The sequence below is a fragment of the Muscardinus avellanarius genome, assembly GCF_963383645.1.
Source record: "Muscardinus avellanarius genome assembly, chromosome: X".
Classification (NCBI taxonomy): Eukaryota; Metazoa; Chordata; class Mammalia; order Rodentia; family Gliridae; genus Muscardinus; species Muscardinus avellanarius.
Window position 1 is genome coordinate 36,951,815 of NC_137792.1, and position 144,179 is coordinate 37,095,993.

General features: G+C 38.0%; 1 protein-coding gene across 1 annotated transcript; it reads left to right on the forward strand.

The window, feature by feature from the left end:
- Window positions 1-48,290: 48,290 nt before the first annotated feature.
- On the forward strand, window positions 48,291-119,354 carry MAOA (monoamine oxidase A; the record flags this gene model as incomplete). The annotated part of the gene is made up of 15 exons (XM_080719439.1): window positions 48,291-48,363; window positions 61,602-61,696; window positions 71,640-71,777; window positions 90,955-91,059; window positions 92,107-92,198; window positions 97,299-97,440; window positions 101,755-101,904; window positions 102,506-102,665; window positions 103,511-103,607; window positions 107,715-107,768; window positions 111,852-111,909; window positions 113,172-113,269; window positions 118,107-118,218; window positions 118,961-119,023; window positions 119,208-119,354. 15 exons carry the CDS (start codon window positions 48,291-48,293, stop codon window positions 119,352-119,354), a joined length of 1,584 nt encoding a protein of 527 aa, XP_080575565.1.
- Between the last annotated feature and the right edge of the window lie 24,825 nt (window positions 119,355-144,179).

Consider the following 144,179-nt stretch of genomic DNA (forward strand, 5'->3'; position numbering starts at 1 on the left):
GGTTTGAAATAGGGTTTGCTGAGCACACAGCACTGCCTCTGATATAATGAGAAGCAGCTGTTTGTCTGGTTCTGCAAAATAAGTGCAGTGAAATTTAAAACCCTCTTCTTATTTGCTCTTACTTATTTTGAGATGCTTGGGATCAAACCCAGGGCTTTGCACATGATAGGCAAGTACCTCTGAACCACATCTCAAGCCCCATCAGTTACTTTTATTTTTATTCAGTTAAATAATCCTAGATTTTGAACTTCTGACACAGAACAACTCCTTTTGGGAATAGTGTGCTAAGTTACACTTTTGAGACAAATTGGTATCTATAAATTATTGCTTCAGCTTACTTATGAAATTTGAAACTGTCGGGGTATAAACAGGATGAATACAAGTGAAAAATTATGTTAATATGTTCAGGAACAAATTTTTAGAGAGTCTTCACAAGTTTAAGGCAATGAAAATCAGTGGAGGACAGTTACTCTATCAAATCAAGAAGCAAGATAAACATATTGCCATATTCATCCTGGAAAAGTAAAATAAAGTAGCTCCTTGGGGTTGTTTCTATGAATTATATCTCTTAAAAAGTATGAATGAACAATGTTTCAAGAAAATTCATGCCATCTAAACTCCTGGATAAATATTGCATCATTTCATCTCTTTCTTAATTCAATAAAAATCTTAATCATTAGCAGACAGATACCACAAGTTGCTGTTCCATCTCTCTTAATTCAACACAACCATGATTCATTGTCAGACAGGTACTGAAAACCGCCTCCTTGAAATGAGTAGATGATTTACTTCCACTCTACAAATATTTATTGGACACATAATATGTACAAGGCAGGTTTCCTCTAGAGATATAACAGTGATCAAAACAGAAAAGATCCCTGCCCACTCAGAGCTTACATTGTAATGAATAAAGACAGATGAACAGATAATTCAGTAAAATAAGAAGTGTGTCAGAAGGTTGTAAGTACTACAGAAAAAAAAAAAACAGAACAAAAAAGAAGGACGTGATTTGACATGGGCCTTATTACTGCACAGAAAACTATGTAGAAATTGGGGTCTGAGGGAATAGAAAAGAAGTGATGAGATTCATATGGGAACTGCCCTAAACAGATAAAATAAAGGTCAAAGTAATATTATTCTTGATTCTCTGAAAGCAGATAGTAGTGGTAAAGCTTTAAGGGAGAGTGGGGGAGGGGTGAGTGGAGGTCTTACTAGAAGCATACAGAGTTCTGGTCACCATTTTCATTTCTGCCAATAGGGGTGCAGAGAATAGATTATTGTAGAGATTATTGTAGAGAATAGATTATTGAAGAATAGATTATTGTAACGAGAATGCAGAGTTCTGGAACTATCTTCATATGCTTGCTTGCCAATTGATTTATCTGTTTTTCCTGTAAAACTGTAAATTCCTTAAAGTTAGGAATTGTATCTACCTATAGGGATTCAATAAATGGTGGGTGAATAAATCTCTGAAATGCATTTTATTAATTTATTTATTTGTGTGTGTGTTTTACTGGGGATTTAACCCAGGGGTACCCTAACACTGAAGTATACCCCAACTCCCTTTATTTTTTTTATTTTAAAACAGGGTTTTGTTAAGTTGTTGAGATTGTCTTCAAGCTAGCAATCCTCCTGTCTCACCCTCCCAAGTACTGGGACTATAGTCATGCATCACCTTGCCTGGTTTGAAGTGCATTTTTATTTATTTATTTTTATTTATTATTTATTTTTGTGTGTGTCACTGAGGATTTAACCCAGTGGCATAAGACCGCTGAGCCATGACCCACTTATTTTTATTTATTGGTTAGAAATAGGGTCTTCATATGTTGTTGAGAGTCTTGCTAAGTTGCTGAGGCTGTCCTTGAAATCCTCCTGTCTCAGCCTCCCAAGTACTGGGATTACAGGTATGCGCCATCACAACTGGCTTGAAATGCATTTTAAGTGTTACGATATTAGCCAGCTGTAAGAGTATTTTGGTGGCAACTAAATGTGTCAACTTAGGTAGGCTGAACTACATTTTCCTAAAACTATTTCTTGTACATTATTGGCTAGGGTCAGTCACAAGAGAGATTCATTGTAGGTTTGGAGCATATAAGGGAAGTGCCAGCCATTTGGTAGCTCACAAGTGTTGCCAACCTGCTGATTTACTTATTGGTATGAAATACTGTTATGGTTTGGAATTAAAATGTCTCCTAAAGTGTTGTGTTCAAAGGTGGAGCTTTGAGGAAGTAATTGGATTATGAAAGTCAGCCCTCATAATTGGATTAATCCATTGATGGCCAAATGTACTATTGGGAGGTATAGCCTAGTTAGATGAAGTAGGTTGCTGATATATATCCTTGGTTTATCTTCTCTTGGCATCTCTCTCTCTCTCTCTCTCTCTCTCTCTCTCTCTCTCTCTCTCCCTCCCTCCCTCCCTCCCTCTCTCTCTCCCTCCCTCCCTCTCTCTCTCTTTACCTTCCTTCCTCCCTTCCTCCCTCCCTTCTTTCCTCTTGGCTGCCATGAGTTTAATATACCATGAGTCTTAGTAGCTTTCCTCCACCATTCTGGTCTTAGTCAGCATTCTTAATGTTATAAATCAAAGACCCTGACCACATAACTTGGAGGAAGGAAGATTTATTTGTTTACAGTTTCCTGGGTGATTTGAGGTTTAGTTCATGTGAGGCCAGGGACCCTGAATCTAAAGAAATGGCAGTGGGAAGTGGAGAAAGAGAGAGCACAAGGCTTCACTCTCACATCACTGAGGCTGGAAGCAAGTTTGAGGAAACCAGTATGTAATTCCCAAGGCCACAACCCCAGTGACCCCTCCTTAGCAACCAAGCCCTGCTTCTAACATTGCTAACTTGTTTCCATCAGAGCTCGGGTAACATTCCAAATCCATACTATGATAACATCCTTTCACCATGATGTTGTGCCTTACCTCAGGCCCAAAGTAATGGAGCTAGCCAATAATGAATGGAAACTGTGGGCCAAAATAAATCTTTCCTACTCTAAGTTGTTCTTGCCAGTTATTTTGGTCATAATGATGAAAAACTGAGTAACATAGGTATATAAATGTAAAATAACTGAGTTAAATGCGAAAATTATTTATTCTGAATCAAATATGAGTGACTTATCAGGAACTCAGATTCAAGTTACCTTGAATAATGTATCACAAAGTACATGAAATTTCATGAATTTTTATAGCCAAACAACAAAGAAAGTCATAAATTAATGCTCAACAAATATATTTTGAGGAACTCTGGTGCACAATTGTAACCCCAGTAGTTGAGAGAGCTGAGACAGGATGGTCTCAGGTTTGAGACTAGCCTCAGCAACTGTGAGACTGTTTCAATACCAAAAAAAATAAAATGGGTACAGCAAAGTAAACTATCAAGAACTTCAACCGAGAGCCAACAGAATGGGATATCTTTGCCATCTACTCCTCCGATAGATGACTAATATCTCAACTAAACAGAGAACTCAAGAAACTCAGTACTAAGAAAACAAATAGCCCAATCAAAAAACGGGCAAGGGAACTAAATAGACACATCACAAAAGAAGAAATTCAAATGGCCAATAAATGCATAAAAAATGTTCAACATTATTAAGTAATCAGAGAGATGCAAATCAAAATTACCCTGATATTTCACCTAATTCCAACTAGAATGCAATCATTAAAAACACAAACAAAAACAAATGATGGCTAGGATGTGGAGAAGTGGGAACTCTAATACATTGTTGGTGGGACTGCAAATTAGTGCAACTACTTTGGAAAGCCATATGGAGGATCCTCAGAAGAATGGGAATGAACTTACCATATGATCCAGAAATACCACTTCTGGGTATCTACTCAAAAGAATGAAACCAAACTACCAAACTAATGCATGTATATCTATGTTCATAGCTGCACAATTCACCATTGTCAAACTATGGAACAAGCCAAGATGTCCATCAACAGATGAATGGATTACAAAACTATGGGATATGTATACAATGGAATTTTACTCGGCCATAAAGAAAAACACAATTACATAATTTACAGGGAAATAGATGGAACTGGAGAGCATTATTCCAAGTGAAATTAGTCACAAATAAGAAATTTGATGCTCACCCTAATATGTGAAAGCTAGGGAGAAAATGGGTCATAGGAAGAACTCTAGATGAATAAGGAAATACTATAAATAAACAAATAAGGCAACCTAACTGAAGGGATGAGAGGGTTGGGAAGAGGTAATTCTCTAATGTTCATGATGTACATTAACAAACATATCAAAGTCAATCACTTATCCAAACATGAGAAGAAGGGAGGGGAGGAAATGAGGTGTAAATTGGGTAAGGGCTAATTTGGTGATGTATGCATGTATGTCTCCACTATCTTGTACTCCATTAAGATCTATGACTAAAAAGAACCAATAAAAAGTTAAAAAAACAAAATGAAAAATAAAATAGGGCTGGGATGAAGCTCAGAGGTAGAACACCCCAGGTTTAAACTCCAACACCTCCTCACATACACACACAAACACACACACACAAAAGTAAATGGCTACTCTTTTTTTCTATAGAGCCTAACATAATCCAAGAGAATTTTGACAATGGGCATATAATATTCCATCTCTTTATATCACAATGTTCTACTTAGCTGAGGTCAAACAGTTTTCAGGATCTTTAATACTGATGCAGTTTCTACAGAGAACTTAAGTTTCACAGGTTGTGGTTAGTGCTGCAACTCCATTTTCCCCTGTATTCTCCCTTCAGCTTCTCAGTTCCTGAGGCAGGTGTGTATTTAACCCCTGATGAAGCAGAACACCCACACCATGAAGATCAGAGGCAACAAAAACCAACAAGGATTTCAGTCTGTCCTTGTAAGGTTTCAGCTGGCATGTTCTCTTCTCTACTTTACTGTTAGCTTCCCTTTCTGACAGCCTGCACTGTCCTAGTATCATATACAAAGAAATGCACACACACACACACACACACACACACACACACACACACACTTCCTCATGGTTCAGTTACCCACCTAGCATTCTTGGATACAGAGTTGTAAAATCAATAAGGTACCTAGAAAGAATTTCAAAACAGGCAAGGCCATATTAAGGGACTCCTTCTGGAGTCAGAAGGGAGAAAACATATGGGGGACAGAAACTCCATGCTAGCTTAAGCAAAAAGCAGAGGGGAATAGCTTTCATGACATCTCTATGTAGGGATTTTTGGGGGTGTTGTACTGGTAACTGAATCCAGAGGAATTCTACCTTTGATTTACTACACTCCACCCCTATTTTTATATTTTATTTTGAAACAGGGTCTTACTAAATTGAGACTGAGACTGTCCTCGAACCTGCAATTCTCTTGTCTTAGCCTCCCAAGTTCTGGGATTACAGCCATGTACCATTACTCCCAGCCAGGAATTTGGTTCTTGATGTCATCATATGTAGAGGTGGGTCTTTATGCTTGTACTCTTCTCCATCATACTTTTTCATACATTATATGTTTCATACGCATATTAAGTCTTCACCTAGTACTATGCATTTTACTATGTTAATAAGGTAACTGGGTAACTGTTAGTTACTTTGGTGACTATTCTATATATGTGATTGACCCTCAATACTTTGAATTGCTCTTATTACCTTGTATAGACTTTGATATTATTATTTTCAGAATAATACATTGGCCAGAATTAGAAAGTCAAGGGTCTTTTGTTTTCTTTCATATGTGCAAATTAGAGAGAAATTAGGGAAAGGGGACTTCAAATAAAGGAGAGAGATAGATCAGTAAAATAGTGAGAGGGGATGGGGTGATATGGGGAGGGGGGAAGAAGGCTTGTGGTAGGAAACTGATTAAATAATGTTATGTTCATATGTGAAGGTATCACTATCAATCTCACTAAGGAGGGGGCAGCAGGATGGGATGTAGAGAGAAAAAGGACTGTTGTGTACATATATAAATGTATCACTCTGAATCTCACTATGTTGTATAATTAAAAAGCACCAATAAAATTATATAAAAAGAATAGTGCAGATCTAGATTTGTCTGGCTTTCACTAGCATATCTGCTGACCACATAGTTTCAGAAGCCTATCATCTCCTGGCATGTTATCCCCTTCCAGTAGCCTTGAAAATGAGTTCAGCTTTTAACTTCTAATATTCTACCATGGCTATGAATCCCATAAGATGAGAGCCAGGTTGGCTGTATTATTTCCCATGAGAGGTTTTATTCCTCAGTTCTAAGGGTAGCCTGTTTTATATGGGAATCCTTATGTCAGTTCTGCCTCTTTAATTGAAACTTAATGGATACAAATACTTTAATTATTAATATTAACAGAATATGTTGTATCCATGAAACAAGACTAGGATACTAAAACAAAAAGACCATTCAGAAAATAACCCAAATCTAGGCACATTGCTGCACATCTGTAGCCCCATCTACTCAGGAACCTACGGTGGGAGAATGGCTTCAACCCAGGAGTTCAATTCCTGTCTAGGCAACAAACAAGAGCCTGAATCAAAACAAATGAAAAAATTATTAGAGCTGTTAAATTAAATTTGTCAGAGAGGGGTATGGTGGTATATGCCTGTAATCCTAATACATGGGAGGCTGAAACAGAAGGATCACATTTGGAGACAGCCTTAACAATATAGTGAGACTCTCAGCAATCTAGTGAGACCCTGTTTTAAAATTTTAAAAAACATATATTAAGTAGATAAAGTAGTACCTTGAAGGTAGAATGTCCATAGGTTCAATTCCTAATACCACACAATTTTTTTGGTCAGAAAGCTATCCTGGGTAGTTTTCAATAATGAGTAATTTATATTGTGATACATTAAGATACTTAACCTTAGGTGAATTATACAATTATTATGAGTATGTTACATATGATTGTATGTAGAACTGTCTTACTGTAATAAACCACTGCAAAAGGTCAAGGCCTTCCAGTTAATTTTCCTTAATTCTGAGATTCTTCTTTAGCTATATGTTTTTAGGGAAATATGTCAATATGCCAAGTTATGGCATATTTAAAATGCCAGATACATATGTTGGTCCTACTTTCCTTTTCAGTACATTTGCACAGTATGTATACATACCATATAATTAATAATTATATCTAAGAAATAAATTCCATAAAAGCAATAACAACTGTATTTGGATAATAATTCAAGAGTTTTGGTTTGGAAAATACATGTCATATAGAGCTGCTTTTGTAATTTCTAAATAGAGATTTTATGTTGTCATGAATCTTTCATACATTCTTTGAATCTTAAAATATTGATGATAAAATCACAGGTTTGAGGAAAAACCTCAGCAACTTAGTGAAACCCTGTTTCAAAATTTAAAAAAATGGCTGGTGCTGTATCTCAGAGATAGAATACCTCTGGGTTCCATCACCAGTATTACACACACACACACACACACACACACACACACACACACACATATAAATATACATACATACACACATATATGTGTGTGTGTGTATTGATGATTGGGAAAATGAAGAATGAAGAGAATGAAATAAAATCTCTTGTTGAGAGTCAAAGAAACTAGTAGTCTTAAGAGTTATATTTGTAATTATATTTTGAGTCAGTTCTACCAATATTATGTAATGTTCATTTTATTGATTTATTTATGTATTTATGCTGTACTGGGGATGGAATCCGGGGGATTCTTCCTCTGAGCTACACTCCCAGCCCTTTTTTATTCCTTATTTTGAAACAGGGTCTCATTAAGTTGCAGAGGGCTTCACTAAGTAGCTGAGGCTGGTTGTGAACCTTGATCCTCCTGTCTTAACCTCCCAAGTACTGGGATTACAAATATGTGCCACCACACCCTGCTGCAATGCTCGTTTAGTAATTATCTTTTTTAGTATTTGTTTTTCTTGCTTCAATTCTTTTCCTTACTGAGATGGAGAAAATAAGCAAATAAACTGTATAATAAACTGTATGTAAATAATTTTATTAAAATAAAATAAATTGACTTCAATTATTTAAATTTCCTAAACATGTGAAGGTTATATTAGGTTTGGAAAATTGAAGAGCTGACTAAAGAAATTAGCAGGCATGCTTATTAAAATAGAGCATTTTGTACTTTTCCAGGAAATAAAAAAGCTTTTTGCAGTGCAATGCACATGACAGATGAGTATCCTACCATTTATCTATCTCTCCAGCCCTTTTAAATTTTATTTTTATATGACATCTCACTAAGTTGCCCAGGCTGGCCTTGAACTTGAGATCCTTCTGTCTCAGCCTCTGTAATAGCTGGAATTACAAGCATGTGCCTCTGCACCCAAATGTTTTTCCTGAAATCTAATTATTTATGTAATACTCAACTATTTAGGGAGGCAGTGATGGTATAAACCAGAAAATTGGTCACTTGACTTGATTTCCGGAGTTCTTTTATTCCTTCCTAAATGGGTATGAGAGGAAGAATGCTGAATAAATGTCTAACAATATATAAGAAATGCCAGTATGTTTTCCCCAACTTCTCTTCAGTTACTTAAAAGAAGGTTTATACAGGGCTTAGGGCCAGTGGTATATATAGTGGTAGAGCACTTGCATAGCATGCTTGAGGCTCTGGCTTCCATCCCTGGCAACACACACACACACACACACACACACACACACACACACAAACACACACACACACACATACATACACACACACACATCAAGCACTAAATACCCTGTAGTGTATTCACATTGAAATATACATGATGTACATTAACATATCAAAGTCAATCACTAAGCAAAACATGAGAAGGAGAAAGGGAGAGGGAATGGGGTGGGAATTGGGTAAGGGTAATTGGGTAATGTGTGCATGTATGCCTCCACCATCTTGTACATTAAGATGTATGACTACAATGCAGCAATAAAAAATTAAAAATAATAAAAATAAATAAAAATTAAAACTGTAAAGTATCACTCTGAGTTTACATATGTAAAATTCTAACATATTTCATTAATTAATTATATACATATGTACTGAGCACCTAGTGTATGTCAGCTCCCTATCTAGTTGCTAGGATTATAACAGCAAGCAAAACAGAAGCAGTTCCCGCCCTCATGAATCATACATTCTACAGGAAATATACTTAAACAAATGATTTAATATAACACTACAAAGGAATCAAGTAAGAATTTGGTTTCAAATAAGAAACTTGAAGGTGTGGACTTATAAGGAAGACCTAAATTAGTGAAGCCAATCAGATAAAACTTCCTGCACAGTGTTTTTTTTAGCCAGATATAGAATCATGTCATAAGCGAGGCATGCTGGTACATGCCAGTAATCCCAGATGCTCAGGAGGCTGAGACAAGAGGATCATGAGTTCAAGACCAGCCTTGGCAACTTATCTGGAGCCTGTCTCAAAACAAAAATTTTAAAAAGGCTGAAGAGGTAGTTCTGTACTACAATTCTTGTCTAGCATGTGCAAGGCCCTGGATTCATCCCCAGTACTGCAAAAATAAATAAATAAATAAATAAAGCCACCAATTAAAATAATGGATGAAGACTGAAGGTGTAGCTCAGTGGTAGATCATGTACTTAGCAAGTGTAAAGCCCTGGCTTCAATTCTTACACACACACACACACACGCACGCGCACACACACACACCAGAAAGTTAATTTAAGAGAAGTTATTCAGGTATAGGAAAAAGAAAAATTTTTTCCACAGTCACAGGTTTAGTTGGAATGGACCCTTGTAACAAAAGCCAGATGAACAAGAGAAAAGTTTATTAACATGTATAGTTTATATATACATAGGAGAGACACCCAAGTAGTTTTCAAACAGGTGGCTCTGAATTCCAGCTCATACAGCATTTTTTTTAAAGTACATTTTTAGAAAAGTGAAAAGACAAAGGAAAATAATTTTAAGTCCTTAGGAGAAAAGATACAAATTTATTAATAGGCACAGGGGAAAAATCACAGCATAAGAGTTACACACAAAATATGAGATTCAAAGGAGAGTTAGATAGTTGATAGCCTTCTTCATGTGGGAAAAGAATATGTTAAAGGGTTTTAAACTTGGGAAGGCAAATAACTGATAAAGGCTTGTTAATAGAGCTTGTTTATCTAGATTCCTTTGGGACTGTTTCAGCCAGTAAGGGTCCAAAGTAAAGGTCCAAAGGGTAAAAGAAAGGGTAGGATACTTCAGTCTTTTTTTTTTTTTTCCTTATTGCTGTACCGGGGATTGAAACGCCCAACATTGTTCTACCTCTGAGCTACACCCTTATTTTTTACTTTTTACGTTGAAATCAGGTTTTGCTAAATTCCCACATGCTGCTGGCCTGGAACCTGTGAACTTTCTGCCTCATCCTCCCATGTACTGGCATTATAAGTATGTACCCTGCCTAGCTGTAGGCCTATTCTTACTGCAGATGAAAGAATTCCAAAGAGAGCATGTTCCTGTGCTTGAGGGGAGGAGAAACAAGAACAGGTTGTACCTTGAACCTAAGGAAGTTTATAAGGCGTCTCAGCATATCAAAGTGCCAATTCCAGCCTCTACATTGATAAAAGAAGCCAGAGGTATGAATGAATTCATTCATTATGAGGACATGGAGTGAGAATAGAGGACATAGAGAGCAGAATTCCTGCCCAACAAAAACAGCCAGAAACAGGTAGAAGAAAAGGAGTCCGTGAGAACTGTTGGAAAAGCAGAAAAAAATCCCAGAGTGCTGTGTGCTCCAACTGAAGGGAATGAACTTCAAGATGAGAGGGAATGTGAGATGCTGACAAAAGCCAAGTAAAATTAGACAACTGAGAAATGTTAATTAGATGCGTGACAAGTCGCTTATTGATAAACCTGGCAAATCCAGTTGGAACAGAATGGCAGAGGCAGAATGCAGATTGCTAAGGAGTGGGAGCTGAATTGGGAGAAACATCCAATATAGACAACTCACTCAAGTAGTTTGGCTGTGAAAGAGGGTTGACAGAGTTACAGATTGAGAGAACAATAAAAAGAAAATAAATTGAATAGGCAGTAGTTGAAGTGGAATGGAGCCCAAAGAGATTTCTCTTTTTGTTGTTTTTAATTAACTCATTATTTTATACTTTTATTGATACACTATAGTCTAACGTCATAATGTAGTTCATAGTGATGGTGACATTCATTCACATAGAACTTGGCAGGCTTTCCCCCAGCTTCCTCCTCATTCCCCCTTCCCTATGTAGGGTATTGAGATTGACATTAGTATCCTCACATATATACATAATGTCAATGGAAGTGATTCCTTTATTGATCCTCCCTCTCCCCACTCTGATTCCCCTAGACCACCTCCCTGGCCCCACTTAAGTTTCTCCTCTCTTATCTAAAGTCTCTCTGGCATCCCCATTACTCCCTAACCTCCAAATATGAAAGAAAACATATGGTCCTTCACTTTCTGTGACTGGCTAATCTCGCTTAGCATAATGTTCTCTCGGTCCATCTATTTTCCTGTAGATTATTTATTTATTTATTTTTATTGGTACATTATAGCCATACATTTAATGGGGTGAGTACAGGATGGTATAGGCATACATGCACATATCACTCGTTTAGCCCTTCCCCAATTCCCTCCCCATTCCCTCCCTCCTCCCTCCTTCTTATGTTTGGCTTAGTGATTGTCTTTGATATGTTTGTGAATATACATCATGTACATTCGGGGATTTCCCTATTTCCTTCTCCAAGCTCCCTCAGTTAGGTCGCCTTATTGGCTCATCTATAGTTTCTTCTTCGTTGTCTAGAGTTCCTCCTATGACCCTTTTTCTCCCTAGCTTCCACATATTAGAGAGAATCCAATTTTTTTACTTTTTGTGACTGACTAATCTCACTTAGCATAATGTTCTCCAGTCCCATCCATTTCCCTGTAAATGATGTAATTTTGTTCTTCTTTATTGCTGAGTAAAATTCCATTGTATACACATCTCATAGTTTTGTAATCCATTCATCTGTTCTTAATTGCTGAGTAGAATTCCATTGTGTATATATTGCATAATTCACAATAGCCAAGTAATTGAACCAACTTAGGTGCCCATCAACAGATGAATGGATTTGTTTTGTTTTAATGGGAGAAAGGTGAGACATTTACATATAGATAGGAAGGAGAGTGCAGAAAAAAAGGTTAAAAATAAAAGCAGAAGGGCTGAGATGTAGTTTAGTGGTACAATGCTTCTCTGATATGCACAGAGCCCTAGCTTTGGTACCCAGCATGAGAGACACACAACCCCCTTATATAATTCACTGGAAACCCCTGTCTACTTTTGTATTCTTCTTCAAAACAGGTTTGAAGTTTGATATTTTCATCTCTACTGCTACAACCTTGACTCAAGGCACTAGTGCATTTTACCTAGACTGGTACAGTAGATTCCCAGCTGGTCTTCTATCTACTCTTGTCCTTTCCATCTGTACTCCATGAATCAGTCATAACATAGATCAGATCATTATAGTCTTCTACTTAAAACTTTCCTAGATTTCCAACTATTCAAAATTAAAATTAAAAATATTCACCATGCACTATAAGATCTTACAGAACATTCTCTTGTTTACCCAGAGGGGAGGAACAATGATTTTTTTTCTCAATCTTTATGAGTGATTAGTTGGAAGTCACAAAAGATAAACAAGAGAAAAACAAACAAGTTTACTAGTGGATATAATGCACATCACTTAGGAAAAATCACAAAAAAACCCTCAAAGCAGTGAGTTAGAACTCAACTTACATAGCATCTTTGACTAATAACAATAAATATGTAGAGAAATAACAGAACAATGGAAAAAATTTAGGTTTCCAAAGGCAAGAAATTGTGGGAAGATAAATATATGGGAAGACAGTACTAGAATAAGTTTTCTGGTGCCATTTCTAAACTGATATAAGGCTCAAGTTATTTCCAAGGAGAATTTTGCTATCATTACATCTATATTACTATTATTATTAAATAAATATTTTCTTTAGGCAGAAAAGGAGAATAAAGAATTCTTTTTCCATTTTCTGCTTTTAAAAAAACACTAATTTTAACTGCTACATGAAAATTGTACATCCTAGTTGGATAGCATGTTATGTTTTGATGCACATATACAATTTGCTGCTTCTTCATATTTTTACTTGGTGGTACAAGCTACAGCTCAACCCTTTATATTTTTTACTTTTTGTTTTTTTTTTATTTTTTATTGGTGCATTGTAATCATACATTTTAATGGGATGGGTACAAGATAGTAGAGGCATATATGGACACATCACTCATTTAGGCCTTCCCTAATTCCCACCCCATTCCCTTGCCCTTCCCTCCTCATGTTTGGCTTACTGATTGACACCGATATGTTTGTGAATGCACATCATGTACATTGGAGAATTTCTCTCTTCCCCCCTCCCATCCCTCCTCAGTTAGGTCACCTTATTTGCTCATATATTGTTTCTCATTCTTTGTCCAGCCTTCTTTTTGGGGGAGTACTGGGAGTGGAACCCAGGGGCATTATACCTCCAAGCTTCACCCCAGCCTTATTTTTTAGTCTTTATTATTTTTGAAACAGGAGTTTCACTGAGTTTCACTGAGTTACAAAGGGCCTCGCTAAGTAGCTGAGGCTGTCCACGAACTGCGATCCTTCAGTCTCAGCCTCCCGAATGCTTGGATTACAAGCATGCGCCACCATGCCTGGCTGTCCAGACCTTTTTATTTTTTGTTTTGAAACAGGTGCTTTCAATTCAAAAGTAATTTTATACAAAAATATATATATTTGGGGTGCCACATTCTTTTTTTTTCATATTTTTCCAAACTCATCCTTATCATACTTTCTTATTTGAAACATTTCCTCTACATGAGTCCCAATTTAGTCTCTAGACTATGCTAACATCTTTATCAATTCAGGGTCCTTGAATTTGCTATTTATCTGTGTCTGGCATGTTTTCCCTGCTTTATGCATAGCTGGCTCTTACTATACACCTGTAATCTCAGTACTTGGGAAACTGAGACAGGAGGATTGCAGATTCAAAGCCAGCCTCAATAATTCATCATTCAACTTCAATATCATTCCAGAGAATGCCCTTATTTGGCAATTTTACCACACGTGCTCCACTTCAGTCTCTATCATAGCACTTTAATGATTCTCATAATAATGAGTAGGATAATCTGTGATAAATAGGCATGCTTACTTTATTATCTATCTGCCCCTACAGAATGTAAATTCCCTGAGGACAGGGACTATGTTTGTCTTGTTTCCAGTTCCTAGAACAGTGCCTGACATACAGCAGCAATGGGAAAAAGTTTGTTAATGAATTAAAAACAACCAAACAAGACAAAATGAAAACATATTAAACAAGAGAAAATGAAAGTATATTTAAATACACATAACATAAAATATATGAGAGTGAATAAGAATGATTCTCATTGCCAAATAAAAATAATTACAATAAGAAAGTGTTTAAGGCAAAACTAATCTATGCTGTCAGAAGTCAGGATGATGGATTCTCCTGGGGTTTGAGGGAGCTGCAGGTAGTGAATAGAATAGAACACAATTTGGGTTTCTAGGGTGCTGATTATCCAGTCATATTCAATTTTCTCTATATATTTATATGTGCTTTACTGAATATATAATGTCCTTCAATAAAAAAATTAAGGATTAAAACAATTTAAATAGATTGTATTGCATCAACGTACAATAACTAATGCTCATAATGGTGACCTAAGTGATCAAAATTTAATTTTAGGGGCTGGGGCATAGCTCAGTGGTTCACTCTATGCAGAAGGCCCTGGGTTTGATCCCTAGAATCAGAAAATGTGTGTGTGTGTGTGTGTGTGTGTGTGTGTGTGTGTGATTAATTTAAGTATGATCAGTTTTAAAAACTTCAAGCATAAATATAGTTTTTGTGATTTTCAATAAAATAGTGTTGTCACCTAGATGTGTCGATTAATCTGAATAAAAATAACTGAAGTGGAATACCTTTTGTTTCAATGATGCTCATGAAATAAAGTATTGATACATTAATTTCATTAGCTTATCCACAAGAACCAGGCCAGCCTTATTGTCTCTGTTTTACAAAAGTAGAACTCCAGAAAGGTTTCCTAATTCCTCTGTAGTTTTACATAGAGATAGTGGTTGCTCCAATGTCTAAAATTCAGTTACTCTGATTCTAAGAGCAGGACAGTATCCATTTTGCTAATTATTATACTGAATGGTGATCTGCAAGAGAAGAGGTCAAGCCAATAGGGATGAGCCATTTCACCAGGAAGGGTTTGCTAAGATGTTCTGTGGGCAGCCCTAAATCTTCAAAATTCCTTTTATCATCATCTCTAGGGAGAGCCTGATCTTGATCCAAAACATATTTTGAGAAATATGATTATTTCTTAAGTCAGCATTCATTGAGTCTTACTATGATTATAGTTGAGCTCTGATTAGAGACATCTTTTATTTCTAGAGATCTTTGTGCATCTTTTCTCTGGTAGTAGATTATAATAAATAGATACAAAAATCACACTGAAACGTGACTATATTCTGTTAGGGTCTCAAAGCAGATAGAAGTATTTAAGCCAATGCACAAGTAACTACTTCAATATCCAAGTTCAAAAGCAGAATGACTTATGACCCATTCAAGAGTTATCAGGTCCAAACCAAGTGAGAAGATGCGTTATTAAAGGAAAAGGAAGACATGCAGATCACTCTGGTATATAGTGGTTCTGAGAAGACCAACTTTCCCAGAGTTGTATGGCATCTGGAGGACTTGGTACAAGCCTCTTTGTGGGCCAACATGGTGAGTGTACATCAGAAAAAGCCCACATAACCAGAGATTTCTGTGAGCCTTGGAGAGAGCAATTCTATATACTAGGGAGAGCCTGGTCTTGATCCAAAACTCTAAAATAAAGCTTTATATAAGTCCCAGAACTGAGACAAGACTTGGGATCAGATTAGATGAACAAAGACACATTTGCACACCCAGGCCTATGGAAAACCAAACACTATACCATACAGAAGTTCATCCAGCCAAAAAATTGCAAGGCATGTAGTAAATCCCAATTCCCCTCTGGCAGGAGACAACATAGATGTGCTATAGGTTAGGGAAACAGGAAGGCCATAAATACAAAAAGCTAAAATATGAAAATAGCAGAAAATACAATCCTTAGAATATTTTTTTCAAAGTGGGAAATTTTGAAAAGAAGCCAATTTTGAAATGAATTCAGTTTTAGAAGTGTTTTCATCTACAGTTATTTTAGAATTGGAAATCCAGGCAGGAGTGCTGAGTTTTCATTTATGGCAAATTTTGCATGGATAGGCCAAGTGTTGGGACTTTTAATGACTGACTAAGATGCTCACAGAGATCAGTAAATAAACACATGAATACTTCAGAAGATATAAATGTTTAATGATGTAAGTAGATGACTCAAAAGCAGCAAATAATAAGAATACTCCCCAGTAACAAAATTAGTTAAAACAAAGTAATATTTTCCCTATTAGTAAACATTAAAATTATAAAATGCCTAACCTTGGTGAAGTTTCAATTAAAAATACGTTTACTATCAGTGAGGTACAAATTGGTAGTCTTTTGAGAAAGTACTTTAACATTTTATATTAGAATAGGGGGTAAAACTAAGAGATACTATTATTTGTTAAAGAAATTCCATTTCTTAGAATGTATTCTGAGGAAACCATTTCAAATAACAAATACAAGAAAAACTCTATTCTATATATTTTATTACATCTTTAATTCAAGTTGCAAAAATATAAAAATATAGGTATTGACTTAAGTTTAAAAAGTTATAATGCCCATAATCCCATTTTTTGAGGGGCTGAGGCAGGAGGATTGCAAATTTGAGGCCAATACATGATAACTTAGCAATATTATGCTTCTAAATAAATTATTTTAAAAAGCATTAGGGCATAGCTCAGAGGTAGAACACCCCTGGATTCAATTTTCATTTGAAAGACATGATTTGATGAGGTGTTATACAATCATAAAACATGATTACAAATTAATAAACATTTAGAATGCTATAATTTAATTTTCAGTTAACAAAAAAATTCATACATTACTGTTTCCTCTCTGTTGTTGAAAGAAAATTTCTCTTTTACCTTACACTACTTGTAAATAATTATATTCTGCATTTAAACTATTTTCTCTCAACAATTTAAAATACTGAAAAGATACTGTGTATATTTGTTTTACTTAGTTTTAAGGTAATCCTTATGTTGATTATTATTCATTCACATCAATTTGTCAAGGAATCAGAGAGAATGATTCATTGAAATTTTCTTTGGAATACAATTCAGTATCAGGTTAAAACACTGTCCTACCATGCAGTAGTTCTCAGGAATTTTAGTTTTTAGGGGTTTGGGGGTTTTGTTTTTTGGGTTTTACAGTACTAGAGATTGAACCCAGGGGCATTCTACCTCCAAACTATACCTCCAGCCCTATTTTTATTCTTTATTTTGAAACAGGGTCTTACTAAGTTACAGAGGGCCTCACTAAGTAGCTGAGGCTGGCCAAGAACCTGCAATCCTGCCTCAGCCTCCCAAGTACTGAGATTACAAGTGTGTACCACCACATCTAGCTAGGGTTTTTAAAGAGTGCAAAACCCTGAATCATGCAAGTTCAATCACAATTTAGGGGGCCAGTCTTCGCAATTTAATAAGATCCCATCTCAAAATGAAAAAGGTTAGGGGTATAGCTCAGTGGTAGAGCACCCCTGGGTTCAATTTTCAGTACCATCAGACAAAAAGGAAAACAAAAAATGCAGTAAAAAGATTTTATTAACTGAACTACCAAAGAAATTTTGCCTCAAGGTCATTTGACTCATAAAGTCATGAACAGTAAAACTCAAGGACCTTCTGGTAGATTACATAAATGTGCATCACTAGCTGGTTGGTTCTCACGTTGTCTGAGCAATGTGCAGCCAGAAGTGAAGGAATGGCTTGATGTTGTGAACAAATATTCTTTTTGTGTGTGGTACTGGGGTTCCTGGAAACCTTCTACCTCCGGGCTACACTCCCAGACCTATTTTATATTTTTATTTGGAAACAGGGTCTCTTAAGCCAGCAAGGCTGGCTTCGAACCCGCCTGATCCTCCTGTCTCCGCCTCCCAAGTGCAGGGATTACAAGAGTGCGTCAACACGCCCGGCTTTTGTACAAATATTCTAAAGTCAAACCCACAGTGAGGTACTCAAAAAAATGTTTTGATTGCATTTCTAGAAATTTATTTATTTTATTTATTTATTTTGCACTACTGGGGATTGAACCAAGGGGCATTCTTCCTCAAAGCTATATCCTCAGAGCTATTTTTTATTTGTTATTTTGAAACAGGTTCTCACTAAGTTGCAGTCTTCCAAGTACTGGAATTACGAGTGTGCACCACCATACCTGATTCTCTAGAACCATTTTTTGTGTGTACGCACTAAAGATAAAAACTAGGACCTAGTAAATTCTTTTTTTTGTGTGTGGTACTGTGGTTCCTAGAAGCCCTTCTACCTCTGGGCTACACTCCCAGACCTATTTTATATTTTTTATTTGGAAACAGGGTCTCTTAAGCCAGGGAGGCTAGCTCCAAACGAGTGTGATCCTCCTGTCTCCGCCTCCCAAGTGCGGGGATTACAAGCATGTGCCACCACGCCCAGCAGGACCTACTAAATTCTAAGCAAGAGTTCTATCACTGAGCTAAATCTCCAGGCCTAGAAAAACAATTCTTGAGTGCAAAAGTGCTCAGCAGATAGCTTGACCTGTGACTTACTTCCTTAGCCTCATTTTACTGGATGACTTTGATAGATATAAAAGTCTATTCCCCTCCATACTGGAGCAGTATTGTGAAAAAAACACATAATAAAAAGAAATGTGTGTTGCCGGGCGTGGTGGCGCATGCTTGTAATTCCCTTGGGAGGCAGAGACAGGAGCATCACACAGGTTCGAAGCCAGCCTTGCTGGCTTAAGAGACCCTGTTTCCAAATTTTAAAAAAAGTATAAAATAGGTCTGGGAATGCAGCCTGGAGGTAGAAGGGTTTCCAGGAACCCCAGTACCACCAAAAAAATGTGTTTATTCTCACAAATTTTTAATATTTGGGGTTTTTTTTACATTTCACATAAAGATACTGTGAGAAATTTATCAACTGTCCTCTTTTTATGTAACTGCAAAATCTTACTAATGTGTTAAAATATCTTAGCTATAAACCAAGGGTGGTGGCGCACGCTTGTAATCCCAGTGCTTGGGAGGCTGAGACAGGAGGATGGCACAGGTTCAAAGCCAGCCTCAGCTACTGAATGAGGCTCTCAGCAACTTAGTGAGACCCTGTTTCCAAATAAAGTATAAAATAGGGCTGGCAGTATAGCCCGGAGGTAGAAAAGCCCCTGGGTTCCACTCTCAGTACCACAAAAAAGTATCTTAGCTATAGAAATATAAAATTAGTGGCTTCCTTCTTCCTTCCTTTGTTCCTTGTACATTTTGTATCAGTTGTGCCTGTACAACCCTTCAAAAACAAAGAATATTGAACCGAACCAAGATTATTAAAAACCTAAGATGTAGTAGGTAGACGTGGTGGCTCACATCTGTAATCCCAGTACTTGCAAGGCTGACAGGAGGAGGATGGCAGATTTAAGAACAGCCTTGGCAACTTTGAGAAACTCTCAGAAACCTAACAAGATACTGTTTGAAAACAAAGAAAAAAGGCTGGGTGTAGCTTAAAGGAAGAACGCTTCTCAGTTTAATAATTAGTACCACACACACACATGCACAACAACAACATAACATGCGAGGGCTTGAGATTTGGCCTCGTGTTAGAGTACACAAACCTAGCATGTATGAGGCCCTGGGTTTGATCTGCAGCGCCAAAAAAGAGGGATAACTGAGTTTCTTCTATAAATAAATACATAAATAGGGTCATAAAATTTATGACCATTTAAAGAATCTCTTTAAAGAATTGTGTGGGGACCTACATAAGACGAGTAACAAAGGTGAAAGGACTTGTGGAGGAGAGAGCAACTAAGTGACTATATCCTCTAGGACAGCAGCTATATAATAATATTCCTAAAACAGATATAAATACTCCATTTACGTGTCAACAACAACTGTCAACAGAGGTCACACCAAAGATATATCTCCTTGGACACTACTCAAGAGAACAGTTTCCTCGGGCACTGTTGGCTGTCCTTGAACAGTTTAAATAAAAAGGATACCTACTAATAAGACATGAAGGTCAGGATCTGGAAGATCACCAGAACTTCCTAAAACCCTCTGTGACTACCCTATTGAAGTCATCCTTACACAGCTCCTCCTGCCACTTCTTCATTAAAGTCCCCTATTTTAAAAGAAGAACCCTATAGCCCAGCCTGGTGGTGCATGCCTATAATCCAAGTACTTGGGAGGCTGAGACAGGAGAATTGAATGTTCAAAACAACTGTTTCTAAATAAAAAATAAAATAGGTCTAGGTGTGTAGTTCGGAGGTAGAATGCCCCTGGGTTCAACCCTCAGTGCCATAAAAAGAAATAAAAAAGAATAATATACTCTCGGTTGACTTCCGGGAAGATGGCGACCGAGAAAAGCGGGGCTTAAGAGCCCCACTAACAACAAATCTCCATTACCACAAAATCAGCGCCTTTCAAAGCCAGAAAACATCACCAGAGAAACAAAAAAAAATCACCAGGCTCCAGAGAGAAAGCGGACTGAGAACAGAGCCACAGAGGAGATCTTCACGCCTGAGGATGCGGCTTCATGCCCGAGGACGCGGCAGCAGCGCCATACTGCCGGCGGCACCGGCGAATTCACGGGACGGCCACAGCAAGCCGAGGGGAGCCGCTGCGGAACAGCCAGGTGGGATTTCTCGGCGCAGAGGGCATCTAAAGCTTCCAGTGGCTGAGCTCAGCACACGCTGCAGGGATTCAGAGTGGAAATCAAAACCAAGAAAAAAAAACACCAGCCCCACAGCCGAGGGTGTAGCAGCGGCGCCATATTGCCACCGGCAGCAACAGCACCGAATTCACCGAATTCAGTAGAGCTACACCTGCGTACTCAAGAACAGTGAGTCAAATTGTGGGCCACAGCGGAGAAATCCCAGTACTGTACTCACTGGGACTTGACCCAGCGGGAGAGGGGCGGTGGCAGTGATATCACACCATAGGAGAACATGCAACCTGGCACCCCCCACAGTCTAAAGCAGCCTCTATCGACTCTCTGGGTTGGAGACTCTGTGATACAACCCAGTAAAGGAGTAGTGGGGTCTGAGATACTACTGACTCGAGATCCAGAGCACCTTAAGTGAACTCATAGTGACCCAAGGGAAGAACCCAGAGAAGGCACAAACTTCCGAAATCATGGGAAAGAGGAATAATAGAACCCGATAAAACAGAAATTCAGAGATTTCTAGAAGATCAAATCAGGAAATTAACTGTAGAAATAATAGAGGTGCTTCGAAAAGAACTCAGAGAGAGCCAAAAAGAGATAAAGGATGCAATTAATGAAGTAAAGGCATCAATTCAAAGCACAAACAACCACATGGAGAATAGAATCTCGCTCTTAGAAGATGATCATTCCAAAAATGAACGCATAGTTTCTAATCTAGAAAAAAATATCCGACAGCAGGAATCTGACATTGAAGAAATATGGGCCCATTTTAAGAGAGCTAACCTAAGAATAATTGGAATAGAGGAGGGAAAAGAAAGTGAAACCAAAGGGATCAACAATCTCTTCAAGGAAGTAATAGCAGAAAATTTTCCAAACACAGAGCAAGAGGTTGATACGCAGGTCCAGGAAACTTATAGAACTCCCTTTAGACAGGATCGGAGAAGAGGATCCCCACGCCACATAATTGTCAAAATGACCAATGTGGAAGCCAAGCAGAGAATCTTAAAGGCAACAAAAGCAAAGGGCCAAGTGACATTCAGAGGCAAACCAATTAGAATCACTCCAGATTTCCCAAACCAAGTCATGAAAGCCAGAAGGGCTTGGAGTAACATATTCCAAACTCTGAAAGAAAACAACTTCCAGCCAAAAATTTCCTACCCAGCAAAACTGCCTATCAAATTAGATGGAGAAATAAGAAGCTTCCATGACAAACAGAAACTGAAGGGATTTATGTCTTCAAAACCAGCACTAGAGAAAATACTCAAAGAGATTAACTACAAAGAAGAAATAGGTAACACACATCAGAACTAGAGAAACAAGATTTTCCATCCAACAGACAACTAAGATTGGTTATCTGTGGAGATTCATTATTTATGTTAGTCTTTTACCTATCTCTAAAGGGTATTGTTTGCCTTTATTGTTGTTAATTTTTAGGGTTTCTAGTTGGAATATTAATATACCTTCAGATATAGCATTTGGAAATATTTTATCCCATTCTATTAGTAACTGTTAACTCTGTTTACATTGTCTTTGGATATACAATATGTTTTTTATTTTTTAGGGAGTTTGTATACTCTTCTGTTGCCTGTGCCATTGAAATCATAACCAAGAAATCACTGCCAATTTCAATGTTGTGAGGTTTTATGACCCAGATTTTCTCCTAAAAGTTTATAGTCTTAAGATTTATATTTAGGTCTTTTATCTATTTTGAGTTAATATTTGTATATGGGATTAGGTAAGGGTCCAACTTTATTCTTTTCCATGTAATTATTATTTTTCAACAATATTTAGTTAAAAGATTATTATTCCCACCACCAAATGTTCGTGGAAACCTTGTCAAAAATAACTTGACAATATAGGGAACAATTTAGCTCTAGGCTTTTATTTAACTCCATTGGTTTATATATCTGCCTTTAGAATAGTACTACACTGTTTCAATTATTGTAGCTTTATATGGTTTGAAATCAGAAAATATACATCTTCTAGCTTTGTTCTTTTTCAAGATCGTTGTGGGTACCTAGAGTCCATATTCCATATTAGGATAGATTTTTTTCCTGAAAAATAAATATATAAATATATGATAGTTTCACCTAAAAAATAGAAAAAATAGATTCTCTGGTAAGAAAGAAAGCAAAAAGAAATATTGAAATGTTATCTTTAAGTCATCAAAAGCTTGGTATCAGACAAATGAAACTGTTACGTGAGATTATCATTTTTAATTTTTGATAAATTGCTATAATACTAGATGTCAATCACTAAGCCAAGCATGGGAGGGAGGGATAGGGAGAGAATGGGGTGGGGATCGGGTGGGGGCTGACTGGGCAATGTGTGCATATATGTCTACAAAAGTATGTATCCCACTATGATGTATGAATACAGTGCACCAATTAAAAATTGAAAAAAAATTGAAAAAAAAAAGAATAATATACTCTCAAAAGGTCTCTCTCACTTTTTTGGTGTTCCACATGCTCCCTTGAATATTTTCTTACTTTCCTAAATAAATCTCTATAATGTCTCTGATAAAAATAAATAAGTAAATAAATAACAATAGGACAATCGGAGATTTGGGGAAAGTAGACTACTGAGAAAATGAAATCCTGGTTCAAATACAATCTAAAATTACTAAATTTAAAAGAAAGAGAGAGAGAGAGAGAGAGAGAGAGAGAGAGAGAGAGAGAGAAATTTAAATATTCATAGAATCCACAAATCCACAGAGGACACTCACCTGACAAATTGTAGGTTCTTGCACAGGCCAGAGAAGGTGGTTGGGAATGCACGTAAAGATACATATCATTCTACAAAATTTCTTCTATTAAAACTACCCATGGCTAACTTACAGGAGTATATGCTTGTATTTAAAATTAAAATCCAATTGAACGATTTTACATTTCACTTAGGGATAAGTAGAGGGAAGCAAGAGGCAGAACAGGAGTATAAGAGTGAGAAGGCAAGGAAAGAAAGATTAGAAGCCTGGGGGTCTGCCATTCCTGATTTGATGTACCAGGAAGCAAGTATCTTAAATGAGTTAGGATTATTGGATCTGCCTTCCTTCTCGAAGCAAGGGAATAATCCTATTGAATATATCTTCCTCTGAGGCTGCTTTGGAACTGCTTATTTACCCTAAATCTCTTCTGGATACTCCCGGCAAATGACTTTGAGACATCATGACAAAAGTAAGCTGTGGGTCATGTTTTTAATGACCTTAATGCAAATGGCATGATAGGTTCCCATCTAAAAGTTCTGACATGGAAAATGGCAAGTGTTGTAAGTTACACAAATATGAAACAGACAAGAAGATGAAAGCAAAACAAAGAAATAAAGAAGACGAGGGGATAAAGATCTTAAATATGATTATTTGGGGGTCAGAGAAGAAAAGGAAACTGATGGACTAGGAAGTCAGACACTTGGAATAATTGAGACTTCATACCATTTACTGGTGAAAAAACTTTATAAGAAGATAATAAATAAGAAACTAATGATTGAGCTGGGCGTAGTGGCGCACGCTTGTAATCCCCGCGCTTGGGAGGCTGACACAGGAGGATCACAAAGGTTCAAAGCCAGCCTCAGCTACTTAATGAGGCTCTTACCAACTTAGTGAGACCCTGTTTCCAAACAAAATATAAAATAAGCCTGGGAGCATAGCCCGTAGGTAGAAAGCCTCTGCTTTCCACCCCCAGTACCACACAAAAAAGAAGCTAATGATTAATTTATTCTAGAAGAATGAATAGGGTCATATAGGTAAAATATTTATAGAGGGAGAATGAAGTCCAGGAAGCAGCACAAATAAAGATATATATAGCATTATAAAACATATGCTACTGTTGCTGGTACATAGAATTGTGTATGTTGGATATAGAGGGTGGGGGAGCCAAAATCAGGAAACTGACATTGGCACAATACAATTAACTTGACTACAGATTTCCTTGACATTTCACCATATAATATTATTTTGAAAATTTAAGTGTCAATATTTCAATAGTGACTCATCACATATAATTTCTAATATCTTATGTGTACTATCATTCAGAAATAATTTCAGTGATGCTAATGAGCATATATCAAGCAATTAAATGTTTCCTTGTATGAGACACAGATAGCTTCTGCTTTATAGACATGTGGTATTCAGTTACAAAGTTGGTATAAGAGAGAACAAATAATTCTCTCTCTGCCCTTCATAGTTCTTCATTGGGACAGACAGGCCCCCATAACAAAAAACATATTAGCAAAAGAAAAGCAAGCATTGAATAATATGTGTGCCAAATATATAGGTGATAAACCCAGGGGGAATGAGTAAATCTCAAAGAGGTGGTTTTGAATTCAGGCTCTAATGCCATCATTCTCTGAAACAAAGAAAGAAAGGTGTGGGAAAAGGCAGTTATAAAGAAATGCTCAGGAAAAACATTGTTAAAAAGAAGGGTAAGGTATGTTACATAGATTTAAGTTGGCATCGTCTCCATTGGTAGGAGTCCTTAATGAGCCAGATGTGGTGCTGTACACCTGTAATCCCAGTATTTTGGAGAATGAGATAGGTTTGAAGACAGGTTTAAAGCCTCAGCAAATCAGTAAAGCCCTTAGAAACTTAGCGAGACTCTGTTTCAAAATAAAAAAGAAAATAGGGCCCAGGGTGTAGCTCAGAAGTGGATGTTCCTGGGTTCAATCCCCAGTACCAAGAGGGGAAAAAGTTCCTAATGATTTAGTTTTATTTCTCTCCATGGTACTAAGCAGGAGACCTTCTGAAAAGTAAAACAGAAATATTAATATATATATATATATATATATATATATATATATATGTGTGTGTGTGTGTGTGTGTGTGTGTTTGTGTGTGTGTGTGTGTGTAAATTTCCCTTACAAAAGGGTAGTTTTTCTGTTTTCCAAGTTTCTCCTGTGGCTGTTATTTTTTCAAAATAATTGTCTAAAATAATCCCTAAGCTAAACGGCATATTTTGAGATGGCATGTTCTATTTTCCTACACAGTACAATGCAGATAAGAGAAAAATACACAATCCAAATTGTTAAAAGTGCTATCTGGGTGTGTTGGTGGACACCTGTAATCCCAGTACTTGGGAGGTTGAGACAGGAGGATCCCAAGTTTGAGGATAGTCTTAGCAATGTAGTGAGACTCTTGGCAACCTACCAAGACCCTGTTCTGAGCCAAAATAAAATGGGCTGGGTGTGTAGCTCAGTAGTAGAGCACCTCTGCATTTAATTTCCAGTACCAATGATGTAAGAGTTCCAGGTGGAAGCAGCTCTGCAGAAGCAGCTGGAAACTTGCTTGCAGGGTGACTCCATGTAACCCAAAGATCATAGGGCAGAAAAAATCTGGATTAAAATAAATAGAATCCCAGCTTTTGGGAGATTGAGGCAGGAGGATCATGATTCACGCCAGCCTCAACTATTTAGTGAGGCCTTTTGCAACTCAATGGGGCCTTGTTTCAAAATAAAGAATAAAAAATAGGGCTAGGGGTGTAGCTCAGAGGTAGAATGCCCCTGGGTTCCATTCCCAGTACCACAAAAAATAAAAAATAAAATTTAAAAAATAGAGCTGCTTGCTCTTTCTTTCTTTCTCTTTCTTTCTTTCCTTCCTTCCTTCCTTCCTTCCTCTCTCCCTCCCTCTCCTCCTCCTCCTTCTTCTTCCTATTTCTCTCTCTCTCTCTCTCTCTCTCTCTCTCTCTCTCTCACTCTCACTCTCTCTCCCTCCCTCCCTCTCCTTTCTTTCTTCAGCACTGGGCATGTAACCCAGGGACATTCTACCTCTGAGCTATACCCCCAGTCCTATATTTTATTCTTTATTTTGAAACAGGGTTTCACTAAGTTGCAAAGGGTCTCACTAAGTAGTAGCTGAGGTTGTCCATGTACTGTGATCCTCCTATCTCAGTTTCTCAAATGCTGTGATTACATGTGTATACCACCACACCCAGCTTGCTTGCTTTTTCTGATAGGATAGCAGGTGTTTAAAAGCAAAAATGACTTTGACCTATTACTGTTCACAGTTTTGTCCTTTGTTCCATGATTATGGACAAATGAGATTTCCAAAATGGCAACAGGAAAAGTAAAGGAGAATGGATTCATCTGTTCCTATGGCACAATATTCATAGGAGTACCTTCCATGGAGATAGATTATCTCTCCAGGACTCAACAGAAGCCAATGATCGTTCAAAGAGCAATGACTTCTTTGGAACCCCCAAGTCATAAGAGACTAAAAATGTTTTAATAATTTCTGAGTTAAGGCTGGTTGTTTAAGGCAGATTATCTTAAAGATATTTATGCCCTGGACCCTTCAGTAGTATTTCTAAATAAATAAAACATCAAAGATTACAAAGGATATCAATTAAATTGAAATACAGTTATCAAAGTATTAGAATTTTTACAGTACAACAGTACAATAATATGGATGATTCTTTTTTTTTTGGTAGTAGTACTGGGGATGGAAACCAGGGGACTTCTACCTCCGGGCTACACTCCCAGACCTATTTTTTATAGTTTTTATTTGGAAACAGGTTCTCTTAAGCCAGCAGAGGCTAGCTTCGAACCTGCGCGATCCTCCTGTCTCAGCCTCCCAAGTGCGGGGATTACAAGCGTGTGCCACCACGCCTGGCTATATGGACGATTCTTATTAGTGCATCAAATAACAAGGTCTAGCAGTGGGCTTTTGGACAAATTTTAAAGATTGTATTACTCATAAAGGATCATCTCAGGGATACATATATATTCCTGAAATTGTTGTTGGTGACAAAGTAATAGGAACTGCTAATACTGTGGTGCATTATTGCCTACATTTATGAACAAAAGGCATGTTAATTTCAGTTAGAAGTCAGTGAAAATAAAAATGTAATTTTTTTTTCTTTTCATGATTATAGAGCACCCAGAATTCTACTTGATAACCTCAAGATAAGAACCCTTTGTCTAGAGCTGGGGCTATAGCTCAGTGGTACAGCATTTGTCTAGCATTCATGAGACTCTGGATTTCATTCCAGCACCAAAAAATAAAAAAATAAATTCTTCTCATCGAAAAATTTTGTATACCCTACCCCCCCCCCCGCACACACACAAGTCGGCTAGTCTGTCTGTCCTGAGAAAATCCCCCTAACTACCAAAGTATACATGCTCAGAGACAACAGTCAAGACTTTCCAGACCCTTCTCCTCATTCATAGGAAAGTGATTCAGAGTGTGTTCAGATCCTGGTAATACTGCTACTTAGTATCTGTTTGCATTATTTTTATCCATAAATCCCCTAACCTGTCCTATCTTTGATGTTCCTAGGACACTCTCTTTTTTATTGCAATAATCATAGTTTCAAGTTTTACTTCCCTCTAGGGAAAAATCTTTCTTAAAATTGTATCTTAATATACCATAGAGGTAAGTTGGAGAGATTTCTGCAAACACAGGTACTCTACACTTGTGGTAAGAATTATTATATCCATATTTTTATTCCAAACATGAAAGCCATTGGAAATAATGAGAAGCTGACTCATGTTCATATTAACTAATTTAAACTGTTCTAAAGACCTTTCATTTGCCAGACGTGGTGGCGCACGCTTGTAATCCCAGCACTTGAGAGGCTGAGACAGGAGGATACACAGGTTTGAAGCCAGCCTCAGCTACTTAGTGAGGCTCTCAGCAACTTATCAAGAACCTTTTCCAAATAAAGTATAAAATAGGTCTGGGAGTATACCCGGACATAGAAAAAAGAAACCCTGGGTTCCACCCCTAGTACCACACACACACACACACACACACACACACACACACAAATAAGGATTGAATCTGGGGACATTATACTAGCTACATTCCCATCCCTTTTAATTTATTGAAACAGAGTCTTGCTAAGTTACTTAGGTTGGCCTTGAACCTACAATTCTCCTGTATCAGCCTCCCAAATACTGGAATTATAGATGTGTACCACCATGCTAGGCTCTAAAATTTCTTTTACAAGTGTATGCCACCATACCCAGCTTAAAATTTCTATTTTAAACATTTATAGCTCAGCAAATTTAGAGTGGTATATTCAGCATGTATATATACTGTGATTATAACCTTATCTTTGAAATAGTTTAAGGAACTCATTCAAAAGTACAACATACAGCCTAGCGTGGTGGTGCACACTTGTGATCCCAGCATTTGGGAGGCTGAGACAGAAGGATCGTGGTTCGTGGACAGCCTTAGCTACTTAGTAAGGCCCTTCGCAGTAGCTCAGTGAGACCCTGTTTCAAAAATAAAGATTAAAAATAGGGCTGGGGGTGTAGCTTAGAGGTAGAATGTCCCTGGGTTCCATCCTCATTACCAAAAATAAGTACAATATACAAAGCAGACACAACTTCAAACTCTGGCTTATCAGTTGCTGTAGCAAGTCATATTGAAACAGTGGACTATTAAACAGGGTCAACTATGATAAGAAACATATGACACACTTGAAATTTCTTAAAAGACTTTTCCCCCTCTTTTTTCTTGTACTTTTTTTGTGTGTGGTGCTAGGGATAGAACCTAGGGGCATTCTACTTCTGAGCTATACCCCAGACCTATTTTATTTTTATTTTGAAATAGGGTCTCACTAAATATCTGAGAGTCTCACTACTTGCTGAGGCTGTTCTTGAAACTGCAATCCTCTTGTCTCAGCCTCCCAAGTACTGGGATTATAAGCGTGAGCCACCATACCTGGCTTTTCTTTATACTTTTATTGGTACATTGTAATTATATATATATATATAATAATGAGATTCACAGTGATACATAAATACATGTACATATCACTTGATGTATTTCCCTCTGAATCCCATATTTTCTTCCCTCCCCATATGTGTAATGACATCTTCATGTATGGACATAAACTTAATTGAACTGTTCCCTTTTCCAAGCCTCATTATTTTCCTTCCTCACCTTCCTCTTCTAATTTCCTTTCATTATTCTATTGGTTTATCTCATCTGACTGAAGTTCATTTTGTTTCCTATTTTTGTTCTAGCTTCCACATATGAGAGAAAACATCTGAACAGACCTTTAAAACAATTTTTTTTGTGTGTGGTACTAGTGATGGAACCCAGGGCCATTCTACCTCGGAGCCACACCCCAACTCTATTTTTCATTCTTTATTTTGAAAGAATCTCGAGTTGCAAAGGGCCTCTAAGTAGCTGAGGCTGTCCTTCTGTCTCAGCCTCCCAAATGCTGGAATTACAAGCATGCACCACCACACCCAGCCTAAAACGTAAATGTTTACAAAGGTATGAGCTGGGTTAAGGTAATCAATGAGAGGTGTTGAAGCCCCAGGAACAACCACTACTTGGCTTCACAGGGTATGGAGAAGACAGGGTGTTAATGGGTCCCAGTTGGAGCTGTGCAAGAGGACAGAAGCTGTAGTTGGAGAAAGGCAACCAAGGTCATGGCCTCAGCTAGGTGAAGGGTGGAGAGGGATGTTGGTAATGATGCAATAAATAACCTTGACATTTTTCTCCTGCCCTTTAGTTTCTTGCGGGGCACTCCAAAGCCTAACCCACCAGAAGCTTCAAGGCAAGAGCACTCAGGTGATACATTCCATGTAAGTCAGAGCAGGGCAGAAAATCATTGTAGAAGAGGGAGAAATGGATAATAACCAGCACATATGCTCAGCCCTTTTGAATAGTGTTTATACAAGAACAAGTTGAGGAAATTGAAGGCAGTTATCTGGTTTATAATTTAAGTTCCTCTTAAGACTCACTCTTAAGGAAGGTTTTGTTTGCCTAAGTTTCATATTGATCAAATTGTGTAGATAATTGTTTGTTTACCTTACCACTTTACTTTGGTTTCCTGGTCCCAATCAGTGGGAATGCCTGGAGCTGTAATCTCTTAAGTGAGGCTGATTTGAACTTAATTGCTTATTTGTTCAGAGGAGGGCACTGCCTGGCTTTTTTTAATCCTTTTTCTTGTTGTTCAAATTGCGTCTTGAAATATTGAAAGTTAAAAGGATAATTTAAAGAAAAGCCTGGACTTAAAATTGCCCAGGGCCACATGATTCAGAGTATTCTCTGACTCTTGTCTATTTAGGTGAAGAAAAGAGTAAACACGTTTATAAATGTCAGAGACATGGCCCCTGTAGGGGCTATTGATGCAGACAGCCAGAGCCCACATTTAAAAAATTATCTAAAGGGCTTGATTCAATATCACTGCTGACCAGAGGTCGGGGAAAGAACTGATGTTGATGTGCTTGGAAAGCTCTACTTTTCCCTGATTCTCTGTCCTTGCACACAAGAACTTTTTTAAAGGGGCAGTAGCTCATACAATTTTTTTTTTTTGAGGTACTGGGGATTGAACCCAAAAGCATTCTATTTCCAAGTTACACTCTCAGCCCTATTTTATTTTTATTTTGAAACAGGGTTTCACTAAGTTAGAGTCTCACATCTTACTGAAGCTGTCCTCAAACCTGTAATCCTCCTGTCTCAGTCTCCCAAATACTGGAAATATAGGCATTCACCGCCTCCTTGCTAGCTCTTGAAGTTTGGGGCTAGAAACTTTTCCTTCAACCACTGAGCAGTTGGGATGGATGATGTTATCTCCTTCCTCAGTAGTATGCATCCAATGCCTTGCACTAAGTTCAAGTTACATATCATTTATTTAGGAACTCACCCACAAACATTTATACTTCACGTACCTGGGATACTTACCTGAGAGTTGAATTCAGTCCACACATATCATAATCCATTGTTATCATCCCTTGTTATCACCATGTTAACCAGTGCAACTACTTTCCATAATGGGGTATACTTCAAAGATATTTCTGATTGTTGCTTATGTTTCTCTGTCCTGTCTTCACTGTCACTGATACACTAAAGATCAATTTCACTCTCCTACTCTGCACTGAAGATCAAATAAAGGTACATAAAAATATTCAAGGAAACTACTAACTGATTATCTGTCAAATGAAGAGTCTCACAAATACAGATACCAGCTTTCACTTTCCTAGAGATTAGATGAAACAGAAGCAGGAGAAGTCAGGAAAATGAAAGGAAAATTCAGTCTCAAATGGAAGAAGGATAGAATAATGGAAGAAATGAACTTTCAATCACAATAATCAGCTAAATAAAAGGTATTCAAAAGAGAGGCTGTCTTTGAGTCAAGAGTTCCCTTGCCCCACCTCTACAAACTCATAACTTATGGATAATTCACTTTTCACTAATATTGAATTAGCTGGGGATCTGGCTCAATAGTAATGTGTTTGTCCAATGTGTGTGAAGCCCTGGGTTAAATACCCAGTACCAGAAAAAAGATTGCATATGAAAAGTCTTGTCCATCCACCCCTATCTCTAGCTCTGATCAAAAGGTAGAAATAAGAGATAGGAAAGGAGAACCTCTATCCTTGGTGAAATGGAACAGAACAGGACCAGCTAAGAGTATTCTTTTTAAGCAGGGTAACAATAGATATATATTTACTATTCCACATTCATTGAAAGAACTATATCAGTATAATTAAATTCAGCTACTTGAACTGAAAACCCCAAATAACAGTGGCTTGAACAAAAAGAAGTGAATCCCTCATGTGAAAGAAGTCTGCAAAAGCATATACTTTCTAATTATTCTGCCAGCCTCCATCCATCTCATGGTCTCAGCAACATGAGTTCTGGCCTTCATGACTATATTCCAGGTAGCAGGAAGGATGAAAAAAATAGATGAAATAATCTATTCCTTTAAGAAAACTTTTTGAGAGTTTAGCATGACATTTTAAATTATATCTGGTGACTAGAAATTATTTATCTGTAAGGGAGGTAGGGGAATTATAGTCTTTACTCATAAGATCAAAAACTGTGGGATCTGTTTCTAAGGAAGAACAAAAAATATTGTGGGATAAATGTCTCTTTTACAAATATAATTATAGCAATCTATCATTTACAATGGGTAGAAGATTAGAGTAAGAAATAGATAAAATAATGGAAATAATGTATAAATTATTGGCATTTAGGAATTTTAAAAATAGAAGCATACTAAATAAAGTCAATACCCCAGATAGATGCAATAGGCCATGCCTGTAATTCCAGTACCTGGGACACTACTACAGAAGATTTATAGGCTCAAGATCAACCTCAGTAATTTAGTGAGATCTTTAGCAATTTAGTAAAACTGTTTCAAAATAAAAAATGATCCAGGTGTGGTGGTGCATGCCTGTAATCCTAGTACTTGGGAGGCTGAGACAAAAGGATCATGGATTTCAAGACTGCCTTAGCAACTTAGAAAGGCATTCAACAATCTAGTGGTACCATGTTTCAAAGTAAAAGATAAAATAAAATAGGATTGGGCAGGGATCTTCTGAGTGTGGGGCACTATGTAGCTGCCCAAGTCACATGCCCATGGAAACAATTCTGGAAATGTGCTATTCATATACCCCTTCAAAAAAGGAATTCTGCTGGGTGTGCTTGGTGTAGACCTGTATTCTCAGTACTTAGGAGACTGAGACCAGATCACAGTTTCAAGGCCAGCCTCAGCAACTTAGTGGGACCAATGAACAAAATAGGGTTGGAGTGTAGTTCTGGGATAGAAAACCCCGGTGTTGGGAAATGGATGCAACTGGAGAATATTATGCTAAGTGAGATTAGTCGGCAAAAAAAATAAGAAATCAAATGATCTCATCAATATGTAGAAGGTAGGGAGAAAATGGGTCATAGGAGGAACTCTAGATGAAGAAGGAGAAACTACAGATGAGCAAATAAGGCAACCTGAGGAGGATGGGAGGGGGAAGAGGGAAATTCCCTAATATACATGATGCATACTAACAAACATATCAAAGTCAATCACTAAGACAAACATGAGAAGGAGGGAGGGGGGAGGGAATGAGGTGGAAATTGGGTAAGGACTAACTAGGTAATATGTGCACGTATGCCGCTTCCATTTTGTATTCCATTAAGATGTACCAATTAAAAATTAAAAATTAAATCCCTGTGTTTAATCCATAATACTAAAAATAAATAAATAAAGGAAACTGGGTATGATGGCACACACCTACCTGTAATCCCAGTACTTGGGAGGTTGAGACAGGAAGATTGATCAAAGGTTCAAGGACAGCATCAGCAAGTTGTGAGACTCTTATTAACCTAGTGAGATCCTGTTTCCAAATACATTTAAAAAACAAGGATGGGGATATAGCTCAGAGGTGGAATGCCCCTAGGTTCAATCCCTGGTATCAGAAAATACAAAGGAAAAGAAGGATGGATTCTTCTCAGATGTGAGGAGTATTGTAAGCTGATAGCCTCCAGCTATGACTTTCTTTAGGATCTGCCTCAGGTTTATGACTATCTTCTAATATTCTTCAAGAAGCATGAGCTAATGACTAAGCAAAATAGTCTTCTTAGAGAAACCTCTAGGAAACGGATGATTGATGAAGGCCTTGGTACTTAGTTAGGGTCAGCCATTTATACCCATGTCAAGGTTCCTCTGATGGGCATCCTTTGCTCAGAGCTTCCAATAGCATGGCAGCAATTTTTTAGATTTGTTTTGCCCCTTAATGGCTCCACCTGTGCAATCCGGCTTTCTCGCTATTGCCTTTCACCGATGCTACTCCCACTAAACCTTTCCCATTCTTAATTCTATCTCAGTTTCAGATTTCCAGAAAACTCGATCTGTGATATCTTTTAAAACATTTTTTATTGGTGCACTGTAGTCATACATCTTAGTGAGATTAAAGATAATGGAGACATATATGCACACATCACCAAATTAGCCTTCACTCAATTCCTGCCCCATTCTCTCCCTCTACTTCCTTTCTATACTTGGCTTAGTGATTGACTTTGATATGTTTAAATACATCATGTGATAGTTTTATAGGAGATTATTTAAACTGGGTGTGGTGGCACACGCTTATAATCCTAGCATTCGGGAGGCTGAGACCGGAAGATGGTGGTACGGGGACAGCTTCAGCTACTTAGTAAGGCCCTCCACAACTCAATGAGACCCTGTTTCAAAATAAAGAATAGGTTGGGAGTGTACCTCGGAGGGAGAATTCCTCTAGGTTCCATTCCAAGTACGGGTAAGAGAAAAAAATGAATTGATTTCATATAGAAGAATTAATAGGGAACAAAAAGACAAAACTCTTATATGGGAAAAATGGGGCCAATGAATCAGGACAAGTAAAAGGGCGACATAACAAAACTATGTTACTATTATTTGTGCATAAAATATATTTTGACATGGGCACAGTAGGGTGTGTAGGAATGAAAAGAATGGAAGGCCAAATTAGAAAATTGACATTGGTATAATATAGCTAACTCAACTACAACTCTTTCTTAGATTTTACAAAATAATATTTTAAGTGTTGAAGTATTAGCATTTAATAGTGATATGTATATAAGTCAAGTATAATTGTTTATATCTCACGTGGGCCATCATTCAAAAATAACTTCAGTGATGCTAGTGAGCATGTACCAACCAATATAAGTACATTTCTCAGTTTCTATAACGTACTGTGGTTTTATGTAATGTTACTTTTAAGCCGGGTGTGGCAGCCCACACCTATAATCCCAGTATTTGGGAGGCAGACACAAGGGGATCACAAATTCAAGGCCAGCCTCAGTAACTTAACAAAATCTTATTAAAAAATTAAAGGGCTAGAGTGTAGATTGGAAGTAGAATGCCCCTGGGTTCAATTGCCAGTAAAAACAAAACCAAAACATAGATGTTACCTTTGGGGGAAGCTGGATAAAGGGTACCCAGGATCTCTCTGTAATATTTTTAACAAGTTCATGTGAACCTATAGCAATTTCAAAATAACATTTTACTTTATTTCAGTGATTGCCTCTCATCCTATACATTTTGCTATACAATTCAGACTAAATTCCATTTAAATTTCTATAGTGCAGTTTTTATTCTCTTAATCCTATGTAATCATTTTTCCATGCCATAATTGCATCTGACTGCCTCCACTTATACCACTCATGTTCAAGCTACTATTGGCTCTCATCTGGTGTTTTAGTTCTGTTCATGCTTAACACATCATGCTAAACCATAACAATATGAAATAAACACCTTGCCTCTTCATTTTATTTATAATCTTGTGGATCAAGACTTCAGAAAGGACTTGGATAAGTGATTCTTGCTTGGAACTGCTCTTTCTATTGTGGCCAAATGTCATCTGGGGCTTTAGTAATCTGAAGGCTTGGCTGGGTGGACTATCCAAGATGGCTCATTCATGATATGACAGTTAATGGTGGCTTTCAGCTGTGAGCTCATCATGGGCTATTCCTCAGAGTACCTAACATAGCCCTGTAGAATAGAGGATAGTCAAACTTCAGTATGATGAGGAATATCAATTTCATGACCTTATATGACTGTTAGTATGTTCTGGCTGCTATGTCAGAGAGTTTCATTCATTAATAAATAGAAATGTATTGTTCTCAGTTCCGGTGGCTGGGAAGTCCAAGATCAACATACCAGCAGATTCAATGTCTGGTGAGGCCTCATTTCTCATAGATAGCAACTTTTTATGGTAGAAATAACAAAAAGGGCAAAAAGACTCCTTCATTTTATTTTATTATTATTTTGTTTTTTTGCATTACTGGTGGTTGAAAACAGGGGTGCTCTACCACTTAGCTATACCCCTAGTACTTTTTATTTGTTTTTTCTTATTTTGATAAAGAGTCTTGCTAAGTTGTCTAGACTGGTCTTGAATTCATGATCTTCCTGCCTCAACTTCACAAGTTGCTGAGATTATAGGCATGTGCCACCACTATACCCAACCTCAAACCTCTTTTATAAGTTACCAAATACATTCATGAGAATGGTGGCCTCATGATCCCTCAAATATCACCACATATCATCACCACCAGGGTTAGGTTTGATATATAAATTTTGAGGCGACGAAAATATTCAAGCCATAGCAGTGACCTTGCTTGAGAAGTCATATAGCCTCACTTCTACCAAACTAATGTTTTAGGCAGTCCCAATATCACCCAAATTCAAGGGGAAAGGCTACCATGGTGTACCTATCACAAAGCAAGCAGTATTATTCTTTTAAAGTTAAAGTCAAATTATCTTACATCTCTGCTCCAAACCTGAAATAGCTTCCCATCTCTTAGAAAAAATGTCCTTAGCATAAGCCACAGGCCCAATAAAATCATTGCTCCCATCTCCTACTACTTCCAATACTGATCAATCCACTCCATCATTGCAGGTCTCTGCTGTTCCTCAAACAAATCAAGCATATTTCTAGCTTTATTTCTTTGCACTTGCTGTTTTGTTGTGTTGTTTGCCTAGGATGCTTTTACCCTAGATATTTTCTTGGCTCTTCCCCTTTAGTCACTAATACCTCTACTCAAATGTCAGGATATGGGAGAGACCTTTCCTGACCATTTTATACACAGGATTATTATATACCCTCCTATTACTCTCCTTCCCCTTACTCTGCTTGGTTTTTCCCTAGAGCACTTTTATCACGTGGGACATTACATAACTCTTCATGGATTTATTTGTTTCCTCTGTTCATCTTTCTCCCCTACTAGCATCTAAGTTCTATTAGAACAGGGACTTCATCTGTTCTGTCCCCTGTTGTATTTATGGTATCTAGAAAAGGGTCTAACAAAGAACAGGTGCTTGATAAATATTTCTGGAATAAATCAATGGATTAGGACAGCTATAAATGCTCCTAATGAAATATTTATCATTTAAATGACTGCTGATGTCTATTTTATTGGTAAAACAAAATTAATTTAACAAGTTCCCTACATTTGGGTTCTTTTCAATGCATCATTCATATAAAATGGGTATGCTTATAGCTAAATCTCTTCTTGTAATTCCTTCCTTAAAAATTCCATAAAGTATAAATTCTAGGTAGAAGGATATATTTTTATTAAAGTCTTAATTATATACTACCCTCAAAGGAACTACTGCACCCTACATATCTAACAGCAACATACAGGAGTTCTTATTTGCCCACAATTCAGGTCATAGTACTATTTCTTCATTTATCTATTTTAGACATTTATCTATTCACTTCATCATACTTGAGGTGGATGTAGTTCAATTATATTCTTCCAACTTTTTTAGTGGTACTGAGATTAAACCTAAGAGGATTATGCTTCTGAGCTATACTCTTCGCTCTATTTCATTTGCTGTTTTGAAAAACCGTCTGGGCAAGTTACCGCACACTGGTCTTGAACCTGCACTGGCCTTTAACCTGTGATCCTCCTATCTCAGTCTCCCAAGTACTGGGATTATACTTGGTTGGCTGTGCCATTTTGAGAAGAATACCTCAGAGAAATCTCACTTTCATCTCTATCTCTTGCAGTACATTCTTACCTGTTTCAAAGGTTTCAGTCCATGGTTGCTTGGATACATTGCTCTTGGGTCTGTGGAAAGGCAGTGCATCATGGTAAAAGCATGTAGCAGATGAAGCCTATTCACCTCGTCCTGGACCAGAAGAGAGAGACAGTAAGAGGCTGAGTTCCAGTACCCCTTTATTTTTATTTTTATTTTTTTATTTTTAATTGGTGCACTGTATTCATACATCATAGTGGGATACATACTTTTGTAGACATACATGCACACATTGCCCAGTCAGCCCCCACCCGATCCCCACCCCATTCTCTCCCTATCCCTCCCTCCCATGCTTGGCTTAGTGATTGACATCTAGTATTATAGCAATTTATCAAAAATTAAAAATGATAATCTCACATAACAGTTTCATTTGTCTGATAACAAGCTTTTGATGACTTAAGGATAACATTTCAATATTTCTTTTTGCTTTCTTTCTTACCAGAGAATCTATTTTTTCTATTTTTTAGGTGAAACTATCATATATTTATATATTTATTTTTCAGGAAAAAAATCTATCCTAATATGGAATATGGACTCTAGGTACCCACAACGATCTTGAAAAAGAACAAAGCTAGAAGATGTATTATTTTCTGATTTCAAACCATATAAAGCTACAATAATTGAAACAGTGTAGTACTATTCTAAAGGCAGATATATAAACCAATGGAGTTAAATAAAAGCCTAGAGCTAAATTCTTCCCTATATTGGCAAGTTATTTTTGACAAGGTTTCCACGAACATTTGGTGGTGGGAATAATAATCTTTTAATTAAATATTGTTGAAAAATAACAATTACATGGAAAAGAATAAAGTTGGACCCTTACCTAATCCCATATACAAATATTAACTCAAAATAGATAAAAGACCTAAATATAAATCTTAAGACTATAAACTTTTAGGAGAAAATCTGGGTCATAAAACCTCACAACATTGAAATTGGCAGTGATTTCTTGGTTATGATTTCAATGGCACTGGCAACAGAAGAGTATACAAACTCCCTAAAAAATAAAAAACATATTGTATATCCAAAGACAATGTAAACAGAGTTAACAGTTACTAATAGAATGGGATAAAATATTTCCAAATGCTATATCTGAAGGTATATTAATATTCCAACTAGAAATCCTAAAAATTAACAACAATAAACGCAAGCAATACCCTTTAGAGATAGGTAAAAGACTAACATAAATAATGAATCTCCACAGATAACCAATCTTAGTTGTCTGTTGGATGGAAAATCTTGTTTCTCTAGTTCTGATGTGTGTTACCTATTTCTTCTTTGTAGTTAATCTCTTTGAGTATTTTCTCTAGTGCTGGTTTTGAAGACATAAATCCCTTCAGTTTCTGTTTGTCATGGAAGCTTCTTATTTCTCCATCTAATTTGATAGGCAGTTTTGCTGGGTAGGAAATTTTTGGCTGGAAGTTGTTTTCTTTCAAAATTGGGAATATGTTACTCCAAGCCCTTCTGGCTCTCATGACTTGGTTTGGGAAGTCTGGAGTGATTCTAATTGGTTTGCCTCTGAATGTCACTTGGCCCTTTGCTTTTGTTGCCTTTAAGATTCTCTGCTTGGCTTCCACATTGGTCATTTTGACAATTATGTGGCGTGGGGATCCTCTTCTCCGATCCTGTCTAAAGGGAGTTCTATAAGTTTCCTGGACCTGCGTATCGACCTCTTGCTCTATGTCTGGAAAATTTTCTGCTATTACTTCCTTGAAGAGATTGTTGATCCCTTTGGTTTCACTTTCTTTTCCCTCCTCTATTCCAATTATTCTTATGTTAGCTCTCTTAAAATGGGCCCATATTTCCTCAATATCAGATTCCTGCTGTCGGATATTTTTTCCTAGATTAGAAACTATGCGTTCATTTTTGGAATGATCATCTTCTAAGAGTGAGATTCTGTTCTCCATGTGTTCTAATCGGTTTTTTGTGCTTTGAATTGAGACCTTTACTTCATTAATTGCATCCTTTATCTCTTTTTTGCTCTCTCTGAGTTCTTTTAGAAGCACCTCTATTATTTCTACACTTATTTTCCTGATTTGATCTTCTAGAAATCTCTGATTTTCTGTTTTATCGGGTTCTGATGTTGTGGGGTTGTGAGCATTCATTGCTCCAGTATTATTCCTCTTTCCCATGATTTCGGAAGTTTGTGCCTTCTCTGGGTTCTTCCCTTGGGTCACTATGACTTCACTTAAGGTGCTCTGGATCTCGAGTCAGTAGTATCTCAGACCCCACTAGTCCTTTACTGGGTTGTATCACAGAGTCTCCGACCCAGAGAGTCGATAGAGGCTGCTTTAGACTATGGGGGGGTGCCAGGTTGCACGTTCTCCTATGGTGTGATATCTCTGCCACCGCTCCTCCCCCACTGGGTCAAGTCCCAGGGAGTACAGTACTGGGATTTCTCCTCTGTGGCCTGCAATTTGACTCACTGTTCTTGAGTACGCAGATGTAGCTGTACTGAATTCGGTGAATTTGGTGCTGCTGCCGCCGGTGGCAATATGGCGCCGCTGCTACGCCCTCGGCTGTGGGGCTGGCGTTTTTTTTCTTGGTTTTGATTTCCACTCTGAATCCCTGCAGCGTGTGCTGAGCTCAGCCACTGGGAGCTTTAGATGCCCTCTGCGCCAAGAAATCCCGCCTGGCTGTTCCGCAGCGGCTCCCCTCGGCTTGCTGTGGCCATCCCATGAATTCGCCGGTGCCGCCGGCAGTATGGCGCTGCTGCCGCGTCCTCGGGCGTGAAGCCGCGTCCTCGGGCGTGAGGATCTCCTCTGTGGCTCTATTCTCAGTCCGCTTTCTCTCTGGAGCCTGGTGATTTTTTTTGTTTCTCTGGTGATGTTGTTTTCTGGCTTTGAAAGGCGCTGATTTTGTGGTAATGGAGATTTGTTGTTAGCGGGGCTCTTAAGCCCCGCTTTTCTCGGTCGCCATCTTCCCAGAAGTCCTCCAGTACCCCTTTTGAGGACACAATTCTTCCAACTAGCCCCTACCTCTTATAGGTTCCACCACTTCCTAATAGTGCCACAGGATAGCAACCAACTCTATAGCATATGGCCCTTTGGGTGACATTTAAGATCCAAATGATAAAAACAATTATAGGTGCTTTACAGGAAGAAAGTAAACACTTATAATAGAGGTAATATTTCATGTTAAAGCAACAAGTAAATCAATGTGGCATTTATGGTAATGTTATAAGAATAAGCAGTCAATATAACTGAAGATATATTTAAAAAACAGATCTTAGTGTTTATGCTATATGAAGTAAAATTAGTCTGTGCATAGCAAAGAAATTATTTTTATCAGAGAGTTCTGTTATGGTTAACTATGTTCATGGGGTGGGGGGCTATTTAGATCATCACCCTACAGCACATAACCACATAACACACCAAAAGACTAAGATTAAATTTTAAAATATCAAACTATCCAAAAACTAAAAGAAAACATACATTTCTGTCCTTCAGATTTCAGGGCAAGGACCCTCTAAGTTTTTATTATTATTATTATTATTATTATTATTATTATTATTATTGATCTGGGGATGGAACCCAGGGGAATTCGACCTCCAAGCCACACCCCCTGCCCTATTTTTTTTATTCTTTATTTTGAAACAAGGTCTCACTAAGTTGCGGAGGCCCTCACTAGCTGAGGCTGTCTGCGAACCACGATCCTCTAGTTTCGCCTCCCAAATGCTGGGATTACAAGTATGCACCAACATGCCCCGCCGACCCTCTAAGTTTTAAAGAAAAGGGTGGCTGTGGATGTAACTCAGTGGTGGAGCATGCGCTTAGCATGCATGAAACCTGGGTTCTGTCCCTAGCATCACCTAAGGAAAAATAGATAAAATCAATTAAAGAAATCACTACAAAATACATAAAACCAAAGAAATTAAAAATTTCTGAATATCTAAAATGTCATAAACAATATTAAAATATATAATAACAGAGAAGAGGTTATCTGCAGGGTGTGATGGCACATGTCTAAAATCCAAGTACCTGGGAGGCTGAGACAGAAGAACTACAGTTTTAAGTACAAATTCAGCAATTCAGTAATCCCAGGCTAAGAGAGGAGGATTGCAGGTTTGAGGGCAGCTTCAGCAAAGTAGTGAGGCCCTGTTTCAAAAATAAAAATTAAAAAGGGCTAAGAGTTCATCTTAGACATAGAATGCCCCTGAATTCATTCTCCAGTAACAAAAAAGAGATTTTATATGCAGTATTTACAAAAATCAGCTACAGCAAAGCATGAACTGATAATTCACAAAATATGGAACTAAATGGTTAATATATGAAAAAAGTTCTCACTGGAAATCAAAGAAACACTGTATTTTTTTGTGTATGTGGTACTGAAGATAGAACAAACCCAGAGGCATTCTACCTCTGAGCTACACCCCCAGCACAGATTTTTTTATTCTTTATCTTGAAACAGAGTCTCACTGAGTTGCAAAGAGCCTAAGTAGCTGAGATTGTCCATAGACCAAGATCCTCCTGTCTCAGCCTCCCAAATGCTAGGATTACAAGCATGCGCCACCACACGCGGTGAACCACAGATCTAAATAGCAAGGTCTTGATAATTTTTTTTACCATTCACTTTAAGAATTGTTAAGATGTTAATGTTGGAGAGGGTGCAGTAAGAAAATAGCCGTTCTTAGATGTCACTGATTAAATAAAAAATCTTTAGGTAAGTGAACTGGTAATTTCAATAAAAGAGCTGTAAAAACATTCCTACTTTCTTATCCCCTAATTCTATTTTGGGGATTCTTTTTTGAGAAAATTCTAAGAAATAGCTACAATATCTTATGTAGAAAATGTTCATCCCTGTGCTATACATTATATATTAGAAAATATTAAATGCTTAATGTTAGAAGATAAGGTTTGAGTTAATTACAGTACATGATATAAATAAATATACTGTAGTCTTTAAAAATTAAAATGTGAAAATTTGTGGAGTAATTATTACATGTCAGGTATAATGCTGTTTTATATTCATTTACTCATTTAATCCTCATTTTATTTAATTTATTTTTATTTTTTGGTGGTACTGGGGTTCCTGGAAGCCCTTCTACCTCCGGGCTACACTCCCAGACCTATTTTATATATTTTTTTAAATTTGGAAACAGTGTCTCTTAAGTCAGCGTGGCTGGCTTCGAACCTTCACTATCCTCCTGTCTCCATCTCCCAAGCACGGGGATTACAAGTGTGCGCCACCACGCCCGGCTTAATCCTCATTTTAAACCTCCCATGTGGTTTCCTCCCTTTGCCCCTCTATTCTGTCCACTAATGGCTGATCTGTATAGATGCATCAGTAGGCTTACTTGCCATCTAGTTTCTGGGTGAATTGGGTGTATAGAGAAGACCAGTAGATTACTGGAGGGAGGGAGGACACTAAAGTTTGGTATTTTTTTTTTGTGTGTGTGGTACCGGGGATTGAGTCCAGGGGCATTCTACCTCTGAGCTATACCCCCAGCTCAATATTTTATTCTTTATTTTGAAACAGGGTCTCAGTGAGCTGCAAAAGATTCACTAAGAAGCTGGGGCTGGCCTCAAAACCGTGATTCTCCTGTTTCAGCCTCCTAAATGCTGGGATTACAAGAGTGCGCCACCACGCCCAGTTTGTAAGGAATCCTCCCTGCTTTCTGAGAACTGGATGCCTCTAAATTAAAGGCTACAACTCATGTCAGCAGCCCTTTCTAAAAACCTCTTTAGGATAACTTCCTCTCTTTCTCGAAGAATCCCTAAAATTGGTCAACTGTGTCTATTTCCTCTTACTCCCTTCAGCCCATTATTCATATGGCAGATAAAAAGACCTTTTCAAAGTGCAATCTAGGTATATTGCCTCTTGCTTGTAAGTCTTGTAGTGTTCATAGGATAAAGCCAAAAGATCTCTCTCTCTCTCTCTCTCTCTCTCTCTCTCTCTCTCTCTCCACACACACACACACACACACACACACACACACACACACACACACACACATTGGATAAACACTCAGGCACTTAGCACTGAGTTATACCCTCGATCTCAATCCAAGGACCTTGTCTCCCCTTGCTGTAGCTTCACTGGCTTTCAGAGCAGAGCAGTCTGGTCACCTGTTAAAGTTGCAGGAGGAGCACAGACATGATGGTGCACACTTGTAATCCTAATTCTTGGGAGGCTAAGACAAGAGGTTCAAGGCTAGCCTCAGCAATTTAGTGCAACCCTATTTCAAAGTAGAAACTAAAATCAGGCTTGGGGTATAGCTTGGAAGTAGAATACCCCTGTACTCAATACTCAGTATCAGAAAAAAAAATGTTGCAGGAGGCCATAGATTTATACTGGCCAAAAGACCAGAAAAGTATAGAGATTAATCAAACTAACTGCTCTTTGGTTGGTTACAAGAGGCCTGGTAGCCAATTAACTAAGTTATAATCAATTAGTTAAACTGTAACCATTGGACTCATGTCAGTGTATGTTTGTGTGTGTGTGTGTGTGTGTGTGTGTGTGTGTGTGTGTTTCACTTAGGAATGGGAATTCTATCTCTAAGCGACACCTCCAGCCCTATTTTATTTTATTTTTTTTTTATTTTGAAACAGGGACTCACTTTAGTTGTTGAGACTGGCTTCGAACCCGACATCCTCCTCTCAGCCTCCCAAGTGCTAGGATTAAAGGAGTGCACCACATGTCCAGCTTGACTATTTGACTAGGTGGTAATCATTTAAGTTGCTTCCTAAGTCTCATTTCTGTTTCTTGTGCCAGTATTGAGAAATGGCTTCAAAATATACTTAAAAATAGCTTTGTTAAAACAGTTTTACATGATAAGTAACTTCTAGCAGATAGGCCAGAATTCCCCAAGAATGCAGGAGGAATGCCAGAATTCCCCAAGAATGCAGGTATCTGCCCCCTCTTGACAGGCCTCTGTCAATAAGGGGCAGATACGACATGACCCCTGACTTTGTTAATTATTCTGGTCCTAACAAAGACCTAGGCCTACACCTGCATTGAGGCAGGAAGGCTTTTTGGCTGAGCAAGAAATCCCCATAATCATAATCCCCATAACCATAAAAAAGGGCCTGCACAGAGTTAATGGACAGTCTCACACTTAGGTCAGAAGATTATTGGTTGAGCAAGAGGAAGGCTAATGTATCTTTATAAAATCTGTTCTATATCCAAAAACTTCAGTAACTTATTTTCAAGTTATTCCACTATATCCCCTCTAGTGTAGTGCTTTAATCTCATTTCTGTTCCTTTCTGCCTTTGTAATAATAAAATTACTTAAGTTTACAGCAGAAGAGTTCGGCCCATTCTTTTTCTAAAATAGCTCAGAACAAGAACCTACACCTACATCTCACACCGGTCCAGTTTTGCTGTCCCACCATAATATTTCTCAATAAATGTTGTCAGAACTCACTGTTGGAACTTTCAGAACCTGCTTCAGGAGATACCTGAAACATTTTTGCTTCTCTTGGCTCAGAAAAGTTTTGCTTGGCATAATGGGCCTCCTTTTAACACACCCTAACACTTTATCACTAAGGGTCTTTCCAATAACATATCAGTCAGGGTTCATATTTCCACATCAAGATATGTAGTTATCTATCTCCTCTACTTGACTGTGTGTTTAGATAATGATGGCCTCTCACTTGTATTACCTGCATATGTCCAGTACTTGGCCCTGTGCCTAGCGCATAATATGAAATCAAATATTGGAGTGGAAAGAAATGAAAGCAACAAGAATAAGGAGAGCTGGGTGTGGTGTCGCATGCTTATAATCCCCGTGCTTGGGAGGTGGAGACAGGAGGATCGCGCAAGTTCCAAGCCAGGCTCGCTGGCTTAAGAGACCGTTTCCAAATTAAAAAAAAATAGGTCTGGGAGTGTAGCCCGGAGGTAGAAGGGTTTCCAGGAACCCCAGTACCACAAAAAAATAAGAAGAAAGAAAGAAAGAACTTTGAAAGAATGAATTAGCAGAATCTCACCAGAAAAAGCTAGGTTCTTTATATCTATTATGTCCTTTTCATGCTTCAAACCTTAACAAGATAAAAATAATTCCAACTTAATCCACAATCTCAAATCCTTTTCGAGGAAAGTAAAAGCTATTAAATTAGGATAAAGTCTACATCTTTATTTTTTCACCAGCGTACTCAACAAGATGTGTGATATGAAATTAGGCCAGCAGTAGAAATTTTTGTATATGTGAACACAGATCTAGTTAACTCCCTGGATTTCTCATCACTGAGAATCTGAATCCATATTATAATTTCATCTATTTTTAGAAACTTGTCATCCAGTGATGATAAATTCACCTTTAGGAGGATAAGAAAATGGGAAAACTTAAGGAAGAGTTAAAACTAGCAAGATAGAAGGCTAGTTGCACAGTATAGTATAAGCCCTAAATATCACACTTTCAGGAGAATGGGCAACACGTTTTCTTTTTATGTTTCTGCACCCTAGCCATTCTTTGATTCTCATTTTATATTGCCGTGTCACTTTATCTGTGATAGCTGAGTAGTTTTTCTTGCCTACTTACTACGATTTTGCTTAAATACCTCAGCTTGAAAATCACTCGAAAGGGGCAGTAAACGCTAGATCTCCCCCAAGTGATGGTTTCCACTTCAAACGGCCTCCTCCCCGGGGGGGTACCACGGCTGCGCAGACCTCAACGGGCCCTCAGTGACGTCACAATAGGACCATACCAAGTGGAATCTGGTTGTGGTAACGCCACACCGCCTTGATCTTCCAAGTTAGTTTCCTTTAAATACCTGCTTTCTTAAGAACATTTCTGACAAGACTAATCTTAGTTAGTGTGTGAGAATGAACGTTTCAGGTTAAAAACTCACGCGGCCACGCCCGTGCCCACTCCTACACTCTCAACGACTCCGCCCTCCTACAGTGGTCTCGCTCGACCACGCCCAGTGGGCGTGTTTCCTGTGCGCGCTCCGCCAGCAGGAGGAGAAGGCGGGGCCCGGCCGCACCAGCGCCTCACCTCCCCGCCTCTGAGTGGGCCGGGCTCTCTGGCCCGGCCTGGGGAAGCATACACCGGTGGCAACTGGGCCCAATTGGCAAGCGCCATCCGGGGAGAATTAGGGATAGCCGAACGCCAGCGTCCCACGAGCTCAACAACCATGAGCGCACACAACTCGGCCGCCTCTCCGGGTGGCGGCGGTGGCGGCGGCAGCAGAAGCGACAGTGGAAGCGGGCGTGAGGCGGAACGGGTTCTCAAAGCGGGGGGCTTCCCAGCCCAGGTCCCGAACCAGACCTCCAGCGTGGGCATGACCTCTACCGACTCGGTCGAGTGGAGCACCAACTCAGCGTGGCGGACCCTCTCCCAACCATTTTCCAACTCCGAGTCTAGCGCGGTCACTGTGCACCGCCGTGATTCCTGGAACTCCGATTTGCCCTCCCACTTTAGTACTAGTACTGTACTAGAACATAGCTCTGACCCCGACACCACGACTATCCTTTGGGGCTTCAACACCCATACCCTGAATGATCAGATCCCCACACCTGCCACTCACTCAATCGCCTTCGATGAGACCTCCCCAGCCTCCAACCCTGACACCCGCCGGGAATCTGATGCAGAGTCTCTCTTGCCCTTGGGCTCCTCTCGAATGTCCATACACGGGTCTTCTCTATCTTCTGTACCTAGCTCCCTCCAAGAGTCAGTACAGGGGACCAACCTGACCTCACTATCCAGCACACCACGAGGATCCGTACAAGAGCCCACCCCGACCTCAATGTCCGGCCGTCCCTGGATATTAGTAACAGGACTTTCTACATCCAATAACACTTCTCAACATTCGATTCAAGTACCTCCGCCACCCAGTAACACCCCCCGAGTGCCAGGACAAGTGTCCCCCCTGTCCTCTATTCCCGGCTACCCTTGGTTATCTATACCGGTCTCTCGCACAGTGTATGCCCCTTCTCAACTGTCCGTACAAACACCTCCTGCACCCAATAACACTCCCCAGATTTCAGCACAAGGATCTTCCCCTCCTTCAGCGTTCAGCACCCCCCGGAGTTCGACACAGGAAACTCTTGCACCCAATAACTCCCTCCGAGTGCCAGCACAAGTGCCCGCCTCGTTCTCAGTGCCCGGCTCCCTCCTTGTATCTCCAGAAGAATCAGCTCCGCCCCCGGGCGCTCCTGGAGAGTCAGCACAAGGGTCCGCCCCGCCCTTAGAGCCTGGCTTCCCCTGGGTATCAGTAGAAAGATCGGCTCCGCCCCCGGACTCGGGGCGAGAGTGGGTAAAAGGGGCCACCTCGCCCTTGGCGGTCCCCACCCCTGTATCCACGCCTCAGGAGAGGCTCAACCAAAGCATGGCGAGTCGGGAGAAACCGAGTACCGCAAACCGCATGTTCGACGTAGTCGTGATAGGAGGCGGCATCTCAGGTCAGTGTGGACCTTAGCAGTGGCATGAGGGCCTCTGGCTGGCCTGGGGCCGGGGACTGTCAGTATCGCTGTGGTATTTGGGGGTCTCTCTCATGTATGTGAGTGTGACAGTGGCCAGGGCCCCAGATCCTAAGAGGTGGGAGTGGGGGCTGGGTCAGTTTTTCGGGTAGTGTGAACTGGGGGAGGAAGGTACAATAATGTTACTACTATTAAATACTGATAACTAGCTCTTGCTATGCATTTGCATTTAGCACTTTATGTGGATTTTTCTCAGTCCTCAATAGTCCTATGAAGTGGGAACCAAATTCACCTTTATTTTACAAAACCAAGCAACTGAGGTCTAGGGAGCTTCAGTAACCTTCTAGGTCAAATTGCCTAGCTAGGAAGTGACTGACCGGTTTTCTTCCAATTAAGACTCTTAATTGTTGAGATGCTGCTTTACCTCACTGATTTTACCTCCTTTGCTTAAAATATCAGCTTATGGATTTCTGCAGTAGTGAGATAGTAGTAATATTAGTTCAGTTCTGCTCTTTTCAAAAGTGTTTTCCTTAGAAAATTTGGTAGATGAAGAGCAAGGAGTCAGAATCTTTTAGGAAATGGTAAATTTTAAAACAAACCAAAAAAGGGAGAGTGGGGTAAACTCTTAGTTTCAACCTACATCTGCCATTTTTCAGAACTTGCAGGAAGGTGCAGGGCATTTATTGCCCAAAGGGAGTCCCTTTATGAAGCAGGAATTGAGGGCAGGTCAGGGAGTGCCCTATTGTGCCCTCCTTTTGCTAAGAGCTCTCACCGCCTGATTATATCCTCTAGTCCTGGCTTGGGTTTGTTGCTGACCAAGTGAGTGGTGCATGAAGCTTTTCAGTATCATCCTGGAAGCTTCAACATGATTGATGTAATAAACTGTCACATATATTGTCATAATTAGAAAAATGTTTGAAATTTAGTATTCTGTTTTAGACCTAGTGGCAATCCCATGGCTGGCCTGTCCCCATATCACCAGGTGTTAATAATTTCAGATAAATTTGCACCATCTAATTTAGAGGGGAAAAAGGACGTGGGAAGGGGTAATTAGGGTGACCTCACAGTAGTCATTTTTATGTATGATTCTTTTGAGGAGACTCTGAACATGCTTATAAATCAGTTTGGGAGACAGATAGCTTTTGGCTAATCCTGTTTATAAAAAACAGTCTTGACCACTAAAGAAGATATTGGTGTGAGCTGTTGCTTTGACAATTACAAGGCATTGCCAGAAAAAAGATGCATATATGTTGGAGCATAAGGGGATAGCAGATCCCAGTGGAGAGTGAAAAACGGAGTAATGTTTTCATTTATTTATTCATGCATTCAGCAGACACTTGTTGAGTGCCTACAATGAAGTGTTCTGTTGTTTTTAAATACCTTGTTCCTCTAGGCAAGCCCCCTAGTAGATACAATTTGATTGTTCATCACTGGAAAATAAATATAATGATAATATATAGTATAAATTGACTAGGGGTTGTCTTCACTTCTTTCTCCTTATCATAGTTCAGGGGTATTTCTGGGATTTTATTCTTGTCTTTTTCTTGATCTGTATCTAGTATTCCTTAAAGGAAGTTTTGTCTTTTACTTTTCCCCTGCCTGATTTCCTGTTCTTTCTCTTCTTTCGCACTTGATTTCCTGTACTTGATCATTAGCAGAGGTGGAATTAGCATGTTGCTGATGAATCTTAAGCTTTATGGCCTTAGAACTTGAGGTACCTGCTGGCTTTCATTCTAAGTAAATAGTTCCATACTGAATCTTGTACTCAAAAATTGGCTTTCTTATTTATTAAAGCTTATATACAAGTTATATAAGGCCCACAAAACCAGGATTTGTTTGTGGTTATTATTACTTTGCTCATTTCCATTTGGGAGAATATAGGGTGTTTCTTGCACAATAATTCATAATTTTATTCTAGAGGCCAGCTTCCAACCCATCAGTGACAGTGGAAAAGCACTTGGATTCTTCTAATGTCATCTTCATCCGTCATATCTGAGTGCTTTGAATACTAAACTGACCAGAAACATTGTTTTTGTCCACAGATGGTTCATAACTAAAATAACAGTAGATGTAAGTCTGGCTCATGTTAGGACATAGGCATGAATTGGGTGTTTCATGAGTCAGCAAGAAGCATAATTTCCAAAGCATTATTGTGAACTCCAAAACATCTTTGTGTGTGCTTGGTCATATCCCATGAAACAGTTGTCCTTGTGTGGGTTTTAAATGTTTTTGTACATATAACTTTTGTCATGGCTTGCACGTTTTGATGTTACACAATTTTAACATTTGGCCAATACTAAGCATCTGTAATGTTATTGCTACAATATACCTCTTAGAAAAGTACATATTCTAAGTGGCATTACTCAAAAGTGATCCACATTAACAGAATTAAAATTACTTTTGCATCCATGGTGGTGCATGCCTGTAATTCTGGGGGACTTGGGAGGCTAAGACATGAGGATCACAGGTTAGAAGTCAGCCTCAGCAGCTTAGCAAGACCTTGTTTCCAAATAAAAATAAAATAGGGCTAGAGGTGTAGCTCAAAGGTAAAATGCCCCTGGGTTCAATCCCCACTGTCATACACAAAAGAAAACTTTGCACAAAGAATAGCAGCATCTTGATATTTTGTCATTGAAAACATAAAATAAACCCCTTGTTTCTTTCTACCCACAAATTAAATAATTTTATATACTATTAGTAGTTGAGAGGGTAAATAACCCTGCCTATTTGTTACTCTACTGATTTATTTTACATACTCTGGCTCCTATCCATCATCTATCACCCAGTTTTTAAAAGTATATCACACAGAGTTTTTGAAAGTCTTTTCATGTTTTCTGTAATACTATTGGATCCTGAATTTTTATCCCTTACTGGTAATTCCTTTTCCATTCCTTTCACATATCTCATATTCTTACAAACTTCTAGTTTTAAAATGACCTTGCAGTTCTGTTGTTTATCACTTTTGGGCTCTTGTATACTCTCTCCCTCTCTTTCTCATTCTAGGATTTCAATGTTCCCTTATCTGTAGAAAGCTCTTGAGTCTCTAATTTGAATCTTTTTCATTCTGTGTATTCCATAGCTTGTCTGCTGTTGGATATTTCACACTTAATATTGCAGGTTCAGTATATCCCAAATATCATGTCTTCCAATCCATCTCTTCCTCAGTTTCTTGACTCTTTTCTGGGTACCGTCATCTTTTCTGTCATTTTTGGCACATCTTCTTTCTTCTTCTAAACACTCCTCCTACCCTTTGTAGTGGCACTGTGATAAAAACCCACAGTTCTGCACATGCTAAACACATACTCTACAGTAGAGCTACATCCCCAATCCTCCTACACCCTTGTAACAGATACAGATCCTCCTCGAGGCTGTTCCTCTTTTTCTTCCCTTGTGACTACTCCCCTTCAATAGGTCAGTTTGTATTTTTGGTTTTTTGGCACTGGGGACTGAACTCCAGAGTATTCAACCTGTGAGCTATGCCCCCAGCTCTTCAGCCCTTTTTATTTTGAAACAGTGTCTCACTAAGTTGCTGTAGCTGGCTTTGGACCTGTGATTTCTCTTGTCTCAGCCTCTCAAGCACTGAGATTACAGGAGTACACCATTGTGCTCAGCTCTCAGGACAGATTCTAGACCCTTAAAACCTACCTGATCAGGACACCTTTCCCTGTGGCCGCCCTTTATTTATAATAATGGCTCTTTCTTTGTGTCCATCCTGCATGCAATATTCTCCCAGACTTGATTTGCATTAAACACTTGCCCCTCTGCTTAGGAGATTTCCTGTTACCATCATCTCAGGGTCCCCTCCATTTTCCTAATTATCTGGTCCTACTTTGTTGGACAAGTAGCATTTCCCACTCTTCCCCAACTTGGACTTAAGCTTTAATCAGGATGTCTCTTGTCCTCAGTGCTACACACTATGCTGTATTTATTTTGTCATTTCATGTCTTCACTGTTTTTGTCTTAACATGGAAGTGTTTCTTTCTGACAATTTATATCTTATCCATCCTGAAATACCTGGAGGAAGACCAGTGTTTTTGATCCCCATTGATTTTTATTCCCTCTTGTAGAACTCATAATCTATACTTAATTTGTACTGATTTTCTGCCTCTTATTTTGTGATTGAATTTTAAGGACAGTGATTCAGCCGCTGACTTTAAACATGGCTTCTTACTCATGAACAGCCACAGATAGAACAAATGACAGAAAATCACCAATAGATGATATTTAACATCTACCCTTAACAGAATTTCTGAAATAGCTCTTTAGAGAGAGAGAGATAAAGAGGAAAAAAAAAAAAACACTTCCAGGGACAATGCATAGGTCTTCCATGGGTCTGTTTGGAATTCCAGAGTCCTTGGGTCAGTGGGGTTTTAAAAGGCAATCTATTCTGATCACCTAAGAGTTTAATCCTCCTGGCAGCATATTTTAAGTGATTATCTGACTGTGGTTCTGAACACATCTAGCAATACCAAATGTTATATTCCTCAAGGTACTTATTACGAGTGGAGGTAGCTCTGAATTGTGGATTTGTTCAGGCATTTTAGAGCCTTTACCATGTGCTAGTAATGACTAGATCATAGAGAAAGAGTTATATAACAATGAATAAGTAGTATCCCTGCCTAGAAGGTTTCACTATCCTTTTGGAGGCAGTAATCAATGGACAAATAACTGACATAAATACAGTGAGATCAATATTAGCATTAGGAATATGAACAAAGGGCTGGGACCTTAAGAGAGAAGTAGGACTTTAACAGGTAGGAATGGAAAGATTGGAAGAAACATATATATATCACACAGAAGCAACCTAAGGAGAACTGAAACAGAAGCATGTAAGCTAGACATGAGATGTGCCAGGAAAGAAAAATAGTTATCTCCTGTGCCACTAGGGATGTGATCCTGGTAGCTATTGTAATGGTCCTTGTGTGATGTCTGCCCATGATTTTTGTGTCTGTGTGAACTGTAAATGATTAATATATGCATGCCGAAAATACCCTAGTCATAGCTCAGGAAGTTCCTAGGTGAATCAAAAGATTTTCCGTGTTTGTTGCAATTATATTCCATGTCATATTGTAAAAAGCTCTTAGTATCTAAGCAGTGTTTAAGGAATAGAACCCTCCCTTATTTTTGCCCATGAGTCAAGCTCTATGAAAACAGTTTAGAGTATTAGCTGCTCAAAACTCAGTGCTGTATTAAGCCAGCAGGGATTGACTTTTTCTCATCATCTGAAACAGAAAAGTCATTTTGCAAGAAGAATGAATTATAGTCTGAGTTCCAACAACTGAGTCCACAACCTATCACAATTACCCTTTTTGCTTAAATAGTCACCCATTTCTCCTAGCATCATTTTAGGATTTTAAACTGGATCTTGGCAATACAGACTATGTGGTTTTGCAGTGATTAAGAAAAGGACACTTTAAAAAGGGCACTCATTTTTTGATGCCTTAGTTATTTGAATACTCAGAGTCAGCGAAGGCTGAAAATCAGGATTGGGTTTTATTTTTTGCCTTTTAGAACACTTCTTTGCCCCAGTTTTTCCCATTAAAAACTAGTATACTTTTACTTTATTATATAAACTTTTATGATAACAAAGAATACAATAATTATATTATTTGAGTTCTGATTTTTTAAAAAAATCTTCATAGTAAAATGAGCTTTTCAATAGAGCTGATATTTAGTGGGCAATTTTTGCATTTAATCAATACTAATTGATTTGAAGTTATACACAATCCTTAGATAATGTGAAAATGTTTTTAACAATAGATCTGATACTATAATCTCATGGATCACAGAAACCAATAATAAAAAGAACTGAGAGTCCATTTTTGTCAAATATTTGGTTATGCAATCTGTGTTGTTGAAGCACAGAAATGTTTTAACATGTGAACAATCCTTCAGTGTTTGGATTCAGCAGGAAAACTGAGGTTGTATTGTAGTTTGATATCACATATGAGAGCTTATAAGAATGCTCAGGTCAGTAATTTAGAAAATATTGATATCTAATAAGTATTTTTCTAAAGAACATACGTGTATGATTTGGATAAATTTGATAATGATAAAGTTGAGATTTTTTTCCATTTTGGGTTTGAATGATTAGAACTTTACAAAATTCATCAAAACAATCTTTTAGATTTTATAGGTTTTGTTTTGTTTTGTTTTTGAGGTACTGGGGATGGAACCCAGGAGCCTTCTAATTCCAGGCTATATCCCCGACCTATTTTATATTTTATTTGGAAACAGGGTCTCACTAAGTTGCTGAGAGCCTCACTAAGTAGCTGAGGCTGGCTTCAAACCTTTGCCATCCTCCTGCTCAGCCTCCCAAGTACTGGGATTACAAGGTGTGCGCTACCATGCCTGGCAATGCATCAAAACAGTTTAAAATGCTCTATTTGAGGCATGTTGACTTTTGGAACTATTTCCCATCTTTATTGTGACAACTATTTTATATTTTCCCAACAATTTACATTTTCTTTTGGATAACCTGTTCTCTGGTATGTTGTTACTTAGCAGTGTGTATTAGGGAAATTAAAGTCTTTAAAGTGTGGTTTAATCATCTAAAAAGTTGAATTAATTTATATGTGATATATCTTCCAATATCTCTTTTTGGTAGTCAACTTCAAAAAGGTCTATGTCCTTAGCTTTCCTTTTTAGATGTCACCTACAACATGATTTTTCCCTTTCATGTTTTATTCTGAAAATGGTTTATATCATCTCACATATTGGCATCCTCCACTAACTTAAATCATCTGGGTCTCTTCACAGGAGTACATTCACACCTTCTCCATGGTTTCTCTGAGTATTTAAACACCCTTTTCTGGTTGTTGCTAGACCAAAGTAAACAAAACTGTACTTTTAACAATATCAAATTGTTTGAATAGGTAAGAGTGTCAATGAAAACTTAAAAGCCAGATAAAAAGCTTTGAGAGTTAAGTTAATTACATATTAACCATGTCCAAGGATCACAGAATGACTGACCATAAAAGTTCAAAGGGACTGAAACAGAAGCTCAGAGGGTTAGTTATCAAATGCCACAAAAGCTTTAGTAAAATAACTTGGCCTTGGGTCCCTAAAATATTGACTACTAGGTAGAACTTTTTCTATTCTTCGTCTTACTGGATTTGCTTTATAGGGTTATCCATAGATATTCAATATATTTTATTATGCTTTATTTTGAGGCTTGATGCTCTAAAATCTAGTAACTAATGTTTGACAGTAGTATAAAAATTAGAGTATATTACGTGGAATGTTACTTTTGTGAACATTTAAATTTTATAATCTGAGAACCCTATAAAGCATAATGACCTTCCTGTGATTATTTAGACATTTTATTGGTTCATTATGATTATAAGAAGTAGTGGGACTCATTGTTAATGTAGTTGTACATTCATGTAACAGTTGGAAATGAAATTTACCAAATAATGTAATGGATTTAGTTACTTTAAAAAATATATTTAGGATACTATATAGAGATTGAATAACTTTGATCAGTGATTCTTAACCTTTTGGAGAAAATGTCCCTTTGAATATTTGATGAAATCCATTGGACCTATTCACTAAGTATGCATACTTTTGCACATAGAAGTTTTCCCTCTGTACCAGGCTGATATCCTATGTTCTGGGAACCTGTTCAGTATCACTGTCCCTATATTAAAATTATTTGGGGCTAAAACAGATTTCATAGAAGTGTCAAGAAATAATTTAAAAGAGTTAATACATCATTAAACAGTTACTAGTAATAAATTCATAAATATACAGCAATAAAAAGTCAAAACATTCAAGATAGAAAACTAAGGCACCTAAAATTTCTATCTTAAGCCTTTAATAAATAGAGAAGTGAACCTGACATTACGAAAAGCAAAAATCTGAGGAGAAAACGTTAATGAAAGCATTGGAAGGCTATTGTTGTTGATGTGATTGATTAAGTATCTTAGGTATTTAAAGATTTTACATATTTAATTGAAGCCATCGATATGCATTTGTGCATTTAGTCTGTATAAATTTGTTATTTAATATGCACTTGCAATAGCTTATAAAAGTCATTGGTCATTGAAGGTACTTGACAAAATTCAGACTCACAAGGAAGGAAGAATTTTTTTTAAATCAAAGGATATTCTCTTATTTACTACTAGCCCATTTTTCTATCCAGTAATTTTTCTGATACATAGGATACCTCTCTGTGGCAGGGGTTATGGCTATAAGCTTGAAATGCTATTGGGATCAGTTGAACATCCCTAATATGAATATCTGAAGGTCAAATTGCTCCAAAATCTGAAACTTCCTGAGAACCAACATAAAGCCAGAAGTGGAAAATTGCACACCTGACTTTTATGTGATAGGTAGCAGTCAAAAAGCATATGCACTAAAAGTATTGTACAAAACTGCCTGAAGTCTATGTATATTAGTTGAATGTGAAATAAAAACGAATTTTGTGTTTACACTTGGGTCACATCCCCAAGGTAATTTCATTATACATATGAAAATATAAGAAAATTCAAAAACATTTGAAATCTAAAACACTTCTGGGTCCCAAGCATTTCAGGTAAAAGTTACTTCACTTGTACTTGAGGTTGGTTCAGAAGTACAGTGGGCACATAAAAAGGAATGGTTAATTCTACCTAAAGGAGGTGACAAAGAAAGTATTTCATAAAGTAAATAATGATTGACAGGAGTATGATAGATTTTAGATAAATTCTGAAATGTAATGAAGATGACCTTTAAGGTAACCATTTCCAAATTAAGTGAGTGAGTTATGGTTTAAATTAGAGATCTTTCTCTTGTGTGCCTACATCCACTCATTTTAGTATATTCAAATAAGTTAAGTGCTTACTATGTGCCTTAAGTGCTTACTATGTGCCTGGAGTGACATGTGTGGGTTTTACTGTTTTCTTGCTTTGGAAACAATGCTTTGAATATTTCAGTGTGAGCTACTGTTTGGTTGTACATTTTATTGTTCTTGGAGTGTTCAGTCTAATAGTTCAAATGTGCAGTCATGTGAGCATTGTTGGCCAGGGACAATATCACCAAATAGTAAAGAATTAAACATGTACTTTGAAATGTGCCATGTTCGGTGGTACACACCTCTAATCCCAGTACTTGGAAAGCCAAGACAGGAGGATCTCGGGTTTTATGCTAATCTCATGGTAACTTAGTGATACCCTTTTTATTTTTTATTTTTGGTGGCACTGGGGGTGGAACCCAGAGGCTTTCTACCTCTGGGCTATATTACCAGAACTTTTTTATATTTTATTTGGAAACAGGGTCTCACTAAGTTGCTGAGAGCCTCACTAAGCAGCTGAGGCTGGCTTTGAACCCGTGCAATCCTCCTGTCTCAGCCTCCCAAGCGTGGGGATTACAAGTGTACGCCACCATGCCCGGCAGTGATACCCTGTTTAAAAATAAAAAATAATAAAATAAGGCTGAGGGTAGAGCTCAGAGATGGATTGTCTCTAGGTCCAATCCCCTGTACCATAAAAAAGCATGTCATAAAATCTACTGTATATACATTCCTAGGTGGTAACAGATGTTCAAGTTAAATAAAAGTGTCACTTTTAGGAATAAAGAACTATATGAGGTGGCAGTATATAAGCCACAGCAATACCAAAGCTTTGCTCCAACACTCTCAGCTTCTGCTGTAGGCATTGTTGACCTAGGACTCTGCTTATAAGAGTTTATTACTGTTACTATTAAGCAATCATATAAGAAATGAAACTAGCTATTTAAAAATGTCTTTCAAAGGTTTTTAAAATTATTTTAGTATTAGGGATTGAACCATGAGGCATTCTAGCTCCAAGATATACACCCAGACATTTTTTTTAAATTTTGAAACAGGATCTTGCTCAGTTTCTGAGGATCTCACTAATTTTCTGAGGCTGGCCTCAAACCTGTACTCCTTCTGTCTCAGACTCCCAACTACTAGGATTACAGGTGTGTGCCACCACACCCAGCTAAGGTATTATTTTTATAAAAGTGACAGAGGATGGAACAATGCTGAGTTTAAACAGGTCTTTTTTTGCTGCAAGATTTCTCAGGGCTTTAATATGTCAGTATTCTCTAGAACTTTCCCAGAAGAAACAGTTTAAAGTGCCCCAACTTCCATGAACATTGATATTTTCCCTGGAGCATCTTGCTTGAGGAATAGTGTTTCATTAAACATTTTTGGAATATAATTAAACAAATCTGAGTACAGGTATGTGGAATGTCCATGTTGTATTTTAACTTTTAATGAAAGAATGGGACAAATAATGAATTAAGGGATAATTACATTTCGTTTCTTGGGTGAGATCCATTTATCTAAAGTGAAGATGAATGCCGAACAGTAATCAAATAAATTAAGACTGTCTAGACAACCAGTCTGTGGAATTCAGGGCAAATTGAAGCTAATTGTTAGCTTTCTTCTATTTATCATTTGAGGCAGCTTTACCTTTTTAGTTTATCAAAATGAGGGGGTTATAAAATTTGTCCTTTTCAAAATTAGAGAATTATTTCTCAGAAAATAAGTACAAAATAGAGATGGATATAAGTATACATTAAATAGTTCAATCAATAGATTAACAGATATAGTGTTTGTATTAGGAATGAGTTTGTGTACACATTGATATTTGTTCTTTTTCTGCCAGTAAGCACAAAATTGAGTTATAGATTAGAAAATGTATTAGTAGTATTTAAAATCTGCAGGTTTACTTAGGCATAAAGGTTAAAGTGACCTGATAACCTATTCATGTTGCATTTGAGCACCTGTAACATGGCAGGCTCTATTGTAGAGATAGACTTTGTCACCACATTACATTCATTTAAGTATTTGTTTCCACAGTAGACTGTAAACTTCATGTGGATGTGCTTATATTCAGCTCTGTATTGTAACATTTATAATGGAGCTTGCAACCTAGTAGGAACATAATATTACTTGTCTGGCGAATTGATGAATTTAGCTAGGTTTGTGAAGGTATAAATAAAAGTAATTGGCTACTACTTGCTGTATAATGTTATATAAAACAGATAATGGTGGGCATTACTATCTCTTTTCCAACTTTAATGTTACTGTGGTTTTACCATTAAGCACAGCTTTAAGCTAGTCACTGCAGACGTCCTTGAAGCCTCCCCAATGCACCCTAGGCAAGCTGGATTAAGTGCCTCCATAACAACGTTTGTATTCCATTATTATAATCTGGAACACAATGAACCTATTCATGTTTTTATCTTACTGAACAACCTATAAAAATCCTGTATACATCCTAAGGAAGTGCTTTTTCACAGAATATCCTTTGGTAAATTCGGAATTAAGTTGGGAACAGGGAAGTATTTAAGATAGAACCTGAAATTACAAATAAACATTACCTAGTATATCATAAAGGAGTTTAAAGATTGAAGCAAAACCATGAGTATTAGAAAAAAGGTGATCAGTGACTTCAAGTATAAAGGTGATGATGGTAGCTCATACTAAGTGGAACATTTACTATGCGTCAGTCACTTGGCTAAGTAATCAATTATATGTGTTGTCTCGTTTGATCCTAACATCAGCAACCAGGGCATAAGCATTATTATTATCTCCTCTACAGATGCAAAAACAGCCTAAAAATCTTTTCTAAGATTATCACATACCAAATGGCAAATCATGATTCTAATGCATGCTAGCTCTATAACTAACTCTCCCACATCATGCACTTGATACCTCCCGTATCCATGGCTTGTGCATCTGCAGATTCAACTAACTCCCAACCAAAAAGATTTAAGAAAAACAATTCATCTGTACTGAATATGTACAGATTTTCTTATTCCTTAAACAATACAAGATAATAAGTATTTACATATCAATATATTAGGTATTCTGAGTAATCTAGAAAAGATTTAAAATTTATGGAGGATGTGTGTAGATTAGATGCAGTTATGTACCATTTTATATAAAGGACATGAGCACCTGCAGATTTTGGCATCCATGGGGTTTCTTGGTACTAATCCCCAAAAGATACTAAGGAAAGGATGATTCTGCTAAGAAAATGAAGTGGGAGTCTGCCCTGGCATGTTTTATTTGGCTAATTTGATTTGGGATTTTTATTTTTAGACTCTTAATTCCCTTCAATAGAAACACATAACAGTGTATTTGTAAGAGTCTTGAGTTGCAGTGTTTGAAAAAGATGCTATTCCTTCATTATTAAATTATTTCAACAAATATTTTCTGATTGTCCAGCATGTGGTAGATTCTAGAGATATAGCAGTAAGCAATAACAAGCAAAGATCTTAGTTTCATAGGGGCTTAATCAAACAATATTCAGAAGAGTTGTGTGTATGTGTATGTGTGTATATGCTTACATACATGTGTATATGTGTATAAAGTGGTAATATGTGATAAGGATAAAAATAAATTAGGGTCATGGAGACAGAGTATGACAGATGACTATTGTTTATAATGATGAGAGGCCACTGGTCATTTTTCATTAGAAATGTTCTACATAGTGAGGCCCTCTGGAAAACTGTGGGATATGTACACAATGGAATTTTACTCAGCCATTAAAAAAACTCAATTACATCATATTCAGGGAAATGGATGGAACAGGAGGACATTATACTAAGTCAGTCACAAAAAATAAGAAATCAGATGCTTTCCCTAATATGTGAGAGTTAGGGAGAAATGGGTCATAGGAGGAACTCTAGATGAAAAAGGAAATCCTATAGAGGAGCAAACAAGGCAACCTAAAGGAGGAGAAAGGAGGGGGGAAGAGGAAATCTCTAAAACACACAATGTACTTAAACATATCGAAGTAAACCACTAGGCCAAGCAAGGGAAGGAGGGATGAGGAGGGAATGGGGTGGAAATTGGGTAGGAATTAAATCAGAGATGTGTACATGTATGTAAACACAAGTTTTTTGCCCCAATATGATGTATGAACATAATGAAAAAAATTAAAAAATAGAACTAGGGTTTAGCTGGGAGGTAGAATATACCTAGGTTATATCCAGAGTACTGCAAAAAATTCAAATAGGGCTGGAACTGTAGCTCAGAGATAGCTCAGAGATAGAATGTCCCTGGGTTTAATAATAATAATAATAATAATAATAATAATAATAATAATTTAAAAATGAGTGACCATATCAGATGGTCAGAATTTCTTAGAAAAAATATAAATGGATTGTGTGCAATTCCCTGCATTCATTTTATAGGTAGACCTGGTTAAATCTTGGATGTCTAGCATTTAGATTTCAATAGTTTTCTTTTGTTTTCTGCTTAGGATTGGCTGCTGCCAAACTCTTATTTGAATATGAAGTTAATGTTTTGGTCTTAGAAGCCCGGGACAGAGTTGGAGGAAGGACATATACAGTGAGGGTAAGTGATTTTAATGCTTATATACAGTATCTTACTCAAAAGTATAAGTGAGGCTATTGGAAGACGCAGCATTGGAGGAGATTAAGAGAGTTTTTTCAGATAAGCCATTTATACTCCATAGCCCTAAACTACTTCATCATGCATATAGTGATTCTCTTCAACAAGCACTTACTAAAGAACGATAGCCTCTGACCTTTAGTCACTCACAGTTTAGTGACAACAGATGTGAAGATATAACTTCAATACAGTATCATGATTTCCAAAATAGAAACTTAAATATGTAGTATCTCAGATAGTGTTATGGTTTAGCTAAACTTGACATCAGTATGTCTGTCTGTCTGTCTCTCTCTCTCTGTCTCTCTCTCTCTGTCTCTCTGTCTCTCTCTCTCTGTCTCTGTCTCTCTCTCTCTCTCTCTCTCTCTCTCTCTCACACACACACACACACACAAACATGTTCCTTGTTTATTTACCCAACAGTATTGAGATTAAAAGAAGTGTGCCAGCCAACAGGAGCAAATGTACATATTTTTGTGCAACTTTTCTCTTGACCTCCTTGCTTCTGTCATTTCTAGCTAATATAAGAAGATAGCAAAGTTCTTGCTGCACCACTGCCTTTTTATGCTTGGGCTTACTGTTCTGGGAAAATGCAGGCTACTATTATTTACTTAAGTGTTTATTACTATCGCGTGTAGGTGACTGAACCCATGGAAGCTAATGAAAGTATACATGGAGGCAATTAAGGGTGGGAAAGAAAGAGGGACAGAGATGTAAGTTTGAGAAATTTGACATATAAAAGAGGGGCAGAGGCAGAAAGAACTAAAGGGAAGCCATAGAGGCAGAGGAGGAAGAGCATACTAGGGCTCCTCTTCCTACAGCTATAGCAGTCAATGGAGGAAAGTGGAAGAGATGCTCAACAGAGTAAAGGATGATGGAGAAAAGAAGACCTTGCATTTGTCCATTAGAAACTCATTAATGAGACTTTTCTAAAACACAAATATAGAGCAGTACAGGGTGAGGATTTGCAGTAAGGAAAAGGAAACAGACTTGTCAAATTTACTGGGAGGAGAGAAAGCATCTATCTAACTAGAAGATCTTTTACTTAGCCTAGGCAATGATAATAAGTAGATGAAGCTATGAAAATATTTAATAATTTAACAAAAGAAGTGAAGTAGGAAGTGATAGGAAGTCTTAACTAGTGCAGGTATTCAGCTTTGTCATCAAGGCTTCAGGCTCTTGCCATCCTTCTCTGCCATGCTTTGCATATTAGCCTATTGCTTTCTAGTAACAAGATGGATGCTATGATTCTAAGCAAGCACTCAAGACAGGAAGGAAAGGAAAATAACACCAGCCTTGTTTGTAATGAAGCATTTCCTTTACCAGAAGACTCTGGCAGATATTTGCTTTAGTTTCATTGGACAAAGTTGGGTCACATGGCTACTTTCAGCTGCAAGAAATCCTGGAGAACCAAGTATTTAGAATTTCTAGATTGCAGAGTGGAATCAGGCATGGGAAATGGAATCTGAATGAATATGGCAATATCCAACCAACAACATCTAAACTAGGATGGTGTATTAGACTTTGCAGTCACACCATGCCATGTCCTTTATATCATATGCACCATGTCTTGTTAGATAAAGTTGTATTCTAGGTCTATTTATACTTTTCTTAGCTCTAAGAGTTTTCTATAGCCTTGCTACTCAGTGTGTCATCTGTGGATCTGCAACCTTGGAATCATCCAGGAGCATAATAGAAATGCAAAATCTAGGAGGAGGAAGAAGTTGGCAATGGAGTAAATACCCTTAGGCAAGCCTGTGTCTAATCCATCTCAGGGAGCTACAAACTGAGCAGCATCTCACATTCCAGACTACCTTTATGGAAGGTGGGAACTAAAAGTAGAAAAACTCAATAATATTTACAAGGCCACTTTTAAACACCCAGGAAAAAAAAGGAAAATCCCCAAACAAACAGAGGTGCAAGAACAATAGCATGCAGTCCAGACTGGTGGGAATGTTGGAGGTCCCCCAAAAATCTAATATCTAGCAATCTGAGACATATTTCACAAACACCAAGGTCACCAGCCACAGAATTGCACAGTCCTACAAGTACAGGACAGAAAAGGATGACCAAATCCATGACCCTGTCCCTCCATACCCCTGTCGCACCAGGCACCCAGCAGCAGAGGTGAGTACATGAACCCCAGGGAGGTGAGTGCAGACTCCTCATAGGGTAGCTGAAAAGAGACCATAAGATGGGTAGGAAGTTACCCAGACCTTGGCTACATGCGGCACACAAAACTCTGAGGAAAACACCAAACTTGGAAGCCAAAGACCAACCCAGTTTTCTTAGTGGAGAGTATAGAGTCCCCATCCTTCCTTTGGGGTAGACCCTGCCTCTGCCAGTGGCCCTGTGCTTGATGCCCATACAGAGAGAGACACTAGGCCAGAGTCTTGCTACAGAAGACCATAGCATTGGGGTTGCAGGATGATGTCTCTGTTAAAGTTTTCCAAGCAAGCAAAAACACTTGGAATGTTCTTGAGAACCTACTCTAATAGGTGTACCTTAAATAGCTGAAAGCATCCATGTAGAACCAAGAGGGCTGCAGAGGCCAAGTAAGAGTCTTTTATTGTTCCTTTTTTCTTTGTTTTTTTGTTCTATATGTTTCTTTGTACTGATGCTCTGTACTTTTCGATTTTTTAATTTTTTTACCTTTTGCTTGTTTTATCTCTTTTCTCTCTCCCTCCTCTCTTTTTTTCAGTGCAGGGGATCAAACCTAAGACCCTAGTGAATACTGGATGAGCACCCTGGGCCATACCCCCAAACCCAAGCCTAGAAGAACCTCCTCCCAGCAGCTTTTTATAAGCAGAAAAAGTCTAATCACAAAGCCAATTAAAGATAGGAAATATTAAAATCAGAGTACAAATCAATGAGTAGAGAACAACAACAAAAATACAAAAAATAGCAAAATCAAAAGCTGGTTTCTAAATATAATAAGATAGATAAACTATTAGCCAACTTAACCAAAAGAGATAATCAACCCAAATTACTAAAATAAGAGATGAAAAAGGTGATATTACTACATATAGTGTAGAAACCCAGAGAATTATCAGAAACTATTTTGAAAAATCATATTGCAAACAAAGTGAAAAACCTAGAAGAAATTTACAAATTGCTAGACCTATATAAACTTCTTAAATTGAATCAAGAAGATATAGAAAATTTAAACCAACCAATAGCAAAGAGATTGAAGCAGGAATAAAGACCTTACAATCAAAGAAAACCCCAGGTCCAGATGGCTTCCCAGCTGGATTTTATAAAACCTTCATAGAAGATTTAATCCCAGTACTTCTCAATACATTCCATGAAATAGAAAGAGATTGGACTTTCCCAAATACATTCAGTGCAGCCAACATCACCTTAATACCAAAACCAAATGAAGACAGCTCAAGAAAAGCAAACTACAGAACAATATTGTTGATACACTTAGAGGCAAAACTTCTAACCGAAATACTAGCAATGCACATTTAAAACCACATCAGGAAAATTATGCACCATGACCAAGTCAGGTTTATCCTAGTGATGCAATGCTGTTTAAACATCTGAAAAACAATCCATGTAATTCACCACATAAACAGAACTAAGGACAAAAAAATCACATAATCATTTCAATAGACATTTAAAAATCATTCAACAAAATCCAATACCCATTCATGCTAAAAAAAAACTGCAGAGAAATGGAATAGAAGGAACATACCTCAATATCATATTCTACAATAGTCCCACAGCCAACATCATATTAAATGGGGGAGTATATGAGAGTTCCCTTTAAAATCAAGAACAAGACAAGGATGACCACTATCACCACTCCTTTTCAATATAAGACTTGAGACTAGTCAGAGTAATAAGGCAAGAGAAGAAAATCAAAGGAGTACAAATAGGAAAAGAAGTTCAGAATCTATCTCTATTTGCAGATGACATGATAATATCCTTAGAAGACCCAACAAACCCAACCAAAAAGCTTTTACAACTGATCAACAAAATCAGCCAAGTGTCTGGATACAAAATCAATCTTAAAAAATAGGAGCTTTGCTATATGCCAACCATAAATCCACTGAAAAATAAATCCAGAAAACATTTCCACTCACAATATCCTCCCAAACCATAAAATACTTAGGAATAAACCTAACCAAGGAGAACTCAAGAAACAGAGAATTCAAAAATTCACCACCATAAAAACAATTCTATCAAAAAAAGGGCAAGTGAACTAAATAGATACTTCACAAAAAGAAGAAATACAAATGGCCAATAAATGTATGAAAAAATGTTCAATATTATTAGCAATCAGAGATATACAAATCAGAACTACCCTGAAATTTTACTTAACCCCAATTAGAATGGCAATCACTAAAAACACAAGCAATAAGAAATGCTGGTGAGAATATAGAGAAGTAGGAACTCTGATACACTGTTGGTAGGATTGCAAATTAGTGCCATCATTTTGGAAAACAGTGTGGAGGATCCTCAGAAGAATGAAAATGAACCTACCATATGGCTCAGCTATACCACTCCTTGTTATCTACCCAAAAGAATGTAAACCAAAGTAACAGAATAATACATGCATATCTATGTTTGTAGCTTTACAATTCACAATTGCCAAACTTTGGAACTAGCTGATATGTCCATCAACAGATAATTGGATTACAAAACTATGAGATATATACACAATGGAATTCTACTCAGGCATAAATAACAAAATTATGTCATTTGGAGGGGAATGGATGGATCTGGAGAACATTATGCTAAGTGAGATTAGTCAGTCACAAAATGTGAAAAGTTAGATGTTTTCCCTCATACATGAAAGCTAAGAAGAAATTGGGAAATAGGAAGGACTTTAGACAAAGGAAGAGAAAGCTTAGTTGAGTGAAGAAGGGGACCTGAGAGAGATTGGAAGGAGAAAGAGGGAAATACCTCAGTGGTCATGATGTACATATATAAACTTATTAAAGCCAATCACTGTGCTGAGCACAGAAAGGAGGGGAGGGAGAAGGAATAGGATGGGAACTGGGGGGAGGGCTCAATGGGTACTGTGTGCATGTATGCCTCTATCACCTTGAACTTCAAAAAGATGTATGAATACAATGCACCAATAAAAAGAACACATGTATGCATGAAGATTATTTGTAATCCATCTGTTAAATTAAGATAGAAAATAAACCATCTAATAAGAATGTAAACCAAAAGATGAAGTAACATTTAAAAAAACTGAAATTAACAAATGAAATTTTCTTTGAGAATATATCACAAAAATAATTGCTGTTTTAATACCATATCTTGTAGAGTAGCTGCTATTATATTTTTATTGGAAACCTTGAAATTACCATTTGTTTTTCTGCATATGTAATGTTCATCTTTTGCTTTAAAATGGTTTCTCTTCATGAAGCGTTATGAGTCTTGCTTTTATTTTCGTGTGAGAATGTATGTGTATATACTATTTATCCTGCCTTATTTGGAGATCCTGGAGGAATTTAAATTACGCATTGACATTTATTTAAGAGTTACAAATGAAGACCCACTCTTACAAGGAACTGTATTTTTCATCTAATGTACATTTTAAAATTACTGCTAACTTGCTTCCCTACAAGATATAACTTCTTCCATGTTAGTGCTGTTTACTGCAGTAGTAAAACCCCCTTTTGATTTGTCAGATCTACATTTGGTTAATTTGTTTAAGAATGCTAAAATTTGTGTCTTAAAATACAATTTAAAATTATGTAATATGCACATTTGATGCTTATTTTCATTAAGATAAAGAGGTTAAATTTAGTCATCAAATTAAATAATTTTAGAGTACAATTAAAACTGCTTCAATTAAAAACAATTTCAATAATAAACGCAGGATCTGAGGCCCTGTATCAGTCCTGCTGAGTACAAATTTGCATTTTGACAAGCTTCCCAGGAGAGACTATAGACATGCTTGCTGGCTTTAATGTCATTGCAGATTCAGATTATTTGGAAAATTGCTGAGTTCTCCCTAGGATGTAGTCTGCTATTGTTTTGGGAATGAGAAGACTGGCATTCTGTCCCCTGTACTGTCTGACACTGTCTTGGGTAAATCCTGTCAGCACTTTACATCCCAATTTTCTCATCTGGGCTATATGCTACAATCCAAATACCCTCCATGAAGCTCCCCTCATCTTCAATTCTAAACTGAATGCAGTGTGTGGTTGTGCAAACGAAGGGATACATATTCCACTTGATTGCCTATAGTACATATAATTCTTCTGTCATTTTCTGAAAAATATTCCTTCATTTGAGGGAAAGTTATTAAGTTGTCCCTTGGCCCTACTTTGTTTTTTAATCTCTAAAACCTTTTGCTTACTGAATAACAGCATCAGTCATGTCAGATTTTCAGTTAAGGACAAGTATCTTTGCATAGGGGAAATGAGAAATCCAACTTGCTCATCTCAATCCATGTTATTGTCCCAGACTGCATTTCCATGCTTCATCATTTATATATGTCAGCAGCAGACAGGAACTATCAGTGTGTATTCAGCATGATATTATACACCTCATAGGTACATGAAAAAGGAACCTTGGAAATGCTTAGAATTAGCACTTAGCATTTTTATTTTAAGTGACTAGAAGAAAAAATCGGCTTTAAGAAGAATGGACAAAATGGTCTTTAATAAGCTGAATCGAATATTGTTAGAATTGCTTCTAATAGCATAATCAACTAGGAAAGTTTCTAGGAAATGAATTAATTTGGGGATAAGTGGCCATAAAAACTATTCTGCATCTTTAAATACCAAATGGTCAAGTCAGATTTGGTATTGGCAGCTAGTCAGATGGCTTTTTCTTTCCCGTTAGTTCAGAACTTTCGATTTTCCCGTGTGTGTGTGTGTGTGTGTGTGTGTGTGTGTGTGTGTGTGTGTGTGTGTTACTGGGGATGATTCAGGGGCATTCTACCTCTGAGCTATATCCCCATACCTATTTTATATATTTCTTAAATTTTGAAATGGTCTCACTAAGTTGCCGAAAGCTTTTCTAAGTTGCTAAGGCTGGCCACAAACCTTTGATTTCCCCCTTTCTTAGCCCCTCAAGTACTGGAATTATAGGCATGTGCCACTATGCTGGCTGTGATCCATCTTTAATTCTTTAGAATATAATTTAATAAAGTTGAAATGCCCAGAGGACCACCACAAGGGTGATGCATTTGTTTGCTAATATAGTTGCATATGTGGCATATTTAAATGCTGAATAAAGAGATCTAGATAAAGGCCCTAAAGACTATATTGAGGTACCACATTGCAGAGTACCATATTACAGGTCCAGAGTCTTCATTACTGAACCCATTACCTCATTTAGAATGCTTCTGCTTTGTGAAAACTATTCTGTAAAGTGTCTCACTCTTTTTACTACTTCTCTTAGGATTATTCACTTTAAAGATAGTATCAGTGTTCTAAAGACATTTTCAAACTCCCAAGAGTCCTCATACTATCTTTGTTAAAGCCTAGGAATTTAATGGAGTACTGGCTCCAGTTTTGTTCTTCAATCTCAAAATGGATGTTGCAGACTTGAGACAATTTGAAGGACAGTACCCATGGTTAATAAAAAAAAAGAGACTATAAAGATTATCATGGACAGATCAAAATAGCAATTTCTGCTATTATAGCAGAACAGAAACCCTGATTAACTCTCCCCATTGAAATAAGGAAAATGCTGAATGAAATGTACAGATCTGACAAAAAAAAGTTAGGAAATGTTAGATCTCCTGGGTACTGAACAGATATCTCAGACTCAACCATCCCACACTTAAGTCTGATTTTTATTATCATGACTGCTGCTCCTGCAGCCTTCTCCAGATCAGAAGGTGACAACTCTGAAAACACTTGTGGTCATGCTCAATACTATCAGACTCATATTTATCCTGTCAGGAAAATATTTTGGTTTTGTCTTTAAAATGTATTCAGAATCATTTCCACCACTGGTACTGCTACCTCTTGGAGGAAGCCACCATTATCTCTAGGCCAGATCACTGCAATAGCCTCCTAATTGATGTTTCTATCTTCATCTTTTCTCCCTACAATCAAATCTGAGTATGGCAGCAACAAAAGCTAGCCTTTCCAATCTAAGTCAGCACTCTGTGCTCTGGTGCTCAAATCTTCCAGAGAGGCTCCCCTTCTCAGAGTAAATTCAGTGTCCTTATTTTGCCCTTTGAGGCTTTACCTGATCTATTTCCCAGTAGTCTCACTAATGTCATCTCCAGTTCTCTTTTCCTTGCTTGCTTTGTTCTAACCACATTGCTCTGTTTACAGTTTCCTAAACATACCAGGTATACTTCTGCCTTTGAGTCTGCACTAGCTCTTCCTTCAGCCAGGAATACTCCATTTTAGAAATAACAGATGTGGATATATTGTACTAAAACACAAAGAGGCTTTATAAATTGCTCTGTAAACACACACCCACACACACACACACACACACACACACACACATAAACTCACTCACTCTCAGTCACACTTATATATCTTCAAAACATCAGGGAGCTAATAAGGTAGTGAGGAATCAGTGAACCAAAATCCATAGAACAAATGATCTATTTTTCTCCAAGATTTAGGGGAAGTTGCTGGACCCTGAAAAAGCTGCTGGGAGGCAGAACAGTGCTTTGATTATTTTGCCAAGCTAGGGTGATAGAATGTCTAGTTCAGAGCCCAGCAAAGTGTGTGTGTGTGTGTGTGTACAGGGGAGGTTCTGGTCAACTCTTCTTTGGGGTGGGCTGTATCTTAGGACTAACTGTTAACTCCAAGAGGATTAGGTCACATGTTCATTTTAGCCCAGCTTCAAATTATCTCAGGCACTGAAAAAGAAAAAATTGTCTGGCATTGTCAGTATTCCAGATGGTGGGCAGAAACAAATATAAATCCAAAAAAGGTTCCCTATGATCCAAACTGATTTCTGTATGCTTTACAAGTACAGTGAATTCAATGCAATAAAAATAATCAGGCATGCAAGGAGAAAACGTAACATTCACAAAAGAGGACTAGTGTAAACCACAATGACAAAACTGACCCATAAGAAGTTATACAAAAACATAGAGGAGTTCACTAATATTTGATCAATAGATTGAATCATTATGAAAAGCATTACTAAGAATAGCTGAAAAAAAGTTGCAAACTGTAATTCAGATGGGGAAAGAAAAATTTTAGTTTGAGAACTTGCATTTTTGTTCATAATTTAGTACATATGTTACTCTGTTGTGTAATGCTTTTTTGCGGTACTGGGGATGAAACTCAGGGGCATTCTACCTCCAAGTGACATCCCTAGCCCTATTTTTTACTCTTTATTTTGAAACAGGGTCTCACTGAGTTGCAAAAGGCCTCACTAAGTAGCTGAGGCTGGCTTTGAACCTGCGCAGTCCTCCTATCTCAGCCTCCCAAATGCTGGGATACAAGTGTGCACCACCACACCCAGATTTTTATACTTTTTATATTCTCCTATCATGCATTCTTCCATGGAAGTGCTTTAAAATATCATCAGTAGCCCATCAATGTGGGAAGATTTAAGGTTTCAACTGATAGAAATTAAGGAGTTAGCCCTAATAAATCTCTGGGTGACTCCTCTAGCAACAACCCCAGTAAAAAACATACATAATAAGTTAGTTGTTTTGCAAAGGATCTTGACTTTCAGGATATTCTTTATTCTTTATTTACCATATTGCAGATTTGGGCTCACCAATAACTACAAATGGAGGTGTTTAGTGAAGTATCAGACACTGTTGTGCCTCAGTTCATCAGTGGAGGAAAAAACTGATTGCTACTTTCAGTTTCACTTTATAAAGGAAATATTAGGCACAGATAAGTTTACAAAATGGGTTATTTTTATATGACATACAATTCATTTACATGTTTTAAGTAAAGTCTTCTGACAACATTTTCTCTTTCTGCAGAATGAACATGTTAATTGGGTAGATGTTGGGGGAGCCTATGTGGGGCCAACACAAAATAGAATCCTACGCTTGTCTAAGGAGCTGGGCCTACAGACTTATAAAGTGAACGTCAAAGAGCGTCTTGTTCAATACATTAAGGTAAGCCTGACTTTTTATCCAAGTGACCAATGTGGGAGTTATTGATATTTTTCTCAAAGCAATCATAAAAATAGGCTCATGGCTTTAAATTGGAATTCTACATTTCTTGTTTCTTTTTTATGTTACTGGAGATTGAACCAAGGGGCATTCTACCTCTGAATGTCATTAGCCATTTTCATTTTGAAACAGAGTCACAGTAAGTTGCTGAGGCTGACCTCAAACTTGTGATCCTCCTGTCTCAGCCTCTCAAATACTGAGATTGTAAGAGTAAGTACACTACCACACACCCAGGCTTTTCGTTCCTTTCTTCATTTTAAAAATTCCCAAGGACTCCTTGAATCATTGTGGGAGGTTATGTCTAATTTGACTTTCTTTCCTATTGCCAATTCTGGCCTTTATAAGCTATACCCATACTCCCCTTTTTAATACATTTGCAGATGCCAGAGTTGCCTGCAATAGATATGTGTAGATGAGTGGGTACACACACCCCAAACCTTTCCAGCCCCAGGAAACCCCTGAGTTATCCAAGAGCCAACTCTAAGCCCCCAAGGAACACAAGAGACCATTAATTTAATCTTTAAATTTGTTCTTCCACCTCATTCTTAATTAGCATATTTTTGGACACTTTGTTTATTTCCTTTGTACCTATCTCAGTCTCTTGGAATGTCTAACTTGGTTGTGCATTTTCCTACTGTTTAAATAAGAGATTGTTTAAACTTGAGCCACTCATATCCACCTAAGGAACAGCAGCTGTTGCCACTGTTATTCTTTCTCATTGAGGACAAACATGGAGTGGCTAAAGTTTGAATGTGCCTTGAGAAATCAAGTTTCTGATTCAACATTGTAGCCCACTTCCTGGAACTTAGAGTAGGGATCACTTACTTGTTCTAATGGCAGGATTCCCAAGCTAATAACCACATCACTTATCAACAGACACATCTCTCCCTGGTTCCACTGCAGGTAGTCACTGCGTGTCTGGAGGCTACAATGCTTTAGGAGTGGCCTAGGAGTTAAGGATACTTGTGATTACACACACCATTGCCCAATCAGAAGATTAGGAATCTTGACAAACTCTGATAGCTATGTAGTTTGAGATGCTTGGCTTTAAAGTAGAATTCTACATTTCTTGTTTCTCTTTTATGTTACTGGAGATATTATGTTACTGGAGTCTGACAGTGACATGTGAAAAAACAAACAAGTAGTCTTTAGAAAAATTTTAAGTTCAGAGGTTAAGGGAGGAATGAAGAAAATATAAAATTTATACAAAGTGACAGCTGGGATTATATCAGTAGTACAGTACTTGCCCAGCATGCACAAGGACCTGGGTTCAAGCCTCAGCACCATAAAATATTTTTAAAATAATAGAGTGTTTAGGAACGTTGCCTTCACTAGGCCATAGTCAAAAAGATAAAGAAAAAAAATTACCCTGCTTCCATAGTTTCACACATCATGGTGTTTCTCTGAGGTAGTAAGGAATAACAACACTGAGAATAATCACAGATAACACTTACTGAAACATTTTATATTCTCATTTTTAACATGAGGAGTGAAAGCACACCCTTTGCACTCAACTACTAATTAAACAAACATGAAAATGTACTCACCACTCCAACTGGGAAGCAAATGAATGTCATGATTATCTTGGTATCTGAGCCAACCCATGCTTATTAAAATCAGTTTCTTCCTAAGAGTCAGTCACTGATTTTTATTTTACCTGGCATAAAATAATAATAAGTAGAAACTAACTACTTTGTATGTATGAACTCATTAAATTCTTAATCTACCACACTAGATAGGCATAATTATCCCCATTTTACCTGTGAGAAAACTGAGGTGTAAAGAGTAAAGTTTTTTTTCCTCTTTTTATTTTATTTTATTTTTTAACAATTTTTTTATTGAACATAAGCAGTATACATTTAAACTATATTTGGTGCCCTCTCCCCTCCACCCCCGTTTTCCCTTCCCCCCTCCCATCAATGGTTGTCTAGGTTAACCATGTCTTATTCATAATTTTACACATGTTCAGATGTAGACCCTCATTAATTAGGATCAGCCTTCCTCCTCTCCTATCTTTCCATTCAAACTTTGCTGGTATTTCCCCTCCATTATCTGGAATCCCACTGGTATCTAAAACGTGATGCTAAAGTGAGATTTTTTTAAGTGTCTATGAGCACCCATAGACAGCTTTAGTAAGTTCAACTCCCTGTTATTCTTGATGGAAGCAAGGTGGGATTAAAATGAGTATGAGCTATTTGAGAATTTTTACTTTACCTGAAAATTGTCAACAAATCATTGGCATGCTTCCAATCTTCCTGATAGAATTCCATGTGTTAACTATCTTTAAGTGAATACCAGAATTTCTGATGATTGAAGAAGTTTCTGGGCATTACAGAGACCCTGATTTCTAGAAATCCAGGTATGATCATTTTATACTTCAAGCTTTTGTACAGGACCAACTCACAGAAAGTCTTGGGGAAATGCTATGTGAGCCATCAGGTGCCTAAGGTAAGGAAAGAGAAATGTTAAGAGTAGCATCTAGGACACTTTCTTTGTTGCTGTTAGTCTTTCCCAAAGATCCATGCCATTCTTGATAGTCCTTTTTCTAAAGCATAGCTTCACCTACTCAAATCATACTTTTTTTTCCACAAAACACAAATGGGGCTGTGGCATATATAAAGTACCAGAAGAAGGACTTGGTAATCTGAGGCATTGGACTTGGTATACTGAGGCTGCTCATAGCCAGTGAGTGTCCATACACATAACACCATAATGATATTAGGTCATAATTATTGAACATGCAGTGTGTGGCCAGATTTGAGGCTTCACCTGCCACATGCTGATTCATGCTTCATCTGCACTTTGGATTATAAATAGCATAGCAAATATAAATCTTCACCACAGTAGTTGGTTTCTCAAGGTGAGCAACACTCCCATAGTAATGATAAGGATGGCTCTGCTTTACTGAGCCCCATATCACAGAAAGGGTCTGAAGGGAAAATATATAGTTCAGAATTGTAGATAAGATTGTTAATAGTGCTGCTGGTTTAAAATTTAAGAATATTTCAACTCTCACTGTTCTAATTCTAGGGGGAGGATATTGGGTTATTAATACAAATTGTCTTTGTGACATTTTGAATTGCTTTGTGACAACTCTGACTTCCATAATCTAATACAATTGATTATTTTCTCTAATTAACACTAAAATGACTCCAGTGAACGTATTTTCTGAATGTTGTGAGTTTGATATAATGTTATTTTAGAGATTATATCTGATTTATGAAATTAGTATAAATTAGTTGTGTTGTCTTTAACCTCAATGGTGGATTTTGAATGGCATCAGCTAAATATGTTTAAGATATTTCTCTGTCATTTCTTTTCCATTGGATAGTAAGGGAAGCAGCTGGGGATGAATGCCTATTAGATTGATTTATTATATGGATTCATACACAAGACGGCCGAGCCAGGTAATCCCAGTACTTGGGAGACTGAGATGGGAGGATCATAGATTGCAGACCAGCTCCAGCAATTTAGTGAGATCTTCAACTACTCAGTGAGACCTGTTTCAAAATAAAGAAAATAAAAAGGGATAGGGATATAGCTCAGAGGTGGAATGCCCCTTTGTTCAATCCCTAGTACTAAAAAAAATGTAATAGTAAAATAAGATGCTCCACCATTATTTTATGAGTCAGTTTCATTGAGTTGTGACCTTTTGTTAAATTTTGTGTCTTGGATAGAAAGGATAAAATTATCCGTTTCTTTCTTTGCCTTCTTTGGGTTCCTCCAGATTCTAATGTAGATAGAGTGAAGGGTGTGAAGAGGGAGATCCCAGACAGAGAATGGAGCAAGGCATTTTGCCAGAGCTAATTTGAAGGAGAAATTGACATATTCATACATTCTCCCTTTCTCCCAGCTTTTCATATCCTCTCTAAATAAAACTAGAGACTTTAAATACTCATCACACAATTGTTTTTAAGAAAGTGGTATGATAAAGATTTATTTAAAACAACAAAAGCTTTCCTGATAGTAACAGCTCAGCAAGCAATTTTCCCTAGCATTCTTCCCACAGTCATTTATTCTAGGTTTCTATGCCAACGACTGAAGTCAAAAGCCTTTCAGAATGTGCGTGTCCTGGAATACTAAGTGAATCTTGTTGCTAAGAGATGAAGTTGGTTTTAACCAGAAGGTTGTATAGAAGACAGCGGATGTGTTTTCCTCATTTGTTTTAATATTTACTAGATATCATTGTCTCTTTGACTCCTGGCTTGAAAGTTTTTAGCACTTTTCCCATACTGATTCATGAAGGCAAATCTTTTGTCTCCAAAAAAAGTTATATTTTCACTTTCAACCTCTCTTGGGAGGAAACTCAAGAGGCAGGTTTATTTAAACCCTTGTAGGATATTAGTTTTCCTGTTTACTTTCAATTATGTTAATTTAGCCAGATTTAGTGACACACACCTGTAATCTCAGTACTTATGAAGGTGAAACAGGAAGATTCCAAGTTTTAGGCTATACTTGACAACTTACTCTGTCTAAAAAATTTAAAAAAATAAAATAGGGATTGGGAGTATAGCTCAGTGGAGGTAGCTTATAAAACTAGTTTTTACTAATTTCCATCCTCCATCTTGAAAATATTTCATTTGTTGCTTGTGGGTTATCAGAGATCTTAATGAGTATTAATCTTAAAAACTTAGAGTTGGGAGTATAGCTCGATGTTAGTGTACTTAACTAGCATTCATGAGGCTCCAGGTTCGATCCTCAACAGAGAAAATACCAAATGCATTAGTGGTTTCTCCTCAAAGGCTTCTTTCTTTTTCTTGTACTTTCAGGGATAAATCTCAAATTTAATTTCTAGAATACAAAGTTCCTATGAAGTAGAAGCACATTCCAATATATAGCAAAGTGAGGTTAATTATTAGACTTTTTATTCATTCATTTTTTTCTTTAAAAAATTGTGGTAAAATACACATAAAATTTAACTGAACTTGTACATGTATATACACACAAGTTTTTTACCCCAATATGATTTTATGAATACAATGCACCAATAAAAAATTTAAAAAATTTAACATTTTCACCATTCTTAGTGTACAATTCAGTGACATTAAGTACATTCACATTGTTGTATGACCATGGCCACCATCCATACACAGAACCCTTTTTATGTAGTACTGAGGGTCAAACCCAGGGCCTTGCACATGTTAGGCAAGTACTTTATTACTGAGCTTCCACCCAGCCCCACAGAACTTTTTTTCCTTTTTTTTTTTTTTTTTTTTTGGTGGTACTGGGATTCCTGGAAACCCTTCTGCCTTGGGTTACACTCCCAGACCTATTTTTTTACTTTTTTATTTGGAAACAGGGTCTCTTAAAGCCAGCGCGGCTGGCTTCAAACCTGCGCGATCCTCCTGTCTCCACCTCCCAAGCGCGGGAATTACAAGCGTGCGCCACCACACCCGGCCCCACAGAACTTTTTAAATCTTCCTTCCATTCATTTATTTCTTTTTTTATTATGAGATCTTACAGTGTTGCTGAGGTGGTCTTGAACTCACAATTCTACTTCAGCCACCAAAGTATCTGGAATTATAGGTATGTGCCATCACACGTGGCTTTTCCATTAATTTCTGAGTTAATTCATTACAGGAATTGTTTCTAGCCATTCATTTAGAAGTACTCCTAAAATTTACCCTTGTATCATGGACTGGCCTTCCCTGATAGCACAAAAAGGGAAATAGATTAGACACAAAGGATTCTCTCACATTCAGGTTTTATAACTTTCTAATAACCTACTCATATGAGGCCTTGGTTGTTGGGTTGATAGGCAAAAGGACCATGTATATGGAATGAAAACGTACTTAACTTTCTTAAGAGAAATCATTCTTATCTCCATAATAACCTAACTCCTGGAAGTTTTGGCATCTCAGTTTAGAATATAGTTGCCCAGTGGAAATTAAAATCTTCTCCTTATTCTTCCCACCTTGGTTTCTGCTTTCTCCCTATTTCCCTCCCCTTAAGCCCTATTTCAGCCCCAGATTGCATACCCATTGCCTCAATCACAAGACTCATTCATGGATCCTGACTGAATTTTCAAACTTTGTTGTAGTGTCACCTTCTAACAGGTGAAACCTTAAAAATTGTCCTATAAACTCCATAGCTGTTCTATTCTGGGTACTTCCCAAAGAAGGGAAGTTTGGTTGTTCCAGGAATATAGACTGACCTAGCAGAAAGTCTCTTCTGTCATTGCCTCATCCTGCCACTCAACAGGACTGAAGGCTACATTGTAATTATTCCTCTCAGGTATGGACTCAAAGCTTTTTCATTTATTAGTCAAATTCAAAGAAGAAATACCTTTTAAAAACCTAGTGTGCCTCAGAATTTTACTAAGTGACAGTTATTCCTTCCTTAGTGATTAGAGAAAATCTTAATAATGATTGCTTGCTTCAAGGTTCTTCAGAAATGAGAAAGACAGATATGAAAACTTAGTCAATTACTAATCTTCACAAACATAAGCCTTGAAACTAAAAAAATAACAAATCATGATAATAATGTTGATACCTGATATTTGAGCAGCCCGGTACTATTCTCATAGCACTTCATTTCTTACTTTGTTTGGGTTTCATGCAACTAGAAGAAAACTCAAAATGGAATCATAGAAGAGTTGAATATTAGTTACCATTGAGTGTAATCAATTATTTGATCCTGAAGTCAGAGACCGAGTCACTTCATTTTAGAAGACTAAAATGTCCTGTCAAGTTTTTGTTTTTAACGGAAATGATAGCGGAACATGTTCATTTACTTTTATTCCCATAGCTCCCCTGTAATTTGTTAGACTCAAATGATATACAGTGAACTGCAAACTGTGATTTAATTTTGTGTGTTTGCCAAAGTACCCAGTGGTTTAGTTTCCACAGCCACATTCAGTAGATAATGTCTCTGAAAAAAGAAAAAAACAGGCTTCAGAGACAATGGGAGTAAATCACTATAGTTCATACTTGGTGACCAGCCACAGATGATAAAAATATATACACCCTGAGGCATAGACCATGGGTGCAGTTGCTAACCCACATAATTATTTGGAATAATACTGAATATCCATGACTTTTCACAAATCTATAGACTTTAAAAATACTTTTTTTAGTGTTCAAATGCTGGGAAGATTTTACTGGGAATCTGATGGTTTCTGGTCTCCTCATTCTCTCTATGCCATTATCTTCTCTCTATCCTTATGACATTGAAGCCACTGCCCAAGTGACTTCATGCAGTAGAAGGGCAAGGCTACATCTGTCCCATCACTGGGTACACAATGTGGTGCACTCAGTTAACAGCCTAGCTGGTAAGTTCTGCTTTGCCCTTGGTCCTCTCTACCTTCTATGACAATCTTCCTCACTGTATTGTCTGGCCTAGGGCATAGATTCAACAGATCCTATTATGTACTTGGAGTTTTAGTTAGGTATGCAAGCAATTTCCTTTCATATCTCCTCTTGACTCAGTGTTTTGGGATGATGTACCCTCTTTTTCAAAAGGGATACAAATGAGTTGTGTTTGTGGTGGCACACACCCATAATCCTAGTACTTGGGAGGCTGAGACAAGAGCATCACAGATTTGAGGCCAGCATCACAAACTTAGATCATCAGCAACTTAGCTGTTTCAAAATAAAAAGGGCTGGGAGTATAGCTGGAAGTTGTAAAATGCCTCTGGCTTCAATCCACAGTACCAAAAGCAGGCAGGGTGGATACAAACAAGAATGTCTTCCCATGTAGAAAATAAATATTCTGGTTATCATAGTTCTTCTTTCATCTCATGTTTCCTCATGGTTTATCTCAGGCTCCTGTCACTGCTGGCCAGAATGTTAAGAATGCTTAGGGAAATAGTTTCCAAGAGGTTTTTTAAATAACATTAATCTCAAAAATGCTTTGCAGGAGAGAGAGTTTGGTGGTCAGATAAATTTTGGAAGAACTCCATATTCCAGTCCTTTCTTTAAGAGTCAAGATGTCCATTAGCAAATTAGGAATCTATGAGGTCTGGCAATAAAAGGGGCTTATAAGCCAAAATTTCTCAGATTTATGACCCTGGAAGCCATTTTCTTATAGCAAAGATCACAGTGAGAAATGCTAACATAAGAAATGTTTTTAGAGATTTATGTTCTCTAAGGGACTGAATCTTCCATCTGTCTCTGTTCCTTTGAGCATCTCACATAGTGACTTCTAGTGTTGATTCTGGTTATTTTGGGAAAGGTTTGTATATGAAACTGATATTAAAATCAGTGCTAAATTGGAATTCAAAGGTCTCATCTAAGGTGGGAAAAGAGGGAGTCAAACACTTGTGTAGAATGTGACTAGACCATTTCTAAGGCCTGGGGAAGCTAGATGTGATACCTGTTGGACTATAAAAGGAAGGACTTCATTTTCCCTCTATTCTGTCATTTAACAATCATTTCTTAGAACCCCTGATATTCACAAGATAGTATAGGATTTATAAACATGTATGAGACACAGTCCATCTTCTCAGGTGCATTGAGGTTAGTCAGAAGAGTTAGACATATACATAAATTAGTTGAATGCAGTGTTGAGACTGATGAGGGCCAGGAGCAATAAACAAGGTCTTCTAGTACCCACAGAATAAGCAGAAGTGGTTTCTGATCTAGGCAGCTTGGGTGTATCTTTGGAACCAAGTCTCTCTCAGATCGGTTTTCACTCCTACCTGGGACCTCCAGCCTTAGAGGTACATCCTAGCAGGCTCTCAGTGGAGGACCCAGCTTAGTGGCATTGCAGAATTGATTTTCCGGATGTGGAGACAGAGACATAGGTATGGGAATGGTGACAGAGGAGTCTGAACCAAGAACATGGTGACATGAACTTCATTCTGTCTCTTCTAGGTACTGACTGGGTTTAAATAAATCACATATGCATACACACGTGCATGTTAACACCCACACACCTCTATAACTAATTAAAATGTAATATATGATACATAATATATATAATGTGAACCTCTGAATACTTCAAAGACATATTAAACTTACAAAATTCTTACAGAGCTGCCCAAACTTATAACTCTATGAGGCATCTTACTTATGATCACTCAGTGTTACCTGCAGCAATAAAAAGCAAGAGAAACCAGATGTGGAATTCTAGGCACAAGAATTGAGGGTTTAAGGAAGATTAAGAAAATATAATAAACATACACACACACACACACACACACACGAATGAAGGAAATGGATAGCTACAACAGAAAGGATCATATCCTTTAGTAATTTTGAAGTTTAATGAACATAAAGATTAAAAAGTAATTATTTTACAACAGTATTTTTGTCATTTTGACTTTTAATAATTTATACAAATACTATAATGTAATAATGACCAAGTTCTAATAAGCATCAGAATAACCCGGAATTTGTTAAACATATAGATTCTCTGGCCCCACATCACTAATTTGTTAGGTCTAATTACAGGATTCCTTGTACTCTTCATTTATACAAATACCCTGAGTGATTCTGAGGCCAGTTCTTCAGCAAATCCAACAATACTGCAAATGGAAAGGATCAGAGCCCAGGAAAATTTCTAATATTCACTCACATTTGAATATTACTCTGTGATAGATTTCTCAACCTCTGCATTCCTGACATTTGAGATCTTTTAATTCTTCCTTATGGGGGATTCCCCTGCACATCATAGGATGGGTAGCAATAGTCTCAGCCCAATTTTGACAAACAAAAATATCTGTAGACTTTGGTGAATATACCCTGGAGAGAAAAATGCTTCTTTTTTGAGAGCTGCTGTTCCACAGGGACCAAAGCCCTGAATTCTGATTAGTTTTAGCAAACACTGATCTTTCTGTGTTAAACATGTTAATAATGAAGGATACATTTCCTAAAACTCTACATCTCCAAAGAAAGCTTTGTAATGGCAATATCCATCCATCCTCTAATGTCTCAGCTGTTCCACTTAAGTACTAAACTCATCAGATTCCAATATCAGCCTGTGTGGACTTTGGTATAAGTAGATTCTCCCTCAAACCCTTTATTGGAGTATTTATTACTCAAAATATTCAAAGGGTCACAAGATAGTACATTACCAGCCCCTAGATATAGAACCTGAATACAGTGTTATGGAAATCCCCTGTTATATTTTGAGTCTTTGTGATATGACAAGAGTATACTGATTTATTGGACAAATCTTCTTAAAGTTAAGACTTGAACAGTAATAATCCCATCAATAACTGTTGATAGAATGTAGACAACCACTATGATGTATTCAGAGCAAAATGACATGAAACATTAGTTTTCTTCTTTTTGTCCTTTAAAGACAATGGTATCGTTTTTATGTTTTAACCTGCTCCTTCATGTCCACTTTCCACCCTTCTCTACCCTACTTTATCCTAGTCTCTACTCAGGGAGAAGAGAACCTTCTTTGGGTGTTAGATGTAACATGACTACACTGAGGCATGCTGTTCTGATAGATTTTCCCCTTAACCCATAAAGATAGTTCTGAATGAGGCTTAGAAATAAAAGGGGATGCACAGCAGATACAGGCACCAGTGTGAGCACTTATGCCATTTAAGCCATTGCCCCAGCAGATCCATTGATATCAGAAGTCTCATAGCAGATAACTCCAGATGTTGTCTTGGGTTTTTGAGAACTTCTATTAGGTATCTGAGTAAACACCTATTATAATTTCAGATTGAAGCCATGTATGATTTTTCTGCTCACAACTACTCTTCATTTGATAATAGTTACTTGCATGTAGCTGGATCCTGGTAGAGATTGAATAACTGACCATTGGAAACCAAGTAATCATAAATCCAGATTGTATGTGAATGAATCATAGATTAAAATTATGCATAGTCTTCTTCACTGAATTATCAAGTTACATATGGATACATATGGTTACATATGGATAGCTTTTGATTATAAAATGGAAATAGCCAGCATCAAATCTATAATCCTAGTAATCAGGAGGCTGAGACAGAAGAATCACAGGTTTGACACCACTGTGGTGACTTAGTTAGATCCTGTTTCAAAATTCAAAATAAGCCTGGTGTGGTAGTGCATGCCTGTCATCCCAGTACATGGAAGGCTGAGACAGGAGGATTGCGGTTTGAGGCCAGTCTCAGTAACACAGTGATACTCTCATCAACTTATTAAGACCCTGTTTCAAAATAAAAAATGAATAAAAAGGGCTGGGGGTGTAGCTCGGAGGTAGCATGACCCTGGATTTAATCCCCAGTGTCTGTCTGTCTGTCTGTCTGTCTGTCTGTCTGTCTCTCTCTCTCTCTCTCTCTCTCTCTCTCTCTCTCTCTCTCTTTCTCTCTCTCTCTCTCTCTCTCACACACACACACACACACACACACACACACACACACACACGAAATAAATATGAAAGGAGTGGGACTGTAGTTTAGTAGTAGAATGCCCCCTTGGTTTCAACCCCTAGTGCCATACGCATAAATAAGTAATAAAAGTGATATCAATGAGCCTAGGCCTGAACAGGTCCAGGAGGCAAAAGCCAATTACTTGAGTAGGGCTTAGTTCAGGCTCCCAAGGAACCTACTTCTCCTGTTTTGATTCCTCTCCCTCAACCCATATATATGACCTCAAGGAATACTCTTAGTAGTTTATAGAAGAGGATAAAAACACAGACCTAGATTTCAGATAGATCTGTACATTCCAAAGCTCTCAACTGCAAGTAGATGACTGATGTATTTATTTCAGGAATGGATGGAGTAGCCTGCAAAATCAGTGGTGAAAGGGATATTCTCCCAGAGGCAGAACTTCAGGTAGCACATACAATGTCTAGTTAGTGCAGAGGAAGAAATATGCTTGTAGCTTAGTTGGTTTTGTGTAAAACACACCTGAGAACCCAACCCAAAGATCTGGAATAAGTTTCCAAATAAACTACATTTGGAGGAGGGAATAAAAAGTTTATTATTGAGCTGTTACATCTATGAGCAACTAAAATTTAATCTCCTTTGAGGTCTCCTGAAGAACTGTGTGGAATGTGCTATAGAATTGCCCCAGCAAGAACAGGAAAACCGAGGTGTTTTATTCATTTCCCTCATTGGCTGTCATTACCTCTTAAATACCAGATTCCTACCATTTCTATTGCTGCCCTGCCCTTGGGCTGAATAAATTCATGATGACCCAGAAGAAAGTTCTTAGGCAGAGAATAGACTGTTTCAGTTGCTCAAGTTAGGCAGCTAGCAGATATCTAGGAATAATCTGCCTCGGTTCCAGGTAAACTCAGAGGTAGGATGTGAGATAGGACATCAACAGCATCTGCTACAGCTTAAGGTACGAATCTTTGATGACTATGAACAAATTTAAAAGACTCACACCTCTTTATTTTGAAACAAAGCAGCAGTAATCAAAACAATATGGTATTGGCATAAGGACAGATAAAGAACAATGGAACAGAATAAACAAACAAGAAATAATCCCTTATATTGATGGAATTGATATATTTCCCAAGGCAGTAGTCTTTTCAAGAAATCGGGCTGGTGTAGCCCAAGAGTTGAGTGCTTGCCTAGCCACATGCAAGGCCCTGGGTTCATTCTGTAGTGCTATACAGATTCATGTGTGTAAGTGAGCAGTAGAGAAAGAGAACAGAGCAGATGGTGAAATGGTATTGGGAGAACTGTAAAAGCATGAAGGCATTAATTTGGATCGCTTCCTTATCCTATGCAAAAATTTACTTAAAACAAGCTGGGCGTGGTGGCACATGCCTATAATTCCAGGATGTAGGAGGCTAAGACAGGAGAATCACAGGTTTGAGCCCAACCTTAGCAATTTAGAGAGGCCATCCACAACTTAGTGAGGTCTTGTTTCAAAATAAAAGATAAAAGAGGGCTGAAGGTATAGTTCAGAGGTAGAATGCTTCTGTGTTCAATCGCCAATACCACAAAAAATTACTCAAAACAGATTTTATACCTAACTATAAGGAAAAAACTATAAAATACTTGAAAGAAAAAGGAGGAGTACATTTTTATCAGCGTTAGGCAATGATTAATTGAATATAAACAAAAGCACATGCAATAAAACAAAAAATAAATTGGATTTTTTCAAAACATTAATTTTGCTTTAAAAGTTTTTATAATTTTATTGGTACATTGTAATTATTGTAATTATGCATCATACTGAGATTCAAAGTGATACAGATATACATGCACACATGGTTTATTTTCCTGTTAAAGCTTTATCATTTGAAGATAGGTGCAGTGGCACATGCCTTTAATCCTAGTACTTGAGAGGTGGGGAAAGGATTGCATGTTTGAGGCGAGTCTCAGCAACTTAGCAAGACCCTGTTTCAAAGTAAAAAAAATTATGCCCCTGGGTCCAATCCCGAACATGCCTAAATAAATAATAAGTAATAAGCAGTGCTGCGATGTAGATAGAATGGCTCTGGATTCAATCCCCAGTACCAAAGGAAAAAAAAATATTCTGTCATTTGGATACCCTCAGGAAAATGAAAGACAACTCATAGAATGGGAAAAAGCATTTACAAAGCATCTTATATCTTATATATAAAGAACTCTTACAACTCAGTAATAAAAAGACAGCTCAGTTACAAAATCAGGCAAAGAACTTGAATAGATATTTCTCCAGAGAAGATATACAAATGTCCAGTAGGCACATGAAAAGATGAACACCGTTATTATTAGAAAAATGCAAGTCAAAGCTACAATGAAGACCCAGGAAAGGTGCCTCTTTCCTATAATCCCAGCTACTTAGGAGGCTGAGGCAAGAAGATCTGTTGAGCCCAAGAGTTCGAGGCCAGCCTGGGCAATATAGCAAGCCCTTTCTCAAAAAATGTCAAGAGCTGAGGGTGTAGATCAGTAGTACAGTACTTTTTTAGCATGTGCAAAGCCATGGATTCTATCCCTGACAATGCATAAACAAAACAAACACCAAATATTAAATTAAAATATCACAATGAGATGCTACTTCATGCCACTACAAAATAACTATAATCAAAAAGACACAATAAGTGTTGCAGATGACAGGGAGGTGTTGAACTCTCATACATTACTGGAGGGAATGTAAAATAATGTATCTACTTTGTAAAATACTTGAGTAATCCTTTAAAATGGAGTGGGGAATATTGGAAAGTGACTACTGATGAGAAAAGGGTTTCTTCTTGGGATAAAGAAAATGTTCTAAAATTAGATGTGATCATGGTTATGCATTCTATGAATATACAAAAACATTTCATTTTAACTAAATGGACGAGTTACTGGGCGTGTGAATGATATGTTAATAAGGCTGTTAAACAATCATTTGTCCTCACAGTGTAACATTATCTTTTTTCTAACTGCCTATTTCTCCTGAGTTAATGACATTTGTGAATGAGGAAAAATATTTTTTTAAAACTTTGCTGCCAGTGATCTTTAATTACTCAAGAGTCTATAGAAAAACTTGTGTTATTTCTATTTTAATTGCTTTGTTTTAAATTTCTATATATAATTAGAATCCCTTGCCCTTCATTCTTTATGCTAGGGCAACATTTATACATGATTGTAATGATTTGCTTTTTCCAGAGATGGGAATGCACAACTCAGGCACCTGCTGCATTTAACTAGTTATGATAAAAAAAACCTTGAGTCAGAAGCTATAAGAATATGATGAAATATAGAGTCATGAGCAAACACATAAAAATTTGCTGCCAGTTAGTTATGTGAGGGACGGTAGATAACAATTTGATACTCACAAACATAGTGGAACAGAGATGTAAAAAATGCAAACCATAACACTGTGCAAAGATAATAACAAAAACAGATGGTTGATGAATTACTAGAGAAATGAGACATAGCTGAGCAGAGAATAAATAAACAGGTGACTACTATGTTATTTTAGAGATTCACACACAAAAGGTAATCCTGAATTGTCTAGTCTAGAAGAAGGCTTTGGAGGAAATAAGCCCTTCTAGTCACATGTGAGATCCAGGTCTCCACCGAAGTATATTTCTTTGGCAGATTTGGGTTTTCTGGGAAATGAGAAGGAAGAAGCAAGAAACTAACTGATCAAATCCTTTTTCTACTTGGAGCCTTGCCAATAGGAAAAAAGTTTATATTATAGAAGGCCTTTATGATCTTATTTTAGAATATTCCATGGCTCCCATTCCTAAGGAGATTGCCAGGCCAGATTCTCCTTGTGTTTATTAAATCTGAGATCACAGGGTCCTTGGGACCTGGTATAAGCACACTCAAGCTGGCATCCTATAAAGAAATTCATTGGAAATATGGAACACAATTTGTAGGATCATATTTGTAATACTTTCCTTAATATCCCCACGTGATCCAGAATATTTGAGTGTCTTTAATCAAATATTCTTTTTTAAAGCAGAGATCAGTTTTGTATGAAATTATTCCTTGAATACAGGCCAGGTGTGGTGGTGCACACTTATCCCAGCATTTGGGAGGCTGAGATAGTATTGTTGTTTGCGGACAGCCTCAGCTACTTAGTGAGGCCCTTTGCAACTCAGTGAGACCCAGTTTCAAAATAAAGCATGGAAAATAGGACTGAGAGTGTAGCTCAGAGACAGAATGCCCCTGGGTTCCATCCCCAGTACCACCAAAAAGTGCATTTTACTGAGGAAAATGTAGATTTTTTTTTCTTGATTTCTAATTAGGGAAGTATTATAACAAGAACCAGCTGTTCTGAAGGCTGCCCAAGCTATTGCTTAAACTCAACTTTTTACTCTTCATGGCTATTTTTGTGTTCTGTATAAAATGTCTCTGCCCATTTCTCTCAAAACATATACTGGTATTTTTCAAAGTTTGCCATGTTTCCTCAGCAGCCATCTTATTTTCCTCGGGCTCTTTTAGTCTCTAGGTTTACTCCTTAAAAACAGAAAATATTCCTGTGGAAGATTTATAAGTTTCACATTTCAGAGTTTTTTTTTTATTTTAGTGGAGACGTTTAAAATGTCTCTAGAACAAACCTATCTCCACATTTCATCAACCATATAGAAGGCAGGAAAGCACATTTTATGAGTAAAGGCGTTGGGAGCAGGAAATTTCCGTTCTACTATTTACTAGCTACTGCCACTGGGCTTTAGTCTCCTCATTTATAAAATGGAAATATTAATAGTACTTGCCTCCACAGAGCTGGAAGGACATTACATGAGATAACGTATATGAAGAGCTTCAGCCACTGCCAGGCTTAGAGAAAGATCTCAATAAATGTTAGTGATGATGGTGGTGGTGATGATAACAGATTTGGAGTCTCGAAAAGTTGTATTGCAGCATTTCAACATAGTCTTTTCAGATAAGAAATCAGATCACATAATCTACCAAGGTTATTTGAATTTGATATGTGGAAGGGAAATTTACTTCATTGTCACTTAATGAATGTCATATATTCTTACTTGGTTTGTATGCATATGCACATACCCGCGTGCTGTTATATTTTATGTCTTTGTTTTGATGGTCAGGAGTTTTTCTTGAACATTTTGGAAAAATAAAACACAACTTTTGATATTGTATAGTCCATGGCTTTCTACAAATATGTATTTAATTAAAAATCAAATTCTCATATACAATTGAACTAGTAGAAAATATTTTTTACTTTGTTAAAATTGAGAAGACATATACTTTTTTATGGTTCCTGGAAACCCTTCTACCTCCGGGCTACACTCCCAGACCTATTTTATATTTTTATTTGGAAACAGGGTCTCTTAAGCCAGCGAGGCTGACTTCGAACCTGCGCGATCCTCCTGTCTCCCAAGCATGGGGAGTACAAGCGTGCAGCACCATGCCCGGCGCAGAAGACATATACTTTTAAAGTGAAATTGTGTCTTAGTATATGCAGAGGACTGGTCCCAGGACCCACTGTGAAAACCAAGATTAAAGGATGTTCATGTCCTTTATATAAAATGTCATAATAATAAAAATGCAGATTATTTGCATGTAAACTTCACACTTCCTCCCATATACTTTAATATCTCTAGATTATAATGCATACTACAATATAAATGCTATGTAAACAGTTGTCCTATTTTGTTTAGGAAATAGTGACAAGAATATCTGTACATGTTCAGAACAGATGCATTATTTAAAAACAGTTTTGATCTGTTTATTAAAACTGTGTACACAGAGCCTGAGGACAGAAAGGTGACTATTAGAGAACTAAATTCACAAATACCATTTTAGAAACTACCTAGCCCTGGTTTCTTTTCCTAAGGATTCACCATCCATCAACCCTTGATTTTGCTCAGCAGAAAGAATGTCATACAATGAAATAAAGTAAATGGTTGCTAATAATGAGCTGCCTTTATGTTAGAGATCTTGTTATCAGACCATATGTAAACCAACCTGGGCTAACAGAGGGAATTCACTAAATGGAAATGAGAAGAGTCCTACAATCAACATAAGACTGGAAGACTGCATTTGAAAATGAGCAGAGAACAGGAAAGCTCTGACAAGTTAGGGGCAGGAACTATAGCCATGATCTTTGTAGTAGGAAGCATCTGCACAACATACTCCCAAGGGAAAAGGGAACTCATAGTCGTGTGTGTGTGTGTGTGTGTGTGTGTGTGTGTTACCAGGGATTGAACTGAGTGATATTCTACCTCTGAGCTATACCCACACCACTTTTTATTTTTTTATTTTGAAATAGGGTCTAAGTTGCTGAGGCTTGCCTTGAACCTGCAATCCTCCTGTCTCAGCCTCGCAAGTACTGGGATTATAGGTGTGCACTATCATGCCTGGCTTTACATTTCATTTTCTTCTATACTTAAGTGGTGGCCTCCAGGATTAGAGTCCTCTAAGAGTGTATGATTGTCAAAGATCAGATAATAGGTTCATACAGTTGTTGTACTAGTAGGTGAGGGGGCGAGAGATATCTAACCCATTACCTTTCTGTAATGGCAGCTGATACTGAGGACTATTCTTCCAACATAACTGTTCACAGAATGTCTCAGAAGGAAAACAGTGCAACAGAGGGAAGGAGAATTAATCCTTGATAGCCCAAAGTGGCAAATGCCCATTATTATTCCACATTGCTAATATTCTGATTCTTGATATTAGACATAGTCTGCCATCTGGTCAGTCTTTATTTAGCCTGTGTGGACCTTAAAATAGTCTACTTTGCTATTCCTGTCCTATATATAGTCTAAAGATATTCCTTAATGTCTTCATCTTGCTCTCATTTGAGTAGGATACCTTCTTCTAAGATATTAAATAAGAACTAAGGAATTGGTAATATTGTGGTCTCAGCAATAGTTACTAGAGTGGGTTAACCTTATTTGTTCAAATAAGTAGAAATAACTCAAAAGCTGTGATTTTCTATAAATTAAAAACAGCAAACAGCACTGGGGAAATTTTGTTAATCTTACCAAAATTGGGCCTGTATAAGTAAAATACATTTATTTTCCACCAATGGGAATACTTCCAATGTAGTATATAGATTCTTTGAGATGGAGATACTGAGAAGGATACTGGAAGATCTGGGCAGGTGGATAGCAACCTTGGGTGCAATTGGAAGGCATTGAATAAAAATAAAGGGGCAAAAGTACCCAGAGTGTCCCTGAATCATTTTTTTCTGAAGAGAGGGTATATGCCAATAAATTTGGGAATCTATTCTTAGAAGATCCTGTTACTTTGAAAATGACTGTCTTATAGTGCTCACTGTTAATTCTAACATCTGCCTGAATCTGAGCATCACCTGATGAAATAATTCCTTAACTGTCAGTAGAAAGCTAGTGTTATATGAGCTATAAATATGTGTTCCATTCAAATACTATTTTCAGATGAAGGTACAAATTAATAGGTACAGTTAATAAACCTAGTGAAATTAATCTTTATATTTTGGAAAAAAGCCAACATGTTACATGGAAGATGATGCATGATTTACTTTAATCCTTTGCCTCTATCTACTAACTGATTGTATTGTGTATTGGCTGTTTGACCACATCTCACATGAGAATCCTAGCCAACTCATATTTTATTTCCTATTCTGTTTAAAATGAATAGCTTCTTTTAAAAAAGTATTTCAGACTTGACTAAAACTGAATTTTGCACAAGCATTAAATGATTAAAATAAAACTTATGTCGACAAAAAGAAGAAAATGGCTGTCTTAGATTGATTGAGTGAGTCTTGTGTTTTTTCACTGCCATCTTAAATTTTTTCCATCCTAACTTAAAGTATCACTATTTTAATGACTTTCCTTTGCTTTTATGTTCCAGGGAAAAACTTATCCATTTCGGGGAGCATTTCCTCCTGTGTGGAATCCTTTTGCATATCTGGATTACAATAATCTGTGGCGGACATTGGATAACATGGGAAAGGAGGTAAAATATGTGTTCAGTTTGCACAGGACCTATTACTGAAATAACGGTGATATATATTTTATTATCATTGTTCAGTACAAGAAATATTGCTCTAGACATTGATGCATACCATTTGTAGTGCATACCAATTCTACAAATCTGGTGGGATTCCTACTTGTCAAATTGGAGAAAATGAGTATCAAGAGGTTATATAATTTATCCAAAACCACAGAGCAAAGTAACCAGGATTCAACCCTACTCTTGCTGATATTAATGCCTGTATACCTTCAGTTCTATTGCATTGGGGATTAGTATGACATAGTTTTGCTAAGTATTTCAACTTATAGTGATTTTATCCATCTGCAGGGCCACTTTAAATAGTAAAAAGGAGAAGGATTTGTTTACTAAGTCTTAGGCTCTGTAGTGTCACTCTCTCAAACTAGATTTGGTCACCTAAAATGGGTATTAGTTTTCAATGATGATGATGATGATGATAATAATAATAATAATAATAATAATAATAATAATAAACAATGATAATCATCCTAATCATAGTTACATATAAATTTATACATTCTATAGAATTGTGATCATTGTTTTGGTCAGCATTTTGATTGTTATAACCAAAATATCTGACAAGCACAACTTAGAGGATGTAAGGTTTATTAAGGGCTCACAATTTCAGAGGTCAGTCCATGGTCAGAATGGCTTTAAGGCCTGATAGAGAAATGATGCACTCAGTTCACAGACATAGTCCCCAAGGCCATACCCCTCGTGACCTACCTTTCCAGCCATGTCTGCCTCCAAACCTGTATGCATTGTTTTCACATAAGGTTTTGAGACATTCTAAATCTATACCACAAAAATTATCAATACTATTATTTTGACAACCACATTAAGGAATGGAATCCAAAGAGCTCTCTCACTTCTACATAGAATTTCAAGGTAATCACATTCCAATAGAGACTGAAAAGGTAGTTTTCAGAGAGGTTCTCATGAAACCCTCTTTGAGAGGTGATAATGACAGTTACTATCACACCAGAATGTAAGACCTCCTTTTTCTTTCAGATTCCAGCTGATGCACCCTGGCAGGCTCCACATGCAGAGGAATGGGATAAGATGACCATGAAGGATCTCATCGATAAAATCTGCTGGACAAAGTATATTTGACTATTTAAATTTTATTTTTATCTCCTCTTCTGAACCTTTTTGTCCTATCTTGAGCTGCAGTGCTTTTTTTAGTAGCATATATGGGAAAAAAGTTAGGAAATCTAATAAACTTTGGGGCACTTTCAGGGTGTTTTAGATACTTTCAGAGCAGGTTTAAGCAGAAATTGAATAATAAACTTAAGTAAGGGACTTTTTTTTGTGGTACTGGGGTTCCTGGAAGCCCTTCTACCTCTGGGCTACACTCCCAGACCTATTTTTTTACATTTTTATTTGGAAACAGGGTCTCCTAAACCAGCGCGCGTGGCTGGCTTCGAACCTGCGCGATCCTCCTGTCTCTGCCTCCCAAGCGCGGGGATTACAAGCATGCGCCACCACGCCCGGTAGTAAGGGACTTTTAATGAAAGGATTGTATGATATATCATAAAAATAGTAATTGAGGCCAGGCATGGTGGCGCACTCTTGTAATCCCCGCGCTTGGGAGGCAGAGACAGGAGGATCGTGCAGGTTCAAAGCCAGCCTTGCTGGCTTAAGAGACCCTGTTTCCAAATAAAAATATAAAATGGGTCTGGGAGTGTAGCCTGGAGGTAAAAGGGTTTCCAGGAACCCCAGTACCACCAAAAAAAGTAATTGATTTTACATTATATAAAAGTTGTCTACAAAAGCAGCTTGCAAAGATATTTAAAATTAATTCCATATAGTTGTAGAATAATATAAAACTAGGGGGAACCTAGCCTCTATTAATGAAAAATATAAACTATTCAATGGTTTCAGTTAAAATATGTATTACTAATTTATTATTTTATCACCAATATAAACATGACTTAATGACAGGGGTATCTTTTAAGAAATGCATTGTTAGGTAATTTCATGGCTATATGAACATCCTAGCACATACATAATTAAGACAGTTACTATGTCACTAGGCCATATAATTTTATATAACCATCATCATATCTATGATACATTGTGGATCAAAATGTCATTATGTGGCATATGACTATATTTATTTTGTATGTATTTAATTTATTAGTGTGTATTAATTTGTATGCTTATTAGCATGTATTTATTTGGAGCCTACTATATGAAGGCACTGACTGGGCAAAATAGTATATTTCAGAAAGGACCCGCAATAACTTGGAGAAATAGACATAATTTAGTAGTATAATAGGGTGGTATCTTTCAGGAATGATCCATTGGTTAATGTAGGGGACACTGGAATAGTAGAGATTATGGTTGATGGCGTCTTCCCAGGATTGCAGGGGAAGACAGGAATTGTGGATGTTATTGGTAGAATGGTATCTTCCTTGAATGAACTACTGTGCAGGTGGAATAGACAGAATCAACAAATTTGGGGGAGGTTATGATATTATCTTGTAAGAATGACTCCCAGAGTGGAGGAGACAGGAGGTGGATCCTAGAAGGTATGATATCTTCTAGGAATGCAGCATAGGGGCTGGAGGAGTCAGGAGGAGGTGTGTATGATGCTATCTTCTAGGGATGATCCACATGTGTAGGGTGAAACAGGATGTGGGGATGTTTTAGGGTGGATTATATTTACCAAAAATTTCTATTTGGGACTGTGGTATGGGAGAGACATGAAAGGTAAACCAATTTCTAGGAAGTGTTTTCCTGGAATTTATATATGGGGGATATGGGAATGTTAGGAATCCTATTTGCTGAGGCATGATAGTATATTTTAGTAATGATCTATAGATGGAGGAGACATTGATGAATGGATGATGTTGAAAATGGTACCTTCCTGAAATGTTCCACTGTGTAGGGGTGAGGAGACAGAAGGGGTGAAAGTTCTGACATGGTATCTTCTAGCAAGGAGCCTGAATTTTATGGGGGAAGGGAGGGTGGTTTGTATAGGAAAATATGATATCTTTTAGGAAAGAACCAGAGTCAGTGAGAAGATGAAAACAATGGTGTATGAGCATGATAGTATATTCTAGTAGTGACATACAGAGGTGGGGAGGATACAAGAGGCTAGGTATTGAGTTGTGGGTATACCATCTTTCAGGAATACACCAAAAGGATTGAGGAGAAGAGGGAGAAGTACAGGTATTGTAAGGATGGTATATTCCAGGGATACCCAAATGGGACCGGGGAAGACAGAGAAAGTTGGATGGTTTGGGAGCATGGTATATTTCAGGTGTTACAAACAAATCAGGGGAAGATAGAAAAGGTGGAATATATTGGTTGCATAGTATCTTCCAGATACAATCCAAAGTGACCAGGGGAAAATTTGATGTTGGATGTGGGAGTACTGTCACTCTAAAATGAGCTATAGGGGACTTTGCAACTTAGGAAAAACTAGATGTGATCAGGTGGATATCTTCACAAGCTGATGCAAAGGGGCAGAGGAGACAGTATTAGTTTGTTATGATGGAGGGATAGTGTTTTATAGGAATTATCCAATGCATCAAGTAGGGCAGACAGTATAGAACAGCATGTTCCAAGAATGACCCAAAGGGAAAGGAGGAAGCAGAAAGAATGTTTAGAGTTGATGGTATCTTTCAAAAATCATACACTTGGGATACAGCTAATGTAAATATCCTAGGTAGGATTATATTGCCCAGTAATCATTCTCAGAAGCAGGGGAAAATAGGATGGGAGTTAGGCTAATGGTATCCCTCAAGGATAATCAACTATAATGGGTGGTCATAAAGCTTAGAAGTCAGGCTCTGGTGTCATATTTCTGGAAAGAGCTGGAATCAAGATAAAAACAGGAAAATTATATTGTGTAGTAGGATGATGTCTTCTGGGAATCACCCTGTGATACTGGGGGAAAACAGGAAGGGTGTGTCTTTTGAGGATGGAGTGGTATCTTCTAGGAATAACCCACAGGTGCAAGGGAAAACAAAAACGGAGAGGCTATAATTTTTAGATGGTGGTATATTCCTGGAATGGCACACAATGACAGAAAAGACAAGAATGGTGAGTGTTGTTGGTAGAATGGTAAATTTTGGGGAACTGATCCATAGGAACTTTGGGGGAGATGGGACCTGTATAAGACACGGTGGAATGTTCTAGGCGTGCACTGTGTCAGGGAAGGGCTAGATATATGAGTTGTTTTGGAACAATGATATCTTCCAAGAAAATATTATGGATGATAGGATCTTCATAGAATTGTCCACCTGCAGGGGAAGATAGGAAGGGTGGACATTGTTGGTAGAGTGGTATTTTCCTATAATGAATCACTGTGTGTGTTGGAGGGGTAGGCAGGCTACATGGAAGATTTTGGGGTGGGAGAAAGGGTTAATAATATCTTCCAATAGTGAGCCAAAGTGATGAAAGAGAAGAGAGCAATGATAGTATGGGTGGTATTTGTAGGAATTAACCAGAGAACATGAGTCAATTAGAAGTATGGTTTCCACTTAGTATCTTCCAAGAATGGCCCACTGAGAATAGATGAGAAAGGAATGAGTTGGAGTTGAAATTTTAGGGTAGCTTAGTATCTTCCAGGAATTACTCATAAGGGTTGGAGCATAGCAGATTAGGATAGATTTTTGTTGAGTTGGATAGTATCTTAATGGGAATGAGACACTGAAGCAGGGTGGAACAGGGAATGGAATAGTAGATGGATTTTCCCAGGAACAACCCACAGGGCCTGGGTATATTTGTGAGTGTATCCCACAAGGCATTATATCTTTTAGAAATGCACAATAGAGGCTTGGGGAGACTGGTGGGTGGATCCTACATGGCATAGTGTCCTTTAGGAATGCATAATACAGGGGCTGGGAGAGTTGTGGATGATGGTGTCTTTCTGGAATGATCCATAGGTACAGGGGGAGGCAGAATGTTAGGAGTGAATATGTTTCCAGAGTGACTGATAGGAGGGCCAAGAGAAACTCAAAAGGTAATTTCTGGTGAAGTTTTTCCAAGTTTCTCCCTAAAGGAACTTGGGGGAGACAGGATAAATATGTGATGTGGGATGGATAGTATATTTCAGGAATGTTCCATCAGAAGAGAATGAAAGCATTTAAATTGTATTGGGGCAGTGAAGGTACCTTATAGGAATGAACTGACAATATCATGGAAAAGAAGAGGTAGATTACCTGAGATGGTATTTTCAATGAAAAGGCCATGGCAAGAGATGGAACCGGAAGAGTATGTGATGTGGTAAGATGGTATCTTCAGAGCTGGGCTTAGTGGCCAAATGCCTGTAATTGCAGTACTTGGAAGGCTGAGAGGAGAGGATCACAGTTTAGAGGACAGCTTCAGAAACTTAGCAAGACTGTTTCTTCAGAAAATAACAAAAAAGGGTTGGGGTGTAACTCAGAGGTTTACTGCCCCTGGCTTTAATCTCAATACCAAAAGGAAAAAACGATATCTTCTAGCAATAATAAGGCTTGGAGAAAGGCACAGGTAATACAAGACAATTTCAAGGGATCATAATGAGGAATTGGAACATAGAAAGTCAGAGTGGATGCTGAGGAAGTATGGTATAGTCCAAGAGGGACCCAAACTGATAGAAAGGTTCAATGGTGTAATAGAATGATAACTTCCTGGCATAATCTACTAAGTATTGTAGGGTATTTTAGGGGAGACAAGAAGAGTATATGTTATAGGTGATGGTATCTTCCTGGAATGGTCCACAGGAGCAGGGGAAGACAAGAAGGGTGAATATTATTAGTAGACTGTTTTTTTTCCTGGCATGAATCACTGTGTAGGTGGAATAGACAAGATCCATGGGAGTTTTTTGTTTAGATTTTTTTGGTGGTGGTGGTAGTAGTGGATTTGAGCATGTCTTCCATGAATGAGCAAGGGTGATTAGGGTCAAGGGAGGGAAGATAATATGGGGATGTTAATTGCCAGGAATCAGCCAGTGAGGGAGAAGTTAGGACCCAAGGGAAGTACTCTAAGAGTTGTGTAAATTTATGCTTCTATCATCCTATATCCCAGTAAGAAGTATAATTATAATGTACCAAATAAAAGTATAAACATGTATTTCTTCAGAAATTGAGCCTCTGATGTTTGTTTTCCAAAAGCCATGAAACTGCTTTCTAACTGTACTACATTGCACTTTTAACACTATGTAATCCTGTGACTCATGTATGTATTTTCCCTTCTTGTTCTGTGAACAGGACTGCTAGGCAATTTGCTTCTCTTTTTGTGAATATCAATGTGACCTCTGAGCCCCATGAAGTGTCTGCCCTGTGGTTTTTATGGTATGTGAAACAGTGTGGTGGCACCACTCGGATATTCTCAATCACCAATGGAGGCCAGGTATAGCATGTCTGTTCTAACACTATAGCTGTGTTTTGATAATAGGTTTGGTATATCTGATCATGACTAAATAATGGCACAAAATGATCTCAAAATCATGTCTGAGAAATTATGTTTTTATTTCCTTTTTCATGAATGAAAAGAAGTTCAAAGCTAAAGAAATTTGAGTGTGTGTGTGTGTGTGTGTGTGTGTGTGTGTGTGTACGCATGTAATACTAGAGATTGAACTCAGGAGCATTTGACCTCTGAGCTACACCCCAACTCCTGTTGTATTTTTATTTTGAAAGAGAGTCTCACTAGGTTGCAGAGGGTTTCACTAAGTTGCTGAGGCTGGCCACAAATCTGCAATTGTCTTATCACTGCCTCTCTCAAGAACTGGGATTGCAGGTGTGTTGCCATCATACCTGGCTGAATTTTTAAAGTGCATTTACTTATAGGCAGAGATCCCACATTATTCCTTTTAAGCCATATTTTACTTTCTAAAGTATCTTGACTCATGTCTGTTATGTGTACCCTTCATTCAGAGGAACCAGAATACTTTTAGATACACGCTATATGACCTTATAGAAAGTACAGTTCAGATTAGGAATCTCAAGCCATTATCGTAATAACTTCATAAAGAACTTAACTTTTCCCTCATACAATTTTGTTTAACAAATATTAAACATAGAAGCAGTGGTTAGTGAACAAGAATATTCAAAGCAACTCTTGAAAAACATAGGTCAGACTATAAGTGGTACTTGTTTCCCGAGAAAGGGCAAATCATAAATTAGGTCTACACCACCATGGGAATATTTTAATAAAGAACTTTGGTAGTATCATAAAATGATAGCCTGTTATAGAAGTAAAAAATTTATAGCATGGATACTCATGATTGAGGTACCTAATTGTCAACATTGGGCTGTGTCTCAGTATATTATTATGTATTTCTAACCATTTTTTAAAAAACAGAATAGAACACTCTGAAAAAAAAATCCACACACATAGAGCCAATTAATTTTTTATAAAGGGGCCAAAAACATACCCTGGCAAAGAGATAGCCTCTTCAATAAATTGTGTTGCCAAAATCATATGCAGAAAAATAGAAATAAATCTCAGTTTCTCACTCTGTACAAGTGTCAATTCAAGATGGATAAAAGACTTGGAAATCAGACCAGAGCATTTGCAGCTCCTTGAAGAGGGTGTAAGTCCAACACTTCAATACATAGACACAGATAGAAACTTTCTCAAAAGACCCCCAAATCACAAGAAATTAAAAGGAAGATCAATACATGGGACCCCATTAAACTGAAAGTTTCTGAACAACAAAGTAAAGTATCAAAAACCTCAATAGAGAGTTAACAGAATGGGAGAAAATTTTGGCCAACTACTCCTCAAATAGAGGGCTAATATCTAGAATATACATAGAACTCAAGAAACTCAGCACCAAAAAATAATAACCCAATCAAAAAAATGGTCAAGCATGTGTTGATGGACATCTTGGCTGGTTCCATAGTTTGGCTATGGTGAATTGTGCAGCTATGAACATAGACACACATGCATTAGTTTGGTAGTTTGGCTTACTTTCTTTTGGGTAGATACCCAGAAGTGGTATTGCCGTATCAAATGGGAAATTTGTTCCCATTCTTCTGAGGATTCTCCATACTGTTTTCCAAAGTGGTTGCACTAATTTGCAATCCCACCAACAATGTTTTAGAGTCCCCACTTCTCCACATCCTCATTATGCTAAGTGAGATTAGTCAGTCAGAAAAAATAAGAAATCAGATGCTTTCCCTAATATGTGAAAGCTAAGGAGAAATGGGTCATAGGAAGAACTCTAGATGAAAAAGGAAATCTTATAGAGGAGCAAACAAGACAACCTAAAGGAGGAGAAAGGAGTCGGGGGAGAAGGAAAATCTCTAAAACACACAATCTACTTAAAATATAGAAGTCAATCACTAAGCCAAGCAAGGGAGGGAGGGATGGGGAGGGAATGGGGTGGGAATTGGGTAAGGGTTAAATCAGTGATGTTCTCATGTATGTACACACAAGTTTTTACCCCAATATGATGTATGAATCTAATGCACCAATAAAAAATGGTCAAGCAAACTGGGTGTGGTGGCACAGACTTGTAATCCCAACATTTGAGAGGCTGAGACAGGAGGATTTCAGTTCATGGACAGCCTCAGCTACTTAGTGAGGCCCACTTCAACTCAGTGAGACCCTGTTTCAAAATAAAGAATAGGAAAAATAGCACTGGGAGCTTAGCTCAGAAGTAGAACGCCCTTGGGGGTCTATCCCCAGTACTGCCAAAAAAAAAAAAAAAAAGGGGAAACAAAAGAAGAAATTCAAATGGCCAATTAAACATATGAAAAAATGTTCAACATCATTAGCAATTAGAGAGATACAAATCAAACCTACCCTGAAATTTTATCTAACACTAACTAAACTGATAATCATTCAAAACACAAACAATAATAAATGTTGGTGAGGATGTCGAGAAGTGGAAACTCTAGTACATTGCTGGGGGAATGGCAAATTAGTACAACCACTTTGGAAAATAGTATGTAGAATCCGCAGAAGAATGGGAATGAGCCTACCATATAATCTAGCAATACCAATTCTGGGCTTCCAAAATAATGGAAACCAAACTACGAGAGTAATGCATGCATATTTATATTCATAGCCATACAATTCACAATTGACAAAATATGGAGCCAGCCAAAATGTCCATCAACAGATAAATGGATTACAAAATTATGAGTTATGTACACAGTTGAATTTTACTCAGCCATAAAGCAGAAAAATTATGTCATTTTCAGGAAAATGAATGGAACTGGAGAACATTATACTGAGTGAGATTAGTCAGTCACAAAAAGAAAAACTCAGATGGTCTTTCTAATATGCAGAAGCTAGGGATAAAAAGGTCTATAGGAAGAACTCTAGATGAAGAAGGAGAAAACATAGATGAGCAAATAAAGCGATCTAAATGAGAGGGATAGGAGGGGAGAAGAGGAAAATTCCCTAATGTACATGATGTATATTCACAAACATCTCAAAGTCAATCACTAATTCAAACATGAGAAGGAGGTTGGGGGGAGAGAATGGGGTGGGATTGGGGAAGGGCTATAAATCATTGATGTCTGCATGTATGTCTCTATCATCTTGTACCTCATTAAGATGTTTGACTACAACATACCAATAAAAAAAGAAAAAATACAAAATCAAAAAATAATTAGAAAAAATAAAAGACAAAAAGAATAAAGGAAATAGTCAAAACCATGTAAAATAATGAATTGAGTCACTTTGTAAAATAGTAAAAAAAATCTACAAGAAACTAACAACATTTCTACAATTTTTACCAAATGCATTATGCTAAGGACTTTCTTAAATTAATTTGGAGCCAGGCATGGTGGTGCACGTCTATAATTCCAGTACTTGGGAGGCTTATACAGGGAGATCAGAGGTTTGAGGCAAGCCTCAGCAACCTGTAGTGAAACTCTCATAAACCTAGTGAGACCCTGTTTCAAGATAAGAAAAGTAGGGCTGGGGGTGTATCTTGGAGGTAGAATGCCCCTGGGTTCAATGCCCAATACCACACACACAAGAAATTTAAGTCGAAACCATTTCCATGTGGAGTGCAGTAGATCTCAGTGGACAGAACACTCTGGTTTTACAGGGCCACCCAAAGGATCTATTTAACAATATCTGAAGGAACAAGCACTTATCCTTCACCTCTCTCTGCCTCTGCTATGAAACTTTCAAACAGTTTTGGGAAAAGTTGCTCAAGATTTGAGATTCAGATTCCTAAAATCTCATCTGATGACTGATAGAGCACTTTTAAACACTTTAGGCCTCTTACCTTAGAGTCACATTGACTATGGTATGGCATTCCATCCTCCTCTATCTGAGTCTGCCCAGACAACCCCAGTCCACTGCAAGAAGCAAGGAAAGGAGATCAGAAACTGTATCCACTGGAAAAAGGACAGCTTCTTCTCTTTCCTAAGGCTCCTTCCATGCACTACTCTCTTGGGTATCTGAAGCCCAGAGACTTAACTATTTCTATTTGTTCAGGGCAGCACTGACATAGGGAAATATATTTTTTCTGCTTGTGATTTTATAAGCTAGTAATGGCTTTTCACTGTTAGGAGCTGTATGGTGGGTGGTAACTGAGGTGCTCAGCCAACTTTGCCTCTATGCTAATAATTTTTCTGACAGTTAATTGCTAAAAGGGTGGAAGTCTAGTGGTAATTAGGTTTCCTAATCAGTGGAAAATATGATTTTCCTTTCTCAGGCTTTTATAACATCTCTTTTCCTGCCTATCTCCTTCTGTAGGAACGGAAGTTTGTAGGTGGATCTGGTCAAGTGAGTGAGCGGATAATGGACCTCCTTGGAGACCGAGTAAAGTTAAATCATCCTGTTACCTATATTGACCAGTCTGGTGACAACATTGTCATAGAGACAGTGAATCATGAACTCTATGAGGTAACTCATTTCAGTCAAAAATGGTTTATGGCTAGGCATGATGGTGCACGCTTATAATCCCAGCATTCAGGAGTTGGAGACTGGAGAATCATGTTTCACAGCCTCAGCTACTTAGCGAGGCCCTTCACAACTCAGTGAGATCCTGTTTCAAAAAACTAAAAGGACTAAAAAATAGGGCTTGAGGTGTAGCTCAGAGGTACAGTGACCCTGGGTTCCATCCCCAGTACCACAAAAAAATGGTTTATGATTAAAAAGGCCTTGTGACTTCTGTGGTTCCTAACCAAATATTATGCATGCAGTGCTATAACTGACCATATTACCAGTTTTGCCATACATTGACCCTTTGTTCTTTATGTAAATGTGATAGAGATGTGTCATTTTCCATAGTGATAATACGCTAGTTATTGCTAGCATATTTCTGTCTCATATTCCAAATTAGCAGCCTTGTTTGACCTACTTTGTTCTGTTTCATTGCCTCACAGTTGCCTCAGTTTATAACTTGTCACTGCACAATGTTATTTAAAATGATAATCATGTTTCACATCCTCTGCAAAGACAACAGGTTATGTTTGAGGTAATATTTTGCATATGTGTGTTTTAGTGCAAATACGTAATTAGTGCCATCCCTCCAACTCTGACTGCCAAGATCCACTTTCATCCAGAACTTCCACCAGAGAGAAACCAGTTAATCCAGCGTCTTCCAATGGGGGCTATCATTAAGTGCATGATGTATTACAAGGAAGCCTTCTGGAAGGAAAAAGGTAAGCTGATCATATTCTTGTTTAAATTATATTAAGTGAAGGAATCACATTCTATTAGGAGTGTTGAACAGAAAGCACTGAATGGAAAAAGACAATTTTTCATATTGGTAGAGGTACCTGTCAGATCAGATATCTGTCGATTTCTTCACAGCTTCGCAAAACAATATGACCCTGAGAGCACTTGTTGGCAAGGGAGGAAAAAGAAAACCCCCAATGAGAACACCAGTTGTGGGCCATGGTTGCTTTGCCTCCTGACATTTGTTCTGCTATATATTCTTCATGAGCAGAGCTAGACCAAGGGGCTTTATAGAAAGCTCAGATCTTAAATCAGATATTCCTGGGCTTTACTTATTAGCATTAGTCTCAGCAAAAAATGCTAAAAGTTATACTTATTGTCCTAGTGTTTTGAGAATTAAACAAAGCAGGATCTGGGACTTAGAAAACTCTGTAGATATGGTTGGTACTGTTGATAAGCCTTCTGCTCATATTCTTAGGATTCCTTCTCTTCTTATAACTTCTGGCATCAATAGAAGTGAATTCCTCCAACATATCCCCTCTCCTCCCCATGTATTCTAGCATCCAAGGCCATATTACCAGTTTTGCCATACATTGACCTTAAGCTCTTTATGTAAATGTGATAGAGATGGGTCTTTTCCATGTGTAAGAGGGAATAGACAGTCTTGAATAAGTCACTGTGTATATGTAACAGGAAATGTCTTCTAGAGTTGGGGTAAAGGCCAATTAAGATTTATCTTCTTCTATGCAAAATAGCTTTTAAATATTTTATACATATGTATCTCTAATGAAGTCACTTTTAATCTCCTATTAATTTTCTCCTGGTTAAGATTACTGTGGCTGTATGATCATTGAAGATGAAGAAGCTCCAATTTCAATAACTTTGGATGACACCAAACCAGATGGATCACTGCCTGCCATCATGGGGTAAGTTAGAGCTAGGTGTTCCTCATTTTCTAAATTGTGTTGGTGTAGATGCTAGCAAAGTATATTGCTTTGGAACTGAGCTCAAGCAATGAGAAATAACCTTACAAAACTATATCATGTTTCCATGTATTAAAAGATTTAGTGTTTTCTGTGTTTGTTTGTTTGTTTGTTTGTTTGTTTGTGTATGTGTGTGTTTATGTGAGAGATAGACAGACAAGAACACTGGGAAACTACTAAAATCGACAACATTTTGAACTTGTGTCCATATATTTCTTTCTCCTGTAACACTTCCACATCGAGGATGGAGTGTAAAAAGGAAGTATACAGGCAGTATGGTAGCCAACCTTGCCTAGAGGCAGACTGTTCACAATCATTCTGGAAAGACAATTGCATTATCCTGCAAAACCTCTCAGACACAGGGTTTCTGGGCTTCATTCTCTTCTCCATTCCAAACACCTGCTACATAGTTAATGTTAAGCTTTTACCCTGAGATATAAGATGGCTGACTAATCTGTAGGCACAGTTTGGAGTGGAGCCTGGCCTTAACTGTATGGCATGACACTTTTTCTGGTTGATTATTCCATAGTTACCTTTCAGCAGTGAAGCTTTGCTTATCTTATGAAGTACATGGATGATGCAGGGTACTGTGCGTAGAGTTGGAAAAAGAGGGAAGGAGTTCTTTTCTTCTTCTGGGGATTAGGGGCCCAGAGAAGGAAGTAGGACCTCCACAGAAGTGCTGAGGGCCATAGCCTCTCAGTTGCCTACCCTTTGGTCCTCTCTTAAAACTATACAAATAAAAAGTTTTTTATTCTACCATACCGTAACAAAAGAACACCACTTCAGTAGTAAAGTGACTCTTGGAGACCAGTGATTTTCCCTTTTGCTCCTGGGAAATGCATGGTTCTGGCATGAAAGGAGAGGTAAACTCATGTCATTTTTGGAAAATTACCAATATGAAAGGAGACTTTTGCCCCAAGGGATGTAGAAAACAGACTGCTTATGGGACTGTCAAGAAAGGTTCTCTTGTAAAATATCAGAAATAGCACCAGACTCACTCCCTGAGAAGAGCAGATGCTTACAACATAATAAACAGAGGAACAACACATCCTCTTTATGTCTAACCCCACTGGCAAGAAAGGTTACAGGTATTTTGGCAATTTGACATTATCTTCTATAGGCCTGAGAAGCACAAAATCCTGGGGTACAGATATTAGGATAATATCAGTAAAGATAAATCTAATTATGAATGGAAGAACATTAACATTCTTTTTGCCTTGGGAATTAGATTTAGTGACAGGTGCTTTTCTGGGCTGGCTTCAGCTATATCAATTGTAACATGTATGCCAGGAACCCTTCCAGATGTTAATGGGATTACTTAGACAGTTACTAAGAAATTGATATTCTAATCTTATTTATTTATTAATTTATTGTTTTTATTTTATTTTCATTGACAAAATTTTATGTAGGGTACAATGTGATATTTCACTACATGTCTAGTGAAATATCATATTGGTGGAGTGATCAAATCATGCTATTTAGCATTTTCATCATCTCATAATTTTGTGATAATTTTCTTTGTGGTAAGAACATTTAGAATCCACTCTTTCAGCTGTTTTGAAGTACACAATACATTTTTAACTATAATCAGCCTACTGTGCAATAGATTTCCAGAATTTATTCCTTGAATCAGATTGAAACTTTGTACCTGTGGGAGACCAGACTATATCTCCCCAACTGTAAGAATTAGAATTATTGAGCTGGAAACAATTAAGATGCAAGGGAGTTGTCTGCCTTCCCTCTGTTTTCCTAAAAGCAGAGTAGAGATTAAGGAAGACAAAAGGTCTCTTCTCTTCCCCTTATTTAAATGGCACTTAAATTCTCCACTGGAGACAACTCTTTATCATCTGAGAGGAATCTTCAAGCACACTTCACTCCATTAGTGTCTTTTAGTATATTTACCTCTCCACAGTTTCCTGCCTTGGAAGCCTAAAACTGTTTTCTTTGTCTAAAATTTATTGTTCTTTGTTGGGCCAGATTCAAACCACAACCTTGAATTACTTTTTTTCAAGGTATCTCCTAAATAATGGGTATGGCAGAGTTAATAAGCATGCCTGTTTTTCTCTTGTTAATCTGTCCGTTGTTACGTATGAATTTATAATAGTGTATGGGGGAAATGTTATTTTCTCCTTCATATCTATTGACCAGTTTCCCCCCTGTCTTACCAGGACAATAACCTCCACACAGCACTTTGTTCTTGATAATGAAAGCTTTGAAAATATATTGCTTCCACCCTGCTTTTTGCTTTTTGCACTTAACCATAAAAGCCTACAACACAGAGGTGTTAATTGCCCAGCACTGTGTAATAACCATCACCTTTTGAATACTGAAAAGAACATTGTACTTTAGAACTGTGAAATATCCCCAATGTAAAACCAGACTGTTTGATTTCCACAATAAAGAACCAAATAAAATTGAAGGATATTTGTCCATAGTTAAAGAAGTCATTTCATTTATGACTTGAGATTTGACAGAAATAGCTAGTACTGACTGCCTTTAGGAAAAGAGCTGTATAAATATACAAGAAGAAGTGCCCCAAAAGATTTTTATATAAATCATTTCATCTTTCATCAGATATTCATGTCTTTCTTTTAAATACTGTATGAGACTAAATTTATTTAATCATACATAAACCTAAAATTTAAATTTTTACTACCTTAAATATTATGAAATTAAGATGTTAGTTAAATCAAACAAAATTATGGCTATATCTCATAAAGTTTAATAGTTTAAATTTCTTAATAGCGCATAGCTTTTCCTATTCTCAGGAATGATATTTAACATACTTTGTGTCTTCCCAGAATGATTTTAAATAACAACCCTAAAGAAATTGCTAGTTGAGTTGAAAACAGTTTAACTTGGGGATCAAGAGAGGGGGGAAAGTCCTGTTTTCAGCCATGATCTACTCATCTTTTTGGTATAGAACCTGGGAAATGCATACTAGGCCCACTCTAACATTGATCTGCATTCCCATCCCTGTAAAAATGTTTTAAATGGAGTAATAATTTCATTGTCCTTTAGCTCATTCATTTTTTGTATGTTTTGGGGATCAAACCTAGTGCTTTGTGCATGCTGAACATGCACTCTAACACCTGAGCTGTATTTACAGCTTTCATCTGGATTCTGACAGCTTTCTGATAATAGTATAACTAAGTATTTTGTGTCACAATTCAATTCTTTATACAACTAGTAGTATTAGTATAGTATAATCCATTTAATTGAAGGGAAGCAACCAGATTGCAATGATGTTTTACTGAGTTATGTGGGGACTGTATTAGGTCCAGGAAGTCAATTTGCAGATGAAGATTTGGGTTTCAGAGGCTTATTGGAAAATGTCATAGGGATTACTATCTTTGAGAAAAGAAAAGGAATCAGGGTTAGGTAGAGGGAGAAGTTAAACTCTCCAGTATTGTCCTAATTAAGATCTGAACCATTTCGTGGAAAGTTCTGGAGCTGAGATGACCTTTCAGAGTTGTTCTTAACTCATCCAAAGGGATGGGTCTTGGTATCTACCACACCCCATATCTGGTCATGGGAGCTATTTATCCTGAGAGGAGTAGTACCTTGACAGAGACACTTCTTTGCTACTGAGTATAACTGCTGGGTAAGGTTTCAGCTGTGAACTAAGGTTATCAATACTGGTCCTGGAAGGGAAGTGGGGCTAGACACTCACCATGGTATCTACTACAGACATATATTAATATTTGTTTTTTTTAGATATTATCAGGCATTTGGAAAAATAGTCATTTGAAAGGATAGTCATTTAGTGCAACATTCATTCACTAGACATTTGATTTCCTACTGTATGCCAGATACTGTGTTAAACTTCAGGAGTAAAATATTGAGATGGAGGTTGTCATTTAAGAGCTCAGCCCAGCAGAATTTTGGACACAGAGGGATCAGAAACAACCTGGCATTTGTTCTGTTAGAGAAGGAGGGCCTGGGAGGTTTCATTAATGTTGAATATAGAGAGCAGTAAGAACACTTAATAAGGAGCAACTCTTTAGATAAATGACTAACCTGATACTCATATGTCCCCTCTCTCCTCAGCTTCATACTTGCCCGGAAAGCTGGTCGACTTGCTAAGCTCCATAAAGAAATAAGGTAAAGAAAGAATTTATGTCTGGAAATAGATAAAAGGCTAGCTTTATATTGTGTTTGCCGCACTAACAATAGTAGAATAAAGTTAGGAGTACTACAACACTTCAAAAATATTCTCAACCCCAACAAATCAACCTTTCTGTATTTTTCTATGGCCCGCTTCCCATATACAGATATTAATTTAATTTTACATATTTGTGTTCATTGTATTATAGTTGAGAGGTAGAATTTTCTTGTAAGATGGATGGAGAAATCATAGAAAATGTAACCTGGGCAGAGCCCCTCATGACTTAACCATTTCCCTAAATCATTTCATAATACCATCACCTCAGAGTACATGTTCCAACATGTGAATTTTGAAGGGACACACACATTCAAACCATAGCAGTTAACTTGTAACAAAGTCAGGAGTAGCAGATAACACATACTTTTTTTCATTTCACCACACTGAGCTTGACATTTTCTTTTGGATTTTCTGCTTTCCCTCCTTATTAATAATAGAATAAATGCCAGCCTGGAGGTAGACATTTGGTTATGATTCCACACAGTGACTGAATTCTCAAAAGTTCTTGTAAGGCAAAACTTTTATTGAATACATCATTGACAAGAGCAATAGTACCAGAATGGACTACATGAAAATCTCCCAAAGGATGCTTAGAAAGTATATCTTTAAGGCCTGTAGATTATGATTCAGTGGTTCAAGGAACCTGAGTATTTGCATTTTTTATGTGGCCCTAGGGATAGAACTCAGGGACATTCTGCCTCTGAGCTATACCCCCAGCCCTATTTTATTCTTTTATTTGGAAACAGGGTCTCACTAAGTTGCTGAGAACCTCACTAAATTTCTGAGGCTGACTGTGAACATGTGATCCTACTGCTTCAGCCTTCCAAGTGCTGGGATTACAAATGTATACCACCATGCCTGGCTGTATTTGTATTTTTATTCTTTTTTTCTGTACTAGAGATTGAACCAAGCGGCATTCTACCTTCAAGATACAACCCCAGCCCTATTTTTTATTGTTTATTTTGAAACAGGGCCTCACTAAGTAGCTGAAGCTGGCTGCAAACCCGCAATCATCCTGTCTCAGCCTCCCAAGTACTGGAATTACAAGTGTATTTGTATTTTTAACAAGCTTTTCAGGTGATAAGGATGAGCAGCCAAATTTAGAAACAAGTAGATAAATTAAACTACAAGATGATTTGCATGGTGACCTCCTTTGGCTGTCATTTAAAATATGTTCTATTAATTTTAAAGCCAAACCAATCAATAAATACATTGCTTTTGGATGGGGATGTTGCTCATTAGAAGAGCACATGCTTTGCATGTACAAAGCCCTGGGTTCCATCCCCAACTCTGAAAAAAAATACATTGCTCTAGAATCTTTGCATTGTGTTTCCTTTACTCCCAAAATTGAATTTTAATGGGATTAAGAGAAGGGAAAGATAATTTTCTGATATGTTTGTGTGAACTTATCTTTGTCTTTTCTAATAATATATAAGAAATACAGAAAATAACTTGCATAAGTAAAAAATTATATGCAATAAATAACTTTTTCTATTATAACTGATTTTATCATTCATGATTACAATAAACTACAATGGAGATTGATTGGATTTTATGTTTTTATTCTAATTTAATAAAGATTTTATTATTTAGGTGTGGTCATGCACACTTGTAATACCACTGCTTTGGAAGCTGAAACAGAAGGATCACAAGTTTGAAGCCAGCCTCAGCAATTTAGCAAGACCCTCAGTAACTTAGTGATGACTGTTTCATAATAAAAAGTAAAAATGGCTAGGGGTGTAGTTTGTAGGTAAAATGCCTCTGGTTCCAATCCCCAGTACCAAAAATAAAAATAAAAATAAAAAACTAAACATTTTATTATATGTCCATAAAATAAGCATCATTATACTTTTTAGAATACTGATGGTTAATTTTCTTATTTTTTGACTCAAAATGTCTGAATTATTGCTTGCAACATTCTTGTGAAGTAGGTAAAAAGCAGTCATCTCTTCTGAGATGAGGAAAGAGGGCACCATACTAAATGAATGGAGTTTGATTTGACATATATTTATTGAGCACCTGCTATGAGCAGGGTGCTCAAAAAGGTTCAGCCTTGCCCTTTCATTAATTAGCTGTGTGATATAGAACATGCCTTGGTAGCTCACTGAGCCTCAACTTTCTCATCTCTGATAATGAGGGGTTCTGATTAGGGACAGTAGTCTTGAGACTACTTCCCTTCATCCCTTCCTTTCTGATTTTTATGTGTCATATAAACAGCTTCTTGAAGGAAATCAAACTTTTCCTGACTATTCTGGAATTTAAATATCCATATCATATTACGTAACATGATCTTAGGACTGGTATTTGTCTTTCCCTTAGAAGCTTCCATTGAAAACGTGTGTAGCAGTGGGCATTTATAATTCCACCTCTTTTTCCTGGTTTAATCCTCTATTCCAATGAGATAGAAGTTCTGAGAGTTATATAAATGGGGCAACTGTGAGGATCTGAATTTATAAAGTTACATTTTATCCTACATTTAGAGAAATTGAAGCATGTTTTAAAAATATTTTCTAATATAAACTGACAATGTAACATAGCGTGTTTGTAATCAGTTTCTTTTATTACTAGTAAGCTTGACCTCTCTACCCACACATATTTTGGGCCATTTGTTTTGTCAGCTTTTAATGTTTGTCTTAGGAATTTTAGTTACATATTTTTGTCTCATTTTAAGCAAACATTTATCCAGTTGCTTGTTTGCTTTTAGTAAATATTTTAGGGGCACTTTCACATGCTTAAACTATATAAGACTAAAAAAGATAAATACAAAAAGTATGTAATTGAATCACTGTGAACCTATTCAAACAAATAATAAAATAGAACCATTAATTTCTAAAATGTCTGAGGTAACTAAATTAGTCCTTTTCTTTTTTTATTTTATTGGTACACTATAGTTTCACATCATAATGCGGATCATATTGACAATGACATACATTTACACAGTATTTGGTGCCCTCCCCCCAATTTTCCTTCCCCCACTCCCGACAATGAGTACCCAAGTTGGCCATGCTACATTCACACTTATACACATATTTGAATGTAAGCTCCTCTGTTAATCAACCTCAGCCTTCTTCCTCCCCTATCCTTCCTTTCTAGCTTTGCTGAGATTTCCCCTCCATTATATAGAGTCCCTCTGGTATCCCTAATACCCCATAATTTGGGGATATTAGAGAAAACATATGTCCCTTCTCTTTCTGTGCTTGGATGATCTCATTTAACATAATGTTCTCCAGGTAAATTAGTTCTTTTCAAAAAAGCATTTCATCAGTGTAAGTAGCAAGTTTAAAATGTATCTTCTTTAGGAAGAATTTAGATTAGGTAAAGCTACATATTTTTCAGACATAATACATGCCATGTTCTATACTATTCATTTATATAATAAATTTTGAGGGTCTCCAAAGACTCTGTTTGAGGTAATATCACATTGCTTATTGTGTTCACTCTCCCACCCAGATACCATTTTGGGTTACATGATATTCTGATTCACAGTTTTATCCAAATGACAAATTACTAGACTGAAATGACTGTATGCTTCTCTCAGAATAGAGTATCTTATATTATGCTTAAAAGATTAAATGAGTTTTGTGTTTTAGACATTTAAAACATAAGAACTAAACAGTTTAAAAGATACACATCATCATATACACTGTAAACTTGTAAATGTGATCATTCTAGAATCCTACATATTCCAAAAAAGGTAATATAGAATAATTCCTAAGGCTAAATTTAATTTAATGTTATTTCTCCACTTTTATCTCAGATATTATGGCAGGTAGTGAAAAATGACAAAGATGTAAAAAGAAATAGAATTTTGTTGACTCTTCAATGACTACATTGAGGCATAAAAAGTTAAACTAAGTGTAAAGATTCATTGAACTGTTCATTTTGTGTAGTTTCAGAAGGACATTCAGTTTTATTTTTCCTTAATAAACCTGGTTCATTGGCAAGCACCCTAGAATTCACCGTATTTATTCTATACCCATCAGTTATTACTTCCTTAACAATTTTTGGCTTTTTTTTTATAGGAAGAGGAAAATCTGTGAGCTGTATGCCAAAGTGCTTGGATCTCAAGAAGCTTTACAAGTAAGAAAACCCCCAGCTTTAATCCCCATCAAGTTCAGCTCTGCTCACTCAGAGGGGTAAAGCAAAACAGGCTCTGATTTCCTGACAGTCTTATGAAGAGAGTAGAAAGGGGCATTCTTTACTTGGAGGATTAACTTCAGCAGTCACAAAAGGCCACTAAAAACTGGTGTCAGGTGCACTGAAATTCTGATGCTGTGGTTCCCTTGTGCTGTTTAAATTTTGTAGCTGGTTGTGATCAGAGCCTGGAGCTGCAGGTATTATGTCAAGGATGGAGAAGATTAGTTCCCAGAACAGAGGTCCTGCCCTCCTGTCAGTGTCAACTGCCTGCTGTGAAATAAATTCCTAGATATCTCATCATGTGTTTGTGAAGGCATAATGGTATATTCTTGATAAGACAGACTGAATCAAGACTTTCTGCCAGGTCAAAGTCATAATAATTTATTTCTCCATGTTGAGACAATTCTCAACCCATTTAGGAAATCTATTGCTTTCAGTCCACTACTGAAAGCAAATAGTAGAAGGAAATGATTTCTGAAGAACCCACCAATAGCTGGGGGCTTTGGGGGAACTAAACTGTTCAAATAATAAACTTTAAGAATGTGTTAAGAAAAGCAGAGATTCTCTCATGCCCCCTCAGGAACATTTTTCGTCTCAATTGTCCCCTTTTTAGAAAGATTACCATCAACTTAGGGAAGAGATTCTGACCAAAGCTGTTTATTTTTTGTTTGGGGGCACTGTGTATTGAACCCAGAGATATTTTACCTCTCAGCTTGACTCCCTAACCCTGGTTTATTTTTTAATTTTGAAACAGAGTCTGGCTAAGTTGCTGAGCCTGGCCTCAATTTTGCAAGCCTCCTGTCTCAGCTTCCAAAGTACTGATATTATAGGTGTATGCCACTACACCCTTTTGGCCAAACCCTTTCTTACATTACTGCACTTGTCTTCTACTTCCTCCTTCCCTTTCCTTAGCAGCAGTACTTACAGGGAAGTAAAGTCTGTTGTTTCAGAGACTTTGGAAGCAGATATTTTTCACAAACTGATTGTCAATATAGTTTCCTGAAGACTTAGCTGTAAGTTCTTCAGCATTTGCATAAAGATGACCTCTTTCCCAGATGTGGGATATTTCATGTCTTCCCTAGTCAAAGAGGGTCTTTTTTTCTGTAAACTTTTTATCAAGTAAAACACACAACAGCTTTTACTGCTTACTGGTAGCATTTCAGCTTTGTTTTCTCTTTGGACTTTTTCTCCTCACTGAACTGCAGCCGGTGCACTATGAAGAAAAGAACTGGTGTGAGGAGCAGTATTCTGGAGGCTGCTACACTGCCTACTTTCCTCCTGGGATCATGACTCAATATGGAAGGTATTACCCAAGGACTACACCACATTTAAGAGAAGCAATATTCAATGAGATTCCTAGGAATAGCCAACATTCCTATTTCCTTTTTTTCCTGTTAGCTCTTTTTATGCTTTTATTATAGTCTCACATCATAATGTAGAGCTGTATGCTGGTATGTCAAAATTTCTGTTTCTAATGTCCTAGATTGGTAGATAATTTGTATATTTATGAATATACCTAGAAAAAACAAGGAAAGCAGCAGATGGGACAATAGCAGAGCACAGGGGAGGACTTCAGGTGTCAGTAGTACTTGCTTTTTCTGTTTTTGTTTTTGTTTTTGTTTTGAGACAGGGTCTTCCTAGGTTGCCTAGGCTGGCCTGAATTTACAATCCTTCTGTCCAAGCCTCCTAAGTAGCTGAGATTATTCAGCAGTACTTGTTAGAATGAAGCAAACTACTGTGTCTTTTGAGCTCAGATCAGCATTTAGTTTCTTATAGTCACCCTAGGCTCCTTGGCACCAATCTATACAGAAAGACATTGGACACATTTATCCCACCTTTCTGTCTGGTCAAGGAGCATCCCATATTCCTCTTTAGAGGGAGGAATTTTTGCTGTATATAGCCAAGGGGTGAGGAGATGAGATTCACATGGGGCCAGGGGATCAACCTTGATTTAGAAGCTCCTTTATGCACAGGAGCTATTGTTTCTATGTCTCAGAGGCATGGTATCCAGGGTCACTTGCTCAGTTCCAAGCATCATCACATTCAAGGAAGCCCAAAGTGGCAGCCTCCTCCTGGGAATTTATAATTCATTCCTAATTCTCCCAGCTTGGATGCATTTTACCAGTGTGGGAGTGGAAGAAGACACATTTTTAGCATAAGCAATGTCACCTGGTCACACAGGTAGCATTATATCTTTATCTGGTTTTCAGAGGAACAGACCTTGAAAGTTAGCACAAGGTCACATTTGTTCACTAGAAAGGAAATACTTGTTAACCTTTTCCTTTCTGGGGGCCTATTTTGCTTGTCTTTTTTCTTTTCTTTTTTTTTTTTTTTTGTTGCTGGGGATGTAATCCATGGCTTCCCATATGATAGGTAAGTTTTATGTCATTGAGCTTTACCCCAAACCCTGTCTTTTTCTTACCTAAATCAAATAGCTTTTATTAGTGATGACAGTTTTGATGAACTGGTTAGTTCTGTAACAACATTCGAAGTCTAGAAGGTGGGACTAGGATCAGGACAAGATGGAGTACAGGGTTTTTGATTTGTAAAAAGGAGTGCCAGAAGGTAGATGTGAAGGCCTGTGGTGGGAGTTGGGGTGAACAGCTGGGGAGAGTATAATGAGAGTGTCTGTAGGCATGGCAAGGAGTCAACACTGAGACAGAGAGGATACTTGTCCATCCTAGCCTTTCCTTGGTTCACTGTGGTAGGACTTCTTCATAAGAGGAATCCCATTTCCTTGCCCTCAGCTGGTCTCCAGAAAAGTATAGAGAAACTATATAAAGGTTGTTATTTATTATTTTTATTATTTTTTTAATGATACATCACTTTGGAATACAAGACTTGAGAGGATATACAAACACATATCATCCAATAAGCCCTCATCCAATCCCCATCCCATTCCCTCCCCCCTCGATCCCATACTTAATTGGAGATTATCTTTTATAAAATTGTTTACGAACCTCATGAGTTTTAAAGATATTCCATCCTCTCCCATCCCCTCCCCTCTGATTGGTCACCTTGATTGCTTTTCAATAGGGCCCTTTTTACTACTTGACCTCCTCCTGTTACCCCTTTCCTCCTAGTTCTTGCTAATTAGGGGAAGCATCTGGATTTTATTTTCTGTGCTTTTTCTCTGTGCATGCTGAATTGCAAGTTCCGATCCCACTCTTGATGGCCCCAGTAGTGGCCTGGCCACCAGGAGGACTCTGATCCCGACCTCACTGGCTCCAGCACCGGCCTTGCCTCATGGGAGGCCCCGATCCTGGCTACAGCCTTGCCTCATGGGAGGCCCCGATCCTGGCCTTGCTAGCCCCCGCACTGAACTAACCCCTTGGCTGGTTCCTCTCCCAGCCTCAGAGGCCCCAGCACCGGCCTAGCCTCACAACAGGCTCCGATCCTGGCCTTGTTGACCCTGGCACCGGCCTAACCCCTCGGCAGCCTCCGATCCTGGCCTCGTTGGCCCTGGCCCTGGCCTAAACCCTCGGCAGGCTCCAATCCCTGCCTCGGAGGCCCCAGCATCAGCTTTGTCTCACAGCAGTCTCTGATCCCGGCCTCGCTGGCCCAGGGACCAGCCTAACCCCTCGGCAGGTTCCAATCCCGGCCTTAGAGGCCTCAGTAGCAGCCTTGCCTCACAGCAGGCTCCGATCTTGGCCTCGCTGGCCCCTGCACCGACCTAACCCCTCGGCAGGCTCCGATCACAGCCTCAGAGGCCCTATCACCTGCCTTGCCTCACAGCAGGCTCCGATCCTGGCCTCGCTGGCCCTGGCACCGGCCTCACCCCTTGGCAGGCTCCGATCCGAGCACCCTCTTCACCCAGCAGATTGTCCCACGTTCCCAAGGGTGCATGGTGCTACGTAGTATTCTGCCTCTGAGGTAATTTCTTCAAAAGTTCCAGGTGTATTACATCAGATCTCTGCCTCCCCTGAGTACTTGCTGCTGCCAATGCGACTGCCTCCACCATTTCAAATCTTTCCCAAGCTCTTTTTCCATAGCGCATAATGTCCAGTGTTCCTAGGCATGCGCGACAGTAGCATTCGACCTTTGGGATAATTTCTTCAGAGGATCAGTGTGGGTTGGATCAGATTTCTGCCTCTCCCAAATCCAAGTCTCCATCACCATCTCGGCCACTGCTGGCGCCACCGCCTTCCTCCTAGGTCTCCGCTAGACTCACTCCTTACAGGTGATGTCCCGGATTCTTAACGATGTAGAGAAGCAGCAGTCCTCCTTCACGGGGAATTTTTCCAAAAGTTCTAGTTCAGATGGATATGTTTTGTCTGCATCTCCAATATTCTAGCTGCTGCCGCCGCGGCCATCTTAACCCCTCTCGAATATTTTTCTTTTTTCGTTTCCCTTTTTTTTTTAAATAAGAGAAGAGAGTATGTGTGGTTTGCGGAGGATGTGGGATCAGGCACTCAATAGCGATGAAAATATGTTTTTCTTTCCGGGTGAGAGGGGTGTCTCCAAAGGGTGCCCCGCCTGCACCTGCCCAGAGTCGGGGCCATGCAGCCCGGACCTCTGGGGCCTTCCAGGTGGGGGGGTCACCTAAGGGTGCCCTGCCTGTGCCCACGCCCACCCACCCTCATGGCCAGGACCTCCCAGGCCTTCCAGGTAGGAGGGGGTCACCTAAAGAAGCCCCTCCTGCACCTGCCCACCCTCCCGGGGTTGGGGCCATGCGGCCTGGACCTCTGGGGCCTTCTGGGTGAGGGGGTCACCTAAGGGTGCCCTGCCTGCGCCCGCACCCATCCACCCTCCTGGGGCCATGCGGCCCAGACCTCTCAAAGGTTGTTATTTAAAGGGACCCACTTAAGCCGGGTATGATGGCACACGCTTGTAATCCCAGTACTTGGGAGACTAAGACAGGAGAATCTCACAGGTTCAGCGCCAGCCTTGGCTACTTAGTGAGGCCCTTTGCAACTCAGTGAGACCCTGTTTGAAAATAAAGAATAAAAAATGGGGCTGGGGTGTCACTCACAGGTAGAATGCCCCTGGTTTCCATCCCTAGTACCGCAAAAAAAAAAGGACAAACTTTGTGGATTACTGTGGTGCACACCTAGAATGCCAGTATCAGGGAGACTGAGACAGGAGGGTCACAGTTTTGAAGCTAGCCTCATCAACTTAGCATGACCTTCAACAATTTAGAGAGACCCTGATTCAAAATAAAAAATAAAATAGGGCTTAAAGTGTAGCTCAGAGGTAGAAGACCCTGGATTCATCCCCAGTAACACACACACACACACACACACACACACACACACACACACACACACAGAGTCCCTGATAATCTCTCCTCTGCCAGAAATGACAGTCAACTTCTGTCTTCCTACTTGCCACTGTGGTCTCTTCTGATGCACAGAAAGTGCCTGTATGGCTAGGATCTGTGGTGATGTGAGACCTCAAGAAGAATATATGCTTTAGTAAGATTAGCCAGTCACAGAAAGTGAAGGGTCATATGTTTTTTTACTCTTCAGTTGAAAGCTAGGGATAAACTGAGAAACAAAGAAGACCTCAGATATATGAAAAGAAACACCAGTGGAATGGAAGAAGGGGATTAGGAAAGAGAGATGGTCAGAAAAAAAAGGGAGATGTAATAATGGAACTTATTCAAATAATCCTTTGTTTATACAAGTTATTTGTAACCATGTAAAGATTATCTATGGAGATGGGTGGGGGGAGGGGGTGGGAACCAGAGGGAAACAATGCTGCGTACACGTATGACAGATGTCACTCTGAACATCACTATGATGTATAATTACAATACACTATTAAAAAAGAATATATAGCTTGGAAAGACAGTGTGGGGAGCAGAGTAACCACAAACTGGAAACACACAGCCAAGAAATCTGATTGTGGGTTGAATGCATGTATTTATATTCCAATTCTGGCTGGCTAGGAGATGGTCAATGTCTTTTTTAGTGATTGGTGATCTGACAGTCTGGTTCTTCCTGGCTTGAAAATTCAGACCCTTGTGTTCATTCCCTGGAAGCAAGGGGTTGCTTTTGCCTTGGGCTGAATTATTTACAAAATACTTGATTATTTTGTAGATAATTTGAGTTTCTTTGTTATCTTCAAAGGGAAGTCATTGGCTCATTTCCCCTCAGTACCTTCCCAGGTAACTCTGTGTGATCTTTGTTCCTTTGAAGGGTGATTCGCCAGCCAGTGGGCAGGATTTATTTTGCTGGCACAGAGACCGCCACGAAGTGGAGTGGCTACATGGAAGGAGCAGTCGAGGCCGGAGAACGGGCAGCTAGAGAGGTAAGAGAGGATGCCACGGCTTGTTCTCTCCCATCTCACAGCAGTCTTGACATCTAGTCTTTCTGATTCGTCTTTTTAAATTTTTTCTTTTAATCTGACATGCTCATAGAACGGAATATATGCTCTTTTTCCATTGACACATCATAATTGTGCATATTTGTGGAGTATACTGTGATAGTTAGATATACACATATCATATGCAATGATCAAACCAGGATAATTAGAAGTTCTTTAATTTTAGACATTTATCATTTCTTCAGAATATTCAAAATCCTCTCTTCAAGGTATTTTGAAATATAGTAAATCATTAACTATAGCTACACTTCTATGCTATACAACACTAGAATTTATTCCTATTGAAATGTATTTTGGTACCCACTATCCCTCCTCTCCCTATCCCTCCCAGCCTCTGGCCGCCTCTATTCTACTCTACTACTTCTTTAAGGTCGGCTTTTTCAGCTTCTTCATGGGAATGGGAACAGGTGTTGCTTGGGTTTCTGGGCCTGCTTTATATCCATTAACAAAATGTCTTATAAAATCTTCCATATTGTCATAAATGACAGAATTTCATTCTTGATGGCTAAATAATATTCATTTATGCATGCATACCACATTTCTTTAACCATTCATCCACCTAGTTCTTAACACTGACATAATCAATATATCCATTTCTCTGCCTTTCACTCATGGGGCTCATGCTTGGCCAATAGGATTTCATAATACCATGGTTCCTTTCTTTCAGGTCTTGAATGCTCTAGGGAAGGTGGCCAAGAAAGATATATGGGTGCAAGAACCTGAGTTTAAGGTAAGTTTGACTATTCCATATTCATAGACAAGTCATGATATATAACACATTTCCCTATGGGAGCCTCTGATTTCATTACAGATGCAACTACCTGGTTATAATCATACATGGTATTGCAGATATATTTTGTCTCTCTTTGTTAGCATGAAAGTGTTCTGCTAATGATCCATGTTAATTTGTCTAGGATGTTCCATCAGTTGAAATCACCCACACCTTCTTAGAGAGAAACCTTCCTTCCGTGTCTGGCCTGTTGAAGATCATTGGGCTTTCCACTTCAGTAACTGCCCTCTGGTTTGTATTGTACAAATACAAGCTGCTGCCTCGGTCATGAAGTTCCAGCCTCTGGTTCTCTGCTTACTTGTCCCAGGACCATCAACATCAAAAGGGAAAAGTAGAAGAAGTAAAGGCTGTGTCACTGGGCCATTTAAGTGCACTTGATTTAACCATCCTCAGTTTAATCTTAGTCTGTGTTAACGTAAAAATAACCCACAGAATCTCCCTGATGATTTCGGTAAAACCAAGCTCAATGTTGTCTGTGTAAACTAACTCGTGTTGATTGGTAGAATAAAATTTTGTGAATGCTCTCTCAATTTCAAAAGTACTCATGAGAAACAATATCTGTGTCCTGTTTTCTCACTTTTTATGCAAAACACCTGATGATTTCAGAAATAAAGCATTTAAATTTCTTTCTGTTAGAGGTGAAGTAGGTTAAGGTCCAGCATGTAACTGTTCTTAGGCACTAGTGAAGTGTTGGTACAAAGCTCAGAGACTCACAGCTTCCTGGGTTGACCAACTCCCACTTTGGATCAGGGAGTCATAAATGGAAGCAGTATGCAATGTGAAGGCAGGGGAAATGTGGGCCCTCAGGCCAAGATGGGAACATCTTTTAGGCTACTGCCTCAGAAATCTCCTGGCCCCTTCTAATTCCTGTGAGTTTTCTAGACATCTATTCTCAGCACTAGCGTATTTGTATATTTTCCTCTTTCACTTCTTTGAGAGTATTTACCAAGTTATAATGCATAAATTGACTCATGTGACTGTTCAGCTCCCTGGATGAACAGAATAGAATAGTGGCAAGACTGTCCCCAAGGAGGCCTCCCTGACTAGATCCATGTGAAACCAACTAGAGTGAACATCTTCTCTTCCTTCTGGAACATGGCTAGACATCAATTGATTCTTGTTGGTGATACTATTCTATGCCAATTTCAGGAAAACAGAATTTTCTTTTTTTTCAGGTAGTCTCTGGCTGACCTAATCCCCCTAAAGTCATGTATTTTTTTTTATTTTCCTTTTTGCTTATGGCCATAGAATTAAGTCTCTCAACTTACTTAAGTATTCAATATAGTTAAATATTAGCATTTCAATTTCTCCTAAGGATAGAAATATACTTGAAAAATACCTGGTTAGTATTTATTAAGACTGTCAAATACAGGAAGGGAATCAGGGCTCTATAATGATAACTTTCCTTGCTTTAATTACTAACTTTTCTACCAGACATTAAATTTAGTGACTTTATATATGAAGATTGAATTCTCTATCATAGAACTATATGGGCCCAGAATAGTGCCCACTTCTTGTCTTTTTCTAAGATTTTAAATCCCCTTCCAAAGGTTTTAAACATAAAACACTTCTGCTTAAAATATATTTATATTTTTATTTGAGAAGAATTAAATATTGCCAGAGGAAACCAGACAACCTAGGTTTATTATATCATTAACCTTATTCTAAATGCAGACTTACATCTCTACATTGATGTGTGGACTTAAGGTCTTCCAAGGTTTTGCCTATTCTAAGAGCTTTCAAAGAGATGGATTTTCTGCCACTCTTTATCTTACAACTCTAAAGCATTTGGCTAAGTTAAAGTTTCAGTGCTATCTTGAATATACTTCAGTACATAATGAGTTGCTGCATGTTATATCAAACTGCAGTGAGAAAGGTCATCCCTAATCTCTCATGGTTGTTTCTGTTCACTTACCCATTAACTCAGTCCTGACACACCTTGGGAAATTAAACTTCGGAACTGGCAACAGCTTTAACAGTAATTAGATTGTCAACATATCAAAATATTGAATGTTGAAGGCCTGAGTATATAGTTTACCAACCCTTTTTCCACTTTTTAGAAAACCAATTAGTTTCTCCTAATTAGATCAACCCTAGTAAGCCACAGATTGGATATAAAAATGAATGCCAGTCCAGATGTGCTTAGACATGAACCTGGAGCTGAGAACACCCACCATTTAAGAGCTCTTCCAACACAAAAGTACCATAGATTTTTTTTATCTGAACCAGAGGAAAAGTCAGTTTTAGAAGTTGGTAGACTCTGTCTGTTAAGGCAGCTCCTTTCTAGTTCTGAAGGCTGAGTTGGCCTCACTCCATAATTAGGTATATAATTATATTTAAGAAGTTCATCTATTTGTCACAATTAACTGGTAAATATGGTCTTGTACTTAATTGAAAACAACACTGAAGGACTGTGAACAATATTTTGTTTGATTGTGAACTTGGTATATAATCTTCCATGTCTAAAGTCTTCTCCAATGCTATATGTGGGAGTATGCATATGTGTGTGTTTTGCCATTGAAGTGAGATTTTTGTCTGTATGGTACTATATAGCTCATTAATAAAGTGCATTGCCACCCCTTATTCAGATCTGGCTCCTATATTCTGTTGATAGTGCTGTTCAGAACATCTAATGGCTCCTCATAGCAGGAGGTCACAATGAGGCATTGTTAATAGAGGACAGACTTAAAAAAAACGTTCGGTACTGAGACTGTGAATTCTCAGTGTTGGTGTTACTGAGATAGCCTGGGAACTGATGAAATACTGGGATATTGTAGTTTGCCTGACTGGACCACAGGTGTGGATTCTGAGCCAAGGTTTCTTACCTAATTTGCTTATGATGTCTTGAGTAAATAAATCACTTTGGTTCTCTGCCTTAATCTTTCCCTGGGGAAGGGTGGGTTGCCCTAGATTGCTTTCTAAGATTCCTTTCATGACTATATTGTGTGATTTATGCATTTTTGCTAGTTGTTTTTATTTTTCCTGTTGGTATGGCAGGGATAAGACTTCAGCCTCTTGCTGTCTTGTTTTACTCCTTACCTTAAACTGGATTCCCTGGAAACAGACTCTAAAATACAGATTCAGGGCAGAAAGTTTATTGATGACAGCTCTCATCACCTAAGAGGGTGATGAAGGCAGGATTGGGAAGGTTATTGATTCCTCAGTTGCAAATGAGGCTTGAGGAAATTCTAATGGGGAGCGGTGATAATCCCTTCAGAATTGGCACCCATTAGGCTGAAGATGTAGCTCAGTGGTAGAACACATGCCTCACATGCATGAGACCCTGAGTTCCATCCCCAGTATTGAGAAAAAGTCACTGGTAAATATGGTCTTGTACTTAACTGAAAACAATACTGAAGGACTGTGAACAATATTTTGTGTGATTGTGAACTTGGTATATAATCTTCCATGTCTAAAGTCTTCTCCAATGCTATATGTGGGAGTATGCATATGTGTGTGTTTTGCCATTGAAGTGAGATTTTTGTCCCTTCATCAGCCATTTTCTGAGAATGGGCAATAACTTACAGGAGGCAAGTCTAGGTCCAATTGCATGTGAGGAACTTCAGCTGTGAATTGGGATCAGCTTGTATCCCCATTAGCTAGAGGATCCAGAGCAAGGCACTAATGGTATCTTACTTCACGACACCAGAAAGTATAAAGATATCTTATCTGAATAAGGAATAGTATTCTTGAACCTTGAACACTGGCTTCATAGATGGAATGGAGCTATCTCTGTGAACGTATTCCTGTTGGATAAGAAAGCTTTTACAAGTTTATATTTCTGCAGTATTCTTGTTTTTAGACAGGGTCTCACTATGTGGCTCAGGCTAGTCTGGAGCTTCTGGGCTCAAGCAATACTCCCTCAGTCTCCTGAGTAGCTGGGACTAGAGACACATGCCACCATGCCTGGCTGCACTGTACTTTTTTTTGGTACTAGGGATAGAACCCAGAAGCATCTACCTCTGAGTTATACTCCCAACACTATTTATTGTTTTTGAAACAGGGTCTTGCTAAGTTGCTGAGGCTCATCTCAAACCTGAAGATCCTCTTAGGCTCCCATGTACTGAGATTTCAGTCTTGTGCCACCACATCTGACTTGCATTAATCTGTGTGTGTGTGTGTGTGTGTGTGTGTGTGTGTGTGTGAATGTAACCCAGGGGCATTTGACCTCCGAGATACAGTCCCTGCCCAATTTTTATTCTTTATTTTGAAACCAGGTCTCACTGACTTGCGGAGGGCCTCACTAAGTAACTGAGGCTGTCCACGAACTGCCATCCTCTGGTCTCAGCCTCCTGAATGCTGGGATTACAAGCATGTGCCACCACGCCCGGCTGCATTAATCTTAATATAGAAGAAAATATCAAAATTAGAAGGAATACAGGAAATTATTCAATTTCTATCTCAATGAAGGAAATCCTACCTACAGATTACTAACAGAAAGATCAAAGGGGAAAATGTACATTTACAAACAGGAGTTAGCTAAAAATGAACATTAGGCATGAGACATTAAGGAGTAGTAGGGACTATGATTGTTTTAGGAACTATGTGTCCTAGAGAGTATATTAAAATTCCTTTAAATTATTGCTGACCAATCAAAACACATTTTAAGCTTTGGCTCTTATGTCCAACTTGTCACCGAGTCCCTGATAAATATGTTTGGTTTTGTATCACTTGGATAACAAGTTCATTTTTGACACCTTTGATTTTCTGAGATTATTACCTTGATTGGCAACTCTTCTGTAAAAGAGTCATGGGTTATGAAGGCAAAAGATAGGAAAGCAAAACCAGAAATAAAGCTCTCTTGACCAGCCCTCTAATAACCCTTCCCCCAGCCCATATTTTCTGCTATGTCAGTGTCATGACTGATGAGAGTAGTGCCAGACTTTACTGGAAAAAAAAAATCCTTGCAATCAGCTAAAAATAATCATTCTTATGTCAATATTTCATTTGTTCTGACTATGATATAATTAGTATAAACAAATTGAATTAACTTCTTAAAGGTATACTATTTTATCCTGAAATGGCCTTGAAAATGTAGCACATGTCCCTTGCTCCTAAGAAGCTGAATGAGACATTGGGAGGCCTGAAAAGGAAGGTAGAGGTAATAGCAACAGTTCTCTTTCATTTGTAAGAGATCAGGTCTTTCTTCCCTTCTTTAACCAAGACCATTCTCTTTAGAGCTCAAAGACAAAAGAATATCTCAAAGTGACAACTGGTCTGAATTGGTGGTCTTAAGCCAGAATCCTAAAGGTAGCTCATGGAAAAATGTTGGCTTGGAATTTTCCATTCCTTTGAGATGGGCCATGGGACCATCTAAAGCCCCTCCCTTAGTGCACATGTATTCAATCGATGAATGGGAGAAGACTATTATTTACTTACAGTCCCTTACAATCATACCCCAGTGGCAACCAGAGTTTCCTAATAATGTGCCTCAGATATTTTCCATGAGCCACTGAGATCCATGGATGAGATGGGATGGAGTGCAATGGAGTTGGGTGTATGCTGGTAGGTAGGAGAGGGGAAAATTGAAACAAGAAGAGAATGGGTGCGGTGCTTAAAGACCCACAGAGCAGCATACTAATGAGAATCTTGAATGGTTGCTATGACCAAGATGGATAGTGCACTCTCAACCTTGTGCCACTATTTAAATGCTCCTAGATGGCCACTCTGAAACTCACGATATCTGCCTTAGTTCATTAAGTGTGATAATGTAGGCAAGAGCTTAGCCCAGCAAGCACTTTTTAAATTTTGTGAAGTAGTTACCACCTTATATTTTTATAATTCAGCACATATTTACTGAGCACCTACTATTTGCTAGGTAAGGCATTATGCTGTGATTCAGCAGTGAACAAGAAAGCCAGCACACAGTCAACTGTGGAAACCAAACAGTACAGTAATTGTGGCTCTGGTCGGTGCTATTACAGAAGATACCATGTATGCAGTTGGTGAGATTTAAGGGAAGGTTACTAGAATGTGACCTCAAGCCTCCATAAGCATCATTGTTAATGGCAAGCCAGTGAGAATCCTGCATAGGACAAAGGAATTGAAAAAGACATGGCATGGCTAACTGGTACACAAGCAACAATAAGTGCTTAATGTTAAGTTCCATTTTTCATTGATCATAGTCCACTCCATCAATCTTGTACTGTTTCTCAGTCTGCACAGCCCTTCTCTGCACCTGGAGATCTTTATCAATTTTAATTCACTATCTCCCAGGCCCTCGTGCTAGAGGGTGGTCTAAATTTGCTTTAAAAGAGCGCCATCTTCTGGCTAAATACTGCCATTTCCTCCCAGTGAAAATCCTAAGTATCTAAGACTATCTCATATTTGTGAAACCTAGAAATATTACCTTCAGCCAAAAATTCCTCCAAACACATTTACTTTTATTCACTTTCTTTTCAGATGTGACATGGATCAGAAATGGTAATATTTATTTTCTGTGATACTTGAGTCAACTTAGGGGCCTTCTACCAACTAAGCAATATCTCTAGCCCTTTTTTACTTTGAAACATGGTCATACTAAGTTGCTGAGGGCTTTGCTAAGTTGTTGAGGCTGGTCTCAAGCCTGTAATTCTACTGTCTTAGCCTCACACGTATGGTAATTACAGATGTGTGTCATGATGCCCAACTTAATACTTAATATTGACAGTCTTGTGCTTCCCGGAAGACTTTATTTATTTATTTATTTATTTTATTTTATTTTATTTTATTTTTTAGCCGCTAGGTTTATCAGCTTCCATTGTGTCCATCTGGGTAATACATAAGGAAAAATTGTGGGGAGGAAGATGAGAGATATGGGATTGTTTTCACATTACAGAGGGCAGGGAAAAAGCAGGAGTCGATGGGGCTACAGAGAGAAAGAGAAAGCCACCTTGGGGCTGTGAACAAGTACAGTTAGAAGCAAAAGGGATTTTTCAAAAGCTGCTTGGCTGCCTAGAGAGATAGAATTTAAGGAAAAAACAGATGAATTTCTAACTTAGGGCAGTAGTGTGTGGCATAACAGAGATCTACATGACTCTTCAAGCTTTGGGAGCTAAAATTATGTTGTGTGTGTGTGTGTGTGTGTGTGTGTGTGTGTGTGTGTGTGTGTCTGTGTGTGTGTGTTACTGGGGGTTGAATCCATGAGCATTCTACCTGTGAGCTACACCCTCAGCCCTTTTTACTTTTTATCTTGAAACAGAGTCTCACTAAGTTACTGTACTGCACTGCACTCCTCCTGCCTCAGCCTCCCAAGTAATGAGATTACAGGCACGTGCCACCATGCCTGGCCAAAATTATATTTCTTTTATACACTGTATTGTACCGGAACACCTTAGAGATCTCTAAAGCACCCTAGATTATTTGTGGTTGTACAACTTCAGAAAACATACAGCTAATAGTGCTTGGCATGTTTAGTGATATCTAGGTCCCATGGATTCTATTTAATGGATCTCAGTGGAACTAAACAAAAAGAACCTCTCAGCAAGAGCAGCAGTATATAAACCAACAAAATATGTATTTCAAGCCGGACATACACTGTATATGTCTTCAGTGCACTGGATTTACATTAAGAAAATGAACAAAGGTGATCTGTTTGCCCAGAATGTGCCACACCTTTGCTATGGCACCCATTTTAATTGTATGGGTTTTATTAGTGTCCTATTGCCCCTGAGACAAATTACCACAAACGTGATGGCATAAAACACAAGCTTATCATCTTATAGTTATGGAGATCAAAAGTTCAAAGTGAGTTTTACAGGGGTAAAATAAAGGTATTAGCAGGGCTGATTCCTTCTGGAGGTTACAGAAAAGAATCCAGTCCTTGCTTCCTCCATCTTATAGAGGCTGCCAGCATTTCTTGGCTCATGGAGACATCATTCTAGTCTCTTTATTTCATAAATGTATCATCCTTTACTCCCTCTGACTGTCCTTTCTCATTAATAAGGACCCTTGTGATTACATTGAATCCCACCAAGTTAATCTCCCTACTTTATGATCTTTAATCACATCTGTGAAGTCCCTTTTGCCATATAAGTTAACATTTATTGGTTCCAGCATTAGGATGTGTATACCTTTGGCATGACTATTACTCAGCTTACCACATAGGCCTTGAAGTTAGCAAAAACTAAAAATCAAATGCCAGAATTGGTCTGTTCTCAAATTCCTGCTATTTTCATGCATGCAAATATGTAGCAGCAAATAGAACTTGTTAGTGTTGTTTTGTGGTGCTAGAGATGGAGCTGAGGGCTTCACACAAGCTTGGAAAGCCCTTACAACAGAACTATACCTCCAGCCCACAAACAGAACATGAATGAATCATTGTGTTAAGAGAAATCATCCAGACACAGAAAGACAAGTACTGCATAATTTTACTTATATGTGGAATCTAAGAATTGCTCTCATCAAAGGGTAGAATAGTGGTTATCAGAGGCTGGGGAGAGAAGGGAGGGGAAAGATAGTGAAAGGCTAATTGATGAGTACTAAGTTACAATTAGATAAAAATAAGTTCTGATGGGCTATATACTTTGGGGTGACTATAGATAATGATAATATGATGCATACTTCCATAAAGCTAGAAGAAAGTATTTTGAATGTTTTCACCACAAATATATGAAAAATATTTGAGGAAATAGATATGTTTATTCTGGCTTGAACATTATACTATATATTTTTTTTTCCAAAACATCACATGATACTATATAAATATATGAAATTCTTTTTTTTTTGTGGTCCTGGGGGTAGAACACAGAGACTTCCTACCTCTGGGATATACTCCCAGACCTATTTAATATTTTATTTGGAAACAGGGTGTCACTAAGTTTCTGAGAGCCTCACTAAGTAGCTGAGGCTGGATTCAAACCTGCGTGATCCTCCTGTCTCAGCTTCCCAAGCACTGGGATAACAAACGTGCACCACCACGCCTGGCTTATATGAAATTCTTATGTCTAAGTTTAAAAATAAACCTGGGCATAGTGGTTTATGACTGTAATCCCAGTACTTGTAAGGATGAAACAGGAGGATCACAGGTTTATGGCAAGCCTCAGCAACTTAGTGAGACCATCCACAATTTAATGAGACCCTGTTTCCAAATTAAAAATGAAACAGGATTGAGGGTGCAGTCCAGAGGATGAAGGTCTCTGGGTTTCATCCCCAGTACCACCAAATAAATAAATACATACATACATTAATACATAAATAAATACATACATAAATAAAAATAAAGCAGGGCATGGTAGTGTATGCCTGTAATCCCAGCACTTGGGAGGCTGAGACAAGATGATCACAGGTTGAAGAACAGCCTCAGTAACATTGTGAGACTCTCAGCAACCTAGAGAGAACCTATTTCAAAACAAAACAAAACAAAACAAAAAAGACTTCTGTAAAAGGGCTGGGGGTGTCACTCAGAGGTAGACTGTCCCTAGGTTTAAAACCCAACACCATAAACATAGACACACACACACACACACACACACACACACACACACACACGTGCACTCACACACATAAGCAAAATAAAGATACTGAGGAGTGATATAGCTGGATAATATGGTGGTTCTATTCCTAATCCTTTGAGGAACATCCATACTGATCTTCACAGTGTTTGCACTAATTTATAATCCCACCAGCAGTGTACAAGTGTTCTTTTCCTCCATATCCTTGCCAACATTTGTTAATGTTTGTATTCTTGTGGAAGCTAAAGAGATAACAGGAAAAAGGGAGGCTCATGAAAATGAGGAGAGAGCCATGAGAATTCTAGAAGACTATTTGGTGAGTGAGTAGGGGAAAAATGAGGCTTGAAGAAGGAAACAGTCCAAATAATGTTACGTTAGTGTATGAAGGTATCACTACCAATTTCACTAGCATTTACAGGAAGGAAGGCAAGGAGTAGAATTCAGGGGGAAACACATCAAGAGATGTTGTGTGCATATATAAATGTAGTGCTTTGAATATCACTGGTATATATAGTAAAATGCACTAATAAAAATTTAAAACAAAATATAAACAAAAGAAAACCACCTTTGCTCCTGGAAGGAAATACTTGCTCCTGGAAACCAAAGCTTTGAACCAACAAAGATTTATGACTAACCACTTGCTCAAGAGTAACATCTTGCTGAAGACATGCTTCAAGACCCCTTCTCCCTATGACTATCAATCCACAACTACTATGTCATAAACTCTGCTTCTTCCAACCAGTTTTCTGCCTTGCTAGATCTTCCTTACAAACAGCCAGCCTCCCTGGGCACAGTGGCATACATCTGTAATTCCAGTACTTGAGAGGCTGAGACAGGAGGATCTCTGGTACAAAGTCAGTTTGTGAGATCCTGTTTCAAAATAAAAATTTTAAAGAAAGAGCTGGGATATAGCTCAGAGGTGGAATGCCCCTGAGATGGTATTTTAGTACCACAAAATATTAAAAAATAAAATGAAAGGTGGGAGTGTAGCTGACAGAATGTCCTTGGGCTCAATCTTCAATATACACTCCCCCAAAATTAACCAGCCAAAGTTACAAACCTTATAAACCTTTCCTTAATTTTTCAACTTTAAGAACCTACTAACACTGCCAATGTGAGGTTCACCTTGCTGCAGAATTGTCTAAGAAACTCAGCTTTGCTTGGTTGACATGTTTTCCAAATGGTCTTGGCAAGCATGCCGTGGAGCTCTGCCACTTAAAGAGAGGCCCATCAGATTCTATAAAAGCACACATTCAATCATGTGCAGAGGTTAAAATAATTCTTTTATTGGAATCAGAGTATAAATATCTCTGTCCTATAGTTTATTAAAGGTACAAAATTGGAGTCTACTTACTCTGATGATTATGTAAAACAAACAAGCTGGGCTTGGTGGTACATGCCTGTAATATCTCAGTACTGGGGAAACTGAGAAAGATAATTGCAGGTTTGAAGCCAGCCTCAACAGTGTAGCAAGAACCTGTCAAAATAAAAACATAAAAAGTTCTAGGGAAGTAGTTCAGAGTAGCAATAAAAAGAAGCATTGTTTTTTAAGATCATAGGTCCCAGCCTTTATGTATGTAGAAGTCAAAATAGAAAAATGGCTATAATCATCTGTGCCCCCCTATGACTCCTATTTCTAAAATACATCAGAATTACTTCTCTCTTGCACTAACACATCACTGGTGAATTGTCTCTTGTCCAAACACCCTGGTTTGCCTTGTACCATACCACTCAACCAGTCTAAGTGATTTTTTAAAAAATGCAAATATGATCCTGTTGATTCAGGATCAAGTCATTTCAATAGCTACTCATTTTACTTTGGAAATGATGCACTGTTATGGTTTGGATATAGAATGTCCCCGGGAAAAGCTCATGTATTAGCAGTGCAAAAATATTCAGAGGTGAGCCGGGCGTGGTGGCACATGCTTGCAATACCAGCACTTGGGAGACTGAGACAGGAGGATTGCACAGGTTCGAAGCCAGCCTCAGCTACTTGATGAGGCTCTCAGCAACTTAAATCCTGTTTCCAAATAAATTATAAAATAGGACTGGAGTTGTAGTCCGGAGGTAGAAAGCCACTGGGTTCCACCCCCCAAGTGCCACAATATATTCAGAGGTAAAATCATTGTATCAGGAGGGTTCTCAGATCATCACTGGATAAATCTATTAATGAATTAATACTTTGAATGGAATTATTTGGTAGTAATATAGGCAGAGAGGGCATAGCTAGATGCAGCTGGTCATTGGGCATGTGGCCTCTATAAGTTCACTGCCCCCTCCTCTCTTTGCTCCCAGCCTCCATGAAATGAGAGCAGCACCCCTTCACTCACCTTGCTGCTGCCACCACCATTTATGCTTCAAAGCTATACCTATGGACTGAAACCTCTGATACTGCAAGCCCCAATAAACCTTTCCTCCTCTAAGTTGTTCTAGTCAAGTACTTTGGTCATAGTAATGAAAAGCTGACTCAAATACAAACTGTGGCCCCCAAGGCTTTGCATGCTCCACTTTACCCTACTTGCTTCTCTATACTCGCCTTGATCCCCTCCCCTCTCCCTTAGAGGCTTCCAGACAGTTCTTCTCATAAATCCTCAGATATATCCAGTTTTTTTCTCGCAGTTTACCCTTCCTGAAAGGTTCTTTTCTCCATTCTTTTGAATAAATCCTTCAGTTCACTGTTGAAATAGTATTTGCTAAGCAATGCAACCCTTCTCCCACAGTTAATTCTTCATCATGACCCCTTACCACTGATTTTACTTTCCTTCCAGAAAGATTTGAAATTATTTGTGTGTTGAAATGATTGCTATCTCCCCAAATGACAGGCCCCATGATGCATGGGTCATATGTGTGTAGAGATCTGGAGTCAGCCCTTCAAGCAGAGGTACAGGGTTTGGGGTGGCCAGAGGCCTGGACTGCTTGTTTTCAGGCATGCAGTAATCTTATCAATTTATCCAGTACATATATGAATGCAATCATTTCTTTTCTTGTGTGATAGGTTATGAACAATGCCAACCAGTACTGCCTTAAGATAGTATTTTTGATACAGATAGAGCTATAAGAAAGCAAGGATCAAGGATCACCATTAATATTCAAGTGTTTCAATGAAAACACTTGCATGTGAAAAATTGAAACCCACTGTCATTTTCCAGGACCACAATTTCATATGGTGCCCAGGACCATAATGATAATGGCATAGCTTCAAACGTATTCAACTACAAATTTGAATTGGGCGCTCTTTAATTATTTTACCTCCATTGTAGCATGCCTTCAAAAAAAGGAATTTAAATGAGCCAATTAGTAACTGTAGGTCAGTCTGGAAGAAATAATTGACAGGACCAGTCCTTAGATCTCACCAGGACTCCTTGGATTTAAATTGGAATCCAAGAGAGAAGCATTTATTCATTATTTATTTCATTCGATCATTTATGACATGCCCAGTCTCTAAGGGAAGCTGGATATCTGGCTGAAATACAAAATTAACAAAATAAAAGTAACAAGAGCAGAGTGAGAAAAAAATGTCTCATCCAAGATCACTCCAAGGGCCAGTACTCACAGTGAGGAGCCCCAAGAAGGCAGCCTCCAGCTTCTCAGAGTTAGGCCAGCCTTCTCTACCACCTGCCTCCTCACCCCCACTCGTATACATGAATCCATGGTAGAAATATCTGGTTATAGAAAATGTATGGAAACAACATGAGGACCATTTGGCTCGGGTAGGTGCCTTTGAACACACATCAGGTAACATCCTTCGTGTATTAGTGTCCAGGGAAACAGTAGATCCACATAGCCAGTCCTCCTGAAACAGTGAGGTGGGACCCATACCTGGCACAGTGTCTTCTCTTGAGTCAGAGGCACCATGATGGAGTGGCCAGAGTGAACAAAGGGAAATGACAGTAGACAACAGCCTCAGTGGTTGCATTTTTTCGGAGGGAAGAAAGGCTAGGCACACCATGGCCCAGCCATCCTAAGTCTGGTCTTCAGTTAGGTGTGGGCTGTCTCAGAGGGCCAGCAGAGGGTGATACGAGGTAATTCAAAGCAATGCACACTTTGAAGCTCAAGCAGAAGAAAGGGAAGCTGCTGAGGTTGCTGGACACGGAGCCTTCTGCAACCCACCCTGCTTCCCACTCTTCCCTTCCCATACACATTAGTGAGATTGATAGTGATAGTTTTATATATGGACATAACATTTAACTGTTCCCTTCCTCAAGCTTCATTTTGCACCCCTACCCCAATCCTTTTCCTCTATTCTACTAAACTCTCTCACTTAATTAAAGACTCATTTTTTTCCTATTTTCTCTCTACCTTCCACATATGAGAGAAAACATAAGCTCCTTGACTTTCTGACATTGGCCGATCTCACTTAGCATAATATTCCTTAGTTCCATTCATTTTCCTGCAAATGACTAATTTTGTTCTTCTTTATGGCTGAGTAAAATTCTACTGTGTGTATATACCACATTTTCATTATCTATTCACCTGTTGATAGACACCTAGGTTGATTCTATCATTTGACTATTATTAATTGAAGCAGTGGACATATTTGGGATGCATTTCTCTCCATCAGCAGGATCTTGGGAAGGGATGAGGTCACCCACTGAAGGATGGTACTCCAGCAGGAGGCCAAGGAGAAACATGAGAAAAAGCTGACCTTGAGGAGGTATGCAGAAATTAGGGCCCAGAAGGGGAAGGAGAAGAAGGAATCATTGAGTCTCCCAACATCCTGCAATTACTGTGGGTTGCTGTTGTCCAGAATTTCATCTTCAGAGTAGACCATACCCCCGGGTTGACCTCAGTTTGATGAAATTAATTTACTTTAGGCAATTTGATGAAATTAATTCACTGTAGGATGAGATATGCCAAAAGGCTACATAATGAGCTAAATGCACATTTTGAGAGATCCCAATTCAGGAGGGTTTCTAATGTAATGTTTCAGAGATAACAATATGAACTAGGAAATTTTGTAATATACTTTTATTGGCATATTGTAATTATAGATCATAGTGAGGTTAGGCTTTAGTCAATGGGTCCTTCTCAGAGTCACTCAGATCCCCTAATTAGACCACAACTGACCTTTCGTGTACCCACCTGCTCATTCACCGTCTCACCTACTTACTGCTCAGCCATCATCTCTTTTTACTTTGTTTTACTAGCCTTGTATTTACATATGCTGAATATTGTCTCAAATCCTCTGGGAAGTAACAGACAACAAACAAATACATAAATACAACAGCAGATTGTTTAACCAGGTGTCCAAACACCAGATGTATAAAACAAAAATATTTTTAAAGATTTTTGAATACTCACTTTTTAATATCAGGTAACTTTAATCACCCAAAAGCTGTAATAATGGAAATTATAATTAACTATTACAGTGAAATCACCATAGTATGAGTATACAAGTTGTGATCATTCTTTTTTTTTGCCTTGATCATATATTTTATTTTATTTATTTTTTATTTTTTTAATTTTTATTTTTTTATAAGTGGAACATATTGAGAGTGGTATACATTTACATTGTGCTTCATGCCCTTCCTCCTCCATTTCCCTTCCCCCAATAGAGAGTATCCAGGTTAATCATGTTGTATTTATGCTATTACACATATTCGTATGTAGCTCCTCCAAATGGAACTCTATTCAGCTATAAAGAAAAATAAAATAATAGCATTTGTGATCATTCTTTGATTTCTGTTTCTTTTGAGAATCACAGTTGTTTGTAATTAAGCAAATGTAGTTGTCTCTTGGTATCTAAAGAGGATTGGTTCCTGGCCCCTATGCTTACCAAACTCCTTGAATTCTCAAGTCTCTTCTATAAAATGCCATGGTATTTATATTTAACCTATGAATATCATTTTGATACTTTAAATCATCCCTAGATTATCTATAATACCTGAAAATGTTAATGCTGTATAAAATAAAAACAAGAAAATGTTCATAAATCTTCAATACAGATACAATTTTTAAATATGTTTGGCACTGGTTCAATATGTGGATATGGAACTCACAGATAGAGAGGACCAATTGTATGTAGTGAGCATTTCACATTTAATATTTCGGTTTCTCAGGGCTCATCTTCAGATGTTTCTCTATTTATAACCAATCCTTTGGCTCACAAATTATATAACCAGCCCCAAACTCTTTCCTGAACTTGAATACTTTTAATCAACATTCTATCTAATATGAGGATATCTAATAGAGATGTCTAGTCTACTGCATTAAATCAAGCCACCAGAGTTTCTGGCCTGGACAACATTTGCCTCCTAACTAGTCTGTCTGTCTGTCTCCTCTTTTTTTCATTCTCTCTCTCTCTCCCCCTTCTCCCCTCTCCCTCTTTCCTTCTTTACTGGGGATTGAACCCAAGAGCATTCTGCCTCTAAGCTACAGTCCTAGCCTTATTTGTTTGTTTATTTGAAATAGGGTTGTGCTAAGTTGCTAAGGACCTCACTAAATTGCTGATGTTGGCCTTGAACCTTGGCGATCCCCCTGTCTCAGCCTTCCAAGTACTAGAATTACAGGTGTGCATCATCACACTCAGCTTAAAAATCACCTTTTTATTTAAATAATTTTGGATTGTATAACATACTTAAACACTGATAGAGGAAACAGTCCCACCATGATTGCCCTAGAGTAATTAGTACTCACATTTTTTTAACTGAAGATATGGCCAGCCTACCTCCCGAAACATAGCAGTAGGTGATAGTTAAACAGAATCAAAGGTTGTATTAGGAAAAAGGTAGAAGGATGGAGATTCTGTTCTATCTTGTGCCAATGGGAATGGTCTATAATTCCCATTCTCACCTCTTTGAACTGCTCCTTTTCATGCCAGGCTTCCTCACCTATACTGTTCTTAAGTATTTCCTGCAGCACTGGGTCCCTAAACAGGAAGAGGGCACAAGATTCATGAAGAAAATATGCAGAAATTTGTTGAAGAAGCTCCTATAGTAATTAAGGAAGTATAATTGATGTCTAGTGACATTTGAAGATTCAGTAAGCATCTTTTAGAAGATATTAATCTCAAGACAATCTTGTCCTTGGAATGCTTCTAAAATATTAGGACACATTTTCCAAAGGGCCAATAGCTCTAGAGAGCCTTGGGTTCCATAATGAAATGTATTTATCCAAAGCCAGTCCTTCCCAGTGAACTAAGAGCCTAAATTTGACAGCACTGGGCATAGAAAAATAAGGAAAGGCACAAATAGGAAACAATACAAGGCCAGAGAAAAGAAATAAGTGGTGGGATGAAGGGTTTACAACCCATGCTGTCCCACTCTTTTGTTTTCTTTTTTCTTTCCTTTTTTTTTTTTTTTGGTGGTACTGGAGATGGAACCCAGGGACATTCAACCTCCAGGATACACTTCCAGACGTATTTGATATTCTTATTTGGAAACAGGGCCTCTTAAGTCAGCTGAGGCTGGCTTAGAACCTGCACGATCCTCCTGTCTCAGCCTCCCAAGCGTGGGGATTACAAGCGTGTGTCACCACTCCCGGCTTGGCCCACTCTTTTCTAAAACAGCCAGTGGCTTTTCTTCTTTGCACTACCCCCACAAAACTCCAGGACTTTCTTCTGGATTTTCTAAAACCCAGGGATTATTCTGTTATTCAAAGGCTTGGACAAGCTAGGTGTGGTGGCACATGCTTGTAATCCCAGTATTTGGGAGGCTGCAACAAGAGGATCATAGGTTTATGGCCAGTCTCAGCAATTTAGTGAGACCCTGTTTCAAAATAAAAATAAAATGAAGCAAGGGATATAGCTCAGAGGAGGTAGAATCCCCTGGGTCAATCTTTAAAACAAACAAACAAAAAAAGGCTTGGGCAGCAGGGTAGGGGAAAGCAAAATATAATGCAATGAAATGACCTAGAGGTAAGACAGACAGATGAGTCAAATTCAAGAGCAATAGCTGGTGTCACTCAGCATTTTGCCTTGCAGGGAAATGGTCCTTCAAGGATAATAAGGTGAACTGGAATGCTTAAGGAAAAAAAGTGGTCAGGTATTAAGGATATAAAAAGGTGAAAGAAGTGGTCAAAATGATCAGGACTAGGGGAATAAGGCAGAAATGTCATTCTACTAGAGTTGAATATGATTTGCCAGTTACTTATCACATGCTCTTAGCAGAAATGACAAAGAGCAATTATATCAGCAAGCCACAGTCCAGGGAAAGTGCAAGATCTGATTAGAACAGTTGTCCAATGCAGGAGTTTCGCTTCTAGTGTCCACAAGTTGAAATATCATTACTATCACTTGCCAGAATTTCCATGTCAAATAAATCCTACTTACCACTTACACCAATTAACAGGAAACACACAACAAAAATCCACCAATATATTTCACCAAATTTTCTACTCATTCCCTTAGAGTATAGAACTGTACAGTGAAAAAAGTTCCCTATCTTTCATATAGGACCTATCTCCATCCCCAGTACCACAAAAAATAAATAAAGTGAAGAAAGAAGAAAAATGATCCTAGTAGATATTCAGGAGACAAGATCGTAAAGGGTAGGCAATAACACAGGACTAGTTGACTGGGGGCAAGCAGAGTTGAAGTTTGAAAGGAAACTGGTAAGAGGGTAGGTGAGTGTTAGCTGAGGACAGATGGCTATATTACATAAGTACATTGCTTCCATAGATCAATCATAGAAGGAAGTAGGGGAGATATCGTCTTTGTGGTTCAGTCAAGTTTCATGATGTCTTAGAGGACTAGCTATTGTTGTTGAGATATCTCATTAGATAAGGTGACATATCAGCTGCTCTGTCTGTCCCCTTTTGGAATTGGGTGCCCTTCCTCCATTCGTGTGACTTAACCTGACCTCCTGTATGATCTCATGGACTACTGGCTACTAACAGTGTTTTGACTTGGAAATCAACCCATGTCCAATCAGTGGTCACATCCCATGTAGCAGGATCCAAAGACAAGGTGACCATCCTGCAAATATCTGCTTCTATTTTTTTTAAAGGGGGCCACAGGAATGGCAAACCCTCAATGTTTCACAGACACCTTTTCTAGCATGAAGGCTTACCAATAAATGAGATTAATCCTATTTGGGATTTACTGAAGTTGCACAATCTTGAAGATCCCAAATTAGGATGTTCTCTTTATACCTTGAATATCCATGAGGCTGTCACAAAAACAGATTTTTATAAGGTTCAACATCTCTTTTCCTTAGACAAAAAAAGAGAAAATAATAGAAAAACAAAAATATCATATTGTGCTTCTCTCAATGAAATTCTTTTTAAATTGCCTATTGGCCCCTACATATGTCAGCTCTTGAGCACCACTGCACCCTCTCAGCCTCTCCTTTCACTCCAGCTATTGCTGCAGCATCCAGTTGTACAAGCTCACATCAGCACCTCCCTCAGTGTCCATTTTGATACACAGGAAACCTGGAAGTTTAAGTAAGTTAATATCCCCAGCAACACATTGACCAATGGGGAGATAAAGACTCTCATCTTCAGTACCTCAGATGATCTGGTCTGAGGTGCATTCTTCAGGGCTTTTCAAAGGGTCCCCAGAAGGTCTGAGCCTCAGGAACACACAGCAGTGATCAGCTCCATAGCACACCTTTGCACCAACTCTCCCTTTGCTTTGTGTATGTTTGTGTGTATGTGGTGTGTGTGTGTGTGTGTGTTATTGGGGATTAACTCAAGGGTGTTTTATCTCTGAGCTACATCCCAGCCCTATTTATTTTATGTAAACAGGGTCTCACTAAGTTGCTGAGGCTGGCCTTGAACCTGTGATCCTCCTGTCTTAGCTTTCCAAGTACTGGGATTACAGGTGTGCTCTACCATATCCAGCTCAGTTCTCTCTTTTAATTCACTCTTCCCAATCCCACTCTTGCTCCAAGGGATCATTTCCCAGAGTGAATGGTCTGCATAAAAGGCATTGTTTGAGAATCTTCTTTTGAGGAAGTTTCTTTCCCAAGACCATGCCTTTCAGTCAAGATATTTCTTCTTTAGTCAGGTAGTTCCAGTGATCTGTTATATACAGATCTCTCTTTAACTTGATGAATTAATGTTTCACTTTCACAGGACCCCATTTTCTTTTATCTAGAGTTATTTTCAATATCTTCTTTTCACTCTAATACCACTAGGAAACTGAAGGAGGATGGAGCCAGAGCAGAAGTCCTTTGAGAAAGGCTCAGCACCACGTCACTGAGCCTTCCTGCATCTTTGAGCTAGTGAGTTTTAGTTGTTGGTTAAGACTTTCAGAGAAGGGCTGTGAAGTTGCTCACCCCATACCAATCTGTTAGACTAAATTCCCATGTGTTTAGGCACGTGGGTCTTTTTAAAGCACTCCACTCATTTTGATGTATACCTCCAGTTGAGAACTATGGTTTTAGATCCATCAATCTACTCAAGAAGGAAACTATTCAACCAGCTGTTAGTGTTGCCTTAACTATATATTCAAGAACACCACTGACTCTGTTTTTGATACTGGGGATTGAACCTGGGGGCATTATATCCCCAGCCCTTTTTATTATTTATTTATTTATTTTTCAGGGACAAAGACAGAGGTTTACTTAAGAAAGTGGGAGATACGCATTCAAATATCTTTACAGTTCTTTTATAGAAGATGCTGTGAGGAGGTGGGTAGGGGAAAATGGCAGGGATAGGGGTTCAGTCCCCTTTGTTGAATGCCCAAGTTCCCACAATTTCATTGGTGGGTACTGGGTGATGCCTTAGGCTGTGTTTTGATAAGCAGCTATTAAGGATATAAAGTATTTTATCTTACCTAAAAGAAGCAATTCATCTAGATTAAAATATTTTATAAGAATTGTTTTGTGTGTGTATGTGTGTGTGTGTGTGTGTGTGTGTGTGTGTGTGTAGTTCTGGGGTTCCTGGAAACCCTTCTACCTCCAGGCTACACTCCCAGACCTATTTTATATTTTTATTTGGAAACAGGGTCTCAATTAAGCCAGCAAGGCTGGCTTCGAATTCAGCACGATCCTCCTGTCTCTACCTCCCAAGCACGGGGATTACAAGTGTGTGCCACCACGCCCAGCTTGTAAGAATTGTTTTAAATGTATAAAAATGTTAAGACAAAAGGAAACCCAATAAATAATAAGATATATTTATAGGTATAAAGAGGTATTCTCTAATGAAAAATAAAAGAGGAAAATGCATTTAGGTGGGAAAAAATTTTGTATGGAAAATTTTATTCTAAATGATTTAATGATTATATGGTAGGTTATGGGTATCTACCTAAAAGAATGGAAATCAAACTACCAAACTAATGCATTCGTATCTATGTTCATAGCTGCACAATTCACAATTGCCAAACTGTGGAACCAATCAAGATGTCCATCAGCAGATGAATGGATTACAAAACTATGGGATATGTACACAATGGAATTTTAATCAGCCACAAAGAATAAAATTATGTCATTTGCAAGGAAACAGATGGAACTGGAGAACATTATGCTGAGTGAGAGTAGTCAGTCACAAAAAGTAAAAAAATTGTATACTCTTCCTAATATGCAGAAGTTAAAGAGACAAAGGGTCATAGACGGAACTCTAGATGAAGGAGAAACCATTGATGACCAAATAAGGTGACCTAATTGAGAGGGATAGAAGGGGAGAAGAGGGAAGTTTTCTAATGTACATGATGTATATTCACAAACATATCAAAGTCAATCACTAAGTTAAACATGAGAAGGAGGAAGGAGGTAAGGAATGGGTTGGGAGTTGAAGAAGGGCTAAATGAGTGTATGTGTGCATGTATGCCTCTACCATCATGTACCCCATTAAGATGTTTGACTAAAATGCACCAATTAAATAATTTAATAAAATAAAATATAAACAAGTGACTGAATGAGCTCATAGGGGGAAAAGAAAGGTGAGAACAATAATCAGAAAGTTAAGCAAGTCAAAGACAGTTTGAGGAAGTTGCAAATGATTTGTAAAGTATAAGATTTATGAAAGAAATTTTGCATGTTTGATAAAGTTGGTTGGAATTAAAATAAATTATTTACATGGTTTTCTCCAAGTCACATTTAATGTATTAACTTTATGTTTTTAAAAATTAGGAAAATCCTATAGAGGAGCAAACAAGGCAACCTAAATGAGGGGATGGGAGGGAAGAAGAAGGAAATTCCCTAAAACACACAATGTACTTAAACATATCAAAGTCAACCACTAAGCCAAGCAAGGGAAGGAGGGATGGGGAGGGAATGGGGTGGAAATTGGGTAGGGGTTAAATCGGTGATGTGTACATGTATGTACACACAAGTTTTTTATCCCAATGTGATGTATGAATATAATGCATCAATAAAAAATTTAAAAAATTAGGGCTTCTCCTATTGGTAAAATTTCACAAAAACTAGCCTAAAGAATTTTTCATTCATTTTATTAAGATTATTTCCTCTGTTCAATTTTTATTTTAAAGTAGGGCCTCATTAAGTTGCTGATGATCTCACTATGTTGCTGAGGCTAGTCTCAAACCTGTGACTCTCCTGTATCAGTTTCTCAATTACTGGGATTATAGACATGTAGCACCATTCCTAGCTATCACAGATACTTTCAAAATAAGTATGAGAAAAAAGTGACAATTGGCTTTCTTAAGAGAGCATGGAAACACTCTGTTGTATAGGTACAAGAGGGTTGTCACTCCAGAATAAAAAGAAAAAGTACAGGAATTGATTTCATGTTTATTTGTGACACTCTGTTTACTCAGGCACCGTCGGAGATATAGAGGATGAAAACAGAAATGGAAAAAAGTCTCTGCTCTAGGTCTGCCTGCTAGGACTACATTTTTGTGGGGACACTTCTGGGATTTTTTTTTCATAGACTCACACTGGCCCTGACTTTGACAACCATTGCTCAGGCTGTAAGTATCTTGGGTCCTTTGGTTAGCTAATTTTGATCCCTGTTCATATTCTATTTTCTGGAAGTTTCTCTGACAGATCCTTACTATCTGCTCAAAACTATCTTGAGCAAGATCCAGGGTTTCTGATTGTTCAGGCATGTGTCAAACTCCTGAAGGAGTCCCCTTGAAGCTCCCTTACAAGAGAGGTTGAGAAAGTAGCCCCCATTCTCTCCCTGTTTCAGTCGCATTCTCACCACTATTATCTAGACATCTGACAACCACAATTTAGAGGAAGAAAATCAGAAACACTGCCCTGGATCACTCCTAGGGTCCCTCCCCAGAGACTAATTTCTGCCTTCAACACGGCCACCTTATCTGCTATATGAGTTCTGGAGGATGTTCTAAATCCAAACCATAATACTTCCCTTTGTGGTATGTGAACTTAGAGCCTTATAGCCCTCTAAATTGCTTTCTTCACAAATCTATCTCTTTAAATCTTTTTCCCACTTTTTTCTTTTCTTTTCTTTTTTCAGTACTGGGGATGGAACCCAAGGGCATTGTACCTCTGAACTACACCCCCAGTCCTATTTTTTAGTCTTTTTATTTTTTGAAACAGGGTCTCACTTAGTTGTGGAGGGCCTCACTAAGTAGTTGAGGCTGTCTGTGAACCACGATCCTCTGGTCTCAGCTTCCCAAATGCTGGGATTACAAGAGCTTGCCACCACACCTGCTTTCCTAAAAAATGGTGAGGGGATTCAACAAAGAAACTTTTAGGTGTTTGTTTTCTTTGATGTTTCCCATTTTTCAATCTCCAGATTCACCTTGGTAACTGATATCAAATATTACTTGGTACCTTGGTAAAATCATGTGATTTAATAAGATGACACAATTGAGTCTCATGTGAACAAAATATCTATGCATGTGGCATTAGGAAAACAAAGTAAAGAGCCACCTCACCCAGCTGAAGTCCAGGAGATATCTAAAGAAGGCAATTTCTTATTTGACTCCTTTTTTGTGGTACTGGGGATGGAACTCAGGGACCTTGTACCTTCGAGCTACCCCCAGCTCTATTTTTTAGTCTTTTTATTTTTAAAAAGGGTATCACTGAGCTGTGAAGGGCCTAAGTAGCAGAGGCTGTCCACAAACTGTGATCCTCCAGTCTCAGCCTCCCTAATTCTGGGATTACAAGCGTGCCACTATGCCTGGCTATTTGACTCCTTTTTGATGAACATTTTGGAGTTAGTAATGTGAAATATTTTTGAGTTAGAGCTTTTTGGAAAGGTGTATGCTCAAGAAGAAATTCTTTTGCCAAATACATTGCTTTGCTTTTTTTTATTTTTTTTCTGCAGTGCTAGAGAACAAATTCTGACCCTTGGACATGCGAGGCAAGCATAACCACTAAGCTACATACTCAGCCCATACAGTACATTTAAAACAGATTACACAAGACAAAAATTCTTATAAATAAAGTCTTAGTGGGTTTTTAATTCCCTTATTTAATTTCTAAACTTCCTATAAATTCATGCATATGAATGTCACTGTAAAATCAAAGACTATATTATTATCGATGAATCCTTGGGGATTTCTTAAATTTCAATTATGCCAAGAATAATCAGCTTCATTTTCTAAAAGAGTACATGACAATGGTCATTTGTGGGCTTAAAATATGTCCTGATAAAAACTGACCTTGGGAGATGAGAGATATGAGTACTTTGAAATGATGATATAATTTAAAAAATAGTTCAAATAGGATTTAATGGACTGTGAAACTATAGTTTTAAATTAATGAGTCTACCTAGTAAAAGCTTTGCACTGATAAGGAATATGTAAGGTCAACTGAAGTATTATAATTACCTTAATGGTTTAAGCATCTTGCTTATTAATATGTCAATTATTTTGAATGCTTTCTCAGGGGAAATGAAAGCAAGGAGTTGTGTCATTTAGTATCCTCGACATGTCATTATAAATCATTTACCAAGTGCTCACACATATGCCTCCCATGATGGATCACACAATAAAAATGCATGCATCATCCAGGCTTCAAGAAAATTTTGACTAAATGCTTTCAAGGCACAAGTATATGCCTAACACTGGATCTTGATTTGGTTGTCAAAACGTTGAAGGTCATTACCCAAAAAAGAAATGACAGCAGACATCTGGTCAATCAACTTTATTTTTAATTACCCAAGTGTGTACTGACCTTTGTGTTGAGATATAATGGAGAGTTCAAATGAGAAGACAAATACAGGATTCCTACTCTATAAAAAATTACAATCACCTGGAGACAGTGCACAAAACTAAGGATATTAAGTATATATTATACTGAGTAGCATTTGTGTAGCACAAGACAACTTAATACAGAGTAAAGTCACACAGTGGACACCATCAGCATCTATGGCAGGGGGTGAAGGAGGGAAGTTGGGAAATACATCTCAGGAGGTGGGAAAAGCTTAGATTTTGTTTCATCCAAATACCAGTAGCTTATTGTGGTCCTTCGGCAAGTCCCACCTCTGTCAGCTTCAGTTTGCTCAATTCTAAAATAGGAAGTGAAAACTAGGTGGTCTCTAAGGTCTTTCAGCTATAACAATATAGAATACTAAGGACAAATGCAGAGGATAACATAGGTAGGAGGAAGGAAAAACACAAAACCAAGATGGGAAAAAAACTAGCTGTGTGCACATGGACAAGGTGTGCTGTAGGACAGTAAGAACTTTAAACAAGCCCATTTATTCTGAAGATTTTAAGGGCAGTAAACTTGGAAATGAGTGGGAGAGAGTGCTAAGTCAGTTAAGAGATGCAAACTCAGGACCAAAATGGAGAAAGAAATACGTGTTCCCTATGGTCTGATTATCCTCATGCTCTCCACCCTCAC